Source organism: Triticum aestivum, chromosome 5D (assembly GCF_018294505.1).
Source record: "Triticum aestivum cultivar Chinese Spring chromosome 5D, IWGSC CS RefSeq v2.1, whole genome shotgun sequence".
NCBI lineage: Eukaryota > Viridiplantae > Streptophyta > Magnoliopsida > Poales > Poaceae > Triticum > Triticum aestivum.
Window position 1 is genome coordinate 508,618,782 of NC_057808.1, and position 143,217 is coordinate 508,761,998.

General features: G+C 46.7%; 8 protein-coding genes and 1 long non-coding RNA gene across 10 annotated transcripts; 8 read left to right on the forward strand and 1 right to left on the reverse strand.

The window, feature by feature from the left end:
• The first annotated feature begins 8,675 nt into the window (after positions 1-8,675).
• Positions 8,676-22,334, forward strand: LOC123123300 (uncharacterized). Its single transcript, XM_044543775.1, has 2 exons — positions 8,676-9,804; positions 21,835-22,334. Exons 1-2 carry the CDS (start codon positions 8,763-8,765, stop codon positions 21,867-21,869), a joined length of 1,077 nt encoding a protein of 358 aa, XP_044399710.1. The 5' UTR covers positions 8,676-8,762; the 3' UTR covers positions 21,870-22,334.
• Positions 22,335-24,920: 2,586 nt separating this feature from the next.
• LOC123125817 (uncharacterized) lies at positions 24,921-26,578 on the forward strand. Its single transcript, XM_044546265.1, has 2 exons — positions 24,921-26,062; positions 26,172-26,578. Exons 1-2 carry the CDS (start codon positions 25,081-25,083, stop codon positions 26,204-26,206), a joined length of 1,017 nt encoding a protein of 338 aa, XP_044402200.1. The 5' UTR covers positions 24,921-25,080; the 3' UTR covers positions 26,207-26,578.
• A 2,509-nt stretch (positions 26,579-29,087) lies between these two features.
• On the forward strand, positions 29,088-32,518 carry LOC123123301 (uncharacterized). Of its 2 annotated transcripts, XM_044543777.1 has the most exons (3): positions 29,088-30,267; positions 30,390-30,444; positions 32,037-32,518. In XM_044543777.1, the coding sequence occupies exons 1-2, from the start codon at positions 29,184-29,186 to the stop codon at positions 30,422-30,424; spliced, it is 1,119 nt and encodes a 372-aa protein (XP_044399712.1). In that variant the 5' UTR covers positions 29,088-29,183; the 3' UTR covers positions 30,425-30,444; positions 32,037-32,518. The 2 variants fall into 2 exon arrangements, with proteins under 2 accessions (XP_044399712.1, XP_044399711.1); XM_044543776.1 differs by lacking the exon at positions 32,037-32,518 and having other exon boundaries at positions 30,390-30,706.
• A 4,564-nt stretch (positions 32,519-37,082) lies between these two features.
• LOC123123302 (uncharacterized) lies at positions 37,083-37,937 on the reverse strand. Its single transcript, XR_006460583.1, has 3 exons — positions 37,605-37,937; positions 37,417-37,502; positions 37,083-37,229 (listed from the first exon to the last, which is right to left on the reverse strand). It is a non-coding gene; the product is annotated as an uncharacterized lncRNA (long non-coding RNA).
• A 24,202-nt stretch (positions 37,938-62,139) lies between these two features.
• Positions 62,140-63,826, forward strand: LOC123123303 (uncharacterized). The gene is made up of 2 exons (XM_044543778.1): positions 62,140-63,295; positions 63,502-63,826. The coding sequence occupies exons 1-2, from the start codon at positions 62,770-62,772 to the stop codon at positions 63,534-63,536; spliced, it is 561 nt and encodes a 186-aa protein (XP_044399713.1). The 5' UTR covers positions 62,140-62,769; the 3' UTR covers positions 63,537-63,826.
• A 2,262-nt stretch (positions 63,827-66,088) lies between these two features.
• Positions 66,089-67,825, forward strand: LOC123123304 (uncharacterized). The gene is made up of 2 exons (XM_044543779.1): positions 66,089-67,348; positions 67,556-67,825. Exons 1-2 carry the CDS (start codon positions 66,202-66,204, stop codon positions 67,588-67,590), a joined length of 1,182 nt encoding a protein of 393 aa, XP_044399714.1. The 5' UTR covers positions 66,089-66,201; the 3' UTR covers positions 67,591-67,825.
• A 13,714-nt stretch (positions 67,826-81,539) lies between these two features.
• Positions 81,540-83,286, forward strand: LOC123123306 (uncharacterized). The gene is made up of 2 exons (XM_044543780.1): positions 81,540-82,733; positions 83,032-83,286. The coding sequence occupies exons 1-2, from the start codon at positions 81,617-81,619 to the stop codon at positions 83,064-83,066; spliced, it is 1,152 nt and encodes a 383-aa protein (XP_044399715.1). The 5' UTR covers positions 81,540-81,616; the 3' UTR covers positions 83,067-83,286.
• Positions 83,287-89,892: 6,606 nt separating this feature from the next.
• Positions 89,893-91,609, forward strand: LOC123125818 (uncharacterized). Its single transcript, XM_044546266.1, has 2 exons — positions 89,893-91,010; positions 91,372-91,609. Exons 1-2 carry the CDS (start codon positions 89,939-89,941, stop codon positions 91,404-91,406), a joined length of 1,107 nt encoding a protein of 368 aa, XP_044402201.1. The 5' UTR covers positions 89,893-89,938; the 3' UTR covers positions 91,407-91,609.
• A 30,513-nt stretch (positions 91,610-122,122) lies between these two features.
• On the forward strand, positions 122,123-124,079 carry LOC123125819 (uncharacterized). Its single transcript, XM_044546267.1, has 2 exons — positions 122,123-123,288; positions 123,673-124,079. Exons 1-2 carry the CDS (start codon positions 122,229-122,231, stop codon positions 123,753-123,755), a joined length of 1,143 nt encoding a protein of 380 aa, XP_044402202.1. The 5' UTR covers positions 122,123-122,228; the 3' UTR covers positions 123,756-124,079.
• The last annotated feature ends 19,138 nt before the right edge of the window (positions 124,080-143,217 follow it).

Consider the following 143,217-nt stretch of genomic DNA (forward strand, 5'->3'; position numbering starts at 1 on the left):
AAGAAGAAGACGGACGCAGATGGTAATGTGACCATCTACAAAGCTCGACTTGTCGCTAAGGGTTATCGACAAGTTCAAGGGGTTGACTACGATGAGACTTTCTCACCCGTAGCGAAGCTGAAGTCCGTCCGAATCATGTTAGCAATTGCCGCATACTATGATTATGAGATATGGCAGATGGACGTCAAAACGGCATTCCTTAACGGCTTCCTTAAGGAAGAGTTGTATATGATGCAGCCGGAAGGTTTTGTCGATCCTAAGAATGCTAACAAAGTATGCAAGCTCCAGCGCTCAATCTATGGGCTGGTGCAAGCATCTCGGAGTTGGAACATTCGCTTTGATGAGATGATCAAAGCGTTTGGGTTTACACAGACTTATGGAGAAGCCTGTGTTTACAAGAAAGTGAGTGGGAGCTCTGTAGCATTTCTCATATTATATGTGGATGACATATTATTGATGGGAAATGATATAGAATTCTTGGAAAGTATAAAGGCCTATTTGAATAAGTGTTTTTCAATGAAGGACCTTGGAGAAGCTGCTTACATATTAGGCATCAAGATCTATAGAGATAGATCAAGACGCCTCATTGGTCTTTCACAGAGTACATACCTTGACAAGATATTGAAGAAGTTCAGTATGGATCAGTCCAAGAAGGGGTTCTTGCCTGTATTGCAAGGTGTGCAATTGAGCACGGCTCAATGCCCGACCACGGCAGAAGATATAGAAGAGATGAGTGTCATCCCCTATGCCTCGGCCATAGGGTCTATTATGTATGCCATGCTGTGTACCAGACCTGATGTAAACCTTGCCGTAAGTTTGGTAGGAAGGTACCAAAGTAATCCCGGCAAGGAACACTGGACAGCGGTCAAGAATATCCTGAAGTACCTGAAGAGGACTAAGGATATGTTTCTCGTTTATGGAGGTGACGAAGAGCTCGTCGTAAAGGGTTACGTCGACGCTAGCTTCGACACAGATCCGGATGACTCGAAGTCACAGACCGGATACGTGTATATTTTGAATAGAGGAGCAGTAAGCTGGTGCAGTTGCAAGCAAAGCGTCGTGGCGGGATCTACATGTGAAGCGGAATACATGGCAGCCTCGGAGGCAGCACAGGAAGCAGTCTGGATGAAGGAGTTCATTACCGACCTAGGGGTGATTCCCAATGCGTCGGGCCCAATGACTCTCTTCTGTGACAACACTGGAGCTATTGCCCTTGCGAAGGAGCCCAGGTTTCACAGGAAGACCAGGCATATCAAGCGTCGCTTCAACTCCATTCGTGAAAGTGTTCAAAATGGAGACATAGATATTTGTAAAGTACACACGGACCTGAATGTAGCAGATCCGTTGACTAAACCTCTCCCTAGGGCAAAACATGATCAACACCAGGACGCAATGGGTGTTCGATTCATCACAATGTAACTAGATTATTGACTCTAGTGCAAGTGGGAGACTGTTGGAAATATGCCCTAGAGGCAATAATAAATGGTTATTATTATATTTCTGTGTTCATGATAATAGTCTTTTATTCATGCTATAATTGTATTGTCCGGAAATCGTAATACATGTGTGAATACATAGACCACAACCTGTCCCTAGTAAGCCTCTAGTTGACTAGCTCGTTGATCAACAGATAGTCATGGTTTCCTGACTATGGACATAGGATGTCATTGATAACGGGATCACATCATTAGGAGAATGATGTGATGGACAAGACCCAACTTAAGCATAGCATAAAAGATCGTGTAGTTTCGTTTGCTAGAGCTTTTCCAATGTCAAGTATCTTTTCCTTAGACCATGAGATCGTGCAACTCCCGGATACCGTAGGAGTGCTTTGGGTGTGCCAAACGTCACAACGTAACTGGGTGACTATAAAGGTGCATTACGGGTATCTCCGAAAGTGTCTGTTGGGTTGGCACGGATCGAGACTGGGATTTGTCACTCCGTGTAAACGGAGAGGTATCTCTGGGCCCACTCGGTAATGCATCATCATAATGAGCTCAATGTGACTAAGGCGTTAGTCACGGGATCATGCATTGCGGTACGAGTAAAGAGACTTGCCGGTAACGAGATTGAACAAGGTATTGGGATACCGACGATCGAATCTCGGGCAAGTAACATACCGATTGACAAAGGGAATTGCATACGGATTGATTGAATCCTCGACACCGTGGTTCACCCGATGATATCATCGTGGAACATGTGGGAGCCAACATGGGTATCCAGATCCCGCTGTTGGTTATTGACCGGAGAGGCGTCTCGGTCATGTCTGCATGTCTCCCGAACCCGTAGGGTCTACACACTTAAGGTCCGGTGACGCTAGGGTTGTAGAGATATATGTATGCGGAAACCCGAAAGTTGTTCGGAGTCCCGGATGAGATCCCGGACGTCACGAGAGGTTCCGGAATGGTCCGGAGGTGAAGAATTATATATAGGAAGTCCAGTTTTGGCCACCGGGAAAGTTTCGGGGGTTATCGGTATTGTACCGGGACCACCGGAAGGGTCCCGGGGGTCCACCGGGTGGGGCCACCTGTCCCGGAGGGCCCCGTGGGCTGAAAGTGGAGGGGAACCAGCCCCTAATGGGCTGGGGCGCCACTTTGGGCCTCCCCCCCATGCGCCTAGGGTTGGGAACCCTAGGGGGGGAGTTCCCCCTTGCCTTGGGGGGCAAGGCAACCCCTTCCCCCCTTGGCCGCCGCCCCCCCCCTTGGAGATCCCATCTCCAAGGGCTGCGCACCCCCCTTGGGGGCCTATATAAAGGGGGGGGAGGGAGGGCAGCACACTACAGCCTTTGGCGCCTCCCTCCTCCCCTGCAACACCTCTCTCTCTCGCGCAGAAGCTCGGCGAAGCCCTGCCGGAGAGCCGCTACATCCACCACCACGCCGTCGTGCTGTTGGATCTCCATCAACCTCTCCTCCCCCCTTGCTGGATCAAGAAAGGAGGAGACGTCGCTGCATCGTACGTGTGTTGAACGCGGAGGTGCCGTACGTTCGGCACTCGGTCATCGGTGATTTGGATCACGGCGAGTACGACTCCGTCATCCACGTTCATTGGAACGCTTCCGCTCGCGATCTACAACGGTATGTAGATGCACTCCCTTCCCTCGTTGCTAGTAGACTCCATAGATGCATCTTGGTGAGCGTAGGAAAATTTTAAAATTATGCTACGATTCCCACCATGGCCTTCATTTAAAACAATGTGGAATAGTTTCACAACTCACGCCACCTGGAACACCACAGTGTAATGGTGTGTCCGAACGTCGTAACCGTGCTTTATTAGATATGGTGCGATCTATGATGTCTCTTACCGATTTACCACTATCGTTTTGGGGTTATGCATTAGAGACAACTGCATTCACGTTAAATAGGGCACCATCTAAATCCATTTAGACGACACCATATGAACTATGGTTTGGCAAGAAACATAAGTTGTCGTTTCTTAAAGTTTGGGGCTGCGATGCTTATGTGAAAAAGCTTCAACCTGATAAGCTCGAACTCAAATCGGAGAAATGTGTCTTCATAGGATACCCAAAGGAGACTGTTGGGTACACCTTCTATCACAGATCTGAAGGCAAGATATTTGTTGCTAAGAATGGATCCTTTCTAGAGAAGGAGTTTCTCTCGAAAGAAGTGAGTGAGAGAAAAGTAGAACCTGATGAGGTAGTTGTACCTTCTCTCGAATTGGAAAATGGTTCATCACAGAAATCAATTCAAGTGATGCCTACACCAATTAGTGAGGAAGTTAATGATGATGATCATGAAACTTCAGATCAAGTTACTACCGAACCTCGTAGGTCAACCAGAGTACGATCCGCACCATAGTGGTACGGTAATCCTGTTCTGGAAGTCATGTTACTAGACCATGATGAACCTGTGAACTATGAGGAAGCGTTGATGGTTTGAGGCCATGAAATCTGAGATAGAATCCATGTATGAGAACAAAGTGTGGACTTTGGTGGACTTGCCCGATGATCGGCAAGCCATTGAGAATAAATGGATCTTCAAGAGGAAGACAAACGCTGATAGTAGTGTTACTATCTACAAAGCTCGACTTGTCGAAAAGGGTTTTTGACAAGTTCAAGGTGTTGACTACGATGAGATTTTTTCACTCGTATCGATGCTTAAAGTCTGTCCGAATCATGTTAGCAATTGCCACATTTTATGAAATCTGACAAATGGATGTCAAAATTGCATTCCTTAATAGATTTATTAAAGAAGAGTTGTATATGATACAACCATAAGGTTTTGTCAATCCTAAAGGTGCTAACAAAATGTGCAAGCTCCAGTGATCCATCTATGGACTGGTGCAAGCATCTCGGAGTTGGAATATACGCTTTGATGAGTTGACCAAAGCATATAGTTTTATACAGACTTGCGGTGAAGCCTGTATTTACAAGAAAGTGAGTGGGAGCACTACAACCTTTCTGATAAGTATATGTGAATGACATATTGTTGATCGGAAATGATGTAGAATTTTCTAGAAAGCATAAAGGAGTGTTTGAAAGGAGTTTTTCAAAGAAAGACCTCGGTGAAGCTGCTTACATATTGGGCATCAAGATCTATAGAGATAGATCAAGACGCTTGATAAGATTTTTCAATGAGTACATACCTTGACAAGATTTTGAAGTAGTTCAAAATGGAATAGTCAAAGAAGGAGTTCTTGCCTGTGTTGCAAGGTGTGAAGTTGAGTAAGACTCAAAACCCGACCACGGCAGAAAATAGAAAGAGAATGAAAGTCATTCCCTATGCCTCAGTCATAGGTTCTATAAAGTATGCTATGCTGTGTACCAGACCTATTGTGTACCTCATCATAAGTTTGGCAAGGGGGTACAATAGTGATCCAGGAGTGGATCACTGGACATCGGTCAAAATTATCCTTAGTAGAATAAGGAAATATTTCTCGGTTATGGAGGTGATAAAGAGTTCATCGTAAAGAGTTACTTCGATGCAAGCTTTAACACCGATCTGGATGACTCTGAGTCTCAATCTGGATACATATTGAAAGTGGGAGCAATTAGCTAGAGTAGCTGCATGCAGAGCATTGTAGACATAGAAATTTGCAGAATACATACGGATCTGAATGTGGCAGACCCGTTGACTAAACTTCTCTCACAAGCAAAACATGATCACACCTTAGTACTCTTTGGGTGTTAATCACATAGCGATGTGAACTAGATTATTGACTCTAGTACAAGTGGGAGACTGAAGGAAATATGCCCTAGAGGCAATAATAAAGTTGTTATTTATATTTCCTTATATCATGATAAATGTTTATTATTCATGCTAGAATTGTATTAACCGGAAACCTAGTACATGTGTGAATACATAGACAAAACAGAGTGTCCCTAGTATGCCTCTACTTGACTAGCTCGTTAATCAAAGATGGTTAAGTTTCCTGACCATAGACATGTGCTGTCATTTGATGAACTCGATCACATCATTAGGAGAATGATGTGATGGACAAGACCCATCCGTTAGCTTAGCATAATGATCGTTTAGTTTTATTGTTATTGCTTTCTTCATGACTTATACATGTTCCTCTGAGTATAAGATTATGCAACTCCCGAATACCGGAGGAACACCTTGTGTGCTATCAAACGTCACAACGTAACTGGGTGATTATAAAGATGCTCTACAGGTGTCTCCGAAGGTGTTTGTTGGGTTGGCATAGATCAAGATTAGGATTTGTCACTTCGTATATCGGAGAGGTATCTCTGGGCCCTCTCGGTAATGCACATCACTATAAGCCTTGCAAGCAATGTGACTAATGAGTTAGTTACGGGATGATGTATTACGAAACGAATAAAGAGACTTGCCGGTAACGAGATTGAACTAGGTATGATGATACCGACGATTGAATCTCGGGCAAGTAACATACCGATGACAAAGGGAATGAAGTATGTTGTTATGCGGTTTGACCGATAAAGATCTTTGTAGAATATGTAGGAGCCAATATGAGCATCCAGGTTCCGCTATTGGTTATTGATCGGAGATGTGTCTCGGTCATGTCTACATAGTTCTCGAACCCGTAGGGTCTGCACGCATAACGTTCGATGACGATTTGTATTATGAGTTATGTATTTTTGGTGACTGAAGTTTGTTCGGAGTCCCGGATGAGATCACGGACATGACGAGGAGTCTCGAAATGGTCGAGAGGTAAAGATTCATATATAGGACGATGATATTTGGATACCGGAAGTGTTCCGGGTGATATCGGGTCACCGGAAGGGGTTCCGGGCACCCCCCGGCAAAGTTATGGGCCTATTGGGCCAAGTGAGGGACAGACCAGCCCCTGGTGGGCTGGTGCGCCCCTCCTAGGCCGGATAGGAGTAGGAGGAAAGGAAGGGGAAGAAGAAAGGAAGGAGGAGGGTTCGGCCTCCACCCTTTCCTTCTCTTCCCCCTTCTCTTTCCTTCCCATATGCTGAAATAAGGAAGGGGGGCGAATTGGGCTTGCACCCCAAGTAGGATTCGACCTACTTGGGGGCGCCCTAAGGCTGCCTCTTCCCCCTCCAACCTATATATATGTGGGGAGAGGGGGCACCTAGAACACACAAGTTTCTCTTAACCGTGTGCGGTGCCCCCCTCCATAGTTACACACCTCAGTCATATCGTCGTAGTGCTTAGGCGAAACCCTGCGCTGGTAACTTCATCATCACTGTCGCCACGCCGTCGTGCTGACGGAACTCTCCCTCGGCCTCAGCTGGATCAAGAGTTCGAGGGACGTCACCGAGCTGAATGTGTGCAGATCGCGGAGGTGCCGTGCGTTCGGTACTTGATCGGTTGGATCACGAAGACGTTCGACTACATCAACCGCGTTACTAAACGCTTCCACTTTCGGTCTACGAGGGTACGTAGACACACTCTCCCCGCTCGTTGCTATGCTTCTCCTAGATAGATCTTGCGTGATCGTAGGATTTTTTTTGAAATACTACATTCCCCAACACAAGCAGCCAAGTAGTGCAGCAGACAAGCACCAGCCACAAGAGTTGCAGTTGAGAAAATGGGAAGAGAACAACAGCCATGCTACTCCGGACATACCTCAGCTCATGAAGAAAGATCCAGCTCACCACTTGGCCATCTTCATGAGAAACTCTAGCCATGCAATCTGTCAGACACATCATAGCTTTGAATACTGAGAGTTGCAGTTTAAAAAAAATCTAACATATTCATAGGCAGTTCACATTGCCGTGGCATAGCAAGGGGAAGAAGAGAGACTTGGGAGGACTAACCTTTAATGTTTTGTAGCTTTCACCTTCGCACGGTGACGGTGGAGAGCTGGGAGAAGACGACGAGACTGAGCGCAACCTACATGGCCGCCGGATGCACGCACAGGAGGCAAGACATCCCAATCAACTGCCCAATTTCATACAGCAAAAAGTTCAATCTTTTCACATTTCATCGAGCAAGAAAATGAGGCAGGAAAGACACAAGCAAGCCACTAAATTTATCTATACACACAGATCATAAAAATCATAAGTGGATACTATTTATGACTAGTATTGTAGCATAGAAGCTCTTTTCAGTGTAGAAACATTCTGACACTTGGTCCATTTCCCCCCTATTGATTAGTGGATCACTTATCATAAGTGTTTCCTCGGATGGTGATTTGAGAATAATCAAAAATCACCCGATTAATCAATTTAATCGGTCGACTATCAATCGGTAGTTTTTGCTTGCAATTTCCAGGTTCCAAGCACTAATAAGATAAAAATAAAAACAACCACTAATGAACACTACATCAAACTACATATTGCATGCTAAACAACTGAGTCAGTGAAAAACAAAATAGGACAACACTACAACATATGTCCTATCAATGCGCGATAAAGTGTGATGTGCGGGAGGCTGCTGAAAATGGGAGGCCCTGCTTTGGGGTTTTCGACCACAGGGGTCTGGCCCGATTAATAGCTAGATTCCTGATTAATCACTTGTCAGAGTGATAAATCATCCCAAATGATAAATATCAAAGATATTGTATAATCTTAGCGGTCACTCAGCGATAGGCGATAAATCACTGAATCAGATGATATTTTGAACATTGATCCGAGCCCACCCGAGATCAAACAACACGTTTGACACTTTTGGAGTCTTATTATTGTCGAGTATTTTCTCAACCGGGTCCCCCGATAGCAAGACGCTCATGGTGTTGATCAAATAACATTGATCCTTCGTGAGTCTTTAAGGTTCACAACTTCGACCAATCAACGGTTTATAATGGTGCGAGAGTGTGCGTGTGTACATCTGCGTTATACTACACTCTGATCCAAAATATATGATGCTTTGGTAGGCTAGTTTGGCCTATCAAAATATTGTATATTTCGAAGATGTTTTGGCATACATTTTGAAACAGAGGTAGTAAGTTATAACCGGTATCAGTATTTAAGAAAAATCAAATTAATTTGATCATAACTCTACCCATCCGCATGGTGCCTAGGATTGGACTCTTCCAAGAAAATGTTATACTGGAATCGTTTAGCCTCCTAAAATTTTTGCAGCAAAAATTCTCCTGTAATTTTCTTGGAATCCAAGAAAATGTTACTCCCTCCATTTCAAATTACTTCTAGTAGTTTTAGTTCAAATTATACTGGAATCGTTTAGCCTCCTAAGATTTTTGCAAGAAAAATTCTCCTGTAATTGCTTCTCAGCGGCCAGCCTCATCTAGGAGAAGGCGGCTCAGTCCGTGGCACACCACAGACCACACTCGCTCTGTGCTCCCTCTCTCCAATCTCAAACTTTTCCCCACCCGAAACCCTCGCCCGCGGCCGCACCATGCCGCCGCCGCGGCCGCCGCCGGTGCTGATGGAAGAGCTCCTCGAGGAGGTCTTCTTCCGCCTTCCGCCGGACGAGCCCGCCTGGCTCGTCCGCGCCTCCGCCGCCTGCAAGCCATGGCGCCGCATCCTCGCCGACCGGGGCTTTCGCCGTCGCTACCGCGAGTTCCACCGGACGCCTCCCGTCCTGGGATTCTTCGAAAAGGGCCCCATCTACTCTCACTTCCCTGCCCAGGCCGACCATCCCGATTGGCATGTCATGGACTGCCGCCACGGCCGCGCCCTCTTCGCCGACATCGGGAAGTCCTACCTCATCGTGTTGGACCCCATGACGGGCCACCAGCGCCGCGTGCCCTCGCCTTCGAACAACCTGATCGGCTTCACTGCGGCGGTGCTCTGCACCGCACAAGGCTGCGACCACCACGGTTGCCAAGACGGGCATTTCCTTGTGGCTGTTGTGCGCCCCAAGAAGTTTGAGGAAATCACATCGGGCTGGCTGTACTCATCAGAGACTGACCTCTGGACGGAGTTTGCCTCTGTTAATCACCCCAATGCCAATTATTTCTCTAACATGGATGCGCCTAGCGTCCTTGTGGGCGATGCACTCTACTTCAACATCGATGGCGTCATCGAATGCCAGCTTGGTACACTACGCTTGTCAACGTTCGAGAAGCCGATCGATGGCAATGGGACTGTCATGATGGCGGAAGATGGCGGGTTGGGATACGCTGCCGTGGTTGATGTCACAGATCTAACCCTGTGGTCGAGGGAGGCTGGACCCGAGGGAGCCATGGGATGGACAAAACTCAGGGTAATCGATCTTAAGGCGCTACTCCCTGATGGTGCCCTCTTTATCACAACACAATATGGGATCAGTAGGTCGCCGCGTTCATTGATGATTAGTGGCATCGCGGAGGGCACCCAAGTCATTTTTGTGAGCACATGGGTTGGTTCCTATATGGCCGATCTCAAGTCTGGGCGAGTCAGGATGGTCTCTCGTCCCGGCAGAAAAGTCTTCCCGTACATGAATTTCTACCTCCCAGGTACTATTACTTATGTGCATATGTATATATATAGTATTTGTTAGCAAGTAGAAACATTTTAGAATAGTCTCAACCCTGTATAATCAACTAGCATAGTAGCCCTCACAAATGCGAAGGCATTGTTTTTCGTGTGTAGATTCATTTTGTGAAAAAGTGAATTTATATTTTCCAAAATGTTATTACTATGCAACCATAAATAGTATGACTATATAGCCACCAAAATGTTAGCCTAGACAAAATATCAACAGTTGGATGGTGTTTAGCAGTGTTCTGTACAATTGCGTGGAAAACTTCTTAATCGATCTATTTACTTTTATTTACGTAAGTGGGACATTAGGTTAAAGATGAAAATATACGTATATGATTAGAAATTGTAGGGTTGCATGTTCACTGAAAATGTTATCATATATAAAATATATAATCCTGCACAAATTGTTTTTAATCAGCTTAAGTTTTTGGGAGTGATTATTTTTCCGTTTCATGTGACATCATATTATGAGCACAGAAAACCATTTGTACGCTGTATTAGATCAAATGATCAATGCAAAAAGCTAATGTTTAGATCATGAGCTAGCCAATAGTTTTTGTTTGATGATAAACCAGCGCAACTTTAAAGTTTAGATTGTGGGCTTTGTGGAGTTCTCTTGGTTGACTATTTATTCATGGTTGATAAAATGTGCCTTTAATATCGTGTCAAAATTGTGTCTTTAACATATAATAGATGTGGTATGTTATGAGTAATGTATGTGTGACAGAAATTCATATAATAGATGTGGTATGTTATGAGTTTTTGGGCTCACGTAGAAATGTCCTACTATTCTCATCCAACAGTGGATGACATTTCTTGACACTGCACAATGTACAATGGGTACCTTTGAGTCTTTGACCATTAACCGTTGCATGTATAGCTGCAACCTATTTTTCATGAAAATCTATTTATAACATCTTTTACGTAAAAATGTAGAAGTGTTCTTATTAATTAGTGGCACGTTAGTAATCACAACAAAGAACCAAAGTTGAGATAATAGAGGGCCTCGCTCAATAAAATAGAAGAGGTTCAAAATGTATTAAGTTTGCAATATCTATTTCAGAAGTCATGGCCATATACAAAATAGTATGATCGCATCAATAGCGAGTTAAGTCAGATTTGAAACACAATAGTGCTGAAAGCAAATGATTTAGCAGCCACTCCCTCTCAGTGGTGGAGCTTCCAACAAAAAAGTTGGGATGGGCCAAGCTAAAGAATCCAGTTAATAGTGCTTATGAGTTCCTTCCTGCCTTCCCCCGCAATGCTCTTCTTTAGTTTGCATGAATCCAATTAATAGTGTTTATTGCTGAATAAATAGGCAGTTTTTGGATTAAATTAAACCACAAATAAATTACTAGCATGGCATTGACAGAAATAAACACATGCTGATATTCGATCATGCAAGCACATAGTACGCTAACAGCAGACACATCTACGTATAACACTAGCATGGTTAAAACAGAAATCAGTAGGAGCGGGATAAACGGGTTATACTCTCCAATCGGCCAGGCAGAAGCCGTGGCGGCGGCGGTGGCAGTAGCGGCGTCCTCGGCGGCCTTCTTCTCGGCATCAAGTTTCTTGGCGGCGGCTTTGTCGGCGTCGGTGGACATGGTGACGATTGAAGACGACACAGACGTAGAGGAAGTAGTCGATTGGAGGCGAGCAGTCGCGTAGTCGCTCCCCAAAAACCTAATCGCCCCTCTCCCGTACATCATCTGGAGAGACATGGTTTAGGAGGCCTGCTCTCCCGTCAACCGTGTACACGACGGTGAACGGGATGGAGTCACCGGCGGCAGAAGTAGCAAAGGGAACGACACGGGTGGTGCGCGTGGAGCAGATGCAATCTGTTCGTGGCAGCTAGGGTTGGCCAACGCCTCACATATATATGCGTGTCTGGGTGGAGAGACGTGGGCTGGACCCACGTCCAAGTCGGCGAGAGCCCACGATCCGACGTCTTGGATAGGTGACGCGTTTGTTACGGGCTCTCCGTTCTTGACCAACAAAAATAAGCGCATAGGTATGCGCTCGGCTCGGCTCAATCCCGCAATCCGCGGTGCATCATGACTAGGTGTGGCGTGGCGAGGCGGGTGACGGAGGAGTGCGCGAGGGCCTCTTCTCATCTCAAGCTCCAATGACATGTGGAAGAGAATCCCTTATAAGGAGGTCCAACTCCTTCTCCATTAGCGGGGTGGGACTAAACTTCCCACCACCCCTTGTCATGACACCTACATGGGCCCTTAGAGTTTTTTCTGAAATTGTAAGATGGGCCTAAAGCCCACCCCATATTTCAACAACCCCCCTCCAGATCTCAAGGGCCCATTGTGTCCTCTGTTCCAATCGCTTTTTTGATATACCACTGTTTCAGTGAAGACCTGTTAAGGTTGAACTTCACCTAGAGCATGTAGCTACACTCCGTCACAACTGAACAATGGACTATGCCTTGAATTGTCAATTTGGCGTAAAGAAGTTTCACCACATGTCTTACTAGTACTAGGCTGCCGAAGGCTGACCCCTCGGGTGGAGCATATTAGTCACACTCCTGGCCTATTCATGAGCTTGCTAGAGATCACCCAAATCTCATAGACTGTGACCACCAGTCGACCTCATATAGGTGTGTTCCTCAAAAGACCGCTCTGTAGGATAGCATCTTGCTTGTATAAGCTTTGTAACAAGATAGTAGCCAAGTTTCTTAATTTTCTGACAGCTTTTAATCTCATTCTTATATGTTTGTTGGACTTCATGTTGTCCTTTGAAGTCTTCACTTTGGCAATAACTGTCTGATTGTCATAGTTCATAAGGATAGTCGGAACTTGCTTTTTAACCACTGGCAAGTCCATAAAAAGATCTCGAAGCCATTCTGCTTCGACACCAGATGTGTCTAATGGTGTTAATTATGCTTCCATTGTCGATCTCGTTAAGATCGTTTGCTTGCAAGACTTCCAGGAAACAACACCACCTTCAAGAGTAAATATATACCCAGTTGTGGCCTTCATCTCATCAGCATCAGTGATCCAATTCGCATCACTATACCCTTCAAGTACCGACAGGTATTCGGTATAGTGAAGTCCATAGTTCATAGTACCTTTCAAATAGCGCATAATTCTTTCAATAGCATGCATCATCTGGTTTGGAAACAAATTGGCTCAGTTTGCTCATAGCAAACGCGATGTCAGGTCTCGTTGCGCTCGCTAGATACATGAGTGAACCAATAATTTAAGAGTATCTCAATTGATCCTTAGTTGTGCCTTCGAACTTTCGAATCAACACACTAGGATCATATGGTGTTTGAGATGGTTTGCAGTCCGAATATCCAAAATGACCCAACACCTTCTCAACACAATGAGATTGCAGAAGTGTAATCCCACCCTCATCATCTCTCAGTAGCTTGATATTCAAGATAATATCGGCCACATCAAGGTCCTTCATCTCAAAGTTCTGAGACAAAAATGACTTAACCTCCTCAATCACTTTGAGGTTGGTTCCAAATATTAGTATGTCATCAACATACAAGCACAATATAACTCCTTCGCCCCCCCATGGCGATAGTATACACATTTGTCAGCTTCATTAACAACAAAGCCGACATATGTCAGAGTTGTATTAAACTTCTCATGCCATTGCTTAGGTGCTTGTCTCAGGCCATATAAGGATTTTAGCAACTTATACACCTTTCCTTCCTGACCATCTATTACAAAGCCATCTGACTGTTGCATTAAACTTCTCATGCCATTGCTTACGTGCTTGTCTCAGGCCATATAAGGATTTTAGCAACTTACACACCTTTTCTTCCTGACCATCTATTACAAAGCCATCTGACTGTTGCATATAGATTTCCTCATCTAGGTCTCCTTTCAGGAAGGCCGTCTTAACATCCATCTGGTGGATGAGAAGACCATGTGAGGCCGCCAACGAGAGTAATACTCGAATGGTGGTCAGTCTGGCCACATGTGAATAAGTATCGAAGAAAATCTTTTTCTTTTTGGGCATAACCCTTGGCCACAAGCCTAGCCTTGTACTTTTCAATAGTACGGTCAGGCCTAAGCTTCTTTTTGAACACCCACTTACATCCCAATGGTTTACAACCGTAGGGACGTTTAGTGATCAACCATGTCCCGTTAGCCATGATGGAGTCCATCTCGCTACGGACAACATCCTTCTAGTAGTCGGCATCTGGAGATGCATATGCTTCTGAAATATAAGTGGGAGTTTCATCCACGAGGTACACGAGGAAATCATCACCAAAGGTCTTTGCAGTCCTTTGTCTCTTCCCCTACCAAGGGTTTCCTCGTCATCCTCAGGATTTTCATCATGTGTTTGTTCATAATATACCATGGGAATGGCATGCTCAGGAGTCTCCTCAGATTCCTGTCTAGAAGTGCTTTGCATATCTCATAGGAAATATATTCTCGAAGAATGTAGCGTCCTTAGACTCCATAATTGTAGAGAAAATTGCTTCTATACAATCGACAACCTCTGCAATGGCTTATTTGCCATCAAACAAAGCTTCGGTGCTTATATACCAAACACAAACAAAATCTATTGCCTATATACCACTAGCAGTTAGTGTTAACTCAGTCCGTTAAGTGCCCAAAATGACCATCCTGCCCTCAATGGCAAATAAGCAAACAACTGTAGAACATGTCCAGAAAAAAAATTGACAACATTCCTCCTCTATTTTCAGCATTCCAGCAAAATTATAGTGATTATCTAACAATTCCAGGATATAAATAATTCCAGCAACAGAGTAATATACTCAAGAAAATTCACGTCATTTAGAAGACACTCATAAAACACCATATTAAAATTCTCACACAATCAGTACCAAGTTCACATCGTCCAGAACCAAAATACCACAACCAAAATATGTTGTTCACACAAGCAAGTCTCTAAATAAAATAGCATACACATGAAGAGCTGCGATACAGAAATAATACGCAAGATTTTAGAGCATTTCATAGTTTCAACTTTTTTTTGCTTTGACTGGCCATTGCTTGGTTGTTAGGCGTAGCTCTCTTCTTGCTTCGAGTTCCCATTGCAGGGCTGTCAGGCGCAGCAGATATCACCTTTGATCTACATCAAAAAAATTGATTACATACTATGGTACACTCATAGAATATAAGTAAATTTGGTGCAGTTTTCATACCTTCTAGATTTAGAGGTAGTCTTCGGTGATGTCGACTTGGCAACATCGCCTTGAATTGCATCACTTGGACATGAAAGTAGAGCTAGTGCAGTTTCATTTTCACTTGGACACAGAAGTAGAGGTAGTGTACCATCAGTTGCTTGATCTGTTGTTGTACAAATAGCTTGTGTAATGGGTTTTTTCTTTCTTTTGTCCCTGCATGAGTTTCACATATTATAGCTTAATTAAGACAAGAGTAAGGTGGAACAGAAATCTCATATTGAAATAGAAAGTACCTTTTCTGCTTTGCTACTTCCGCATAGGCTTCTAGTGCTTCAGGAGCAGCATCTTTGCAGCTTTGCCATCTATGTCCATAAGCTTTGCAAATTGGACATTGGTGTTGGCCTTTCTTTCCCTTTCCCTTGCTATTTTCAGCACCACTTTTGTGCCTCTGTACCTTTGGCCTCCCAGGGGCCCTCCTAAGGATTGGGGGGTTCAAGAAGAATTCTTTGTTCACACTTGGCCATTGAGACATGTCGGTTAGGCCAGGAAGAATAGGAGTATAAGCTGCAGCAAACTTGGCAACGCTGTAACAATCATCAACGAAGTCTTCTATTGTGACCCCCCTAATTCCAGTAATAAAGCTAATTGCATGTTTGCAAGGCTTCCCGGAGACTTGAAATGCCCTGCATGTGCATGTCCTGTTTGCTAGATCAGTGACGTGGCGCTTGCCACCTAGCGCAACACTCTCACTCACCTCTGCAATCATGTCATCTATTCTCTCATATTCAATGTCCAGCCCCCTGCTTATGTCATTCAACTCCTTCATGACACTTGGAAGTATACGCCGACCTTGAAATTTTCTAGCTACCCTTCTCTTCTCAAACTTAATCGTAATCTTTCTCCTTATCTTGTCCATGAGCTGAAACAACATTAAACCTTTGTGCTTGCGGATCCAGTTGTTGAAACACTCGGCCAAATTATTTGTCACATAATCCACTTTTGAGGAGGTTGAATATTTGCTCCTTGACCATAGCCTGTTGTGGTACTTGTTTAAGTATGCTATTGCAGTAGCCTTTTTCTCCTCTATGGCTGCCATGTGATAGTCAAACCCTCGAGGAGTTCATGAATAAGCAGTTGGCCACAAATGATCATCAAAAACTTTACCATGGAATTTTTTCTTGAAGTTCACAACCAAGTGTCGCATGCATTCTCTATGTTCAGCATACCCAAATACCTGTTCGATTGCAGTGTCAATCCCTTTTCCTGCATCTGAACATATAGCTAGACCAGGGGAGAGCCAATAGATAATTGGCCTCTATACTTGCCTGTCAAATGAGTGCTATCTATCGCCAAGTAAGGTCTGCAGCCAGCCAAGAATCCATCGCACAAAGGCTTCAGCCCAACAAACATCCGTATGAAATATTTTTTCTGATCATACTCCATGTGGTCAACCGAACTATACTTCCAGGAGACCTCTTCTCAACCTCAGCTTTCCAAGCATATAGCTTGTCAAAAGAATCATCCCAATTACCAAACAACTTAGCCATTTCTAGCCCTTTGCCACGGAATACTTTTGTATATTGGACCTTGATCTTGTACTTGTCATGTAGCCTCCTGCGTAATTCCATCGGCCGAACACTAGGATCTTCTTTTACCCAGTCCATGACTTTCTCACATACCCATGCCTTTGAAGCATTTTTCTGCTTCTTTTTCTTCTTTGTGCTGGAACATGTGTGCTCCTGCACATGAACTTTGACCTGCATTAAATAAACAATGGGAAAAACTAGTGTTAGTCAGTTGCATTTTATAACAAAACATCATTGAACAAAATTATGCAACTAAAATGGTTGACTAGGTAGTACGCCTAACAGATATAGCACTACCTAGTTAACCATTTTAGTTGCATAATTTTGTTAGGCATACACTAGTGGCATAATTTCTCGGGCTCTCTATTTATGCAATTTCTCGGGCTCTCTCTCTTTTTACCTAGTCAAAAACTGCATAAAAAGAGAGAGCCCGAGAAATTACCTAGCACAAAATAGCAGAGAGAGAGGTTGAGCTGCATTCGTCTGCCATGCCTTCCTCCTCGTCGGGCATGGAAATCTGGGGCGGAGGGGCTGCTGCAAGTGCGCCCATAGAAGAGTTGATCTTGGGAAGAGCCTCGGCCGTCGGCGCCACTGCCCTACTCTCCACTTCGCCGGAATCCCCAATCCTAGCGTTCTGGGCGACATGGCCGCTGGGAGAGGTTGCCGCTGCTAGCCCGTTTGCGGAGGCCATCGAAGACGCGGTAGACGAGAGGGATAGAGGCGCGGCGCGGCGGGATCGTGCGGCAGGGGCTGGGGAAGCGCCGGCGGCGGTTCCGCCATTAGGCGTCGCCTGGATAGGGTCGAAGATGCGGTGGGCGAGAAGCCTTGAGGCGCAGCGGCGTCGAGATTCTGCGGCAACAGCGGGGGTTGGGGGAGCGGCGGCAGGGGCGATGGTGGCGCCGGCGGCGGTTCCGCCATTGTCGCTCGCTGGAGGTTGCCCTTGTGCGTGCGTGCGTGGGGATGGGGAGGGTTAGGTGTGCGTGCGTTGAGTTGTGGTCTCGTGGAGAGTCAGGTGCGTGGGCGAGTTGTCTTTTTTTTAATCTGCAGCGAGGGTAAAATTGGATTTTGCAAGAAAACTGACAAGAAAACAGAAACTTGGTAACGGGAGACTAACGTCCATGGCAAATAAGCAATAGATTTGGTTTGTGTTTGGTATATAAGCACTGAAGCTTTGTTGGATGGCAAATAAGCCATTGCAGAGGTTGTCGATGGTATAGAAGCAATTTTCTCATAATTGTACCGACCTTCTGGTTAGGTACCTCAGATTTCACTACTAGAAATTTATAGCGAATGCTATTCTTAGCATAGCCCAAATTCACGCCTCTGATGTTTCAGAGTGGTAGCAAAGTTCCTCCAGCAATTAGGGAGCTTAGCGATTATACATCCCGCGACCAATTTGCCTGGTAAATCGCACTTAGGAAGCTCAAGCTCCTTAGCGATGCATATTATCTCATGAGCTTGTTCCAAATACAAGACGATTTTCGACCATCTTGTAATCGTGGAACTGCTCTATAATATACATCTCGCTCCCAGCATTGGTGATGTCGAACTTAGATTCGAGCGCCTCCCACAAGTCCTTGGCAAGCCGCACATGTAAATATGCGTCAACCAACTTGCTTCCGATCACACTAAGAACTGCTCCAAGAAATATGACGATGGCTTCCTTGAACGCCTTCTCCTGTTCAGGAGCAATCGTTCCCGTGGAAGGGACACAGGCGACCTAGAACACGTTCATAGCCGTAAGCCATAAGGTGGTTTTGGTCTGCCAACGCTTAAAGTATTTACCGGTAAACTTATCCGGTTTCAGTGCAGCGGCAAAGCCACTAGCCAAAAAATGCCTACACAAATTAGGTTTTTAGATTGCTGAATAAATAGGCAGTTTTTAGATTAAATTAATCCACGAATAACTTACTAGCATGGCATTGACAGAAATAAACACATGCTGATATTCAATCATGCAAGCACATACTACGCTAACAGCAGACACATCTACGTATAACGCTAGCATGGCTAAAACAGAAATCAATAGGAACGGGATAAATGGGTTATACCCTCCAATTGGCCAGGCAGAGGCCGCGGCGACGGCGGTGGCAGCAGCGGCATCCTTGGCGGCCTTCTTCTCAGCTTCAAGTTTCTCGGCGGCGGCTTTGTCGGTGTCGTTGGACATGGTGACGACGCAAATGTAGAGGAAGTAGTCGATCGGAGGCGAGCAGTCGCTCCCCAAAAACGTAATCACCCCTCTCCCGTAGAGGATCTGGAGAGGCGGGGTTTCAGAGGCCTGCTCTCCCATCAACCGTGTACACGGTGGAATCACCGGCGGCAGCAGCAGCAAAAGGAACGACAGGGGCGGTGCACGTGGAGCAGATGCGATCTGTTCGTGGCGGCTAGGGTTGGCCAACGCCTCACATATAGGTATGAGAGCTCGGCTCGGCTCAATCCCGCAACCCACGGCGCGTCGTGACGAGGCGTGGCGAGGCGGGCGGCGGAGGAGTGCGCGAAGGCCTCTTCTCTTCTCAAGCTCCAGTAGCATGTGGAAGAGAATCCCTTATTAGGAGGTCCAACTCCACTAGCGGGGCGGGACTAAACTTCCCACCACCCCTTGTCATGACACCTACATGGGCCCTTAGAGATTTTTCTGAAATTGTAAGATGGGCCTAAAGTCCACCCCATATGTCAACATTTATGCTCTCCTGTAGCCAAGCTAAAAGAAGTTGGGCGTGGTTGAATCGGGGGCAGAGCTCAGAGCTGGATGTGAGGCAGTGCTGGACCCTAGATGGATGCGAGGTCGACAGGCAGTGCTGAACCCTAGATGGATGTTTTGGTCTGCTAATGGACTGGGCTGGCATATATATAATTTTTTCCCTCCTGGCTGGGCGGGCGACGACCAACTTTTGTCCTCATGAAGCCCCGCCAGTGCTACCTCTAGTTCTCTAAGAGTTCTAGTCTTGGACATAGTTAGAATTATACTTTTGGAACTTCGACCACATAATATTTAAATATCTGGATTAGGAACTTGAAAATGATATGCATAAGTTTGTCTCAAAACATACTTTCACAATAGATGTTTTAACAAATATAATAATATACTCGATTAGAATTTGGTCAAAGAGTCGAAGTTATGTTTTCTAAGCCGTGCTGATGTCCAAAATGGAAGCTTGAAGAGAGATTAAGGAAGTATGAACTAATCTAGTAAAGCAATGAAATTCTCAAAATGAAGTTGCCCCAACCTATATACTATCGAAACAAAGATATTCAACTAAATAAGCCTGCATTTATTTAAAGGTCACTACTAAATACAATAGTACTTTTAACAATGTTCGATGCAAAAGATACTAAAATTAGAAGATTACCTAGATATGTAATTTCAGTTTATACTTCAACAAAAAAAAAAGATCGGTAGTGAATGAACGCTATTTCATGTACCTGGGCAGCTTGCGAGCAGAATCAATTCCATATTGAGATTGAAGGAACAAACAGCTAGATACATGCAAGAATTATGACACTTTGATAATAGTGAAGGCTTGCAGATAGGCAAACAACCCTCCTACAAGAGAATGGGCATGTTAAAAATCTGTCACGTTTTGATATATGATAAATTAACAAAATAAAGAAAATTTCATCACGGTGTCCAAAAAAGCAAAATTTCTTCAGACCACTAATGCTATGAGTCCTAGCAATCATTTGATTTGAAGATGACTTGAGTAACTAATGCTATTCTGCAACAGGGAATGAGAACAATTAACTGCTTCCTTCTATAAAATTTGTCAAACGTCTTATCTGGCAAAATGGAATGGCATACATGCACAAATTAAATAGGCTGCGAGCAAGGAATCCATACATAGCTTTTCTGCCCAGAATACAAATCTGATGCATGAACAAATTAAATATACATGCAGCGACCAAGGAATCCAGGCGCATCTTCAACCAAAGACCTAGTCCTCAGAAGCTAACATGTAACATAAATCCATAATAACATTCTCTGCAGGGACTCTCCCTGAACTTGGCAGCAGCATAAGGTAAAATCAAGAAGGTGAGCAGGGGAATAGAAAAAGAACACGTATGATCTCAAAAGGGAATATATATATATATGTCTGTACTTGCTTTGCTGATCACCATGCTGGAAGATCATATTTCCTTAACCTTTTTCTCTTTATGCTACGTGGATCTCTTGATGGCCTTCGTAAAAGATTATATTCCCCCGCTGCAATCTGGCTCGCTTCTATCTAGTGCATCACAAGATGAGAAACTGAAAAAAAAGGACTGTCCTTTAGATTCGACGATGAGGGGAGGTAGAGAAGGACTAACCAGAGTAGTAGATAAGTTCTTTTTTTTTTTTGCAGGGAAGAGTAGTAGATAAGTTGAGGATGGAGATGTCCTGCAGGTCGCCGTTGAGGGTGATGGCCGGGCGGCTGCGGACGATAGGCTTGGGGTGAGGCGGGCATATTCATGTATCTGACCACCATGTTTAATAGAGCAGCCTACCACTATAGGGCATCACCCAGGAGCGGTGGTGTTCTTGTGCATGTGGGCTGGATGGAGATGGAGAGGTGTTTCGACCTGACTTGGGCGACGATGAACCTGAGAAAAAGCAAAGGGGAGGATTGTTCATGACAAAGGGGTTGATGGTAGTGAGGGCTCATATTGGTCGTGCAGCTAGAAAACAGGAAGGGCCGACAATGGGCGTTGGAACTCGGACGGTAGGAAGTGACGGTGCAAGGGTTTAGGGAGGACGCGTGGCAGGGACACATGGTGCAAATTCATTTCCATGATCAATTCCTGAACTCTGAAATGGGTTGTGAGATTCATGGCATACTCAAGGGCGTGTGGACAGCTGGACGCCCATGCGAACACATCCCTAGCTTAGCTTAAATCTAATCCGTTTTAATTCTGTATATAATAATATGGGTCCGTGTAATGAATGGTAAGATGTTTCTGATTTTTTTTTGGTAATTTCTAGTATATTTCCCCCTTTTCTGATTAGCCTGTAAATTACTTTTAGTATATAATAGATCCCCTTTTACAATCTTTCAGTGGCACTTAGAAATCTGAAATGAAAATATGTCTGTTAGCTAGTTGCCTTACACATGACGACATATGTGCTCAAGAAAAAGTGGTGTTCCTTCCGAGTACAAGTCCATACTCTTAACGATTCTATAAATGTATGTATCTACATTCTGTGTTTGTGTTAGTGCGACGTGTCGGTCCGGTCCCGGTGCAATTGGTGAGTAAGCAAATAAATATGATCCATCAATCAATATATTTTACATTCTAAATTTCTTGCATTTCTGCAGCAATGGAAGCAGCTTCCACGGGCCAGGGGCAATGAGCTGGTGTTTCAAGTGTTTGTCAAGCTCTAGCTGGGGATGTGGTAGTAGTGATAGTATTGGGTCATCCGGTTGGCTGCTTGCAGTTTGTAAAGTTGTTGTTTCGCTGCTTGGCTGCTGGCAGTTTGTAAAGTTGTTGTTTCGCTGCTTGGCTGCTTGCAGTTTGTAAAGTTGTTGTTTCGCTGCTTGGCTGCTGGCAGTTTGAAAAGACCTTTGCAGTCACCGTGTGATCTAGTGAGATATGGAAACCGGCTATGGAGGAAGACCCAAACATCATGTAGAATTCGAAGCGTGGACAGTTTAGGCACTTTCTAAGCATGTCTATTTCTCGTATTTTCTTCTCTCTATTTTTTTTCCCAGCAGCAGACTTGACTTTATCTAAAGCAGCCACCTGTCAAAGAATGTTCTTGTTTTTCAGTCTTCTTTCTCTTTTCGGGGGCAGAGCTTAAAAAATATGGACAGTAACGATCGCGTGATATCAATTTATCGGCCTCGTCATCGAAAGCGGCTTCCAATTGCTTGGAAATTCATACCCCGTGTACTGCATATGCATTTCGCTAAGCAGTTGAAGAAAGTCTGGAATTGACAATATACACACAGTGGCAGTTTTCTCCACAAGCAGTTCATGTGCTGCTGTGGGAAGGCATTGCAGAGCCGTCGAGGTGGCACAATTCTCTCGGCATTGCTGGAGAAATGCTTGAAACTGAACTTATTTTGGCGTTATATCAAAAATCCACTGAGGTCAAGTTGCATGATAAGATGAGGAAAACAACTGCTATGCTACTGATAACCTGCTTTGTTTGGGAATGTAATCCATCTGAGTAACTAGCTCTCATGAGGGGATTGTCAAAACAAGACCACTTTTCACCTCACCTACCGGGACACCAGGTAGCTAGCTCCCATGAGGACTTATCAGAACTGTAGCCGCGTCAACATGGAAACTGAAGATCAAAGTGCATCACCTCTTCTTTGGCTTCGCTGCAAAGTGAGGAGCAAATCCTTGTTTTAGTATATAACCGTTCCTCTAAAATATTCGGTCAGACGAGGACGAGCCCGTGGCTCGATGGCTGGTTGTGGCAGTGGCCACCCAATCCGCCCAAGATCGATCCCTGTGATTGATATGGGTCTTTCACCTTGGGTAATTGTTTCCCTTGTAAGGTACTCCCTTCGTTCCGAATTATTTGTCACAGGTATGGATGTATCTAGATGTATTTTAGTTCTAGATACATTCATTTCTGCGACGAGTAATTTGGAACGGAGAGAGTACCTCGCACATCTATGCGTCATAGAGGTGATGATGTATCCGTTCACGGGGTCGGATGACTTCAGAAATTTCTGAGACGTGTCGTGTCTATATAGACTGTAGATCTTGGTATCAACATAGCGAGTGTGTGTAGTGGTGTGTGTGCGTGCGTGCGTCTGGTGTGTCTTGTGTGCTTGTTCTGATCTTCGACAGTCCACATGTATCCATGTAATCAAGGCTCTTTGAACTGATTTTATTTTCTCTGTTTTCTGGCTTCACCATTCCGAGGAGTGAATAGCATAAAACCACCCCAATTCGCTTTAGGGTTTCAAAAAACTACCATAAATTTGTTTGTGACTAATAACTACCGGAGTCGGCGTCGGCTGTTTCAAAAAACCCAAAACACCCGTGGCTAAGAAATTAAACTGGTTTATGACAGATCGGGCCCGCACCTAAACGAACCGTATGTTTGACCGTTCGTTTGACCGTTAACTGACACGTGGGGCCCACATATAAGTTATCTCTTCCTCCTTCTCTCCCTTCTCTCTCTGTGTGTGTGCGCGCGCGCCAGTCGGTAAGGAGCAGCAACAACGGCGACCGGCAAAGAATAGCAGCAGGCGCAGCCGGCAAGGAACATCGCCGCAGCTGGCAAGGAGCAGCAGGCGTGGCTGACAAGGACTCCACCTGGACCGAGCCCGTCATCCACCTGGAGGAGCCCCGCCTCCGCGCCGAGGGCGGCGCCACCACCTCGTCCCGACGCCGCCATCGACCACCACCTCGAGCTGGCGCCGAGGTCGGCCACACTGCCGCCATGAAGGAGGTGCAAGGGCCCGACGAGCCCCGTCTCCCCGCCGAGGCCGGCCACACTGCCGCCATGAAGGAGGTGCAAGGGCCCGACGAGCCCCGTCTCCCCGCTGAGGCCGGCCACACCGCCACCACCTCGAGCCGGCGCCGCCATTGACCGGCCCGTCGAGCTTCTCCATCGCCGACCACGCTGCTGCCCACGACCCGGCCGCCGACGCATCGAGCTGCTCCACCGCGGGCCACTGCTTCCCGCGACCTGCCACCGCCGAGCCGCCGGCGCCTCGAGCTGCTCCACCGCCAGCTACGGACGCCGCAGAGTCGCCGCCGCCATTCCTCATGGCGAATGCGGCTAGCTTCTCCCAGAGACCCGATTGTATAGGGACCTGATTGCTTTTTAAAAAAAACTTACATGGACTATTTTGTAAAACTTACATAGTGTAAGAGACACTAACATGTGGGCCCCACATGTCAGTTAACGGTCAAACAAACGGTCAAACAGGTGGTTTGTTTAGGTGCGGGCCCAGCCTATCATAATCGCGATCAAATGCAAACCACTCGGCGATTTGGGTTTTTTGAAACAGCCGACGTCGATTCTGGTAGTTATCAGTCACAAACAAATTTGCGGTAGTTTTTTGAAACCCTAACACGAATTATGGTAGTTTTATGCTATTCACTCCCATTCCGAGCCATGACATCATTTCTATGTGTGGATAGAAATCGTTCAATTCCTTCGAGCGCCGGGCCGGAGTAACACGTTGGAAGGTGCCTACCGGGAGCCAAGGCGAGGGTCATGATCGCAGGCCGTTGGTCGTGAAAACCAGTGCCACAGCCCCGACCGCCCAAGCACCCCCACGATCACGATGGGACGCCGTGCTATACAAATCGATCTCTTCGTTTAGCCTCCAAAAAAATCATTTTCACAAGAAATTTTTGTTAAAAGCTCTGTCTCGTATAATTGCTTCCCAGCCCCAACTAGCAGAAGGCTGAGCCGAACCAGTCAGTCACCTCCTCCGTACTCGCTCTCTCTCCGATCTCAACTGTTCTCCACCCGAAACCCTCGCCCGCGGCCGCACCATACCGCCGCCGCCGGCGGTGCTGATGGAAGAGCTCCTCGAGGAGGTCTTCTTCCGCCTTCCGCCTGGCTCGTCCGCGCCTCCGCCGTCTGCATGCCATGGCGCCGCATCCTCGCCAACCCGGGCTTTCGCCGCCGCTACCGCGAGTTCCATCCAACACCTCCCGTCCTGGGAATCTTGGAAAAGGTCGGCGCCCGCATCGTCGCCATCCCCGCCCATTTCCCTGCCCAGACCTGCCATCCTGAATGGTATGCCATGGACTGCCGCCACGGCCGCGCCCTCTTCACCGAGTTCGGGAAGACCAATGACCTCGTCGTCTTGGACCCCGTGACGGGCCACCATCGCCGCGTGCCCTCGCCTTTCAACCGTCTGGCCTGCTACAGTGCGGCGGTGCTCTGCGCCACACAAGGCTGCGACCACCACGGCTGCCAAGATGGGCATTTCCTTGTGGCCGTCGTGTGCCGCGATGCGCTCCAGGGAGTCACGTTGGGCCGGCTCTACTCATCGGAGACTAACCTCTGGACGGAGCTCGCCTCTGTTCATCACCCTGATGTCAATTATACTACCTCTACCATGGCCGCGCCTAGCGTACTTGTGGGAGATACACTCTACTTCAACATCCATGGTGACATCGAGTGCCAACTGGGCACACTATGCTTGTCAATGTTCGAGAAGCCCATCGTTGGCAATGGCACTCTCGTGACCGTGGAAGACGGGGGGCTGGGATTTGCTGCACTGGTGGATGTCACAAATCTAACCCTGTGGTCAAGGGAGGCCGGATTGGAGGGTGCCATGGGATGGACAAAGCTCAGGGTAATTGATCTTAAGAAGCTAGTTCCTGATGGTGCCCTCTCAATCCCAACACGTTTTGAATTTGATGCCCTCGCGATCCCAACAAAATATAGGAGGTTGCCGCCCGGTGGACTGGAGATTAGTGGCTTCGCGGAGGGCACCCAAGTCATTTTTGTGTGCACAAGTGTTGATTCCTACATGGTGGACCTCAGGTCAGGGCGAGCGAGGAAGGTAACCCGTCATGGCACAGAATCATTTCCCTACACGAGCTTCTACATCCCAGGTATTAGCAACATGTTAGTGGCATTTAGCAACATGGACTGAAAATACACAACTTAGCAAGTAAACACACGCATTATGGTAATATTTTCAAAATTCCCGCACTTCTGCAGCAATGGGTGCGGCTTCTCCGGGCCAGGGGCGATGAGTTTGTTATTCAAGTGTCTTTCAAGCTCAAGTTGCAGGAGCAAGGGCTTCTGGATCAAGTGGGAGGTGGTAATAATGATGTTAGTTATGGCACAAGTGTCGCTTTGAATCTGTGAGATTACTGCGTGTCTTTGCATTGTGTTAAACATTGTTGCTTTTGTGTTTGCAATTTGTAAAGAATTTTTCAGCCCTTTTGTGATATTCAGAAATATGGCAATACCAGCATGACGTGAAGATGATTTGAAATGTTTGACACATACATCTACAACACCTTGGTTTAGGATAAGTTTTTATCTACAATGGCAGTGAACTACCAGTGTTGCCAAAGGGAAAACATTCCTTTTGACATGCAAGAAGCTGCAGGCTACCTGTAGCCAGGCCAGATCTTCTTTTCTAAGAACCCAGGCTAGATCTTGAGTATCCTTATTCAGTATTTGGCATGCCTCAGTATTTGTAAACACAATTCTCCACCCTTCTTCACACCTGTTAGGTCATAAGGACAGCGGAAACAATCGAACCGAGCATCATACCGCTAACCAACTTCATAATGCACAAAACCTGAATTGACTATTAATGCCTTTATAGTTAAGTGGCTTCACTAAGGGCACCCAAGTAATCTTTGTAACCACAAGTGTTGGTTCATACTTGGCCGATCTCAAGACAGGGCGAGCCAGCAAGGTGTCTGGTCCTGTCAGACAATTCTTTCCCTTCATGAGCTTCTACATCCCAGGTACACTCCTTTGTTCCAATCTGTCAGTGACACTTTGCAATATGAAGTCGAAATATGGCACTTGGAACTCCTTTGTTGGCATGATGATATATTTACAGAATTATTGCATGTCTGCAGCAATGGAAGCAGATTCTACAAGCCAGGGGCAATGAGCTGGTGTTTCAAGTGCTTGGCGAGTGCAGGGCCAGCGAGGTGGTAGTAGTGATGTTAGACATGCATGGATACATGGCACAGAGTGTGGCTGTGAATCTGTAAGGTTGCTGCTGGTGTTAGTCTTGGTTTATGGAACTTTGTTTAAGATGTTGTTGCTTTCGTACTTGCAATTCGGAGGAATTTCGTTTAAGAAGTTACTGCTTTCGCACTTAATTTCTAAGCACGCGCTAGCTTGATCAGGAAAAATACCAGGTCTTCAAGAATTTTGTTTCCATTCTTGACATCTTTGTGTCTCTCTTCTTCCAGAAAGGTGACCCGACTTCATTAGAGTTCTAAGCAGCCATGTCTAACCATGTCGAGCACGGCATATACTGTATATGCATTTTGTTAAGCAGGCCAACATAATCTCGAAGGCATACGACCAAATGAAGGAGTAGCATTGTGCACATTTGCAAGACAAAACATGGGTGTTTCTAGCGTTGGTCAAAATCTTAGGTTTGTGCGCACACATTATGTTTTGTGGGCGGGGAGGGTGCTAACAAGTTAACGTGTACTATAAACGCATCATAATTTGTTGTCCAGCCATACTCCTTTATGGCCCATCTTAAGCAGACTTGTAATACTAAACCTTTATCTCGTAAACCTGCAAAATCCTGATATTTGTGCATGTTGATATATTATGTTTCTGAGATCTGTGATTTGTATCTTTTCATATTGTCCTAGTTTTAGTGGTAGTTTTTCACAGACAGTGTGGATATGTCGATCTATACATTAACTAACTTGGGTCTGCTATTGCTGCTACCTTGTGAAGCCTTGAGTTGGTTAGTTTTATTTTAAGTTTTTTTTGTAACAACAGTCTTTATTTTAAGTTGGTTAGTTTAACTAAGTAGAACCCTACTAATTTTGGTCAGTAATATATTCTTTTGAATTGTTTCCTGATCTTGATACAAGAGTTAGTGTTAATGGCATGCTTGGTTATACACCAAAAAGAAATTAATAGGGCTGAAGACTAGACCAACATATTTCCCGCTGATGATTTTTTTTATTACATTGCACCACGAGGAGATGTTTCCTTTATATACTTCTAAAGGAGTGAGGCGTTTTGGCTCCTAGGAGCATCTGCACCCGCGCTAAATAAAGAAATCAAAACAAATACCAGAAAAATTCAAAAAATTCTAATTATTTTTGGCATGGTAGATAATTTGGTGCGTGATGTCCGGTCCAAATTTCAAATCATTTGGACATCTGAGTAGCTCTCGGCAAAAAAGACGAATTTGGGGCCTGTTAAATAGTGTACCGTTCATATACTGTTCTGACCCAATTTGTCTTTTTTGCTGAGAGCTACTCAAACGTCCAAATGCTCTGAAATTGAGAGCGCACCTCACGCACCAAATTATCTACCATGCACCAAAAATTTGGTATTTTTGAATGTTTTTGAATTTTTTATGAATTATTTCTTGACCGGGTGCAGATGTGCCCGGGCTAAGAATTGGATATTCGTAAAAGTATTTATGTTATACAAAGCGAAAAGAATCCATCGCATGGAAAAGTTATTTACATAGCATGGAGTTAACATTTTGTAGATCAGAGAAAATGTTCCACATGAACAAATATTTCAATTAAATCAAAAATAGCGTTTCCATCTCATGAGGGAAATGTGTGTGGCATACGAAAAAAAATGCTTCCACTACTATGAATATGTTTTTCCTAGCGCACTACCACAAAATATGCCGCATGGTCTGGACTAAGGGCAACTCCAATGCACGACCCCATCCGGTTCGGGTGTATCCGTTTTGGCTTAAACCGACAGACGCCACGGCCAGCGCATGACCCCATCTTTAAATTGTGTCCGTTTGGCGTCCGACATTTTCTATTTCCGGCGCAAACTTGCGCCCGGGCAGATGGACGGGGAGTGAAACGTTGTTTCTTTTTTCCTCTCTTTTTCTAATAAACTTGATGAGGCAACTCAAGCTGGCTGAACCGGACCATGTACGCCGGCAGTCCACTCTGCTAGTCAGCAAGCACGCGCGCACACACACACTCGACCGGCTCTCCACTTTTCCCCACCCGAAACCCTCGCGGCCGCCGCCGCACCATGCCGCCGCCGCCGCCGGTGCTGCTGGACGAGCTCATCGAGGAGGTGCTCCTCCGCATCCCGCCGGACGAGCCCGCCCGCCTCTTCCGCGCCTCCGCCGTCTGCAAGCCCTGGCGCCGCATCCTCGCCGGCCGGCGTTTTCGTCGCCGCTACCGCGAGTTCCACGGAACACCTCCCATCCTGGGACTCTTCCATCAGCGCGTCCGCTTCGTCCCCACCTCCGCCCTCCGCCCCGCCCATTCCGGCCTCCCCGACTGGTTTGCCATGGACTGCCGCCACGGCCGCGCCCTCTTCGCCCACATCGCCAACGACGAGAGCACCCTTGACCTCATCGTGTTGGACCCTGTGACGGGCCACCAGCGCCGCGTGCCCTGGCCCCATGACGACTGGACCAAGTGCAGTGCGGCGGTGCTCTGCGCCGCACAAGGCTGCGACCACCACAGTTGCCAAGACGGCCATTTCCTTGTGGCCTTCGTCGTGACCAAGAAGAAAAAAGTCTCATTGGGCTGGCTCTACTCATCCGAGACTCGCGTGTGGAGCAACCTCACCTCTGTTCATCACCCCAATGTCAAATTTACCAATGACTTTGGTGCGTCTAGCGTCCTTTTGGGCGACGCTCTCTACTTTAACGGTGGTCGCATCATGGAGTGCCAACTTGGTACGCTCCGCCTTTCATCGTTCGAGAAGCCGATCGATCGTTATGGGATTCTCATGACGGCGGAGGACGGTGGGCTGGGATTCGCTGCTGTGGTGGATGTTACAAATCTAACACTATGGTCGAGGGAGGCCGGACCCGAGGGAGCCATGGGATGGACACCACTCAGGGTGATTGATCTGAAGATGCTACTCCCTGATGTCGACCTCTCCATCAGAAGTTTCGAAACAACTGAATATATCCCAACATTTGGAGGTGCGATTTATGAGTTTCCGTGTCCACGGGTGAGTGGCTTCGCGGAGGGCACACATGTCATTTTTGTTACCACAAGTGTTGGTTCCTACATGGTCGATCTCAAGACAGGGCGAGCCAGCAAGGTGTCTGATCCTGGCAGACAATTCTTTCCCTTCATGAGCTTCTACATCCCAGGTACACTCCTTTGTTACATTCTGTCTGTGATACTTTGCAACATGCAGTCAAAATATGGCACTTGGCACTCCTTTGTACACATGACATGATGGTGTATTTCCTAAATTATTGCATTTCTGCAGCAATGGAAGCAGCTTCTACGGGCGAAGGGCAATGAGTTGGTGTTTCAAGTGCTTGGTAAGCTCGAGTTGCTGGATCAACGAGTTGGTAATAGTGATGTTAGATATGGTTAGATGGCACAAAGTGTGGCTTTGGATCTGTAAGGTTGCTGTTGGTGTTGGTCTTAGTTCATGGAACTTTGTTTAACAGGTTATTGCTTCTGCCTTCTGTACTTGCAGTTTGGAGGAACTTTATTTAACAAGTTACTGCTTGCACACTTAATTTCTAAGCAGGCTCTAGCTTGATCAGGAAAAACACCAGGTCTTCAAGATTTTTTTTCCATTCTTTACATATCTGTGTCTCTCTTCTTCAGGAAAGGTGACTCGACTTCATTTGATGTCTAAGCACTCGTGTCCGTAACCCTGCCGAGCACGGCATACATTGTCTGTGTCAGTTCCTAGGACACAGACAATAGAAATCCCATACATACAAAGATATTTAGCAATGAGCCTCTAGCACTGGATTAGCATCAGCAGCTGAATCAACTACATTGGTAGAGAATGAAGGAATGACGCCTAATCTAAGCCCAAACCCATCGTTGCTGTTTGATTTTTACCACCGCATTGTCATGTGGCATTGCAGCCATTGAACTTTCCGTGAACCTGATGTCGTGCGAAGACTCCAGGAATGGAAGCAGCTTAAGTTGTTGGAGCAAGGGCTTCTGGAGCAAGGGGGAGGTGGTAGTAACGATTGATGTGAGATTACGGCGTGGCTTTGAATCTGTGAGATTACCGCGTGTCTTTGCATTGGGTTATAGATGGAACAATGTTTAACATGTTGCTTCTGTGCTTCAATTGGAAAAAGACCTTTTCAGTCATTTTGTGATCTTCAGAAATATGATAACACCAGCATGGCAGGAAGATGATTTGAATGGACAAAATGACTGACCCATAACATCTAATATATATAAGAACAGCCGGCATACAAGTGATCAGCAACCTGTTAGTTCCTTTTTTCTTTTGCGGGGAAACCTGTTAGTTCCTTGGTTTAAAAAAAATGACACATGTATAGGCAATTAGCAAAGAGCCTCTTGCTAGTATAAGACTTCAACAGCTGAATCAGCTACTGAGCAAAATGAATTGAACAAGCTACATGTGTCCAGAACGAAGAAGTGCCTGCAAAGCCCAAACTCATCCTCGCTGATGATTCCAGATCAAGTTCATCCTTGCTGATAATTGACTTAGGCGTGCTATTGTTGCTATCTTGTTAAGCCTTGAATTGCTTTATTTTAAGTTTGTTTGTAACAGCAAAGGTTATTTTAATTTGCATAGTTCAACCAAGTAGACAACAAGTCACTTCGGTCAGTAATATATCCCTTTGAGTTGTTTTCTGACCTTGATATCTATTCTTGCTATCTTTGTGATGCCTTGAGTTATTCTATTTTAAGTTGGGTAGCTCAACAATGTACAGAACAAGTCACTTTGGGCAGTAATATATTCTTGAATTGTTTCCTAATCTTGATGCAGTAGTTAGTGTTAATGGCATGCTTGATCAGACCAAAAACAAATTAATAGGGCTGAAGATTAGACCAACAATATTCCCCTCTGATCAGTTTTTCATTACATTGCACAGTGAGATGTTTCCCTCAGCTCTATTTCTTGACATTGCAGGAGAAATGATTGAAATCAAACTTATTTTGGCATCATATCAAGATCCTTTGAGGTCAAACCAGATGATATGAAAAGGAGTAAAAAGGGGAGCGAAAGCAGCATATCATCTAGGGCTGAGCTCACTGTGAATTTGTGATCAGAACATCCTTGAAATATCGGGGACTGGGCAGCTCCCATGAAGACTGCTTGGACCTGTTCGCGCGTAAACGTGGAGACTGAAGAACTACGCTGTGTCACCTTTTCTTCGCTTCACTGAAACAGAAGAGCACGCACTTGTTTTAGGATAAGCTTTTATGTAAAATTGCAGTAAACCATTAGCTTTTACTATGTCACAAAGGAAAAACATTCCTTTTGAGTTTTGACATGCAAGAAGCTGGCAGGCCAGATCTTGTGCACTCAGACGTCCTTGTGTTGTAAATGTCTTCCCTGAGAAAATGCACAGAGATGACTATAACCTGATATCTCCCTGAACAGAACTTAACTTTCCATGAGAAAAAATTCCTCACTATGGAAGGTTGGCAGCTCAAGCTGTTTTGAAGAGTATGAGATGCATTGGATGCGTAATGGTTGAAGAAACTTTGTTCCGCTGTCAATGTTCTCATCGGGCATTTTCCTTCAGATTGGTACGTGGCAAAGGCGGATTGGTTCGACCCGACATAGGACAGACCACGGCTGTGCGAAAATGTTTTCCTCAGTTGCTTTTGTTTTCGAGAAAACTTCCAAGCTATTCATCTTCAATCATGGCAGTACAACGAACACCATAAATAATAAAAATTACATCCAGATCCGTAGACCATCTAGCGACGACTACACGCACTGAAGCGAGCCGAAAACGCGCCGCCATCATTGCCCCTCCTTCGCGGAGCCGGGCAAAACTTGTTGTAGTAGACAGTCAGGAAGTTGTCGTGCTAAGGCCCCATAGGACCAGCGCAACAGAACAGCAACCGCCGCCGATAAAGAGTAACGTAGATCGGAAGGATCCAACCTGAAAACACATGAACGTAGACGAACTACGACCTGATCCGAGCAAATCCATCAAGGATAGATCCGCCGGAGACACACCTCCACACGCCCACCGATGATGCTAGACACACCATCGAGACGGGGGCTAGCCGGGGAGTACCTTATTCCATCTTCAGGGAGCCGCCGCCGTCTCGTCTTCCTGAGCAGGACACAAAACCTAACAAAACGTGAAGAAACAACTGAAAACAGAGCCCTCTTGCCGACAAGGGCCGAGATCCACCATGCCGCCATGACTCTAAGGCCATTGGAGACGAGGCGGACCGGCGGCGGCGCCGGCGGGAGGCGGGGAAACCCTAGAGTTTTCTTGGGGAGGAGTCAACCTGCTGATGGATCGGTTTTTACCAAGGTGCGTCTATACTACGATCTGCCTTACATTAGCCTCTTTTTCATTACAATGTAGGCAAAGATGTTACCCTCGAATGAAGAAGTATTTTTGTTATGAAGAAAATTCCATGTTGCCAAGAAAAATTGTTCACATAGAATGGAGAATAGGAGACAATGTTTTATTGATACTAGATGATGCCCTGCACGTTGCGGGTGGGAGCCGTGTTGAAATAATGCACAAATAGGTGTTTATAGGCAACTAAAACTAATGTTAAAAACAAATGTAAGAGAGCTCTTGGTTTGCATTTTAGAAACAATAAACCTACCAACTATGCGGCAAAAATGATGTATAAAAAGAGAAAACCATTTATGTTGAACTCAACATGACGTTGACGTCATCTTTAACGCAAATGTAAAGCATGCATTATATCTTTTTCTTCAAGCTTCCAACACATATACCGTCCATGACCATACAACAATTAATGCAAAGAAATTAACTTGTGACTCACATGATGTGATTCTCCGCGGAAAAAAGACATACAATGCTTGATGAGGTGGCATGGTCTGCATGGATATATTAATTCAAAACTACTCCCTCCGTTCAGAAATACTTGTCATCAAAATGGATAAAAGGGGATGTATCTAGACATATTTTAGTTCGAGATACATCTCTTTTTATCCATTTTGATGACAAGTATTTTCGACCGGTGGGAGTATAACTTATGTGTACATGCATAACTTAGGATGTTACACAATTTAAATCAAAGTGGGAGCTAGCTATTTAGATACAAAAGATAAGAAAAATTCTACCATCACACGCACAAAAAAACAAGGGTTAGGGGAAGGTATTTTATAGAAGAGAAACGTTTAGACTCGGCCGACCATGCATGGCGCCGCGCACTCATTAGTAATCGCTAATAGGCCACCCACTGAATCCTTATCATCTCGTGCAGACTTTCCTTAGCCATTTATCTTTTGCCTTTTCCCTCCCCATCTTGCTTCCTCACCTCTGTTGTTCTGTCGCACCACCCCAAAAACCAGCAGCACTCACCGGCAATGGCCCGTGCCGACCTCCCCGGCCACCCGTTGTCGGCAGGCGAGGCCGCTGGCGTTGAAGATGGGGCTTGGCCCACGTGCTGCAACTGGCCATGACGGACAACCGCTCGCCGGGGGCGATGGTTTGGCCGTGCACCGTCCACGCGCCCATGTCCTCCGGCGTCGTGCTGCACGCCGTGACAAGGCCGTGCTACGAGTGGCGACTGGTCACCAAAGAAGACGTGAACCGCAGCGAGACGTGCTGCAAACGGGCTCGGTGGAAGCTAGAACCGTGCCGCGGCATGGTGCAACCGAGCGTTCAAAGAGCTGCGACGGGGCAGGGCGAAGTGCGGTGATGCGCCAAGGATGCTAGAACCGGCCAGCTTTTTGCTGGAACCAACAGCCGCGACCTCTAGCAGTTTTTTTTCGACCAGCCAAGGTTTTTGCTGGAACCATCAATATTTTTTGCTGGAACCAGCGTTTTCCATGGATGCGAGTATGGAATCATTTTCTTTTGTTGGGATTGGCGAGCAATTCTTTATGCGGCCAGCGAGAATTCTTGCTTCAACCAGCCATCTTTTATGCTGGAACCATCATATATTTTTGCTAGAGCCAACGTTTTCCAGCGATGCATTTTTTCTTGCCGGGGTCGGCGAACATATTTTGATGCGCCCAGCAAGAATTTTTGCTTGAACCAGCATCTTTTTTTCTGCTAGAACCAGTGATTCTAAAGCTGCGACAACTGAAGTTTTTTTTAGAGCCGTGACATCACCGTGGCGAGTTGCGACGGCCGTGCTCCAAGCGTGGTCACGGGGGCTACTGGAACCATGGTCCGGGGGGAGGGAGGAGGTTTAATGCAACCCGGGGAGTGAGGGCGGTGATTCGGCGAGCTTTGAAGGCCGGTCGTCTCCCGATTTTGGGATGCGGATGTGGGGAAGAGAGAGTCGTGCGCATGTAGGATGCGTGAGTGTGGACGGGATGCTTCGATATGGCGGTTTCTACACGACGCATCTAACTTTCAGGGTTGGACCAGCCCAAAGTTTAGGCTGACTGACCGCCACAGGCGTCTCGCAATCGACAGGAATGTCTCGTCCCACTGAACAAACATTGCCGGAAGGCTGAAATAAGTTCAGAAATAATGCGAGCATCAATGTCAAGTTTAGAACTTGAATCATGATGGGCTGGAGATTGGTTCGCAACAAGTCATAACATTTGGTTTCTAAAAAAGTTGCATGCAGAAAACCGTCGTTGAACTGATTTTACAGTCTATTACTACTCCCTCCGTTCGGAATTACTTGTCGCAGAAATGGATGTATCTAGATGTATTTTAGTTTTAGATATATCCATTTTCGTGACAAGTAATTCCGAACAGAGGGAGTATATCGTATTATATGTTGTGTGACGCACAATAATATGTTTTCAAAGAAGTACCAAGAGGAGAGGCGCGGTGGTTTATTTTTGGAAAACACATGAAAAACGTCGACCGTTTGGCCCTCGTATCGTTGCGAGAGGCAGCCTAACCCCACCCAAGCCGCACTCCCACTGTCACACACTCGCTACTCCACACTCTTCCCCTGCCCAAACCCTAGCCTCCGCCGCCGCCGCCGCTGATGGCCGAGCTTGTAGAGGACGTCTTCCTCCGCCTTCCGCCGGATCTCGTTGAGGAGGTCCTTTTCCGCCTTCCACTGGACGACCTCGCCTCCCTCTTCCGCGCATCGGTCGTCTGCAAGCCATGGCGCCGCATCCTCACCGATGCGGGCTTTCACCGCCGCTACCGCGAGTTCCACCGAATTGCTTCCGTCTAGGGAGTCTTCGACGAGCACGACCACTTCGTCCCCACCTCCGCCCCCCTCCCTGCCCAGCCTGACCATCCCGACTGGGTTCTCATGGACTGCCGCCATGGCCGCGCCCTTTTCGCCACCACCAACTCGACCACGGAGGCCTTTGACCTCGCCGTCTTGGACCCTCTGACGAGCCACCAGCGCCCCGTGCCCTCGCCCCGTAGCCCCCAGTTTATCATCAGTGCGGCAGTGCTCTGCGCCACACAACATATCCTGTACTCCTGATCATAGAGTACTCCGGCTGCACCGAGTGCTGCCCAACTGTTAGATTGAAAATCTAGGTACAGGATGGAATGCGGAGGACTAATCATGTCAAATTTGCAGAAAGCACCCCATATATGTATAGGATGACCAACGTAGTATGCACTATCTTCAGAAGCTGTGCCACCCCAGTTTTGGAACAGAATGAACAGAGACATCATGTACTTCTGTAGCTTGTTGTCTCACGTTGCTGCATTCATCCAACACGCATAAATACGACAACAACTCTATGGTACATAGTGAATCATGAATTTTCCAAGATGGAAAACATACATATATTTTTTACATAATGAAGGTAAAGCTAATTCTAAGAAAATAAAGAATTAGTAAGTCCATGAATCAAGATTTGGATTCATAAATCCTGTACCAAATATGCAAAGACCAGAACATCGGGTGTATTAACCACATTTCTCAACTTAGAAGGCAACACATCAACAACCATCTCAACATTTCATAGCTCATAGTACGAAGGTTTGAATGCTTTGTGAACGACAATCATGACAAAACACATTAATCTACATGCACACAGCTAGAGTTGCAGTCCAACCGTTACAAAGCAATGTATAGAAGATTAGTAGATACACATATATTGCGCCAACAAATTCAGCATGGTGTACTTGAACTAGGTCCATATATCACATTAACGAACACATCTTTCATCCATTATTTAACGCAAAGTAAAAGTGTCCGCTCCCATGGGTGGGCTGTGCTGGAAAATAATAAACAAGTAAAAGTCAAAGGTTTGCAAACATACTCAACATGTTTTAATCTATGAGGAGCAATTACAATACAGTAAAACGGAGCTAGCTACAGCCATCCACAGTGATTTGACGTTGTCAACCGTGGGATCTCACGTATGAACGCATCAGATTAATTGATCGTCCCGCCGCATGTACCATGGTCGTTTTAACCAGTTTCCCCGCGCATCGTCGTTGGCCCAACGTGCCCGGGCCACTGCTCCGGAGGATGAGCTGGGTGCTCTCTGATCAATTGGGCTAATAGGTAGTTAGCTAGGCCTTAATTCTAGCCCACCGTACGGCTCACCTCCCATACGTTTTTCTCAAAAAAAACCTCCCATACGTACCTCCCTATGTAAAAAAAGGTCACCTCCACAGCAATCCCCTCCAGCCGCACGCACTCCGCCTTCACGAGCGGTCGTACAACAGAAGTACTATGCCATCACGTGATTAGGAAAACCAAAAAAAAAAATCTTCAAGTTCTCTTCAGAAAATGAAGCAGCAGTAGCATTTGAGAAGATAAACGATGATATGTAAAATACAACTTCATGGCATCCGTACATAAAACACAAGCCAAGTCTTGCACGGTAATATGCAACCCTCAGTGCGAATATTTTTCTTATGCTAACTTTTGTTGTACATATATAATGATTTCATCTGCTTGATGGAAGAAACTAATTTACAATGCTCCAAACAACGGATAATATGATGCTACTGTCAAGATGAGTAAGGTGCTTATTCAATATCATTTCTTCTTTCCCTAAAAAAGATTAAATTTATTTTGTTTGGAATATGTAATGTTAAATTAAGCTCTTGACATGTGCCCGATTTCATACACTTGTGTGGCAACCAATGCACATTTTAAGTTCAATATTATGCCCAGTACCGTAGTGGGAAGCAAATCTATATGTGCAGTTTCACTTAGAATTATACTTGAGTTTAAATGTAAAATCCAGTATTCTAGGTCATTGGTGTACTTGACGCTACAACTGCATAATTTTCACTCACCGTCGATCTTTTAAATGTTTTCCTTAATCTGTCTTCTATTTTGCGGGTTTGCGAAAGATTTGTAAAATCTCATGTGGAATTTCTTGTTCAAAGATATTTGATGATTATTTGATCTGGCCCCTTCTATATATGCGTGTACCCAAATTTTGGTATTCAAATATACTGTAGTTTATGCTAAAAATTGAGGCGCTCAATTCAAATCTGAATTAAAAATTATACTTCTATTTCTTTCATAAATGGTCATATTATCACTAAGATGGGCGGGTGCGGCAACGCGCACCTTGATGTTCTAGTATATATATACCCCTGTCATGTTCGCCTCGTTAAGTAGAACAATATGCTGATGTTGAACCTTCTTGGACGCTACTTGCTCAGCAAACAAGAAGAAAATCACATTATGAAAACATGTTCGCCTCGTTAAGTAGAATATTTTGCTGTAACAATCTTCATCATGTATGTCGAATCTCGTTTGGACCTAGCAATGTTGTTTGAGCTTAAGTCAAGTGACACACACAGATGAACATGAGTAATATAACAAAGAAATACCATGGAAAAATTGTTAGCATCATCTTCTAGTCCCATCATTGACTCCATCATTCCCTGCTCGACGCAGCAGTGCACCTAGTTAGCATGTCAATGAGGTCCAAAAAGTAAGCCACAGGCTAAAGTAGTGAAGAAAGAAAATGTCTAATGCAACATTTAGATGTACTAAAGAAAAAGAGAGTTATGAAAATAATGCTAATAAAGAACATTCTTGAGTACAACGACATATATTTCCTCGCACGAGTTCTTTGCCCACTTCCATGGAACCAACGACAGTACACCCACCAATCCATCTCATGGGCTGCTTAATTTGCTGCTCCTAGTTAATTAAGTGAAGATTCATTGCTTACATGCCGGTTACTAACTCCATCCGTGGTCCGAGAGAGAGAGAGAGAGAGAGAGAGAGAGTAGCAAAGGATGAAATGAAATTAACTGTCGTATGATTGCTTGCATCCACTTATTTCACCCATACATAGGATTAGGATGAACATGCAGAAAATGAAAGGCATCTGAACCAAAACTTGCAGAAATATGGACGTTCTGCTGCATCTAGCTTGTCTTTTATTATTGTTTCCTTACCTTCTAATGAAACTGTCTTGCTTATCCATACCCGCCATTTTTCTCTCTTGGTTATGTCGACATGACTGATTCTACAATATAACCAACGATTCAATCACATCCAGATGATCTGACTAGATGTGCATCGATTTGCTACCACTAGTAGGAAAAGGGGCTTTTACCCCGGTTCATAAGGGCCTTTAGTCCCGGTTCTGGAACCGGGACTAAAGGGTCGTTACTAATGCCCTAGCCCTTTAGTCCCGGTTCTTACACGAACCGGGACTAAAGGCCGTCCACGTGGCCGGTGCGGGGAGCCCAGGCAGGAGGGCCTTTGGTCCCGGTTGGTGCCACCAACCGGGACCAATAGGCATCCACGCGTCAGCACCTGGCAGGAGCTGAGGTTTTTGTTTTTTTTGAAAGGGGGTGGTTTAGGGGTTTTGGGGGGTTAATTTAGGTGTTTCATATATTGTGTTAGCTAGCTAATTAATAGAGAGAAGTGTCCTCTCTTATCTCCGTGCTTGGTCGACGCTACATACTATATACGTATGGAGAGGAGTAGACACGCTAGCTAGTAATCAAATGAAGGAAACAGAAGATCGTCATGAACATATGCATACAGAGAGAAGTGATATCGACCACCTCTCCTTCTCCGAGATATTGGTCGAACAACAAGTTCTCGTATATCTATCCGACACTACCGGCTACATATATACAATAATTATCTCTTACAATACAATCTCCTAATTATATTGTAGGAACATAGGGTCCACATAGTATTCTCCGTTTTCAGCGATCATGTGGTCAAGGAAGAATGCCGCCAATTCCTCTTGAATTCCTCGCATACGATCTTCTGCTAGGAGTTCATCCCGCTTCCGAAACATCTAATTTGAAGAAGGGGGTCAATACATATATATATGAATAAATGAAACTCAACACAAATGATGGTAATAAAATAAAATTGTGAATATTATTGCTTACGCACTTCATATTGTTCTTCAGTGTAGCCCCGCTCACAGGTATGGTAGCGGATGGACTCGCAAACGTAGTATCCACAGTAATTATTCCCGGGTTCCTGCCACAACCACTTTACAAGAATAGAGGTCAATCAAACTGATAAGCAAGCATGCTAAATGGTATTGATGAAACTACCGCTTGAATCACTAGGAGATGCGCGGAACATGCTACTATAGTACTTACTTTCGGGTGATTAAATTGCAGCTTCTTCGGCAGTCCCGGGGCTTTTGAGGTGAATTTTCTCCAAACCCTGCCAGACAAAGAAAACAATTACTTGATATCAGGAAATGAACAAAGTTGCTGATATGGTGGATAATGATCGATTTAACTTACTTCTGGAGCATTTGAGTCATGTTCGCATAGTCCTGGGGATCTTTTCGTCTCGAGTCTAAGACGGTTACTACTCCCGGCTCAAGCTTAATCTCTAGGAGAATATAGTGGAAGCTGCGCATGCATGCATAAGTCATCAATTACATTACCATAACCTGGACTAATAAGGGAAACCGAATATGCACAAGACAGTAACACTCACTTGAAGTTGTAAGGAAAGAGTATTATATCTTTGTTTTGATTTAATACCAACGATTGTAGCAAGTTGGCCTCGGCTTCTTTGGGATGTTTTTCAACCGTATATGCATCTATGAGATTTGTGTTAATGAACCCAATATCACCGATTTGTCTTTTCTTCAATTCGGCGATCTTCAATCTGCATAATATAGTGAGGATAAGTATAAATACATGCAATGAAAGAGCTGACCTATATAGAGAGACTTAATGACAGAAGTAGTACTACTTACAGATAGTAGCAAGTGATCGTTGTTTTATCGAGGGCCTTTTGATTGTAAAACTGGAACAAATCCTCAAATAGAACATTCAGCAGTTCAATTCCAACGAGGTCATGCTTCGGTTTAACTCTCAGCGTCAAAGTACTCATCCCATCAGACTCTCTGCAAGTTTTCATGTACCAATCATGTAGTCTTCTGTAACACTCTGAGAATCATGCTATAGTAACCCCCCTGTGATTAAGCTAATCATATTGCTAAACAGGGCTAGATCACATTTGAACCACACCCTTGTCAAATTCCTAGTTCAAACTTCAATTAAATTTAAAAGTGGAAAATGAAAGTTTTTCAAAAATTCAAACAAAAATGTTCAGTGGGTTCTAAATAATACACTGGTAATTATGGTGGAGAAATCACATTTTTATAAAATGTCTAAATACTTTTAAATGAAATAAAACAAAAAAGGAAATAAACAAATAAAAGGAAAAGCCCTCCCCCCATTGGACCCGTGGCCCGTCTGGACCGAACCCCGGCCCAAACTGGGCCGCCACCCGCGCCCCGACCCCGGCCCAGCCCAACTCACCCCCGCAAACCCACAGTGGGTGAAACCCGCGCCCCTCCCGCGCGCACCGCCGTGCGTTTTGGTCGCCGGCGATACTCCGGCGCCGGCCGCCGACGTGGCACACCTGGGGCCACCCCTGGGTCACTGCCAGTGGCCCCCACGGGCCCAGTTGACTGGGTTGACCCAGTCAACTGCTGACTGGGCAGGCCCAGTCACTGACATGCGGGCCCCGCCGCAAAAATTAAAAAGAAAAGAAAAAGAAAATGTTTTATAAATAAAAATAATTAGTTTAGCTAAACACTCACTGACATGTGGGGCCCATCCCTCTAATTATACTGTTAGATTAGTTTAATTAAGTATTAGACTAACAGAGGCTGACATGTGGGTCCCACTGGACCCACCTGTCTGGTTTGACTGGTCAGCCGACCTGTTGACTTGCTGACGTCAGCATTGCCTCATGCTGACGTCATAATTCATTTGTCTTAATATAAATAATTCCAGAAATTCAAATAAACTTTGAAAATTCATATCTTTTAAACCGTAACTCGGATGAAAATGTTTTCTATATGAAAGTTGCTCAGAACGACGAGACGAATCCGACTACGCAGTCCGTTCATCCACCGCACCTCCCTAACCTATCGAACTAGCAACTTTCCCCCTCCGATCCGTCTGTCCGAAAACGCGGAACATCGGGCATACCTCCCGGATGCCCCCCCCTTCACCGGTACCACCTACTGTCGCGTTAGGGCACCCCTAGCACCGCTCATTGTCATGTCACGCATCGTCATGCTTATGTTTGCCTTGTATTTACTGTTTCTTCCCCCTCTTCTCTCCGGTAGACTACGAGACCGACACTGCTGCTGCCCAGTTCGACTACGGAGTCGACGACCCCTCCTACTTGCCAGAGCAACCAGGCAAGCCCCCCCTTTGATCACCAGATATCGCCTACTCTAATCTCTACTGCTTGCATTAGAGTAGTGTAGCATGTTACTGCTTTTCGATATCCTATTCTGATGCATAGCCTATCCTTGCTACTATTGTTACTACCTTTACCTGCAATCCTACATGCTTAGTATAGGATGCTAGATTTCCATCAGTGGCCCTACATTCTTGTCCGTCTGCTGTGCTATACTATCGGGCCGTGATCACCTGGGCGGTGATCACGGGCATATACTTATATACTATATACATGACACATGTGATGACTAAAGTCGGGTCGGCTCGTGGGAGTACCCGCAAGTGGATCTTTGTGGCGGAGCGACAGGGCAGGTTGAGACCGCCTAGGTGAGAGGTGGGCCTGGCCCTGGTCGGCGTTCGCGGATACTTAACACGCTTAACGAGATCTTGGTATTTGATCTGAGTCTGGCCATTTGGTCTATACGCACTAACCATCTACGTGGGAGTAGTTATGGGTATCCCGACGTCGTCGTATCAGCCGAAGCTCTTTTGACGTCAGCGACTGAGTGGCGCGCGCCGTGTTGGACCGCTTTGACGTAACCGCCGTGATCGTGTGGGTTGCTAGGTCTGCTCGCGGCCGCGTTCGCAACGTGCAGGTGTGCATAGGGCGATGGGCCCAGACCCCTGCGCGCATAGGTTTAGACCGGCGTGCTGACCTCTCTGTTGAGCCTAGGTGGGGCTGCGACGTGTTGATCTTACGAGGCCGGGCATGACCCAGAAAAGTGTGTCCGGCCAAATGGGATCGAGCGTGTTGGGTTATGTGGTGCACCCCTGCAGGGAAGTTTATCTATTCGAATAGCCGTGTCCCCCGGTAAAAGGACGACCCGGAGTTGTACCTTGAGCTTATGACAACTAGAACTGGATACTGAATAAAATAAACCCTTCCAAGTGCCAGATACAACCCGGTGATCGCTCTCTAACAGGGCGACGAGGAGGGGATTACCGGGTAGGATTATGCTATGCGATGCTACTTGGAGGACTTCAATCTACTCTCTTCTACATGCTGCAAGATGGAGATGTCCAGAAGCGTAGTCTTCGACAGGACTAGCTATCCCCCTCTTATTCCGGCATTCTGCAGTTCAGTCCACTGATATGCCTCTTTACACATATACCCATGCATATGTAGTGTAGCTCCTTGCTTGCGAGTACTTTGGATGAGTACTCACGGTTGCTTTTCTCCCTCTTTTCCCCTTTCTATACCGGATTGTCGCAATCAGATGTCGGAGTTCAGGAGCCAGACGCCACCGTCGACGACGACACCTACGACACTGGAGGTGCCTACTACTACGTGCAGGCCGCTGACGACGACCAGGAGTAGTTAGGAGGTCCCAGGCAGGAGGCCTTGCCTTTTCGATCGTTGCTACTTTTGTGCTAGCCTTCTTAAGGCGAACTTGTTTAACTTATGTCTGTACTCAGATATTGTTGCTTCCGCTGACTCGTCTATGATCGAGCACTTGTATTCGAGCCCTCGAGGCCCCTGGCTTGTATTATAATGCTTGTATGACTTATTTATGTTTTAGAGTTGTGTTGTGATATCTTCCCGTGAGTCCCTGATCGTGATCGTACACATTTGCGTGCATGATTAGTGTACGGTCAAATCGGGGGCGTCACATCTTCGCATCATCGTGCTTAGAGATCTGACATCTTTGACGAGAGGCTTCCCGTAATGGTATTTGTGTTCGTCCACCTCCATGATTTCATAATGTACATTGTCGGGCAGGTAATCTCCAAGATTGCTATAACCGGGCACCATACTCGGATCATTAGCGACGATGTCTTTTGACACCTTGAGCGGGGGCACGATTGGTTCTTTTGTTCGCCGAGCTGGGCAATTTTTTTCCCAGCTCGTCGTTCTTTCATCCTTTTATCACTGACAGTACTTCCCGACCGCTCCGCTTCGGCATATGTCTTTGCAAGAACGCGCTCATAGTTGCCTCTCGGCGGAGACTTTGGTGGTTTTGTCAGGGCAGCCAGAGTGCGCTTTGCTTTCACCGGATCTACCTTCTCCTCCGGAGGTGGATGTTTCTTTGCTTTCACCCCTTCAAAGAAGTTCTTCACTTCGGCTCGCACGATCTTCGCGTTCTCCTCCTCGGTCCTCTCATATGGTAACTTCTCTGGAGTCTTCAGAGAAGGACTGAATCTGTATTGCCTCCCGCCTCTGGCAGCTGTACTGCTAGACGCCGGCAGAGCAGACGGAGCGGCTGCGGCTGTCTTCTTTCCTTTCTTACGAGGTGGAGGAGAAGGACTACGATGCCGGAGCAGCCGCAGCGGCGGCGGGTCTCTTCCGCCCTTGCTGACGAGGCGGAGAAGGAGGACGCTGGCTGCTCTGGCGCGCCGGCGCTGGCGGAGAAGGAGGCGGAGTGCCGCCACGCGCCGGAGAAGGAGGCTGAGTGCCCTGATCACTCGCCGGAGGAGGAGGCGGAGGAGGAGGCGGAGTGCCCTTACTCGCCGGAGTCGTCCAGTTCGGAAGCTTGATGAGCTCCTTCCGCCATAGGCATGGAGTCTTCAGAGCTAAACCGAGCCGAGTCTCCCCTTCACTGGTAGGGTGGTCAAGCTGGAGGTCCTCAAATCCCTCCGTTATTTCATCCACCATCACCCTAGCATATCCTTCTGGAATCGGCCGGCAGTGGTAGGTTGCGCCAGGTTCAGTAGGTAAAACAGAGCCAACAGCCACCTTGACTTTCAAGTTCTGCCATTCCGCCATAAGGTGGCAATGTTGAGACTCCGTGATAGCATCCACGGGGTAGCTAGCAGGAGCCGCATGCTCCAGCTGAGGCAGCTCGGTGGAAGCCACGCTGCTTCTCCGCCGAGATGGCGGTGTAGCTTGGGGGGCAGTTTCGGCATCTCGATTGCCGTCTCGTTCCTCTAGCGCTTGAACCCTTTCGTGCAGCTTCTGAATTTGGATCTGCTCCACTTTTTCCTCCTCTCCTGGGTTTTGTAACCGCCCGCGTCCGGAAAACCAGCCTTCCATGGAACGGAGCCTGGCGTGCCTCGTGTCTGTCCAGGGTGCTCAGGATTCCCGAGGGCCATTGTGAGCTCGTTGTTCTCTCTGTCTGGAACGAACGTCCCTTGCTGCGCTGCATCGATATAGTGCTTAAGCTTCTTGACGGGTATTGCAAGTTGCTCGTCCGTCCAACGACACCTCCCTGATACAGGGTCCAAGGTTCCGCCAGCCCCGAAGAACCAAGTCCGGCAACGGTCTGGCCAGTTCATTGTCTCTGGTTCGATCCCTTTATCAAGCAGATCCCTCTCAGACTTGGCCCACTTAGGCCGGGCTTTGAGGTAGCCACCTGACCCCGTGCGATGGTGAAGCTTCTTCTTCGCAGCATTCTTCTTGTTTGTCGCTGACATCTTCTTACTCTTTTCCGATGTCTTGTGGGCCACAAATGCGGGCCAGTGATCTCTGATCTTCTCATACTGGCCGATGAATTCTGGTGTCTCTTTTTTGTCGACAAACGTTTTCAGCTCATTCTTCCACCTCCTGAATAGGTCTGCCATCTTCTTAAGAGCATGAGACTTGATTAATTGCTCTATAACTGGCTTCTCCGGATCCTCCTCTGGCGGTAGGGTGAAATTTGCCTTCAGCTCAGTCCAAAGATCATCTTTCTGCATATCATTGACATAAGACACCTCAGGGTCTTCCTTCTTAGGCTTATACCATTGGTGGATGCTGATCGGGATCTTGTCCCTAACTAGAACCCCACACTGAGTAGCAAAAGCATCCTTTGTCCGGAGGGGTTCAATCGGTTGGCCGTCGCGCGCGATTGCTGTGATCTCAAACCTTTCATCCGAGCGCAACTTTCTCTTCGGGCCTCGTCTCTTTACCGCAGTTGTGCTCGATCCGGAGGGCTAGAAAAAAGAAGAAAGACGAGTGTTAATTAATATGTGTACATAACAAAACAATGAATGCATCAATTAGCTAGTCAGCACAGGCTTAACTAATATATTTACCTGGCCGGACTCTGTTCGGTCACCGGAGCCGTCACCACGGGCTCCTTCTTGCACCAGCATTGGGTCACCGTCATGTCTTTCCTCCTCCACTCTTTGATCACCGTAGCCTGCTTCTTCACCCTGTTCTTCCAGACCATCATTGTCGTTAAGATACGACAAGATATCACCTCCGGCTAAGATTATGTCCCCCAACACCTCTTCTACTTGCTCATCTCGTCCGTGCTCCATTGTTTCTGCAAATATTACAACATGGCAATTATTACACAAACATGACAGCAGGTGGATATATTAGTGCAAACGTAGACCTAGCTTATTCCGGGTTTGGGGTGGCCTAGGCAACGCTTCAAGGGTAGGGGCGCGGCGGGAGGGGTAGGAGACCGACATCATTTTTTTCTAGGGTTTGGGTGTCCTCGAGAGTTTGGGTCGAGCGAGAGGGCCGGGGGGGTGCTCCCGTGGTATAAGTTATCACGGTCGAGAGGGGGTATACATATCGACCGTCCATCATGTCGAAGTTATCTGGGAGGGAGTTATATATATCGACAACGTCGACATACATACACGGGAAAATAATGTTATCGGGGAGGGGGTATATCGACCCCCCCCCCCACGTGTTGAAGTTATCGGGAGGGGGTTTTATATCGACAACGACGACATACATACACGGGAAAATAATGTTATCGAGGAGGGGGTATATCGACCCCCCCTCGTGTTGAAGTTATCCCCCCTCGCTTGGTGGATTTGGTCCCGGTTGGTGGCACCAACTGGGACTAAAGGGGGGCATTGGTCCCGGTTGGTGGCACCAACCGTGACCAAAGGCCTTGCGCTGCCCGCGGCCAAAAGTTTAGTCCCACCTCGCTAGTTGAGAGGGGCTCGGAGTGGTTTATAAGCCCCACTGCGGCTGCCTTCTCGAGCTCCTCTCAAATGCAGGCTTACGGGCCTAATGTCACACTGTGCTGTCGGTGGGCCTATTGGGCCTTCTGCGGGCCTGAATCCTGGCCCAGGTTGGGTTTCTAGTCGTATTCAGGCCGTGGTGGCCCATTAGGTGGCAGTTTTAAAAAAAAAATTCCAGCTTTTTGGTTCTGTTTTTTGCATTATTTATTTTCTTTTGTTTTTTGCTTTATTTTTTAATTCTTTTTGCTTTTAGGTCAGCAAAATTATAAACTGTCTGTTAGTGCCATTAGTTTTAGAAAAAATATAAACTTTCTATTAGTGCCATTAGTTCTTTATGAAAATTCTTTTTGCTGTATTTAGTTTTTTTGTTTTCTTTTTTTGCTATATTTATTTTGTTTTGTTTCTACTTACAACAAAAAACTTATTTATTTTATTTTATTTTGTTTCTAATTACTTATTTATTTTACTTTATGATAATTCTTTCTGCTATTAAAGTTTCTATCAAAAAAAGTTCTTTATGAAAATTCTTTTTGCTTTTAATGATTAAAAATAAAAAAGAGGCGCAATGCGCGTTGATTATCTTCAAGCCTTTCGAAATAGTGTAGACTGCACTGCACATAGCTCGATGCAGTCTACCTTATTCCTCAAGGCTTGAAGCTAAGCAACGTGAGCATTGCGCCTCTTCTTCATCGTCTCTGCACTCAGGGCTTATAAACCGCTCCTAGTGCCTCTCAGCTAGTGAGGTGGGACTAAAAAACGGCTTAGCTAGTAAGAAACTCTAGTACCGGTTCGTGCCACGAACAGGTACTAAAGGTGCTCGTGGGGCCACAGCCTCATTAGTACCGGTTCGTGGCACCAACAGGGACCAAAGGGTGGAATTGGTCCCGGTTCGTGCCACCAACCGGGACCAATGGCCTTGCACAATGGCGTGGTGGTGAGTTTAGTCCCAGCTCGCTAGCTAAGAGAGAGCCGCACCTGTTTATAAGGTGCGGTGCGCCTGAGCTGTCGAGCTCCTCTCTAAAGCAGGCTTACGAGCCTAACCTCTCTGTACATGCCTGTGGGCCTACTGGGCCTTCTGCGGGCCTGAATCCTGGCCCATGGATGGGTTTCTAATCGTATTCAGGCCGTGGTGGCCCAGTAGGTGGCATAATTTTTAATTTTTGGCCTGTTATTTTTCATGCATTTACTAATTATTTTGAGCTATAAGACCCTAAAATTGAAAAGCATTTCAAATGAACTCTGAAAAGGTTGAAAGTTGGCATGGTATCATCATTTCATCCACATAGCATGTGCAAGAAAGTTGAGAGGGTTACGGCAAAAACTAGATGCACTTCTTGTACAAAACGGACAATGGTATCATACTCGTCTATTACAAAGTTGGCATGGTATCATCATAATAGTTGCGGGAGAAAGTCTTCACTTTTTCTTCGCTTGTGTCATTTGCTTATTGCGCCGTAACCATGGATAATCTTCATGGTTTATCAGGATGCTTGGGTCAGCCTTGACTTTGAAGGGAGGAATTTCATGAAACTTTTCATAATTTTCAGACACGTCTGTCTTGCCCTCCACTCCCACAATGTCCCTTTTTCCTGAAAGAACTATGTGCTGCTTTGGCTCATCGTATGATGTATTCGCTTCCTTATCTTTTCTTTTCCTCGGTCTGGTAGACATGTCCTTCACATAGATAACCTGTGCCACATCATTTGCTAGGACGAACGGTTCGTCAGTGTACCCAAGATTGTTCAGATCCACTGTTGTCATTCCGTACTGTGGGTCTACCTATACCCCGCCTCCTGACAGATTGACCCATTTGCACTTAAACAAAGGGACCTTAAAATCATGTCCGTAGTCAAGTTCCCATATGTCCATTATGTAACCATAATATGTGTCCTTTCCCCTCTCGGTTGCTGCATCAAAGCGGACACCGCTGTTTTGGTTGGTGCTCTTTTGATCTTGGGCGATCGTGTAAAATGTATTCCCATTTATCTCGTATCCTTTGTAAGTCAATACAGTCGAAGATGGTCCCCTGGACAACGAGTACAACTCATCACAAACAGTGGTGTCACCTCTAAGACGTGTTTCCAACCAACTGCTGAAAGTCCTGATGTGTTCACATGTAATCCAGTCGTCACACTGCTCCGGGTGTTTGGAGCGCAGACTGTTCTTGTGTTCATCGACATACGGGGTCACCAAGGTAGAGTTCTGTAGAACTGTGTAGTGTGCTTGAGACCAAGAATATCCGTCCCTGCATATTATTGAGTCCCCCCCTCCAAGCATGCCTTTTCCAGTCAGTCTCCCCTCATACTGCGATTTAGGGAGACCTATCTTCTTAAGGCTAGGAATGAAGTCAACACAAAACCCAATGACATCCTCTGTTTGATGGCCCATGGAGATGCTTCCTTCTGGCCTAGCGCGGTTACGAACATATTTCTTTAGGACTCCCATGAACCTCTCAAAGGGGAACATATTGTGTAGAAATACCGGCCCCAGAATGACAATCTCGTCGACTAGATGAACTAGGACGTGCGTCATGATATTGAAGAAGGATGGTGGGAACACCAGCTCGAAACTGACAAGACATTGCGCCACATCACTCCTTAGCCTTGGTATGATTTCTGGATCGATCACCTTCTGAGAGATTGCATTGAGGAATGCACATAGCTTCACAATGGCTAATCGGACGTTTTCCGATAGAAGCCCCCTCAATGCAACCGGAAGCAGTTGCGTCATAATCACGTGGCAGTCATGAGACTTTAGGTTCTGGAACTTTTTCTCTGGCATATTTATTATTCCCTTTATATTCGACGAGAAGCCAGTCGGGACCTTCATACTGAGCAGGCATTCAAAGAAGATTTCTTTCTCTTCTTTCGTAAGAGCGTAGCTGGCAGGACCTTCATACTGCTTCGGAGGCATGCCGTCTTTTTCGTGCAAACGTTGCAGGTCCTCCCGTGCCTCAGGTGTATCTTTTGTCTTCCCATACACGCCCAAGAAGCCTAGCAGGTTCACGCAAAGGTTCTTCGTCACGTGCATCACGTCGATTGAAGAGCGGACCTCTAGCTCTTTCCAGTAGGGTAGGTCCCAAAATATAGATTTCTTCTTCCACATGGGTGCGTGTCCCTCAGTGTCATTCGGAACAGCTAGTCCGCCGGGACCCTTTCCAAAGATTACGTGTAAATCATTGACCATAGCAAGTACGTGATCACTGGTACGCATGGCGGGCTTCTTCCGGTGATCTGCCTCGCCTTTGAAATGCTTGCCTTTCTTTCGACATTGATGGTTGGTCGGAAGAAATCGACGATGGCCCAGGTACACATTCTTCCTGCTTTTGTCCAGGTATATACTTTCAGTGTCATCTAAACAGTGCGTGCATGCGTGGTATCCCTTGTTTGTCTGTCCTGAAAGGTTACTGAGAGCGGGCCAATCGTTGATGGTTACAAACAGCAACGCGTGCATGTTAAATTCGTCCTGTTTGTGCTCATCCCACGTACGTACACCGTTTCCATTCCACAGCTGTAAAAGTTCTTCAACTAATGGCCTTAGGTACACATCAATGTCGTTGCCGGGTTGCTTAGGGCATTGGATGAGAACTGGCATCATAATGAACTTCCGCTTCATGCACATCCAAGGAGGAAGGTTATACATACATAGAGTCACGGGCCAGGTGTTGTGATTGCTGCTCTGCTCCCCGAAAGGATTAATGCCATCCGCGCTTAAACCAAACCATACGTTCCTTGGGTCAGCTGCAAACTCAGCCCAGTACTTTCTCTCGATTTTTCTCCACTGCGACCCGTCAGCGGGTGCTCTCAACTTCCTATCTTTCTTACGGTCCTCACTGTGCCATCACATCAACTTGGCATGCTCTTCGTTTCTGAACAGACGTTTCAACCGTGGTATTATAGGAGCATACCACATCACCTTCGCAGGAACCCTCTTCCTGGGGGGCTGGCCGTCAACATCACCAGGGTCATCTCGTCTGATCTTATACCGCAATGCACCGCATACCGGGCATGCGTTCAGATCCTTGTACGCACCGCGGTAGAGGATGCAGTCATTAGGGCATGCATGTATCTTCTGCACCTCCAATCCTAGAGGGCATACGACCTTCTTTGCTGCGTATGTACTGTCGGGCAATTCGTTATCCTTGGGAAGCTTCTTCTTCAATATTTTCAATAGCTTCTCAAATCCTTTGTCAGGCACAGCATTCTCTGCCTTCCACTGCAGCAATTCCAGTACGGTACCGAGCTTTGTGTTGCCATCTTTGCAATTGGGGTACAACCCTTTTTGTGATCCTCTAACATGCGATCGAACTTCAGCTTCTCCTTTTGACTTTCGCATTGCGTCCTTGCATCGACAATGACCCGGAGGAGATCATCATCATCGGGCACTGGTTCCTCTTGATCTTCAGCAGCTTCCCCCCTTGCAGCATCATTGGGCACATCGTCTGGTTCCTCTTGATCTTCAGCAGCTTCCCCCGTTGCAGCATCACCGTATTCAGGGGGCACATAGTTGTCATCGTCCTCTTCTTCTTCGCCGTCTTCCATCATAACCCCCATTTCTCCGTGCCTCGTCCAAACATTATAGTGTGGCATGAAACCCTTGTAAAGCAGGTGGGTGTGAAGGATTTTCCGGTCAGAGTAAGACTTCGTATTCCCACATGTAGGGAATGGACAACACATAAAACCATTCTGCTTGTTTGCCTCAGCCACTTCGAGAAAATCATGCACGCCCTTAATGTACTCGGAGGTGTGTCTGTCACCGTGCATCCATTGCCGGTTCATCTGCGTGCATTATATATAATTAAGTGTGTCAAAAACCATTAAAGAACATCATGAATAGATAATTAAGTGACCAAATTAATAGAAGTTCATCATCACATTAGAACCAAAGTACATACATAGTTCTCATCTAACAACATATATATAGCTCTCCAGAGCATCTAATTAATTAAACCATACATTGAAACTATATAAAACATTTCAATGCGAAAACAAATGCGATCATAATCGCAACCAAGGTAACAATTGATCCAACGGCATAATGATACCAAGCCTCGGTATGAATGGCATATTTTCTAATCTTTCTAATCTTCAAGCGCATTGCATCCATCTTGATCTTGTGATCATCGACGACATCCGCAACATGCAACTCCAATATCATCTTCTCCTCCTCAATTTTTATTTATTTTTTCCTTCAAGTAATTGTTTTCTTCTTCAACTAAATTTAACCTCTCGACAACAGGGTCGGTTATAATTTCCGGATCAACCACCTCCTAGATAAATAAAATCTATGTCACGTTGGTCGGTATATTTGTCATAAACAATAAATGAACCAAATAGTTATAAAAAGATAATATATACCACATCCGAATCATAGACATGACGAGGGCCGACGGGGGCGGATACCAAAACCATCGCACTATGTAATAAGAAGGAATAATAAAAGTAACAAAATTAGACAAGTAACTATCTAAAGTAAGAATTTTTTCCTTTCAGAAAGAAGATAAGAACAAGAGGCTCACCACGGTGGTGCTGGCGACGAGATCGGCGCGGGCGATCGACAGCGGTGAAGACGGGGACGGGACGTGACAGACCGCTAAACCTAGACAAATCTCGGGAAAAATGAAGCTCGGAGGTCGAGTTTCGAGAGGACAAAGATTAACTAGTGTGGCTAAGACATTTCATCGAACACCTCATGTGCATAGGAGGTGAGCTAGAGCACCCAAATGCCCTGCCCTCGCCGGCCAGAAAAAACAGAGCACTCTGGAGTGCTCTGCTGTGGCGATGGGGTATATATAGGGAACTCATTGGTCCCGGTTGGTGGCACCAACCGGTACTAAAGGCCATTGGTCACGGTTTGTCCCACCAACCGGGACCAAAGGGTCCGGACGAACCGGGACCAATGCCCCCACGAGGCCCGGCAGGTCCCTGGCCGCACGAACCGGGACCAATGCTCACATTAGTCCCGGTTCGTGACTGAACCGGGGCTAACGTGAAAACTGTCCTGTGACCTAAACCCCTTTTCCTACTAGTGTACTATTAACCTCCATTAATTTGTACAAGTTCTAGGTGCTTCATCCACATCACACACAAAACTAAATGCTCTAAGTTGCTGACATTTTACTTTGAACTCAGTTTAAAATTAATTCAAACTCATCTCAGGCCATAAGTTGCAGACATTTTTCTATTTGTAATTACTCGAATATGTTATATGCAGTCTAAGCAAAATACAGCAAGTTATTTCAGTGGTTATTGCCTGCGCCCTGATATAGAGAGAGATCACCACATTTTACTCAAATAAGATTAGCTACATCTAACACAACCAGAATAAAGGGGGTGATGGATTAGAACCAAAATACACAAATAAAAACACAGGTATGTAACTTCCAAAAGGATACCTGAAGGTTGGAGTTCTCTTCTCCGGCGTCGGCGGATGGCGGATCTAGCCGCCGTCGGATGGCGGAGGTAGGTACCGGGTGTGGTGACGGGGTGGCGCGGAGGAGGAGAATGGAGGTGCGGGGATGGGGCGGCCTCTCCGTTGTACGCCGGACCACGGCGAGGTCGCAGCGTAGCAGCCGGCGAGGTCGCAGCTCAGCACACGGCAAGGTCAACCGCCGGAGCCCTGTATCCCTATCTGCTCCTGTTCTCTGTTCCGGTTCGCTCAAACTTGGGGCAGCAAACCTATTCTGTACTTAGCTGAGGTGATTTCTGCAAAAACTAGAGGGTGGGGCGTTCGGCTTCCATCCCCTCCCTTCATTCTGTACCCAGCGTTCGGGATGTGCACGGTGCAGCCGGAGCACGGATTTCTTTGGAGCACAGGATATTTTCCCGTGACCACCATGGTTGCCAAGGGGGGCATTTCCGTGTGGCCTTCTTGTCCAACGGATGTGAAGCCACGTCGGGCTGGCTATACTCGTCGGAGACTGGCGCCTGGAGCGAGCGCGCCTCCCTTGATCACCCCAATGTTGTAGATGACTTTGAGTATGGACCGTATGGTATGACCAGCGTCCTCGTGGACGGTGCACTCTACTTCAACGGCAAATGCATCATCAAGTACCACCTAGGTACGCTCCACTTGTCAATGTTGGAGAAGCCGAAGCAGATCGATGGCAATGGTCTTCTCATGAGGACGGAAGACTGTGGGCTGGGATTTGCTTCTGTGGTTGATCTCACAGATCTAACCCTGTGGTCGAGGGATACCGAGCTCGAGGGTTGGGCAAAGCTCAGGGTAATTGATCTTAGCACGCTACTCCCTGATGGTGCCCTCTGGATCCCACCACTTGAATATGGGAGTAGTATGTCGGGTGCATGGGTGAGTGGCTTCGCCGAAGGTACCCAAGTCATTTTTGTGAGCACAAGTTTTGGTTCCTACATGGTCAACCTCAAAGCAGGGCTAGTCACGAGGCTGTCTGCTCCAGTCAGGAGGGTGTCTCGTCCTAGCAGAAAATTCTTTCCCTACACGAGCTTCTACATCCCAGGTATTATTCATGTGCACATTTGTAACCATGTTTGTATGGCACTTGGCAAGTAATCATACACATGTTGATATGATATACTTCCCGAATTCTTGCATTTCTGCAGCAACGAATGCAGTTCCTATTGGCCAGGGGGAGTGAGCTGATGTTTTAAGTGTTTAGCAAGCTCAAGCTGCTGGAGCAAGGGCTTCTGGATCGAGTTGGTAGAAGACTAGAAGTGATGCTAGATATGGGTATGTATGTGTGGCTTTGGATCTGTAAGGTTGTTGTTCGTGTTAGTCTTTAATTTATGGAACTCTGTTTAAGAAGCCTTTAGATATGGGTATGTGGGCACGAGTGTGGCTTTCGATCTGTGAGGCTGCTGCTGGTGTTAGTCTTTAGTTTATGGAACTCTGTTTAAGAAGTTGTTGCTTCCGTACTCGCAGTTTGTAGGAACTTTGTGTAGGAAGTTGTTGCTTCTGTACTTTCTAAGCAGGATCTAATATCATCAGGAAAATACCTTCAGTTCTTGACATTTCTTTCTCTCCTTTTCTTTGGGAAATGTGTCTTGACTTCAGATGAGGTCTAAGCAGTCATGCCCTTAACCGGTTAACCCTGCCGAGCATGGTGCTGCATATGCATTTTGCTAGTCAGCAATACACAGCAGCAGCAGCATTTCTCACCTATTCTACTGAAGATAGATACAAGGCAGAAGATGCAGTCTCTGAAGTCTGAACACGCAAGATGATCAACTCATAGCATCTGATATGTGCTACTAGTATACAAGAACAGCTGGTATACAGGTGAGAATCAGCAAGCTGTTAGGAGTTCCTAGGTAAAAAACAATTGACATTATCAGCTGGATCAGCTACTGTCCAAACCAATAGTTGTTTAATTTTTACCAGCTCTTTGTCATCTGATTTTAGGGTGTTTGATTTTACCAGCTCATGTCATCTGATTCGTTCTGGTGTTGCAGCATTCATCGTGCCAATACTCAGTCTTGTTAAATTTCTTGACTTTGCTGAGAAATGTTACGTATCAGTTTTATTTGTGGCTTTATATCAAGATTCTGTTGGGTCAAACTACATGATAAGAGGAGTAGAATTACTGCCAAACTACTGAGGACCTAGTTGGTGTTGTAATGTACTTCATCCGTTCACATTTATAAGATGTTCTCACGTTTTTCTGATTCAGATGTATATAAATGCATTTTAGTGTCCATGTTCACTCATTTTAGTCCGTATGTAGTCCTATTGAAATATCCAAAACATCTTATAATTGTGAATGGAGGGAGTATGTCACAGTAAACAGAATGGGGAGCAAAAATAGCTAATCCTTAACACAGCGATGATGTAGTTTAGTTTGGCGGGGTTTTGAAGCATCTCAGCCCCCATATAACTTTTTATTAAAAAAAATAATAGTAAACCAGCAATGCTGACAAAGTCCGTCAGGTCACAAAGGAAAAATATATTCCTCTTGACATCTGTTTCCTTTAAAGAACCCAGGCCAGATCTTGAGCACCCGGTCTGCATTTGCAATTTGTAAATGTTAGATGACTATAACTTGTTGTCGCAAAAAAATGCTAAGTAACCTCAGAAATAATGACCTCTATGGTTCTGGTCTACATTTCGCGTTATTGGAGCTGATGTTCGTTTAATGCTTGGGAAAGCAATTTGGAGGTGAAAATAATATATTGAATTTACTCTCTTCTATTCGTCTAACAGATGATCTGTCCGGCTCAGTTTCATTCCTTGAAAATTCCTGAATAGTAGTTTCAGCATTTTAAGGCATGCACTTGGATATAAAAATATTGGTATTATTGCGCTCATCTTCTGTATGTGCATGGTTGATAAAGCACTGCAGAACCTGAAGAGCTTTTCAACTTGGCTGCATCGAGATAATAAGGATTCAATCTTGTGTTAAGTAGTACTCCCTCCGTCCCATAATATAGGACGTTTTGTGTCAAAAAACGTCTTACATTATGGGACGGAGGGAGTACCTTTTATGCATCTTATACTTGAGCTTCTACATTTCAGGAATTCAGGGAGATAGAAAAGAAGATGGAGCAAGTTCTCTAATGTCCTGCAGTCTTAGAAACAGGCTCGAACCCTACAAGTAACATGAGATTTGATTTTAGAAACAAAGGACTTGTCCACAGGCAAACACGAAAAGATCAAAAGTATTGTATCATCATCAAAGAATAGTAGCACGTCACTTTTGGCTGCGAAGGATACTACTGTAGTACTGACTTAAATATTTTTCCATAATGTGGAAGGCAGTCATCTCAGGCTCTGTTGCAGAGTATGGCATTCATTGGGATGAGTTTTACTCGTTGAAGAAGCTTCGCCGCATCGTCCATGCTCTCACCCTGCATTTGCCTTCGGGTTGCAACACGGCAATGGTTGATTGCAACCCGGCATCATCGTCAAAGAATAGTAGCATGTCGCTTTTGGCTGCAATACATATTTCAGTCTGAAGAATACTACTGTAGTACTCTGTAATATAAGACGTTTTATACACTTGTTGAGGTATTTTTGTATTGACTTTGGCAGAAATACCTTCAAACGAGTAGCCATCATTTTCACGATAATATTGTACACCACATTACACAAACTGATTGGTCTAAATTGAGTTACCTTCTCTGAAGAATTAACCTTTGGGATAATCACAATTGCAGTATCATTCCATCCAGACAGAATAGTGCACGTATGCACCGCTTGCAGAACCTCCTCAACCAAATCATCCCCTAACATGGGCCAAAATCTTTTATAAAAAGTACATGGAGTTCGTCTGGTCCTGGGGCTTTTAAATCTCCAATGGCAAAAGGAGCATTTCGAACATCTTCAACAGAGTAAGGAGTAAGAAGGTTATGGATCTCACCAGACACTCTTCTTTAAACAAAAAGATAACACTTTCTGGTCTGGTCGCAAAACTTCTGAGATAAAAAGATTAGAAAAATAGCTCGTTATACGGTCCTTCAATTTCGTACCTTGCCGCGAAACACCCTTATCATCAAGAAATTTTTCTAATATTATTTATCCTTTTTCTGCCCATATCCGCATTATTGAAAAAAAAAGTATTACGATCCCCATGGATCAGCCGATTTGTGTGAGCTATCTGAAGCGAGAAAGTTTCTTCTTGATTCAAAAGATTCTCAATGAGAACAATAATTTCCTTTTGGCGTGAACGGGATTCACATTCATAGGAGCACACCTCAACTTCTCTAATTCTTTTTCTTAAATTGTTCATTCTTCTATTTGATCCCTTCAGAGTATTACGATCCCAAGAATGCAGATTTGGGTTCTTCAATGAGATTGATGACATCGATCAACTCAGAAGATTTCGTTTCATGTTCTCTGCTCTACTACATTGGCACTCACTCCGATGTCGCCAGATGGGCGGCAAAGTTTGTAGTACAAGAGATGGACTGACGTTGGCCGTTTTGTTCGGGAGCGAAGGAGTCGGTGCATCTAGGACGATACCTATTCCAGTGCGGGGTGGAAGGTTTAAAACAAGGCGGTTGAGGAATTCCCCCTTATTTGTTCGGGTGAAGGTAACAAATCTTTTTTTTGGGGGGGGGGGGGGGGGGTGAAGGTAACAAATCAGAGGGACGTGAGGAGAAAGGATGTCCCTTTGCAGCGGACTACACTATTGAGCCTTGAGAAGCCATGCCAATGCAAAGTGCTTCAGGTTTAAGGTCGAACGCAAACCAACTTGCGGTTGGATGGTGAGGAAGACAGTGGTATCCCATTACAAAGAGTTCAAGTCCTAGACTTGACATTAATGCTTGCATTTTTTTGGATTTATTCCAAACCTTTCGGCGATATGCATTCAGTGGGAGGAGATGTTCCCGTCGACTACGAAGGTGTCTGTGGCGACTTCGTCAATCTCAAGATGATGTGCCGGCTCAGTCTCTCGGAGATACTCACAAAGATAGGTTGTGCGTGGGCGCGTTCACTGGGATGAGTGTATGTGTATGTATGAGCATCTGTGTCTGTACTGTGTTAAAAAAAATTCAAGATCAAACAAGTTATGATTTTACTTATTTGGCGTATTTTGTGATGTTGTTTAGAACGCGTTTTTTTTCACACAGTACAGAACAAGCGCTCATATACATGCGCATACACTCACCCCTATGAACGCACACACGCATATACTACCCCTATAAGCACCTCTGAAAGACTGAGCCGGCATATCATCTTCAAATTTACGAAGGGTCTACGAGAACGTCTCCTCCCACTGAATGCGCATCGCCGGAAATCCTGAAATAAACGTAGAAATAAATGCGAGCATCAGGATTTGAATCTTGGTGGACTGGGTACCACAGTCCCTCCAACCATCCAATCACACAATCACAAGTTGGTTCGTTTTGCTCTAGAACGCGTTGCTTGGTAAAGGGCGTGTTTGGTTACCCGCATCGAGTCCAACCAGGCCCGCGCGGGAAGGGAGAGGCCTGTTTGGTTGCCTGGTTTTCCTGTTGGGCCTGCATCGCACGCTCCTCAAAGCAGCATAGAGCCTGGCTCGCTGGAAACGCTCGATCGGCAGTTTCTCGCGAGCCAGGCTGAGTGCGGTGCGAGGTCGCACGGGCGGGAGCGAGGCGAGGGCGAGGGGGGATGGCGGGAGATGGAAATCTGGCGCGCCGTCCCGGCGCCAAATTAGCCTCACCCTCCTTTCACTCGCTCACCCATAGCCACTGCCCCCTTTCTTCCCTACTGCCTCACCACCGGCGGCGGCTGCGATTTCAGATCTACGCTATAGGCAGCGGCGGCGGCGGAAGAGGCGGCGGCGTTTGCGGCGGATCTGGTGCTGCCCTTGCTGTTGGCCACCGTCTAGTCGACCTAGTCTGTGCCATGGCTCCCCCTACGCCGTCCTCGTCTCCGATGCCGGTAAGCAGCACCCCCTCCCCCTTTGTTAGCTTAGTGGTTAGGCCATTAAGCTAGGTGTAGGATCGATTTCCCACTGAACGAACCGTCGATGTCGACTAGGTTCTGGAACCGGGACTAAAGGGTCGTTACTAAAGCCTCCCCCTTTGGTCCCGGTTCTTACACGAACCGGGACTAAAGGCCCTTCACGTGGCCACTGCCTGGAGGTCCACCTTTAGTCCCGGTTGGTAATTTTATGATTTTTTTGAATTTTTTTTATTTTTAAATTTTTAAATTTTTTTAATCTCTAATCACCCCTCATCACTGCTCAATTTAACCTCCAATCTCTAATCACCCCTCATCATTCCAAATCATCTAACTTCCCGGACGGTCACCCATCCTCTCACTACTCCAGCCTGAGCACGCTTAACTTCCGGGTTCTATTCTCCCTCGTTTCCAAGTCTGCACTTGTTGTTTTCCTGACAATAGTAAGATGTCAATCCTATTAACCCTCAGGAATTTAGCTTGAGCATGAAGTCACACATTTCACTGTTTGAGTTTGAAACTATTGTTCTAAAAAACAATAATTATTTAGTAACACTAATATTTCTTGATAAGTAGTTTGACCATAGTTTGACCAGATTTGACCAAAATTCAAAAAAACTGAAATAATTATTTAGTAATACTAATATTTCTTGAATAATTAGTTTGACCATTGTTTGACCACAGTTTGACCAGATTTGACCAAAATTCAAAAAAACTAAAATAATTATTTAGTAACACTAATATTCTTGAATAATTATTTAGTAACATTAATACTTCTTGAATAAGTAGTTTGACCATAGTTTGACCAGATTTAACAAAAATTCAAAAAAACTGAAATTTGAGCATAACTTTTTTTCCTTTTAGAATTTGAGGATTCTAAAAATTTGCAAACAGGCCGTGGAAAAGACAAAATCGGATGCGGATTTTCGTGCTGAACATTTTGATATATTATACTTTTTTTTCTGACATCGTATGCAAAAGTTATAGCCGTTTTACATTTTTCCTACACTTTTTGCAAAACATGTCCAAATTTAAGTTTTTAAATTTTCCTAAAATTCTCACTGATATGAAGTTCACATATGTGCTGGCTGGCTAGGAGGGGTCAGCGCATGATACTAACATTCTCACTGATAGCATGAGTCGACCTGATGGGATCAACATCCCCGACGACAAGTTCTACCTTGGAGATGCTGGCTATGCATGTCGGCCGGGTATTCTTCCACCCTTCAGGAAAACAAGATACCATCTCAACGAGTTCTCTGGTAGGAACTATCCTAGGACTGCACAGGAGTTGTTTAATCTCAGACACTCCAGCCTTAGAGTAACTGTTGAGAGGGCATTTGGAGCTCTGAAGAATAGGTTTAAGATCCTGGATCAGAAGCCATTCCACCCATACTCCACTCAGGTTAAGCTAGTTCTTGCTTGTTGCATTCTGCATAACTGGATCCTCCGGTGGGGCTTTGATGAACACGTGCCTGAGGAGGAAGATGTCGAGCCTGACGATGTTGTTAGCTCCGGCCATGGTGTGGAGGCATTTGACAATGACGCTTGAAAGAACAAAAAGTTGGAGTGGGCAGAGGCGACGTGGCTTAACAGAGGTCAGTGCAGGATTTGAAGAAGATGGAAGAAGAACAAGAAGCAGCAGCAGCAGCAGTAGAAGCAGAAGCAGAAGTAGAAGAAGAGGAAAGGAAGAGGAAGATCTGATAGCACCGATGAACTATCCCCTATTTAGCCAATGTCTCTTAATAATTTGAACTGTCATTTGATAGTAGTTAGGATGAACTGTCATTTGTTTAAGTAGATGGCGCTACATTCTGTATGGTAAGCTCACCACTAGTTAGAAGTGGTGACAACACCTTATGCAGGTTGCAACCAAACACCATATCATATGTGCGCCTAATGCAATGCGGGCAACCAAACGCCGAGTCGAAAATGGTTGTCCCATGCAACTAGGGGCACGCAGGCAACCAAACTATATGCATCTGGGGTTTTTTGGCCTGCATCTCCTCAAACCGGCTCAATAGAGCCAGGCGAGTTTTTTGACTTGCATCCCTTCAAACCGGCTCAATAGAGCTAGGCGAGTTTTTTGGCCTGCATCCCTTCAAACCGGCTCAATAAAGCCAGACTCGCCGGGCCAGGCTGAATCGGCAATGTAACCAAACACGTCCAAAAGTGTAGCATGGTGTACGTGCCAGCCACGGAGCACGATGAAATGAAGCGGCGCGAACGCACGACACTGATTGCACGAACCCACACGAAGCGAGACTTCCGTAGATTCTGGACTCCTCCCCCCACCCAAACCCTCGCCTCCGCCGCACCATCACCGTGCCGCCGCCGCCAGCGCTGATGGACGGGCCCGTAGAGGATCCCTTCCTCCGCCTTTAGCCGGAGCTCGTCGAGGAGGTCCTCCTCCGCCTTCCGCCGGAGGAGCCCGCCTGCCTCGTCCGCGCCTCCGCCGTCCGCAAGCCCTGGCGCCGCGTCCTCGCCAGCGCGGGCTTTCGCCGCCGCTACCGTGAATTCCACGGACCACCTCCGGTCCTCGGGATCGTCCAAGAGGACGCCAGCTTCCGCCCCATATCGGCGCTCCCTGCCCAGCCTGTCCGCTCCCGCTGGGCTAAAGTGAAGGCCCTGGACTGCCGCCACGGCCGCTACCTATTCGAGTCCTACAGCCGGTACTTCGGGGAAGGGGAGCCCGTTTACATAACCATCGCGGACCCTCTGACGGGCCACGAGCTCCGCCTGCGCACACCGGTGGACGACGGCGTGCTCTGGTTCAGCGCGGCGGTGCTCTGCGCCGCACAAGGCTGCGACCACCACGGTTGCCAAGGAGGGCACTTCTGTGTGGTCATCGTGACCACCAATCATCAGAAAAAAGTCACAGCGGGATGGATGTACTCGTCGGAGACTCGTGTGTGGACCGAGCTCACCTCTGTTCATCACCCCGATATCACCAAGTATACCTATAACCGAGGTTCGCCAAGCGTCCTTGTGGGTGATGCACTCTACTTTGACTTGGATGGCATTATCAAGTGCCAACTTGGTACACTTCGCTTGTCAATGTTTGAGAGGCCGACCGATGCCAAGGGGCATGTCATGACGGCGGAAGATGGGGGGCTCGGATTCGCTGCCGTGGTTGATGTCACAAACCTGACCATTTGGTCAATGCAGACCGGACCAGAGGGAGCCATGGGATGGGCAAAACTCAGGGTAATCGATCTTACGACGCTGCTCCCTGACAGGGCCCTTTCGATTCCAGCACCTGAAGATGGAATTAGTGGCATCGCCGAAGGCACCCAAATCATTTTTGTGAGCTCATGTGTTGGTACCTATATGGTCGATCTCAAGTCAAGGCGAGTTAGGAAGGTATCTGATCCTGGCAGAAAAGTCTTTCCCTACATGAGATTCTACATCCCAGGAATTATTACTTATGTAAATATATACAACCCTGCAAAATCCCGTTTTACGATCTGTCAGTCCATATTTTCTTAATGATCCTCTGAACTTGTGGATTTACCTGGCGTGTTTGTGCCTTGTGGTCGGTGTGTAAGCAAAATGTACATTCAGTTAAACCTGATTCATCAATCAGTTGATTTTATGTTCTAATTTCTTGCATTTCTGCAGCAATGGAAGCAGCTTCTATGGGCCAGGGGCAGTGAGCTGGTGCTTTAGTGTTTGTCAAGCTCTACTTGCTGGAGCAAGTTGGTGGAGGTGGAAGTAGTGATGTTTTGCACAAGTATGGCTCTGCATCTGTGAGGTTACTGCTGGTGTTAGTTTTGGGCTCTGGAACTTCGTTAGCAAGTTGTTGCTTCCGTGCTTTGCAGTTTGTAAAGATCTTTTCAGTCATTTTGTGATCTTGTGAAATATGCTGACACGAGCGCGACTCAAAGATTGTTTGCCATGGGAAAAGACCTGAATGGTTTCGAAATCTAAGTGTGGACACTTATTAGGTACTCCCTCCGTTCCATAATTCTTGTCGTGGTTTTAGGTCAAAACTGATTCTTGTCGTGGAAAGGAGGGAGTACTTTCTAATAAGCAGGTTCTAACTTGATCTTGGAAAAATACCAGGTCTTCAAGTATTTCTTTCCATTCTTTACATGTCTGGTCTCTATTTTTATCCCGGAGAAGCGACTCTGTTGCATCTGAGGTCTAAACAGTTAAACACTGTCAGGCCATAGCCCACAGCAAACCCCTACTCTGATCGTCTCTTCAGAAATTGCAGCTATTTCTTCAGTTAAAGCGACCTACTGTTCAGATTCAGACAACGGATGCAAAGTGGAATCTTGTAATCTTGGACGTCCAAGCAGCATCCAGCGGCCCAAGTTGAATTTCCTCGATTAGAGCACTTTGGTTTGTCACCGTTCCCAGCTCTTTACCTTCACCTCTTTTGCTTCAGTTGCTAGAACCGACCTCTTTTGCTTCAGTTGGTAGAACCATTTTGACTGTAATCTGGGCTGTAAAATCATGCACGGGATCAAAATATGCTGACACTAAACCCTCGCCGTCGCTAGTTGCGAGCTAAGCTATTTCAAAACTACTTATAACTCAAGAACTCCCCAAAAGTAGCTCCTTCGAGCTATGTTTTTCTGAATCCTTTCTTTAGGTTCTTATGATCATGTCAAATAAAAAAATTACAATTTTTTGTGTGACAAACATTAAGAAATGTTTTGAGTGCTTGCTAAGTTTCATCTTGGAATCACATTCATGGATGTCGTGGGAAACAAACAAAATTGATGCTTCGAAGATGCTAAACTTTCGAAAGCATTTTGAAGCGCTGATTTTATTTCCTTCCACGGCTTCCACAGATGTGATATGATGATGAAATTTGTAAGCACTCGAAAGTCGAAATATTTCTTAATGTTTGCCAAAATAATCAGGTTTTTATATATTTTTTATTAATCTTTTTTTACTATTCATGTCAATAGCATTTGAGCTTGAGCTCAGATTAGGATTTTCGCATAGTATTGGCTTATTCTTCTTCCACACTATGAAAGGTCCGCAACTCAGGCTATGTTGCAAACTATGGCACGCGTTGGGGTGTTGTCATCGTTGAAGTAGCTTCGCTCCACCATCCATGCTGTCGTCATGCATTTTCCTTCGGATTGATACGTGGCAGCAGCGAATTGATTTTCTTTTTGGGAGGTAATAAAATTACAAGCAGGTCCATGGACAACCTAGTGACCTACAAGCATTGAAGCAGCCGAAAGCGCCCCACCCAGAGCGGAGCAATCCTTGATGTACTAAACACTCGAGAAGTCGTCGTACTAAGGTCCCACTGGAGCAACACACCAAAGGAACAACTATCAGCGATAAAGAGAGTTGTAGATCGGAAGGATCAAACAAGTAAACACATGAACGAAGACTGGATCGAAATATATCTGCCAAAGACCATCATTGATCGAATCCCGCGAGATCTGATGAAGACCATCATTAAGAATGGGATCGAACGTCAGAGACATTATTCCTACTGAAAGACATCGCCGCCACCATACAACCCAACCAAGACGCTAAACCTAACAAGAACAAGAGCGGCCCCCTCCCCTTCGGCCGGTTTCTCAAGGTCATCCGCACCTCCATGGCCCAAAGGCCATCGCAGGCGGGTCAGAAAGGCGGCGACACTGACAGGAGGAGGAGAAAACCTAATTGCATGGGAGTCTTTTCATGGGAAGTACTAAACGCGTTGATCTACATCAACTCCTCTCTTTCCATTGGTGGATTGATTCGACACGCCATACGATGTATCCACTATTTTTCGAAAATACTTCCCTCAATAGTTCTTTTTCATTACAACTCATGTAGTTTTTCTTTCAAATTGAGAAATATTTTCGATATGAAGAAAAGAATCCATTGCATGGAAACATTATTCACATAGCATGGCGACATAGATAAGAGATTTTTTTCCCATCAAACGGGAAATCATTTCATTTTAAATGGAACGTCGATATTTCCATCTCACTAGAAAAATGCACGTGTCACACCAAAAAAACAAAGCTTCCATCACCTCAAAGATGCATGTTGCACTTCCTTGAAATAAGTGAGTGAATGTGAAATTTTCAGTTAAAAATAAGTCACAGAATTTGTTTTGTCTTCTAAAAGTCTAAAAATACATTGTTGTATGATGATTTTACATATTGTACTATCCAATATTATCGCCATCTCCTCCGCAAAAAATAATAATATTATCGTCTTCTCTTTTCTTTTTCTTTTTTCCTTCAAGGCAGCTCGACCAAACCCTCGACACCGCCGCACCCAAACCCAAACCCTCTTCCCCATGTAGTACTGGTTCCACTCTTCCCCAACCAAAACCCTAGACACCGCCGCACCATGCCGCCGGCGGCGGCGCTGATGGACGAGCTCGTAGAGCACCCGTTCCTCCGCCTTTCGCCGGAGCTCGTCGAGGAGGTATTTTTCCGCCTCCCGCCGGACGAGCCCGCCTGTCTCGTCCGTGCCTCCGCTGTCTGCAAGCCCTGGCGCCTCATCCTCGCGGATTCGGGCTTTCGCCGCCGCTACCGCGAGTTCCACGGAGCACCTCCCGTCCTGGGTTTCTTCCAGAAGGACGTCAGCTTCTTCCCCATCTCCGCCCTCCCCCATGGCCAGCCTAACGATCCTCGCTGGGTTCCCCTGGACTGCCGCCACGGCCGCGCCCTCTTCGCCTTCGCCCCCGCCATCTTCGCCTTCGACCCCGCCTACCGGAACGTCGTGGAAGGGGGGACCGTTGGACTAATTATCTGGGACCCTATGACGGGCCAAGGGTGCCGCCTACCCTCACCGGTGGACGACACTTTCGGCGAGCTCCGGTTCACGTTCAGTGCGGCGGTGTTATGCGCCGCACAAGGCTGCGACCACCACGGTTGCCAAGGAGGGCACTACCGTGTGGTCATCGTCACCACCAATCAGCGGCAAAGCGTCACATCGGGCTGGATGTACTCGTCGGAGACTCGAGTGTGGGGCAAGCTCACCTCTGTTCATCACCCCAATGTGGAGTATACCTATAACTTGGGTGCGCCTAGCGTCATTGTGGGTGATGCACTCTACTTCAACACTGGTGGCATCGTGGAGTGCCAACTTGGTACTCTCCCCTTGTCAATGTATGAGAAGCCGATCGATGGCAATGGGCGTCTCACGACGGCGGAAGATGGCAGGCTGGGATTCGCTGCCGTGGTTGATTTCACAAATCTAACTCTATGGTCAATGCAGAGTGGACCGGAGGGAGCCACGGGATGGGTAAAACTCAGGGCAATCGATCTTAAGAGGCTACTCCCTAATGGTGCCCTGCCAATCCCAGCCTATGAATTTGGGATTAGCAGGTGGGTGCGTGGAATGCTTGTCAGTGGCATCGCAGAGGGCACCCAAGTCATTTTTGTGAAAACACAAGTTGGTTCCTATATGGTTGATCTCAAGGCAGGGCGAGCCAGGAAGGTGTCTCGCCTTGGCAGAAAAATCTTTCCCTACATGAGCTTCTACATCCCAGGTACTATTACTTTTGTGCATACATATAAATCATGTACAATTCCTTGATACAATCTTTCAGTGAAATGAAAAGTAACTTTAGACATGACGACATATGTGCTCAAGAAAGAGACGTCTGAATTTACCTGTTGAGGAGAATGTACATACAGTTAAGCCTGATTCAATCAATCAATTGAGTTTATGTTATGATTTTCTTGCATTTCTGCAGCAATGGAAGTAGCCTGTAACGGCCAGGAGCAGTGAGCTGGTGCTTGAAGTTCTTTGGCAAAGCTTGAGTTGCTGCTAGAGTAAGTACTTTTGGATCAAAGGGGAGGTGGTAGTAGTAATGTTAGATATGGCCCAAGTGCAGCTCTGGATCTGTAGGAACGTTGTGTAAGTTGGGTTAAGGACCAATACTGCTGGTCTTAGCATTGGCGCGTGGAACTTTGCTTAGTAAGTTGCTGCGTCTGTGCTTTGCATCTGTGATGTTGCTGCTGGTGTCAGTTTTGGGTTTTGGAACTTCGTTAGCAAGTTGTTGCTTCCCTGCTTGCAGTTTGTAAAGATCTCTTCAGTCATTTTGCGATCTTGTGAAATATCATCTAGGTACTTTCTGATGAGCAGGGTCTGACTTGATCTAGAAAAATATCAGGTCCTAGCACACAGCAAATTCCCTGCTCTAATCCTTTCAGGCCCTAGCACACAACGAATCCCCTGCTCTAATCCTTTCATCAGAAACTGCAGCTATTTCTTCAGTTAAACACCCACTGTTCAGATTCAGACAACGGAGACAGTGGCACTATCTTCTAATCTTGGACGTCCAAGCAGCATCCAACGGCCCAAGTTCAATTCCCTCAATTAGAGCACTTGCTTTGTCACCTTCCCGCGCGTCCAACTTCACCTCTTTTGCTTCAGTTGGTAGGAGTATTTTGACCATAACCTGGGGTATAAAAGTCAGGTAAGAGCAGATTTTGATCTCAGACTAAACCCTATCCGCTGCCAAAAAAATATTCTTCCAAAAGTATCTCCTTTGTGCTAAGATATATTTCAAAAATGCCAAAAGAAAGGGTAGCCCAAGAATTCCCCAAAAGTATCTTCTTTGTGCTGTGTTTTTCTGAATCCTTTCTTAAGGTTCTTATATGATCCTGCCAATCCTTACCCTGCGGGCTGCGGAGCAGTGGCACTGCATAGGCATTTTGCTAAGCACATGAATGTCGTGTGGGGTCGATAGTAACACACAAGCAGATCATGTGTTGCGGGGATTGGTAGTAGCCATCGGAACATGCTGGATTGGTAGAACCTGACGTGGTACGAATAATCCCCCGGCTGACGACAACGGTTGAATTTCTCAGCTTTGGTGGAGAAATGCTTGAAGTTAAAATCAACATCATATGCCACAGGAATAGCCTACCGAGCTTGGTTTCGCAATGTGCATCTGAGTGATCGTAAAAATATTGAGATCGTAAAAATATTGAGAATGAAGAAGAGTATCGCATCATCGTTATCTCGGTTTCGCCGTGAGTGAAGAGCACATCCGTTGTTGCGGCGGTGGACCGCGGGCCGCAACACTATGGTCCGAAGGGGCAATGCAGTGGTGACGTGGGTCGATGCAACCGAGAGAAGAACCACGGGGCGGCGGCGCTGCGGCCCGACGGTGCGACGCAGCGGCAACCCGTTGCTTGATAGGTGGAGGGGCGCGCGGCGTAGATGGGACGGCTCGCGGCAGCGAGCGGGTGATCAAGCCGATCGCGCGCGAGGTCGGGGACGCTGCTCGGTGGAAGCGGGGTGGCGGCGGAGTTCGAGATGAAGCCGGCGATGACGGACAGCGTGGGACGTCGTGCGAACGAGCGTGTCAGCATCGGCACCCGGGCTGCCAAAGCAGCGTCAGCGCCCGGGCAACGAGGCTCGACCGCCCGAGTGACCAACATAGCAGCGGCGCCCGAGCTGAGGCAGCCAACGAGCCTGACGCAGCCGGCCCGACACAGCCGCGGACGAGGCCGGTGAGGCAGACCGCAGGGTCGTCTCGTCCAGACGCAGCGGAGGCGGGTGGCGTGGATCAACAGGCGACCAGCGCGCGAACGACGGTTATGATGGGCCGCCGAGTTGGGGCGGTGACGGCCGACGTAGATCGACGAGCGGGCCGTCGCGTGGACGACGGCCGTGAGGGGCCGCCTGTCGCGCGAGGCCGCCGGATCGGTGAAGAGCCTGCTGGTCGCACCGGTGTCGGAGTAGAGGCGCACGGGGGTTGACGGCGGCGGCGGGCGACGCAAACCGATCAAGCATAGATCGGAAACCCCAAAAAAAGCCGACCAAAACGACCGGCGAGAGAGTGAAAAAACCGGAGCAAGGGCTCGGGAAAAAGACTCTCTAGGGCAGCCAGTCAACACGACCGGCGAACGAACCCTAGGTACGGGCGGCGCGGCCCCCGGCGGCGGTCATGGAGGCCGACCGCCCCGGGGGCAGCGCGCGGGTGCGAAAGCGGCGGCGGCTAGGGTTTATGATCGAGGTAAGGCTGATACCATGTTAGAAGGGAGAGAGGGATTGATGGAATATGATGGATGTATTATTGAGCCTCAAGGACGAGTATATATTGAGCACAAGACTTGAAGGGCAAGACACCTCCTAAAGATAAGATGAAAATAACTTTATCTAATCCGGGCAATCTCTACTACCAAATATATATCTAACATCTGTGTTTGAGTATACACATAAGCCTTCATGTAAAAGCATCCGGTTGCATGAAAAACTGGTCACATAGCATGGAGACATAGATAAGAGAAATGTCCCATCAAACACGAAATTGTCTCAATTAAACTAGAACACTGGAAAATTGTATTTATTACCCTACAATAAATGCTTCCACCACTACAAAGATGCATGTTGCACAGCCTTGAATTAAATCATTAGTGAATATGAAAATTGTAGTTGAGAATAAGTCACAAGATTTTTCTTCTTCTTTTTAACAAAGTAAAAAAATACAGATGCCCACATACACACATGGGATTTGTTTTCTAAAAATGTGTTGTTTTATTGGTTTTTATTAACTGCAATGATGCTCTGGAAGCAAAAATTCATGTTTTGATGTAAGGCATGGCTTTGACAATACAACATATGAAAGTCTCAGTTATTGTCTAGTCGGACCCAGGTGTTGGCGACACTCTATAGCGAGGTCTCATTGTGTTCTGGATATGATCATATTGTTCTGAGATCCAGTTCTTGATGAAAAAGAGAGCGTTTATTACTATGAAACTTATACCTAAATAAAATAAGGTAGCAGATCAATTGACATCGTACAGTCATACCGAAGGTAGCACTGCGCTATGCCTATACAGTGGTATTCTCAGCCCATCAAAATTCAAGTCCTGATGATCGCATTATTTTTAGATTTATTTCAAGATTTCCGGCGATGTGCTTTCAGTGGGAGGAGATGTTCCCGTCAACGACGAGGCGCCTATGGTGACTTCATAAATCTCAAGATGATATGTCGGCTCAATCTCTCGAAGGTGCTCATACGGATAGGATGTGTGTGCGTTTATAGAGGTGAGCGTATGTGCGTATGTATGAATGCTTGCGTCTCAAGTGTGTTAAAAAAAACGAACCGTGTAGTAGCCATCCAGCGAGCACACCTGCAGACCTGCTCCGTGGAGTCTCCACTTTCCCCACCCAAACCCTCGCCTCCGACGCCGGCGCCGATGGGCGAGCTCGCACAGGATCTCTTCCTCCTCCTTTCGCCGGAGCTCGTCGAGGAGGTATTTTTCCACCTTCCGCCGGACGAGCCCGCCTGCCTCGTACACGCCTCCGCCGTCTGCAAGCCCTGGCGCCGCATCCTCGCCGATCTGGGCTTTCGCCGCCGCTATTGCAAGTTCCATGGAACACCTCCCGTCCTGGGGCTCTTCCAACAGGGCGACTGGCTCTTCCGAGAGGGAGCCCGCTTCGTTCGCACCTCCGCCCTCTTCCCTGCCCAGCGCGACCGGCCCTGCTGGTTTGCCATGGACTGCCGCCACGGGCGCGCCCGCTTCGCCAGCTTGGGCACGACCTCTCACCTCATGGTCTTGGACCCTGTGACGGGCCACCAGAGCCTCGTGGTCTCGCCCTGTAACCACCCGGCCAGCTTCAGTGCGGCGGTGCTCTGCGCCGCACAAGGCTGCGACCACCACGGTTGCCAAGGAGGGCATTTCCGTCTGGCCATCATGACCACCAATCAGCAGCATAGGGTCACATCGGGCTGGTTTTACTCGTCGGAGACTTGCCTGTGGAGCGAGCTCACCTCTGCTCATCACCCCAATGTGAGATGTACCTATAACTTGGGTGCGCCTAGCGTCCTTGTGGGCGATGCACTCTACTTCAACGTTGGTGGCATCGTGGAGTGTCAACTTGGTACACTCCGGTTGTCAATGTTCGAGAAGCCGGTCGATGGGAATGGGCGTTTGTCAATGTTTGATAACCCGATTGATGGCATTGGGACTCTCATGGTGAACGAAGACGGTCGACTGGGGTTTGCTGCCGTGGTGGATGTCACGAATCTAACCCTATGGTTGTGCGAGACCGGACCTGTGGGAGCTATTGGATGGGCAAAACTCAGGGTAATTGATCTTAAGACGCTGCTCCCAACATGTGAATTCAGCATTAGCATTAGGAGGTCGGTACATGCATTGGCGATCAGTGGCGTCGCGGAGGGCACACAAATCATTTTTGTGAGAGCACATGTTGGTTCCTATATGGTTGATCTCAAGTCAGGGCGAGTCAGGCCGGTGTATGCTTATGGCAGAAAATTCTTTCCCTACGCAAGCTTCTTCATACCAGGTACTATAGTTACTCATGTGCATACTGCATATATATATATATATATATATATATATATATATATATATATATATCTTTCAGTGGCACGTAGCAACATGAATGAAAATATGTTTCTTAGCACGTAACTTTAGACATGACGATATATGTGCTCAAGAAAGCGAGATGTTCCTCTGGAGTACAGGCTTATATTCTCTTCAACGTCTGGATTTACCTGTCGAGGAAAACGTACATATGATCCGCAAAAAAAAAGAGAGGGGAAAACGTACATACAGTTGAGCCTGATTCATCAAATCAATCAGTTGAGCTTATGTTATTATTTTCTTGCATTTCTGCAGCAATGGAAGCAGGCTGTACTGGGCAGGGGCAGTGAGCTGGTGTTTCAAGTGTTTATCAAGCTCTAGGTGATGGAGCACGCGCTTCTGGATCAAGAGAAGGTGGTTGTAGTGATGTTAGATATGGCACAAGCGCAGCTCTGGATCTGTGGGAACTTTGTTTAGGAAGTTGCTATCCTGTAGACTGTAGTAACTTTGTCTAGGCGGTTAAGGACAAATACTGCTGGTCTTAGTATGTGGTGTAGGAACTTTGTTTAGGAAGTTGTGCAGGAACCTCGTATGCGTGCTCATGGATGGATCGCTGTTCACTATGCATGGGGCATATGCTGCTACCGTCAGTCACCCAAGTCTAAATATCAAATCTAGGTTCCAACCAAAGTCAAGATTTTCGGCTTGCTTCTGCATTTGGACTCGGACAGATTATACACTAAGAAGAATCTTCATCACAAAACATTACTGGAAAAAGCCGCAAACCCTAGATGCAACCGGGCAAACCGAGGATCGGCAACACCTGCTCTAGTGCTCTTCACTTGTCATGCTTCTCGACGCGTATGGCGTGTTGTCTGAATACGGCCACCTTTCACCCCCTTCGACGACGTCTGGACCATTGCGACGCCGCCTGGTCTACCGACCTTGCTCACCACCTTCGTCATTCTGACTGTTCTATGGAAAATTTTGGATGCTCGCTTAGAACGCTTTGGTATTCAGATAAACTGAACTGCACGCCCTGCTGTTTTATCAAATGCCATCTATAATCTCACCCTCTGGACTCATGGACTGAGTTCTGACAAGCTCAAAGTGTGCAAAAACATTTCCTGGGATGATTTTTTTCATTAGAATGTACGCAAAAATGTTACCTCAAATCAAGAAGAATTTTCACTATGAAGAATAAAAATCCATTGAGTGAAAAAGTTGTTCACTATTGCAGATATCGTGGGAAATGGTGACTGTTGCAGTCCTTTTGACAGTGGCAAGGCAATGTTCAGAGATGGTGAGGCATAGGTCTCGCAGGGCCAAACGCTCAGAGTTGGACTCCATCCAAAGCTGGATTGAAGGCTGAACATGTATCTTCTTTGTTTTAACTCGTGTCATAGATTAAAATAGCCGCGATAGCTGCCCGAGAGCCTCGCCGCTAAGCTATGGCTGCTGCCGCGAAATCCTCTACATAACCCTCTAAATAGCTCAAAAATCAGCAAAACCCTCCAAAATCATCTCTCCCACCAGAAAAAGTTCCGCCATTTGCCGCGATTGCCCGCTATGGCGGCTGCAATAGCTTCTGGGAGAGGACGCCGCGAAATCGTTTCTCCCGCGATTTTAATCTATAACTCGTGTAGGCTGCTCCCTTGGGTCTTCCTCCCTGTTTCCTCTCGGCCTTTTTCACTGTTTTGACCTTCTCAGCAAATCTTAGCACAAAATGAACTCCTTCAAAACTATTTCATGATCTGACCTTTTCGGTAACGCCACAAGCCGTGACGTTTTTTCTCTATTTAGAAACGCCGAACTAGCCTGCGTTGCTCCCCTTTATAAATAAGTGGCAAATCTAAACAAGCTAGTTGAAACGCCACTAGCATTGGCGTTTGGCATTTGGGCAGCAACGCCAAGGGGCTTGGCGTTTCCGGGAACGCCACACGCTGTGGCGTTTATTCCCTGCCACGTAGTGTCTCGCCCAGGCCAGCAACGCGAGCTAGGTTGGCGTTTTCGTATAGTGCAGCAACGCCACGGTCTGTGGCGTTTCCGAAAAGGGTCAGATTATGAAATAGTTTTTGAAGGAGTTCATTTGTGTTAACATTTCCTCATAAGGCCAGAACAGTGAAAAAGGCCTTTTTTCTCCCATTCTCCTCTCTTCCTGCATGTGTAAGACTGTTTGTAAGTGTTTGTCAAGCTCGAGTTACTGGAGCAAGGGGTTTTGGATCGAGGGGGAGGTGATAGTAGTGATGTTCTGGATCTATCTGTGAGATCACTACTGGTGTTAGTTTAGGAGGTTAGACTACCCATAGTGGGAGTAACATAGGTAGTAACATCACACATATCTAGATAACGTAGATGATGTGACAAGCAATAAATGAAGAAAAAGAGGAAAGTGGTAACATAGCTAGTTACTGATAGTATGAGTAACATCACACATATCAAGGCAAGATGTGTCTATAGTCTAATAAATAAAGTGTTGCATGTTATCACACGTATGTTACTCCCAACTATAAAGGTAGTAACATAAAGTAGTAACATGAACATATTACTAGTCTATGTTACTACCCATTGTGGAGCTTTGTTTGTGAAGTTATTGCGTCTCTGCATGCAGTTTGTGTGAATACTCCACCGGCTGACGAATCCTGTTGAACTTGTCGGCATTGCTGGAGAAATGCTTCAAGTTGAAATCAAACTCATATGCCACAGGATCAGTCTAGCGTGCCTGCTTTTGCAATGTGCATATGAGTGACCGTAAAACTTGGAGTTGAAGAAGAGTACTGCATAACCTTTTTTCTCGGTTTTGCTGCGAGCCACGGGCTCCTTCCACTCCGCTCTGCTCAGCCCTGCCATCATAGTCAGGGCCGGAGCCGTCGATGCCACTGTGGTCGTCATTGGATAGGACGATGACCTCTGTCCTCCCCGCCGTGTACTCCTCGTACAACCGGCGTTCCACCTCGTGGCTGCATCGGCGGCGGGGTGGACGTGGGTGATGTTGGGGGGCGCGCCAACGTGGATTGGGCGGCGCTAGCGATGAGTTGCGTGGTGGGTGGGTGGTAGGTGAGGCGAGTGGGGTGTGAAGAGTTTTTTACTCGGCGGCCGAGAGGTCGAGTATATTTAAGCGTCGGCAGCCGCTCGGAGTAAATTTTTTACTCCACTAACGATTTTAGGGTTTTAGCTCATTCCAGATTAGAGGAGAAAAACCAGATGTTTACTTATCTAACCGATTATAGGAATTATAGGGATAAGGTTAGAGTTGCTCTTATGCCGAACAAAAAAAAAATCAATGTAAAGAAAGTAATTAATTACATGAAAAATTGTTCAGGCATAGAAAAAAGAAAATGTTCCATCAAAGGGAAATCATTTCAATTAAAATGGATCGTTGGTCCGATCGGCGGTCCGGACTTATTTTCCCTGCAAACCAGAGACAAAGTGTGTGTGTGTGTGTGGCGGTGGTTGGGGTGGGGGGGCGGAGGGGGCTCTGCGGACGTCGGGACCGCTGCCACGCCCGCTCCTGACTATCCCGGGCCACCAAAAACCCTCCTTTCGCCCTCATGTGCGTTCCTGAGCCAGGCGCCAATTGCCCGCATTCATGTCGTTGTAGAGCGGCCTCTCCGCATTGACGTCGGCCCAGAGCGGATGCGACTTCTCACTAGCGCCGGCATTGAAGCGGCGCGCCGGCCAAGAGCACAGCCCGCGCCGCATCGCCGGTGTTTGTGCCTGTTCAATGCCAGAGAGACGTATGTTGTACGAGACAGACAGATATCTACCACGCCTGTTCGTCCGCATGCCGTCATTAAGCGGGCTCGTCGGCCAAGGAACCAACTCCGACTTCACGCATTGACGCACCCGGATGCTTGGCCTCACCGGAATCCGCTATTTAAAGGCGGCCACACCCGGCTAAACTCCACACCACAACACATCTGCTCCACATCCTCCTCCCTTGCACCACATTCACCATGACCGCGAGCGGGAACACTGGGGAGAGCCCGTCGACGGAGATGAAGCACGAGATCGCCGCCCTTCCGGGTACCTTGCAGAGACGCCGTGCTAGGCGGATCGAGGCCAACTTGCCGGCTAGCTCGCTCGAGGTCTTCGACGATGACCCCACAATGAAGACGAGGTTCGACGACGACACCGGGCCTGAGCCGGCGCTTGTGCTTGCCGTCATGACCATGGAGCAGGCCAACCGCGCTATGCCGCCGCCATGGTGGATGAGGAACATCCTGCGCCGGCTCCTATGTCGGCGTTCCAGCAGGCGCATGAGGAGCAGAGGTACAACCATCTTCCCCTCGGGTAGCATGAACTGGCGGAGGGCCAAATCTACGGTGAGCGTGCAAGCGAGCAGGCCGTGGCCGCCATGGCTGCGGCGAACTCGAACTTCGTTGCGAAGCAGCGGGCGCTCTATGCGGCCGTGCGTTCTTAACGCGCCACTCTCAACGCAGTGCCGGCGCAGCCAAATGCGGACGCGGCCGCACGAGCGCTGGCAGCGCAGGCGGTCGAGGACATGAACGCTGCCAGCTGCGCCTCCTACGCACCCCCGTCCAACTTTCAGGGGGCACGTGTGGCAGATGGACAGTGCCAGACCGTCCACGTCCATCATCGACCTCAAGTCCACTGGTAACGGCGACGGACAGGTCGCGGACTCCTTCGAGGATGAGTAAGGCATGGGAGGCGACAGGGCATTGTGCCCCATGTGGGCCGATCCATATCTCATGTTCTACTCTTCCTAGCCGGAATGTGCACCTCCACTTCACGGGTCATGAAGCCCGCCGCCGTCATGGAGACGAAAGAAGGAGGACATGATCGCTGATGCGGAATACGAAGGAAATGGACCACGGGCACCGCTGTAGGATAGGTTTAGGGTTGGGCCGTTTCTTTTCTTCTAAATGTTTGAAATATAGTGAAAAAAATGTTTGAAATGTAATGAATTTCGTCCGGTTTATGTGAACATTCATCGTGTCTGCACGAATTTCGTTCGGTTGATGTGAAAATCTATTGTGTTTGCACGAATTTCATTTGGTTAGTTAAAACCCAGCTTGAAATGTATGCGGATATCGTTGGATGACCGGCTCGCACATCCATGTCCGCAGACGGATGCCGGACCAAATTTGCGGGTTAGCGTGAAATGCTCTTTTTTTGAAAGTAAAACATCATCTTTATTTATTACTAATAATGGTTACATCGTCTATAAGAAAATTTACAATATCGTTCAAAGGTTCCTCAAACCAATCCCTTGTCTCAGAAAATTTAGCTACTCTGGCAATTTCATGAGCTACTTTATTTGCCTTCCTATTACAATGTTCAAATCTAACTAACGGAAAATCACAAACCATAAAATAACAATCATCAAACACAGCTGCCGCCGCTCCCGCTATATGTCCTCCACTCTTCATCGTGTCAGTTACTTTCATATTGTCGGAGTTAACAACAAGTCGGTTGCTTCCCGCCTTTTGTGCAAGTAATAAGCCAAAACATAGTGCCATAGCTTCCGCTGTTAAGACATCTGCACACCAATCCATCTTCCAATTCCCTCCAACAATAAATCTTCCTTTATCATCTCCAAGTACAGCTCCCGCTGTGCCTCTAAGCATGTCTTGATCGAAAGAAGCATCGACATTTAATTTGACAAAACCTAGAGGGGGTCTCGTCTATCCCTCCATTCTATTTGTTGCCTTGGAGGATTGGGCAATAACATAGTTTGTTGTTATAGCACGGACTCCCATCGAAATTTGGTATGCATCTTGGGTCTTCCCATGATGGACCAGCGAACGTCTTTCCCACCATAAATACCAGGTTGTTATAGCGATCAGTTCGCGAACATTCTGTATGCCCCCTGTAGATAGCTCGTGTTTTGGCATAAGAAGTAGAAATTCGAGTACTGCCTCTCCCGCACGATCGACAACGCAAGCTTTTTTAATGGCTTCGTGCAATCCCAGTTTCTCCCACACCTCTTTTGCCTTTTGACACAAAAATAATAAGTGTTTAGTATCTTCATGCCCGTTCGAACATGATGGGCAGGTGGGCGAAACTTTCATATGTCTATTAGCAAGTGTAACACGACATGGGAGGGTTCCATGTAAGGTACGCCAAATAAAGATCTTCACTTTTGTTGGACAAGATAATTTCCAAATCTTGCTCCAAATAGTATTGACACTTGTTCCTCCCATGCCATCTGATTGTTGCAATTTCCTCCCATGTTGTGTTTTCTATTCCTCCAGATAAGCAGAACGAACCGTGAACAGTCCATTCTTTGTAAAGCTCCAAGCTATGAAATCCGACATGTTATACGTGGGGAGGGGGATCGTAAGCACCCTCTGGACATCAATTGGCCACAACGTTTGTCTTACCAAATCTTCATCCCAACAATTGTTGATTGGATCTATAAGATCAGCAACTTTTGTTAGAAGCTGCCCTCTTCTAGGAGTGATAATTTTCCTATTGGCCCCATTCGGGATCCATGCATCTCTCCAGATATCAATATTTTGTCCATTACCAACTCTCCAAATATAACCTTTTTTGAGAGAACCCACTCCGGCCATAATGCTTTGACAAGTGAAAGAAGATCCTTTTTTCAGACTTGCATTCATTAAATCTCCATCTGGAAATATTTAGCTCTCAAAATGGTGGCACATAGGGAATCAAGATTATCAAGCAGGCGCCACACTTGTTTGGCTAACAAGGCCAGATTGAAACAATGTATGTCTCGAAAACCCATTCCTCCTTGGTCTTTTGGTACACACATCTTCCACCAAGCCATCCAATGCATTCTCTTCTGATTGTCTTCATCACCCCACCAAAAGTGCGCCATCGCGTCAATGATTCCTTTACATATTTTTTTAGGAATTTTAAAGACGGACATTGCATAAGTTGGGATAGCTTGTACAACCGATTTGAGAAGGATTTCCTTTCCTCCTGCTGATAACAGCTTTTCCTTCCAACCACTGATTTTCATGACAATTCGATCTATTAAGAATTCGAAACAATCACTTTTGTCCATACCCACATTTGAAGGCAGACCCAAATATTTGTCATTGAGAGCTTCAGTCATAATATTCAGAAGTACATATATGCGCCTTATCTTCCACTTTTGTGTTGGGACTAAAAAATATACTAGATTTTTCAACACTCACCATTTGCCCCGAAGCAGCACAATAAGAATCCAAAACTGATTTCAGCGCCTCCGCGTTCATCGAATTAGCTTGCATCAGGATAAGTGAATCGTCCGCGAAGAGGAGATTTGAAATAGATGGGGCATCTCTGCTAACTTTAATTCCGGAAATACTTCCATTCTCCTCTACATTAGCTAAGAGTGCAGTCAGGCCTTCCGTACATAAGAAAAATAGATATGGGGAGAGAGGGTCCCCCTGCCTCAGTCCTCTAGATGGTTTGGAGCTCTCTGTTTCTTCCGTGTTAAAACGAACCCGATATTCCACCGAGGACACACATTGCATAATTAAATTCACCCAATCCTGCTGAAAACCTAGTCGCAACATGATTTCCTTTAAAAAGGGCCACTCCACTCAATCATATGCTTTGTGCATGTCCAGTTTGATTGCACACATGCCCTCTTTACCAGTCCTTTTATTTTTTATTTTATGGAAACATTCATAAGCCACTAAGATGTTATCTGTAATCATTCTTCCAGGCAGAAAGGCACTTTGGGTAGGGCTAATAATATCTGGGAGGATTGTCTTCAGACGAGCAGCAATCATCTTTGAAATGACCTTATACACCACATTGCATAAATTGATTGGTCTAAATTGAGTTACCTTTTCTGGGGAGTTAACTTTTGGGATCATTACTATTGTAGTATCGTTCCAACGATCAGGTATAGTACATGTATTCACCGCTTTGAGAACCTCTTCAGTCAAATCATCCCCTAACATAGCCCAAAATCTCTTGTAAAAAATGGCGTGAAGGCCATCTGGCCCTGGCGCCTTTAAATCACCAATGTCAAAGAGTGCCTTCCTAACCTCTTCGGCCGTGTAAGGGGCAAGGAGAGCCCTATTCATCTCATTTGTTACTTTCCTTTTTACAAGGGAGAGGACCTCATGGTTCGGTTGATTAACTTCTGAAGTAAATAGGTTAGGAAAATATCCCAGAATATGATTCTTCATCTCCGTGTCTTTTACCCAAACCCCATTATCATCAAGCAAATTTTTTATCTAATTTCTCTTCTTTCTAGCTGTTGCGGCGTTATGGAAAAAAGAAGTATTACGGTCACCATGCAATAACCAGTTTGCTCTACCCCGTTGTAGCCAGTGTATCTCCTCTTGTTCCAATAAATTTTCAATCAATACAATAATCTCCTTTTGACTTGCAAGAGAGTTAGCATTCACAGGCCCTCTCCGTAGTTTTTCTAAATCTTTTTTTAGTTTATTGATTCTTTTTTTCGGACCCTTGAGGATATCACGATCCCAAGTGTGCAAATCTGCATGTACCGCTCTTGTACGATCAACGAGAGACGACCCTATGCCCAACATCTTCGCTTTTTCCCAAGCTGTACGTACAACTTCCATAACCGTCTCTTCTTTCAGCCATCGAGCTTCAAATTGTTTCCTTCGACTTTTTGAGCGGTCAAAAATATTATTGTCAAAATATTCCGTGTCTAAAATAATAGGGCGATGGTCTGAGTGTACATGTTCTTCGTTTACAACCGCCGCTCGAGGAAATGTATTCGCCCAATCCACATTACAGACTGCTCGATCCAGTCTTTCCCTGATTTCGCCCCTCCTCCATGTAAATAAATCACCCATACATCCCATATCTGCTAGTCCACATTCCCCCAAACAATTTTGAAAATCTCTCATCATCACATTTGGTCTCGCATTCCCTCCCTCTTTCTCTGGTGAGAGCAAAACTTCATTAAAATCTCCTAAAACTACCCATGGGTGATCGCCTTTTTTATACAAGTTTCGAATATCATCCCATGACAGAGCACGGTCACTCCAGTTGGGGTGCCCATAAAACCCCGTAAAACGCCATTGTACAGTATTCCCATTCATAAAAAGAACATCAATAAAATTATTAGACACATAGTTCAACTCAACTTTATTCATATTCTGATAAAACAAGACAAGGCCACCCGCCCGGCCATCGCTCTCAACTACAAACATTGAATCGAAATTTAAAACTCGACGAAGCTCGTCGGCTTTACATTTATTTAAGTGAGATTTTGAAAGGAAAATTAGCTCTGCTTTGGTACGCTCCTGTAGATTCAAGAGCTCGCGAACCGCCGTGGGAGAGAGCATCCCACGGCAGTTTCATCCGATGATTCTCATTTGGCCCGGCGTACCTCCTCTTCAGAGGCCGCCGATGCGCCATCATCTTCAACTGACTCCCTTCTCAGCGTGAAATGCACTTAGTGAATGTAAAAACTGTAAAAAAAAAATATGAAGGGTGAAAACTGTAGCTCCGGAGAGGCCGCGGTCCACTCGTTTCCCGACCCAAACCCTCGCCTCCGCCGCACCATGCCGCCGGCGGCGGCGCTGATGGGCGAGCTCCTAGAGGATCCGTTTCTCCGCCTTTCGCCGGAGCTCGTCGAGGAGGTATTTTTCCGCCTTCCGCCGGACGAGCCCGCCTGCCTCGCACACGCCTCCGCTGTCTGCAAGCCCTGGCGCCGCATCCTCGCCGATGTGGGCTTTCGCCGCCGCTACCGCAAGTTCCACGGAACGCCTCCTGTCCTGGGGCTCTTCCAACGGGGCGACTGGCTCTTCCGAAAGGGATCCCGCCTCGTTCCCACCTCCGCGCTCTTCCCTGCCCAGCCTGACCATCCCGATTGGTTTGCCATGGACTGCCGCCACGGCCGCGCCCTCTTCGCCCGCATCTGGGACACCTCCGTCCTCATGGTCTTGGACCCTGTGTCGGGCCACCAGCGCCTCGTGTCCTCCCCCTATATTCACCCGGTCAGCTTCAATGCGGCGCCGGTCAGCTTCAGTGCGGCGGTGCTCTGCGCCGCACAAGGCTGCGACCACCACGGTTGCCAAGGAGGGCACTTCCGTCTGGCCGTCGTGACCACCAATGATGTTCAAGAGGTCACGTCGGGCTGGCTGTACTCGTCGGAGACTCGCGTGTGGAGCGAGCTCACCTCTGTTCATCACCCCAATGTCAGATTTACCAATTTGGCTGCGCCTAGCGTCCTTGTGGGTGATGCACTCTACTTCAACTTGGATGGTATCATCCAGTGCCAACTTGGTACACTCTGCTTGTCGATGTTGGAGAAGCCAATCGATGGCAATGGGACTCTCATGGCGACGCAAGACGGTCTACTGGGATTCGCTGCCGTGGTGGATGCCGCATATCTAACCCTTTGGTCGAGAGAGGCTGGACCCAAGGGAGCCATGGGATGGGCAAAACTCAGGATAATTGATCTTGAGGCGCTGCTCCCTGTTGGTGCCATGTCCCTAACATTGGAATTCAGGAGGAGGGTACATGCATTGGTGATCAGTAGCATCGCGGAGGGCACCCAAATCATTTTTGTGATAGCACGTGCCGGTTCTTATATGGTTGATCTCGAGTCAGGGCGAGTCAGGCCGGTGTCTTCTCTTTGCAGAAAAATCTTTCCCTACATGAGCTTCTACATCCCAGGTACTATTACCTATATATGTGCACAATCATGTGCAATTCCTTGTTACAATCTTTCAGTGGCACTTGGCAACATGGAATGAAAATATATTTCTTAGCAAGTAGCTTTACACATGAAAACACATGTGCTCAAGAAAGAGAGATGTTCCTCTGGACTGGAGTATATGTCCATATTTATTTTCTTAAACGTCTGGATGACTTGCCGGTCCTTGTGATCGGCGAGTAAGGAAAATGTACATTCAGTTGAGCCTGGTTCATCAATCATTTGTTTTGATGTTGTGATTTTCTTTCATTTATGCAGCAATGGAAGCAGCTTGTGCTGGCCAGGAGCAGTGAGCTGGTGTTTCCAGTGTTTATCAAGCTCAAGTTAATGGAGCAAGCTCTTGTGCATTAGTCGGGAGGTGGTAGTGGTAGTAGTGATGTTAGATATGGCACAAGTGCAGCTCTGGACCTGTAACTTTGTTTAGGCTGCGTCAAGGACCAATACTGCTGTTGTTAGTACTATGTGGTGTATGGAAATTTGTTTAGGAAGTTGTGCAGGAACTTTGTTGAACAAGTTGCTGCTCCTTTGCTTACAATAATTTTCAGTCGTTGATAATTTTCAGGAAATGTACTTTCTGAATGCACAAAATGATTGACTGGTACTCCACAACCTGTTCTTCCGTTAATATTTTTTAGCTCGCCTACCCGACTCCGCAAGAAGTTGTTGTCTTCCGTTAGTCGACAATTGACCCTCGCATACATACTGATGGATGGGGCATATGCTTCTATCGTCACTACCCTCAGTCACCCAAGTCTTCATATCAAATCTAGGTTCCAACCAAAGCCAAGATTTTTGACTGGCTTCTGCATTTGGAGTTGGACAGATTAAACCCTTCGACAATGTTTGGACTGTTGTCACACCACCGGGTCTACCGACCTCGCTTACCACCTTTGTCATTCTGACTCTCCTCTGGAAAATTCTGGATGCTCGCTTAAAACGCTTTGCTCTTCAGATAAACTGAACCGCAGGCCTGCTGTGGTGTCAAATGTCATCTATGATCTCACCCCCTGAACTCATACAAGCTGAATGTGTGCAAAAACATTTCCAATGGCGATTTTTTTTCTCATTCCAATGTATGCAAAAATGTTACCTCGAATCAAGAAGTATTTTCACTACGAAATCCATGGAGTGAAAATATTGTTCACTATTGCACAGATCGTGGGAAATGGTGACTATTTGCAGTCCTTTGAATGATTTGGCTCGCCCGAAATCGGAAAGTTTTCGACACCATCTCAATCCCCCCTTTGACAGTGCCAAGGCAATGTTCAACGATGGTGAGCCTCTGGTCTCACAGCCAAACGCTCAGAGTTGTGGACTCCATCCAAAGCAGGATCGAAGGCTGAAATGCATCTTCTTTGTCTTTAACTTGTGTAGGCTACTCCCTTCGGTCTCTCTCTCTGTTTTTTCTCCTGTTCTCTCCTCTTCCTGAGTGTGTAAGACTGTTTGTATGCTTACCTGGTTTGCTGTTTCTATGAAATGAAAAGAAAATAGGTAGGGGCCTCCCCTCCCGACTTCGCTTGAAAAAAAAGTGTTCATGTAGCACCGAGATAAATGTTTTATTGGTGAGGGAAAATGTACCATCAAACAGAAATTAGTTTCATTTAAATGTAAAAAAAAACAATGCTTTTTATCTCACGAGGCAATATATAGGTCCGAAAAAAGGGCAAAAAAATACCAGGCCTTTGACCGAGCCGGTCTTTTTAAATAAACTAGCTTAAGCTGCTTGCTCGATAATGAAAACATAATGCCAAATGGGCTGGCCGGTAACATAAACATCGCCTAGACACTGACAACGTTGGCCCACACGTCCTCCATAGCACCAACACACCATAGAGCTTTATCTAAGGACTACGAATTCCTCTTATACTCACACTAGTCACAAAATAAAACGATCTTGTCTTAGTGATTACTCTGGCCAATTGTCATGGTTGTGTTCCACAGCCACTGCCTTCTAGGGATCCCGTACATCCACCATGCCAACAATCTAATTCTAGTGACACCATTGCAGGCACGGAAAACTGATTAGGCGTGGTGATAGATGACGTATTTGTCGTAGGCTAGAGCATCCTCGTCTCCTATCACAGCTCTAAGCAAGAGTGCCATACCCATGACAAGAACCTGAAATCCTAAATAGTAGCCCAAACTTGAGCAGTCATGGATGCTCTCGAGGATTGAGAAGAGCTCGTATGCAACCAACAATCATGTTGTTGTTAGGTGACGTAGAAACACATGACAACATTATCCCAAATCCCGATGCTTCCAAGTCCTATAATGTTTGTGTTTCCAATAACATTACAACATTGGCTCCAATTAAATGCAAGACTTATGCATATATGCTTGTGGTGTACGCGCCTATGAATCTAGTAACAATTAGGCTGTACTTCATGCTCGGCCTCAAGGATGCATGACAACTTCTTCATGAATCGTGGTCATGCTTAAATAAGAGCATTGTGAGATATGGGGCAACAACCATGGGATGAATGCTTTCATGCACTTCAATTCCATCATATGGAGCACATGGGCATATGCATGTACTATTGTGAGCCTCTTATGAGTGAAGTGGTTTTTTTTCGAAAAGGAGGAAGACCCCCGGCCTCTGCATCTGGGCGATGCATGCAACCACTTTATTAATTATTCAGAAAGACCTTACAAAGTACTATATCAGAACTTCTGAAGCCACTATCTTGGCAACATCTGTTGCTACTCCTATCCACTTGATGAAGGGGTGTAGATAGTCCGAGCCGAATACCAAACATACCTCGCACCATAGCCTAACATCTAAAACCGGAGGCCCCAACCAAGCCACATTGCCTTGTCTGGGGCACACACCGGTCCGGCGCACTCTTAGAGGCCGCCACCGTCTTCCACAGATCCATCTTGAGAACTGTACGTAATGACGCATCGACCTTGCTAGGCCTAGCTACCGTTGACGCCACCACGACGCCAGACAATGCCACCATCCCGTGCTCGTTCACATCACGCGCCCACCGCCGAGACCCTGCTGCTCCATGCCTCCGAGACCCGCCGTTGTCGACGTGCCAGATGCCACGTCACTCCTCCTTCGCGAATACCACCTGCTGCCACTCGTCCCATCCCCTCCATATGCAGTTCCTCTAACTGAGCACCAGAATGCCCCAGGCAGCGCCTCCAAGAAGGGCACGACACACGTAATGCCGCCGCCGCCCAATCTGAGGAGATTTTGGGTCTTCACCCTGGCATGGGGTCGGCGTGGAGGGCAGGGACCTCGACGGAGCTTGCAAGGAGGAGAACGGCGACCTTGGCCATCGCCACCGTCGGGGTGAGTGAGTCATCTAGAATTTCCTCTGGACCGATGTCACCTCTACCAGCCCCCGCGAACGCACCGAGGCCGACGACCGGGATCGCAAGCCACCAAGTGCAGCAGGAGAGAGCCTGCAGCGGGGAGGAGATCCACCGGCAACTCACCGCCCACGCAGTCAAGATGCCGTCCATCGACCACCCGCGAGCGCCACCAGCCGAGGGCGCCGTCACCATGCCTACCGGGGCCACCGCCCTAGGTTCAGATTCCTTCATGATGAGCGGAGCGACGGGATCCGCCGCCGCATGGCCCATGCCGTCACCCAAGCCTGCCGCCACCCGAGCCCACTGCCGGCGGGAGCCGCCACGCTGCCGGAAGACCCACACCCCTGGGATCTGGGCGCCCGTGCACCGCCGCTGGGAATCGCCGCGCCATCTGGAGGGCCGCACCCCGCGGATTTGGGCGCCCGTGCCGCCCGCGGATCCGGGGAGGGAGGAGAGGCCCTCCACCGTCGCCATCGCATGCACAAGTTTTGCCTGGCGCTGACCACTGGCAGCGGCAGAGGGGAAGGTGAGCGCTGGGGGAGGGCTAGGCGGCGGTGGCTGAGACCTCCCATGTCGCCCGCGAGGGGGCGACGTGCGGTCCCCGATACGATTGTTCCTTATGAGTGAAGTGGTAAGTGTGTAGATGCTTTGATCTTATTGACAGTGCAGTTCCTCTATAGCACCATGTTATGAGAAAGAATTTGCATTCGTTGTCTCAAGTTGCATCATCAACAACAGGTGGAAACGTGCATGCACTAAAAAATGACTAAATAAATATTTGGTAAAAGCTCCATATAGTCCCCTCTGTTTGAGCATGAAAGTGGTAGTGACCGTAATTGGTAGGGATGTGTTGTTCAATCATTGGTCTCCCTAAGGACCATTGCCTTGTAGTGCACCGATTGTGTGCTCGTGGGTGATCACCACTTCTTCATCACAACCCACCTTCTGCGCATGAGTACATAGGTATTTTCAGACAAAGCTAGGGTATGGTCAAACTTGTAGAGGCATTTCATTTCCCTTGTGCGCTATGTGCTCGATCTAGGTCAACAATGCCATGGTGAGTTTGTTGTGATGTGTACATATTGGATCTATGTGTACATATTGGATCAGTTGATCACAAAGAAAAGTTAAATGTGTGGATTTAATCATTAGAGCGGGCTAAGGTAAACCTCCATGCTAAGTAAAAGGTCCTGGAAGATAACTCATGATTTTTGTGCAACTATAGAGTATCATCTTGCTCTCGTGCGTCCAAGAGCAGTCAATGTTGTAGTCGTTTAAATACAATGCCATTTCATGGAACTTGTGTTCCTTTAGCCTGAGTATAATGCACATGAATATAGAACTTCTCACTCTCACATGATGGTCTAGTTAGATCAAACTAGATGACATCATGTGCGTTGTTGCGGGTATCTTGTTAACATAAATGCATAAATAGGGGCTACAGAAACAATTACAAATAATGCAAAGTAATTGCATGAGTGCTGTTAGTTCAAAATCTAAAAATATATATGAAGAATGTCACAACATATTGTGCAATAAATTAAAGGGAATGCTTTTTTAACAAACACAAAAAATGGGTAGAAACTACTAAGTAGAGGGATGAGTGGATGCTAAAAATAGCGCGATCTCGAGGGAGTTGAAAGGTGAGGGTCATGGCATGTGCGACATGATGTGTCCATGGCACCAACTCCCATCCTCATGTGAGAACATTGTCCCCATGCCGGGCTCGTGCTGGCTCTGATCTGGATGAGGTTTCCACCTCTCCGCATGCGACTTCAGATGGTAGTGGTTGTAAATTGTGAGGAGGGGGATGAGACGAGGCGATAATTTCCTCCCACACGATAGCTTGTGGCAGAGGATGACAACAGGTGGGTTGGTCGTTGTCTTTACTCGTAGTAGGCACAGGCAATAGCTATGCTCGAGTGGTAGCTGGCGCGGATGACCGGATGAGTTTATTAGCAGCGAGCGGGATGAGTGGATGGTGACAATAGCATGGCCTTGAGGGAGGTGAAAGGCGAGGGTCATGGAATGTGCGACATGATGTGCAAAGTGTCCGAGGGGGAAGAAAAGTCACAAAGGTATAAATCACGATCGATGTGGAGGTGTGGCGTGGTTGACACGGAGGTCAGATTGACTACGTAGGATGGACACTTTAGCGTTGCAGATACATACATGTCTGAAGATTAAAACTTAAAATTTTGAGCAATTGTACGAGAAAAGGTTGAAGAGGAATTGAGTAAAACTTTTGCTTTGAAGAAGAAACAAAGTTACTGAATGGGGTCAGTATACAAGACCATGAGGCACATATTCTTGCAAAAAAGTAAGATGGTGTTTGATAACATAGTAGGTCGAGCAAAGTGTAGAGGGAGCAATGAAGCACCATGGTGTCGGTTATGAGCATCTTGCTAATGTGTGAGTACAATACAATATTCATAGGTGGACTGATGAAGCGTAACCCTAGATACTCCTAGTGCCTATATAAGCCAGAGGGTTTAGTCCGTAGAGGGACATTCATACATTCATCATCATACCTCTAGGGTTTAGACTGCAACTCACGATCTCGTGGTAGATCACCTCTGTACTTTGATACTCTCATAATATAAGCAAGAGCAGGACGTAGAGTTTTACCTCCATAGAGATGGCCCGAACCTGGGTAAGCGACTGTGTGTTCTTCCTCTTGCTACCCATCTATCCAATCTAACAGCTCGGCCCCCCTACCTGAGATCTTCCGGTTTTGACACTGACATTGATGCCTCGGACTAACATAATCCTTTATAATCTATCCCTCTGGTGATTACCATAACCACCATCATGACACTTGGATTTCACATTCACTAATTTTTGAAGATCTGAAACATCTACCGTGTAAATGAGCTAATTGAAGTGGCAACATCGCAGACCCCGCAACTTTTGTGCTGAAACATGAAGACTGAAGAAGAGCACTTGGGAGGAGCGTTCCTATAAAACCCTCGGTTGCACTATTGCAGTAAATCATCATTGCCACTAGCAAGTGTCAGCCTCAGCAACTGAATTAATCAGCTACTGACCAGACGAATGGGCGAATTAGGCAAGCTAATTCTTCAGAAAGCCTCCAAATCAAGATCAAACTCAAACTCATCCTTGCTGTTTGATTCTCCGGAGAGCCAGAGCTGCTTCCTGATCACAAAGCAGTTCCTTGTCATCTGGAGTTGCAGCATTGAGCGCTACCGGTCTGCAGCTTACTCCAGAGGCAGATCATGTGCTGCGGGGACTGGTAATGCGCGGTGTAGTAGAATGCGCACTGGTAGAACTTGAAGTCGCATGTCGCACGAGTGCTCCACCGGCTTGCGAGTCCTGCTGAACTTGTGAACCCTCATGCCCATGCTCACATCGTCAGGCTTGCTATCTACTCTCTCCACTAGGACCAAAATGCTCTTATGGCAAAGATTATACATGACGGGAACAATGGAGTATACACCGAACATTTCCTCAAATGTTTTTTTTTGCATTACAATGTACGCAAAGATTTTACCTCGAATTCAGAATTATTTTCATTAGGAGAACCCACACCTGCTCATCTAAGTTCCACATTCAAGCTCTCGAGACATGGATTCTCAAAAAAAAAAAAAAATCTCTTGAGGCATGGATATAATTTTATCGGTAAAAGAAAATGTACCATGGCATGGAAAACTGTTTTGATAAATAAAATGAAAAAAAAAACCGTCACCGAACAATAATGCTGCTTCATTTTCTTTCTTTTTTTTTTTGTCCTTTGAAGGAAGCCCAAGCTGGCTAAACCGAACGCTCCGTATAGTTCGTACTCCACTCTTCCCCCATCCAAACCCTGCCGCCGCCGGCTGCGCTGATGGACGAGCTCCTAGAGGATCCGTTTCCCCGCCTTTTGCCGGAGCTCGTCGAGGAGGTGTTTTTCCGCATTCCGCCGGACGAGCCCGCCTCTCTCGTCCGTGCCTCCGCCGTCTGCAAGCCCTGGCGCCGCATCCTCGCCGGTTTGGGCTTTCGCCGCCGCTACCGCAAGTTCCACGGAACACCTCCCGTCCTCGGGCTCTTCCAACACGGCAACTGTCTACTCCGAAAGGGATCCCGCTTCGTTCCCACCTCCGCCCTCTTCCTTGCCCAGCCCGACGACCGTCCCGATTGGTTTGCAATGGACTGCCGCCACGGCCGCGCCCTCTTCGCTCGCATCCGGAACACCTCTGTCCTCATGGTCTTGGACCCTGTGACGGGCCAGCAGCGCCGCGTGCCCTCGACTCCTAACCACCCTTTCAGCTTCAGCGCGGCGGTGCTCTGCGCCGCACAGGGCTGCGACCACCACGGTTCCCAAGGAGGGCATTTCCGTCTGGCCGTCGTGACCACCAATCAGCGGCAAGGCGTCACATCAGGCTGGCTGTACTCGTCGGAGACTCGTGTGTGGAGCGAGCTCACCTCCCTTCACCACCCCAATGTCAGGTATACCAATAACTTTGGTGCGCCCAGCGTCCTATTGGGTGATGCACTCTACTTCAACATTGGTTGCATTGTGGAGTGCCAACTTGGTACACTCCGCTTGTCAATGTTCGACAAACCGATCGATCACAGTGGGCGTCTCATGACGGTGGAAGAGGGCAGGCTGGGATTCGCTGCCGTGGTTGATGTCACAAATCTAACCCTATGGTCGTGGGAGACCGGACCCGTGGGAGCCATCGGATGGGCAAAACTCAGGGTAATTGATCTCAAGACGCTGCTCCCAACATGTGAATTTGGGCTTAGGAGGTGGGCAAATGCATTGGTGATCAGTGGCGTCGCGGAGGGCACCCAAGTCATTTTTGTGAGAGCACGTGTTGGTTCTTATATGGTTCATCTCAAGTCAGGGCGAGTCAGGCCGGTGTGTGCTTCTTCTGACATAAAAATATTTCCCTACGTGAGCTTCTACATCCCAGGTACTGTTATTTATGTGCATATATATAAACCTGTATGATTCCTTGTTACAATCCTTCAATGGCACTTAGCAACATGAAATGAAAATATGTTTCTTGGCAAGTAAACTTTAGACATGACGACATATGTGCTCAAGAAAGAGAGATGTTCCTCTGGATTACCAGTAACATATATGTTCTCTTAAACGTCTGGATTTACCGTGTGTGTGTGTGTGTGTGTGTGTGTGTGTGTGTGTGTGTGTGTGTGTGTGTGTATGTATGTCTTGTCGGTCCTTGTGATCGATGAGTAAGCAAAATGTACATTCAGTTGAGCCTGGTTCATCAATCAATTGATTTGATGTTGGATTTTCTTGCATTTATGCAGCAATGGAAGCAGCTTGTTTTGGCCAGTGGCAGTGAGCCAGTCAGCTGGTGTTTCAAGTCTTTGTCAAGCTCAAGTTAATGGAGCAAGCTCTTGTGGTTTAGTCAGGAGGTGGTAGTAGTAGCAGACTAGCAGTGATGTTAGATATGGCACAAATGCAGCTCTGGACCTGTAGGGACTTTGTTTATGAAGTTCTTGTTCTGTAGTAACTTTATTTAGACATTTGAATTAATTTTTTGTACTTCTGGTCTTACTATTGTTGTATGGAACTTTTTTGGGAAGATGTTGCTACTGTGCTTGCAATGAAGTTGTTGCTTCCGTGCTTGCAATACTTTTCAGTCACTGTGTGTTCTTGAGAATGGTGACAACAAGCTACATACGTCTCAGGATAACCAGACTTGCAGGTGGAATCGACAATACATACACAGGAGCAGCAGCAGTTATCTGCTATTCTTTTTTCTAGAGAAAAGGCTCAACCCGAGCCCGAGATAGGGCATGAGCCTAGCCCCACTTTGAATTTCCGCTGAACAGAAGGTGCGGTTTCTGAATGCACAAAACGATGGACTGATAACATCTACTCACCCAACTTTATACTAAAGTTAATACAAACTTTAGTACAAAGTTGGGTCATCTATTTTGAAACGGAGGGAGTAATATACAGCCAATGTACAAGTGGGATCAACACGCCGTCAGTTCTGCTGAAATTTGAGATGGGCTCTAGGCCCATATAGCAATTTCTGAAAAATCTCTAAGGGCCCATGTGGGTTATATGCATAGATTAAAATAGCCCGCGAAATAACCGCTATAGCTGCGCTATAGCTGCCCGGGAGCCTCGCCGCTACGCTATGGCTGCTGCCGCGATATCCCCCACAAATCCCTCTAAATGGCTCAACAATGAGCAAAACCCTCTAGAAATAATCTCTTCCACCAGAAAAATTTCCGCTATTTGCCGCGATTGCCCGCTATGGCGGCCGCTATAGCTGCTGGGAGAGGCCGTCGCGAAATCATTTCTCCCGCGATTTTAATCTATGGTTATATGACACTAGGTGTAATGGAAAGTTTAGTCCCATCCCGAAAGTGGAAGAGGAGTTGGACCTCCTTATAAGGGTTTCTCTTCTACATGCTATTGGAGCTTGAGAAGAGAAGAGGCCCTCGCGCACTCCTCCTCCGCTGCCCGCCTCGCCATGCCTCGCCGCGCCGCGCCGCGCCGCGGGATTGAGCCGAGCTGAGCTCACACCTACGCGCTTATTTTTACCAGTCACTAACGGAGAGTTCTCTGACAGCTGGGCCACGATCTGAGACGTCGGATCGTGGGCTGTCACAGATGTCTCCTAACCCTAGCCGCCACGAACAGATCACATCTGCTCCACGCGCACGCCCACCGTCGTTCCCTTGCTGCTGCTGCCGCCGCCGGTGACTCCATCCCGTCCGCCGCGTACATGGTCGACGGAAGAGCAGGTCTCCGAAACCACGCCCTTCTGGTTCCTGTACGGGGTGAGGGGCGAATAGGTTTTTGGGCAGCGATTACGCGACTGCTCACTTCCGATCGTCTACTTCCTCTACGTCCGCGTCGCCTTCATCATCACCATGTCCACCGACGCCGAACGTGCCGCCGCTGAGAAAGCTGAAGCCGACAAGAAGGACGCCGCTGCTGCCACCAAAGCCGCGGCCTCTGCATGGCCTACTGGAGGGTATAACTCATTTATCCCGCTCCTACTGTTGTCTGTTTTAACCATGCTAGCGTTATACGTAGATCTTTCTGCAATTAGCGTAGTATGTGTTAGCTTGATTGAATATCAGTATGCGTTTATTTGTTTCAATGCCATGCTAGTGATTTATTCGTGGATTAATTTAATCGAGAAATTGCCTATTTACTCAACAATCCAAAAACCTATTATGTGTAGGAATTTTTCGGCAAGTGGTTTTGCCGCTGCACTGAAACCGGATAAGTTTACCGGTACATACTTTAAGCGTTGGCAGACTAAGACCACGTTATGGCTTACGGCTATGAACAGTGTTCTGGGTCACCGGTGTCTCCACGGGAACGATGGCTCCTGAACAGGAGAAGGCATTCAAGGAGGCTACCGTTGTGTTTCTCGGAGCAGTTCTTAGCGTGATCGGAGATAAACTGGTCGACGCATATTTACATGTGCATGTCGCCAAGGACTTGTGGGAGGCGCTCGTATCTAAATTCGGGGCCGCCGCTGCAGGGAGCGAGATGTATGTTATAGAGCAGTTCCACGATTACAAGATGGTTGAAAACCGTCCTGTATTGGAGCAGGCTCATGAGATAATATGCATTGTTAAGGAGCTTGAGCTTCTTAAGTGCGAGTTACCGGGCAAGTTTGTCGCGGGCTGCATAATCGCTAAGCTCCCTAATTCCCGGAGGAACTTTGCCACCACTCTGAAACATCAGATGCGTGAATTCTCTGTAGAGGATGTCATTGGCCATCTGAGTGTTGAGCAGAATTCAAGGGCAAAGGACTCGCACGGAAAAGGGGTCGAAGGAACTTCTGTTACCAACATGGTGAACCAGAGGAACCATAACTCCCACAAGCCCAAGGGAAAGAACGGTGTTCAACACAATATCGACTTTAAGAAGAAGGGTAAGAAGACCTTCAAGAAGAACAAGAAGGACGAGGACTGCTTTACTTGTGGTTCGGTTGAACATTGGGCCAACAAGTGCCGAAACAAGTACAAGAAGTCAGGACAGGACTCCAAATCTGTCAACATGATTGTGGGCAAACAATGAGAATGGTGCATCTGGGTACGGTAATTTATTTACTGTTTTTTCAGTGTTTCAGTCTACCGATTGGTGGGTGGACACAGGTGCAGGTGTTCATGTGTGTGCTGACATTTCATTGTTCACTTCTTACCAGGTCACAGGTCACGGGTCCGTATTGATGGGGAATGGCGCGAGTGCTTCTGTTCATGGTGTTGGCACGGTCGATCTGAAGTTTACTTCGGGAAGGATCGTGCAGCTGAAGAACGTGCAGCATGTCCCCGCCATCAAGAAGAACCTCGTTAGTGGCTCCCTTCTATGTAGAGAAGGGTTTAAGTTGGTTTTCGAGTCTAATAAATTAGTTGTTACGAAATATGGACTCTTTATTGGAAAATGTTATGAGAGCGGAGGGATGTTCCGCCTTTCCCTCGTAGATTTTTGGAATAAAGTCGTGAACCATATTCATTCGAATGTTAATGAATCTGAAGTTTGGCATTCACGTCTTTGTCACATTAGTTTTGGTGTTATGACGCGGCTAGTCAAGTTGGATTTAATCTCGAGTTTCACTTTAGCCAAAGGTTCTAAGTGCCTTTCATGTGTGCAAGCTAAGCAACCTCGCAAGCCTCACAAGGCCGCGGAGGAGAGACACCTGGCACCATTAGAACTCATACATTCTGATCTTTGTGAGATGAATGGTGTGTTGACTAAAGGTGGAAAGAAATACTTCATGACATTGATAGATGATTCCACTAGATATTGCTATGTGTATCTGTTAAATACTAAAGATGAGGCTCTACACTACTTTAAAATCTATAAGGCAGAAGTTGAGAATCAACTTGAAAAGAAAATTAAACGAGTCCGGTCAGATCGTGGTGGAGAGTACTTCTCGAGTGAGTTTGATTCCTTTTGTGCGGAACACAACATTATTCATGAGAGGACGCCTCCCTATTCACCCCAGTCAAACAGGGTTGCCGAGCGGAAAAACCGTACTCTAACTGATTTGGTTAACGCCATGTTAGATGCATCGGGTTTGTCCAAGGCATGGTGGGGGGAGGCTATATTGACGGCATGTCATGTCCTGAATAAAGTTCCGACAAAGGATAATGAGATCACTCCCTATGAGAAATGGGCGAAGAGAAGGACAACACTCTCGTACTTGCGCACTTGGGGCTGTTTGGCGAAAGTCAATGTGCCGATCACCAAAAAGCGTAAGCTTGGACCCAAGACTGTGGACTGCGTTAATTTGGGATACGCTAAACACAACGTTGGCTATAGATTTCTAGTAGTGAAATCTGAGGTACCTGACCAGAAGGTCGGTACAATTATGGAGTCTAAGGATGCTACATTCTTCGAGGATATTTTTCCTATGAGAGATATGCAAAGCACTTCTAGAAAGGAATCTGAGGAGACTCCTGAACCTGCCATCCCTATGGAATATTATGAACAAACACATGATGAAAATCCTGAGGAGGATGACGAGGAAACCCTTGGTAGGGACACGAGACAAAGGACTGCAAAGACCTTTGGTGATGATTTCTTCGTGTACCTCGTGGATGATACTCCCACTTCTATTTCAGAAGCGTATGCCTCTCCAGAAGCTGATTACTGGAAGGATGCGGTCCGTAGCGAGATGGACTCCATCATGGCTAACGGGACATGGGAGATCACTGACCGTCCCTATGGTTGCAAACCATTAGGATGTAAGTGGGTGTTCAAGAAGAAGCTTAGGCCAGATGGTACAATTGAAAAGTACAAGGCTAGACTTGTGGCCAAGGGCTATGACCAGAAAGAAGAAGAAGATTTCTTCGATACTTATTCACCTGTGGCTAGACTGACCACTATTCGAGTATTACTCTCGTTGGCGGCCTTGCATGGTCTTCTCGTCCATCAGATGGATGTTAAGACGGCTTTTCTGAATGGAGAGCTAAACGAGGAAATCTACATGCAACAGCCAGATGGATTTGTGATAGATGGTCAGGAAAGAAAGGTGTGTAGGTTGCTGAAATCTTTATATGGTCTGAAGCAAGCACCTAAGCAATGGCATGATAAGTTTAATACAACTCTAACATCTGTTGGTTTCGTTGTTAATGAGGCTGACAAATGTGTATACTATCGCCATGGTGGGGGCGAAGGAGTTATACTGTGCTTGTATGTTGATGATATACTGATATTTGGAACAAACCTCAAAGTCATTGAGGAGGTCAAATCGTTTCTATCTCAGAACTTTGAGATGAAAGACCTTGGTGTGGCTGATGTTACCTTGAACATCAAGCTACTGAGAGATAATGAGGGTGGGGTTACACTTCTGCAATCCCACTATATTGAGAAGGTGTTGAGTCATTTTGGATATTCGGACTGTGCACCATCTCAAACACCATATGATCCTAGCGTGTTGATTCGAAAGTCCAAAGGCACGGCTAAAGATCAATTGAGATACTCTCAAATCATTGGTTCACTGATGTACCTAGCGAGCGCAACGAGGCCTGACATCGCGTTTGCTGTGAGCAAATTAAGCCGGTTTGTTTCCAAACCGGGTGATGTACATTGGCATGCTGTTGAAAGAGTTATGCACTATCTGAAAGGTACTATGAACTATGGACTTCACTATACCGGAGACCCGTCGGTACTTGAAGGGTATAGTGATGCGAATTGGATCTCTGATGCTGATGAGATGAAGGCCACAACTGGGTATATGTTTACTCTTGGAGGTGGCGCTGTTTCCTGGAAGTCTTGCAAGCAAACGATCTTAACGAGATCGACAATGGAAGCAGAATTAACAGCATTAGACACATCTGGTGTTGAAGCAGGATGGCTTCGAGATCTTTTGATGGACTTGCCATTGATTGATAAACCGGTTCCGGCTATCCTTATGAACTGTGACAATCAGACTATCATCACCAAGGTGAAGAGTTCAAAGGACAACATGAAGTCCAACAAACACATAAGAATGAGATTAAAAGCTGTCAGAAAATTAAGAAACTCCGGAGTGATAGCGTTGGACTATGTCCATACGGCTAAGAATCTGGCAGATCCCTTTACGAAAGGGCTATCACGTGTTGTGATAGATAATGCATCGAAGGAGATGGGTATGAGACCCACATGAGTTGCCATGGTGGTAACCCAACCTATGTGATCGGAGATCCCGTGAAGTAGGACCTGGGAAAACAAGCCAGCTGTGGTGAACTGAGGAGAGTAACTATACTAACTCACTCCGTTGGAGATGCAATACTCTCGATACTGTATGGTAGGATGACTACTGTCTTAATGTGTTCCAAAGCTTATGAAAGCAAGATGCTATCCTACAGAGCGATCTTTGGAGGAACACACCTATATGAGCCCGACTGCTGGTCACAGTCTATGAGATTGGGGTGATCTCTAGTAAGCTCATGAATAGGCCAGGAGTGTGACTTATATACTCCACCCGAGGGGTCAGCCTTCGGCAGCCTAGTACTAGTAAGACATGTGGTGAAACTTCTTTACGCCAAACTGACAATTCAAGGCGTAGTCCATTGTTCAGTTGTGAAGGAGTGTAGCTACTTGCTCTAGGTGAAGTTCAACCTTAACAGGTCTTCACTGAAACACTGGTATATCGAAACAATAATTGGAACAGAGGACACAATGGGCCCTCGAGATCTGGTGGGGGATTGCTGAAATTTGAGATGGGCTCTAGGCCCATATAGCAATTTCTGAAAAATCTCTAAGGGCCCATGTGGGTTATATGGCACTAGGTGTAATGGGAAGTTTAGTCCCACCCCGGAAGTGGAAGAGGAGTTGGACCTCCTTATAAGGGTTTCTCTTCTACATGCTTTGGAGCTTGAGAAGATAAGAGGCCCTCGCGCACTCCTCCTCCGCCGCCCGCCTCGCCACGCCACGCCTCATCACGACACGCCGCGGGTTGCGGGATTGAGCCGAGCCGAACTCACACCTACGCGCTTATTTTTGCCAGTCACTAACGGAGAGTTCTCTGACAGCTGGGCCACGATCTGAGACGTCGGATCGTGGGCTGTCACGGACTCGGACGTGGGTCGAGCCCACGTCTCTCCACGCGGCGGCGCCTATATAAGTGTGCGGTGTCTCCTAACCCTAGCCGCCATGAACAGATCACATCTGCTCCACGCCCACCGTCGTTCCCTTGCTGCTGCTGCCGCCGGTGACTCCATCCCGTCCGCCGCGTACACGGTCGACGGGAGAGCAGGTCTCCGAAACCACGCCCTTCTGGTTCCTGTACGGGGTGAGGGGCGAATAGGTTTTTGGGCAGCGATTACGCGACTGCTCACTTCCGATCGTCTACTTCCTCTACGTCCGCGTCGCCTTCATCATCACCATGTCCACCGACGCCAAACGTGCCGCCGCCGAGAAAGCTGAAGCCGACAAGAAGGACGCCGCTGCTGCCACCAAAGCCGCGGCCTCTGCATGGCCTACTGGAGGGTATAACTCGTTTATCCCACTCCTACTGTTTTCTGTTTTAGCCATGCTAGCGTTATACGTAGATCTTTCTGCAATTAGCGTAGTATGTGCTAGCTTGATTGAATATCAGTATGCGTTTATTTGTGTCAATGCCATGCTAGTGATTTACTCGTGAATTAATTTAATCAAGAAATTGCCTATTTACTCAACAAGTTCCTAGATCAAAAGTAATTGACACATGTACATAGTGTCAGCATCGGCAGCTGAATCAGGCCAGAAGAATGGGCAAATTATCCAGGAACTGGCGCTGTTTCATTTTCCGGAGAGCCAGAGCTGCTGCTTAATTAGTAGTGCACCAAGCAGTTCATTGTCATCTGGCGTTGCAGCATTGAGCGCTTCCCTACTGCAACTTCCTCCACGGGAGGATCGAAGCAGCCGGGGACTAGTGTCGCACAATGTAGCAGCCGTCGAAGCAGCCGGCCTGGTAGAAGTTACGTCGTGCGAATACTCCACCTGTCACATCCCTAGTCCTGGTATGACCTAGACTAGCTAGTCATGTGTGCATCATGTTTAAATTTAATTTAAATTTGAAATGGGGATTTGTGAAACCCTCCGAAATCATTTCTGGTAATAACCCAGATAAAAATTGCTCAAAAAAGGTCCAAGAAAATGTTCATGTTACTCTTTGAAAATATTGGTCAGAGGTAAATTCAAACCAATATTTTTAGGAGCTCATAAATATTTATTTTGACCATTTGGAATTAATTCAATAATTATTTGCATTGGATATATATATGTTATATATTTTATATATGTCCAAAAATTCTGAATTTTGGTGAGGGGCATTGGAATATTCCCTTAGGTCCCTGCAAAAATTGTGAGAAGAAAATAAAATGATTTAGTATTTTTTACTAAATCAGAACAAATGTCAGAAAAATAGAAAACAGAAACAAAATAGAAAAAAACTTACCTGTGCTCACCTGAGGCCTGGCACTGTGCGGCCCAGCTGGCCGGCCCAGCCAGCTGGCCGTGCCAGTCGTCCTCCACCTCCCGCCAGGAGGCCAGGGGCGTGTGGCCGACGCGCGCGCACCACCGTGCCGCCACGCCACCTGCCTGCCTGTCCTCTCCCTCGACGCCCTGGCCGTCCCGAACGTCGCCACGCGCCGCCCCGCACCTTTTTCACTCTCTCTCGTTCTCCCTCCTCCCCTGGATCCCTCTCTCTCGACCCGCCCGAGCGCTGCCGTCGCCGCCGCTTGCCGTTGCCGTAGCCACCGCCTCCTCCTCGCCCTCTCTCCGTGTCTGCAAGCTCTGCACCGCCGTCTGCTACCTCTCCGTCGAGCCACGCGACGCGAGAAGCCCTGGAGAGCCGCCATCGCCGTCGTCTTCACCTCCGACCGCCGTAGATCACCATCGCCGCTCCGTCGTCTCCAGCGCGTCCCCGGCCACAACGAGCAGCCTGAAAGCCCGCTGTGAGCCCCACCGTCTTCTCCCCCTGCCCTTCTGCGCCCTCTAGCCCCTGGCTGCAGGAGCCGAAGCTCACCTTCGCTCGAGCTCGTCGCCGGTGACATTCCGGCGACCCCCTGGTCACCCCACCATGCCAAACGGCCTTGTGAGCTCGCGTAGAGGCCGTAGGAGAGAAGAACTGGGCATTTTACAGCCCATAGCATCGACCTCCTCCTCGGCCGAACTCCGGCCGCCGCCGAGGTCGATACAGCCGTCGCCTCCGGCCACCCCATGGCCTCCTGCATGTCCCGCTGGATGCGCGCGAGCCTGGGCATCGCGTAGGTGGTCTCCGCCGCGCGTTTGGTCGCCGGAGGGCGATTCCCGTGCCCCTCCGCCGCGTTCGGCCTCGCCGGCAGCTAAACGCCGGCGGGTTGACTGGGTTTGACCCCCCAGTTGACCCAGATTTGACCTGTGTGGGTCAATGATAGGTGGGGCCCGGCCCTGACTAATTTTTTATTAGGGTGATTAATTAACCTCTGTTAATTAACTATGACACCGACGTGTGGACCCCGCGCGTCAGGTTTGACCTAGTCAGTGCTGTTGACTTGCTGACGCAATTAATCATTTTCTGGATTTTTTTCTATTTTGGAAATTCCAGAAAATTAGCAAAACTTCTAAAATTCACAGAAATTCAACCGTAGCTCAGATTGAAATAATTTATATATGAAAAATTATCAGAAAAATTCAATCTATCCATCTGTACCAGTTTCATGCATGATAAACCAACTTATACTTGTTGTATAGGTGAAAACACATAAATGGCATTTATAAAGACTTAACTTGGAGTTGCATTTGAATTCTTGGTTCAAATGGACTTCATCCAAATGAATGCTAGCTGCATTAGCTCAAACAACATCACATCTACATGCCATGATCATGCATCATATTGTTGCATATGCTTGTGTATTGATTGCCGGCACCGTTCTTCTCGATAGGTCCTGCTCCGGAGAGTGTTCGAGAGTACCTGTCTGAAGAGCAGTGTTCTACTGTCGATTTATCAAGCAAGCAAACCCCCCCTTGTTCATTCCGATATGATCCCACTCTCTCGCTCCTGCTCTCTTTTATTGCATTAGGACAACAATGATTCAACTGCTACTTTATGCTGCGGTAGTTGAACCCATTCCTCTGCATGGCCTGTCATTGCCAAAGTAAATAGTTGAAACCCACTAGCATGTGTAGGAGTTGATTGAGCCATGTTGTGTTCCTACCATGCCATGCCTGCTATTGCTTAGAGTTGTGTCAGGTCTGATTCATTGGGAATGAATTGGAGTGTTACGATATGTTCTGGTGCTGAGAGTTAAGTGTGTGAACACGATTTGGTAAAGGTAGCGGTGAGAGGCCATGTAGGAGTACATGGTGGGTTGTCTCACTGGAACCATCCTTAAGCACTGAGTTCTGTGTATGTTGTCCAATGACTAGCTACTACCACGCATTGGAATGCTTAAGTGCCCCTCTCGACTTATTAACCAACTTGGTCTCGGTCCAGGAGTTGCAAATAGTTTCTGGTGTTGGTAGGTAGTGTTAGTAGTCTACCAAGTGGCACCCGGCCAGGTGGGCTTGGGACAGACTAGGCACAAGTGGCACGGTGTACCAAGCATAGATCCATCCGGCGAGGTGGGCTTGGGAACCCTGCACACATCGTTTGGGGCCATGAGTGAAACCCCGGCCGGATCTCCTTGCGGATGGAACCCGAATAGGCGATAAATCTGGACTAGAGTCTTGTGTGGTTAGTTAGGTCGTGGCCGACTCCCTCGCCAGGCTTCCGCTTGAAGGTTGCCGAGATACATGACGTGTACATGGCGGTAAGTGGCGAGAGCGTGTGTGAAGAAGTACACCCCTGCAGGGTTAACATGATCTATTCGAATAGCCGGGTCCGCGGTTATGGACTTCTTGGATGCTTACGTGGTACATAGACAACTTAAAGTGGATACTCTAAAATGTTCAAGACAAGTGCGAGTGCTATGGATGGCCTTCTCGTAGGGAGACGGGAATGAATCCATAGTAGCGTATTGATGTGGTGATTAGTGGACTCGTGTGCGCCACCTCAAAAGAGTTATCAGCAGTCGTAGTTCAAGATAGCCACCGAGTCAAAGCTGGCTTGCTGCAACTAAACCCCACACTTCCTTTTTGATACTAATGCATGTATGATAGGATCTGATGTAAGTCTTGCTGAGTACCTTTGTACTCACGTTGCTTTATTTATGTTTTTGCAGATGAGACTTCTGTCTCAGTAGTAGTTCTGCATGGACTTCGACGACTAGCTTGTTACCTCAGCTACGGTCTTGTACCCTTGGGAGGGTCTTGTAGATAGTCAGGCTTCTCAGCCTTTTTCTTTTGTAGTTGTCTGTACTCAGACATGTAATGCTTCCGTTGCTTGTATGCTCTGAATGATGGGTCATGAGACCCCTGATTGTATTAAATGCTATGTGGCCCTTCTGGCCTTTATCTATGAGTTTGAGTTATGTTGTGATGCCATGTTGTACAGCACATACTTGCATGTTATGCGTACGTGTGACGTGTATTGTTATGTGTGGGATCCGACAACCTAGTTGTCTATCCTTGGTAGCCTCTCTTATGGGGAAATGTAGCCTGGTGCTTTCACTGAGCCATGGTAGTCCGCTACAGCCCGGTTCACCGGAGTCCTGCTAGCCCAGCACTACTGCTCCGGAACACTTAGACTGGCCGGCATGTGATTCACATCGTTCCTGTGTCTGTCCCTTCGAGGAAATGTCACGCGGTGACTTCCGGAGTCCTGCTAGCCTGATACAGCCCGGATTCCCGGAGTCCTGTTAGCCCAGTTGCTATAGCCCGGATTCACACGCTGATGACCGACATGCTCGATGTTGTTTCATGTATGCCTGTCCCCGTAAGTTAGTGCCACTTTGGGTTCACGACTAGTCATGTCGGCCCGGGTTCTCTGTCATATGGATGCTAGCGACACTATCATATACGTGAGCCAAAAGGCGCAAACGGTCCCGGGCCAGGTAAGGCGACACCCGTGGGAATACCGTGCATGAAGCCGCAAAGTGATATGACGTGTTACGTGCTAGATCGGTGTGACTTAGAATCGGGGTCCTGACACCACCGGCCGGCGAGTCCTGCTGAACTTCTCAACCCACATGGCCGTGCTCACATCGTCAGGCTTCCTCTCTACTCTCACCACTTGGACTAAAGTGCTTTTGAGGCAAATATTATGAATGACGGGATCGAGTTAGGCTTGCGTAAGCGGCTGACCGCTGCTGCAGCCAATGGACTTCCTTCCGTTAATTTGAACAGATTAAACGCTAAGCAGAATTCCTGTCACAAAACTTTGCTGGAAAATGCCACATTATCCATTCTGATTTTTTTGCGGGTGCATTATCCGTTCTGATTGTCCTCCAAAAAAGTTTGGGAGCTCGCAACGCTTTGGTATTTAGATAGACTCAAGTGCACGTGCTCGCTCCGGTTGTGTTGAAGAGTATGCCATGCATTGGGATGTATAATCGTTGAAGAAGATTTGCTTCACCATCCATGCTCTCACCGTGCGTTTTTCTTCGGATTGGAATGCGGAAGTGCTGGATTGGTCCTACGTACATAATATAGGAAGGATCCACGACTGTGCAAAAATATTTTCCTCGGATGAGTTTTTTTCGTTACAACTTACGCAAAGATATTACCTTGATGCACAGTCAAGAGATGACATATGTGTCATCAGTGGAATATAGAGCGAGATACAACTCGGAGGAAACAAATGCCTTTAAAACCTATAGGGGTTACGGCAAGGGGGTCCTTTATCCCTGTATTTTTTTTCTTATTTGCACGGGGGATTGACATCATTGCTGAAGAGAGTGGAAAATCTTATGGGAGTGAAGCTATGTAGAGATGCACCAAGCACCGACCTAAATATGAAGGCTCATGTTTGTTCTATACTAAACATCATGAGTGAAGCAATGAATGACAAATATTTGGGGTTACCGACTACCTTAGGGTTGGATAAAAGTGATGGCTTCCAATATTTGATTAATAGTCTCATTCAGAGATTGACTGGTTAGAAAGAGAAGTGCCTATCTTCAGGTGGGAAGGAGGTTTTAATTAAGTCGGTTGCACAAGCAATACCAACTTATGCAATATCGTTCTTCAAAATTCATAAGAAAACATGCAAAGAAATTACTGATGTGATGTCACGGTTTCAGTGGGGTGATGATGCAAACCACAGAAGAATGCACTTGTTCACTTGGTGGAAAATGTGTATCCCCAATAGGAAAGGAAGAATGGGATCTGGGGACATTCATTGCTTTAGTCTCACACTTCTTGCTAAGCGGGCATGATGATTGATAGATAACCCCGATTCTTTATTTATGACCATTTTGAAAGTGAAATATTTTTCGGATGGTGACTTAATTAATGACATTTTGAAAAGGAAATCTTCCTACACCAGGCAAAGTGTGATGGCGAGAGTTAACACGATCAAATGTGCTCATATTTGGAGGGTTGGTAGTGGAGAAAAAACAAATATATGGGAAGATGCCTGGATACCACAATCCCCTACAAAAATGATAATTACTAGTAGATGTAATCATCTCATCTCACAGGTGTGTGATCTCATTGACCCATCCACTGGAGAGTGGGACATTCAACTGTGTGTTGATGCCCAAAGAATCATATCATTACCCCTTATGATGCATGAAACTAGAAATTTCGTTTCTTACAGTCTCTCTAAGAATGACTTGTTCACTATATGATTTGCATGATGAATGTGAACATCAATATGGACAGAAACTAAGAAATGAAAATAATGTTGGTGCTTCTTCTTCCAATGGTATTTGTTGTAAGGTTTGGAACTCATTATATCCAGCGAAGGTGAAAATATTTGTATGGAGGCCCCTTCATGGTGCCATCCCTTGCCAAGCTGTACTAGCAGATAGACATATGAAAGTGGAACCCCGGTGCCCAGCTTGTATGAAAACTGCAGATAGTATAAAACACATGATTTTTTAGTCCCCCCCCCACACCCCACCCATGGGCAAAAAATTTGTGAACTTTGCTTGGAGTGGAGGGTGTTTTCTTAGGGGATGGAGTGGAGGATGTTATAAATAAAGCTTGATGTACTTCATTTGGCTGGTGGAGCAGTTTTGGAGTTCTTGTTGTATATTCCGGACCATGAAGTATCGGTGTTGGGTCAAGCGAAGTTCGAGGAAGTTGTTGCTATTGTAGCTGGTACCTTTGGTGGTAACGTAGGAAATTGAACCATGCATGGTAAACTACTCAGTCGGTTTCTCGGTTGGGAAGTGGGCTGATCTTTGCAAACCCAAGGCCCAGGGCGGCCTAGGTATCTCGAACTCGAGAATGATGAATATCACACTTTTTGTCAAATGGATTTGGAAAATTGCACAAAACGACGATGGTCTATGGGCTAGACTGCTGAAAGCTAGATACTATCCTAATAGTTCCTTCTTATCCTCGGTAGCTAAAGGCTCCCAAATCTGGAATGGGATCCAGAAATGTAAGGAAGTCTTTTCCCTTAGAGTCAAATTCGATATTGGTAATGGCGAAGAAATGAAATTTTGGTTTTGCTCATGGTGTACGGAAAAACCTTTCTATGATTTATACCCATTTCTATACGTCATTGCCGCAGACCCTAACATCTTAGTGAACGGAATTTTTGCCTCTGGGGAGGCCCAGATAGGTTTCCTGTGTGCTTAGTCATCGCGAAGAACAAGATTTGATCCCTCTTAAGGCGTCCATTAACAACGCGAGATTATCTAATTTGGTGGATTCAGTCAAGTGGGCGTTGGAGCCCTCTGGTATTTTCTCTGTCAAATTGATGTACGCCAAACTTCTGCGTGGTCCCAAAGTAATTTACGCTAAAGCTTTGTGGGATGTCCTCATCCCACCCAAGGCCAGGATCTTCCTGTGGCAGGCATCTCTTGATCGTCTGCCATCGGCCATTAACTTACAAAACATCATGGGCTTGGTAACGGGTGTTGCATGCTATGTGGTGTCCCTGATGATGCTAATCACATCCTTTTCCGTTGTGCCCATTGAGCTTCTTCCGGAGCTGTGTCCGGGAGTGTTTTGGGGTGGACTGGAAACCTTCTTCCATGTCAGAACTCTTACTACCGCTCCAACAATCTCGGGGCCAACGGTGTAGGCTGGCCTGGAGAATCTTTGGGTCCATGGCTTGGGCGCTATGGACCTCTCGCAACAAAATGGCGATCGACAGAATTATCCCTTCCCACTCAGCTAACTATATTTTTAAATGGGCTTTGTTTTTCTAGCAGTGGCGGCCTCTAGGGAAGAGGGAAGATAGTGAGGCAGCGGCAGAAGTGCTCCGGAAGATCAAGTAGCTACATTCCTTCCACATGAGCTTTTAAGTAGTCTTTATCTAGTGCCGCCTAACGCTCTCTTTTGAGTTGCAAGTTGTATCCCGTCCCTACCATTTTATTATCACTTTCAGACAAATTTGGTTGTAACAACTCTTGGTTCCGTTGGCTGTTGTTTGCTTTATTAATTTAAAGCCGGGCGCTCCTTGTGCTTTTTTCTAAAAAAAATCTCGGTTGGTTTTCTTATCTGTCAAAGCCCTCGCTACAATGTTTCAATAGCGTCTGCCCCAAAGGCCAAAATGAGAACATAAGAGACTAGCTATGTGAAACTTAACATAGATAGATGCAACTTTTGATCCTAACTCACTACCTGGTGATCTTGGCGTTGTGTTAAGGGGTGTCAACGAAAGTTCATATTAGCTGCAAATGAGAAGGCCGATTCTTGTTATGATGCTTTTACAGCAGAGACCCTGTCCTTGAGGTTTGGTCAGAATCTAGCATGCATGAGCGGATGCAACAAACTTGAGATCAACTCATATAATATAGAAGTGATCACTACCATGAAAGACTTTACTCATATCATTATGAAAACTGTATTAGGGAAACAAATCATGTTGCACATAAATTAGCTAGATTGGCTATATTTTTCTCTCCTAATCTTTGGTTAGAGTCTGTTCCATAGGACATTACTCCCATGCTTGTAAATGATGTGACATTTGTTATGAATGAATAAAGGAGGGTGGGAGTTACAAAAAAGGACCCATGACTGCACAAAAACATTTCCTTGAATGTTTTTGTTTTCATTGCAATGTACGCAAATACGTTACCTTTCATCAAGAAGTATTTCCATTACGAAGAATAAAACATCTATGGAGTGAAAAAGTTGTAGACGTAGCACAGAGATAATGTTTGATCGATAAGAGGAAATGTATCGCCAGACATATATTTATTTCAATGAAATGAAAGAAAATGTGTATTCATCTAACAAGGAAATTCGTATAAGTCAAAAAATAACATGCTTCCACCACCGCAAAAATGCATGTTCTATGGCCTCAAAAATAAATCAGGAGTGATGTGAACCCCCACACCCCTCATCACAATTCCGCACTCAAGCTCTCAAGACATGGAGGTAATGACGACGTTTCCACTTGACAAGGAAAAATGTATGTGTCAAATGGAAGAAATGCTTCCACCACAAAAATCCATTTTGCACGGCTTGGAAATAAATCGTGGGTGAATGCAAGTTTTTTAGTTGGAAACAAGTCACAAATTTATTTCGTAAAAATGTTTCATGCAAGAAGGCTTTCCTATATTGGTTTTTAAACTCTAGTAGAAAACAGGGCTTTGGTTCAGGCCTGGCCAGCCCATTAGTCCCGGTTCAGTCACGAACCGGGACCCATGGGGGCATACGTCCCGGTTCGTGAACCCAGGGGGCCGGCCGGGGCCTCGTGGGCATTGGTCCCGGTTCGTCTGGACCCATTTGTCCCGGTTCTAGGCACGAACAGGGACCAATGGGCCTCGCTCCTAGCCCACATACATTCGTCCCGGTTAGTGGCTCGAACCGGGATAGAAGGTGGAGCTTTAGTCCCGGTTCCAGCCACGAACCGGGACAAATGAGCTGCCTATATATACCCCACCGCCGCCGCAGAGCACTCCACAGTGCTCTGTTTTTTCTGGCCGGCGAGGGGAGGGCATTTGGGTGCTCTAGCTCACCTCCTATGCACATGAGGTGTTCCATGAAATGCCCGAGCCACACTAGTTAAGCTTTCTCCTCTCGAAGCTCGACCTCCAAGCTCTATTTTCCCCGAGATTTGCATAGGTTTAGCGGTCGGTCACGTCCCGTCCCCGTCTTCACTGCCGTCGATCGCCTGCGCCGATCTCGTTGCCGGCACCACCGTGGTGAGCCTCTTGTTCTTATCTTCTTTCTGAAAGAAAAAATATTCTTACTTTAGATAGATACTTGTCTAATTTTCTTACTTTTATTATTGCTTGTTATTATATAGTGCGATGGTTTTGGTATCCGCCCCCGTCGGCCCTCGTCCTGTCTATGATTCGGATGTGGTATATATTATCTTTTTATAACTATTTAGTTCATTTATTGTTTATGAAAATTATGGCGACCAATGTGACATAGATTTTATTTATGTAGGAGGTAGTTGAACCGAAAATTCCAACCGACCCTATTGTCGAGAGGTTAAATTTAGTTGAAGAAGAAAACAATTACTTGAAGGAAAAAATAAAAAAAATTGAGGAGGAGAAGATGATATTGGAGTTGCATGTTGCGGATGTCGTCGATGATCACAAGATCAAGATGGATGCAATGCGGTTGAAGATTAGAAAGAATATGCCATTTATACCGAGGCTTGGTATCAATATGCCGTTGGATCAATTGTTACCTTAGTTGTGATTATGATCGCATTTATTGTTGCATTGAGAGGTTTTACATAGTTTCAATGTATGGTTTAACTAGATGCTCTGGAGAGCTATATGTTGTTCAATTTAAATTATGTATGTACTTTGGTTTTAATGTGATGATAAACTACTATTGATTTGGTCACTTATCTATCCATGTGAACCTGTAATGGTTTTTGACACACATAATTATATATAATGCACGCAGATGAACCGACAATGGATGTACGGTGACAGACACACATAATTATGTTTCTCGAAGTGGCTGAGGCTAACCCTCTCAACTTTTTAGAACATGCTATGTGGGTGAAATGATGATACCATGCCAACTTTCAACCTTTTCAGAGTTCATTTGAAATGCTTTTGAATTTCAAGGTCTTATAGCTCAAAAAAATTAGTAAATGCATGAAAAATAACAAATGAAGTCACAAAGGGTTGAAAATTGATGATGTGGCTTTGAATGGTGTATTTTGAACACACAAAAAGTCTGGAGTTCAAATAAGTTTTAAAAAATGAAATCCCTTTGTAAGAGATGAGTTTCCGTATGAAACCCTGATACTTCGAAAGAGATTGTCCATTTTGTACACGAAGTGCATCTAGTTTTTGCCGTAACCCTCTCAACTTTTTAGCACATGCTATGTGGGTGAAATGATGATACCATGCCAATTTTCAACCTTTTCAGAGTTCATTTGAAATGCTTTTGAATTTCAGGGTCTTATAGCTCAAAAAAATCAGTAAATGCATGAAAAATAACAAATGAAGTCAGAAAGGGTTGGAAATTGATGATGTGGCTTTGAATGATGCATTTTGAACACACAAAAAGTCTGGAGTTCGAATAAGTTTAAAAAAATGAAATCCCTTTGTAACAGACAAGTTTCCGTATGAAACCCTAATCAACTAAAAAGCCACATCATTTAGCTCAAAAATAATCAATTAAAATATTCTGTTATGATCAACTAAAACAAAACTATAATATTCTTTAATAGCAAAAAGAAAATCAACTAATTTTTTTTATAAAATTCTAATAGCAAAAGGAATCAATTAAAAAGCTTATATAAACCTCTAGTATTATAAGTATTTTCTGTTCAAAACATGAAAAGGAGAAAGAAACAAAATAAACTTTAATAATTAAGTAGAAACAAAACAAAATAAAATAAAATTTAATAAAATAAATAAGTAGAAAGAAAATAGAATAAAATAAAATAAACTTTAATAAAATAAATAAGTAGAAACAAAATAAACTTTAATAAAGTAAAATAAATAAACTTTAATAAAATAAATAAAAATAGCAACAGTAAGTATTTTGTTGTAAGTAGAACAAAATAAAATAAATAAAGCAACAAAGAAAACAAAAATAAAAATAAAAAGTGCCACCTACTCGGCCACCACGGCGTGAATACGACTAGAAACCCATCCATGGGCGAGGATTCAGGCCCACAGGCACATAGTGACAGATTAGGCCCGAAAGCCTGCAGTTGAGAGGAGCTGGAGAGGGTGGGCGCAACAGCGCTTATAAACCACTCTCGAGCCCTCTCAACTAGCGAGGTGTGACTAAACTTTTGGCCGCGACGCGGGCAACAAGAGGCCTTTGGTCTCGGTTGGTGCCACCAACCGAGACTAAAGGGGTGCATTGGTACCGGTTCGTGGCACCAACCGGGACCAATGCCCCCCCTTTAGTCCCGGTTGGTGGCACCGACCGGGACCAAAGGCCGCCGCTTCCCGCCCTTTGGGCTGCTGAAAAGAGACCTTTGGTCCCGGTTGGTGGCACCAACCGGGACTAAAGGGGGCATTGGTCCTGGTTGGTGCCATGAACGGGGACTAATGCTTGGACTATATAAGAAACACTTGTGAAAATTTTCAGTTTTCATCGCCAGTTGCCCCCACCCCCCGCCGACGACGCCGAGCTCATCGACGCCATCAGGCTGCTCCACCTCGCCATCGTCGTCGCCTCCCCGAGCCCGCGCCGTCCTCGTCGCCGGCATCCCCGAGCCCGCCGTCCTCGTCCCCGTCGCCGCGTGCCTCCCCGAGCCCACCCTCCTCGTCCCTGTCGCCACGTGCCGCCCCGAGACCGCCGTCCCCGTCACCGCGTGCCGCCCCGAGCCCGCCGTCCTCGTCGCCGTACTCCTGCCATCGCCTCCCCCTCGAAGTGAGCCCCCACCCCTTTCCCATGGTCCCGATCGAGCGCCACTCTTGCGCCCGAGCGCCCCTTGCTCTCTGCCCCTGCTCCATGGTCGCCGCCGGCCGCGATGCATTGAAGAGCAGCAGGAGAGGAGAAGGAGAGGAGAGGAGAAGGAGTGGAGCAGCAGCAACACTGTCCAATTTTCTGAATTTCTGATTTTTTTTACAGATATGAACAGTGCATATAGAGGGTGTTTGATGAAATGCTAGATGGCTTTGGGCATTTTTAGAATTTATGAATTTTTTTGTGGTGAGGTACTGATGCAAGACAAAGGTGATGGCAAAATTTCAGAATTTTTGGATTGGTTTAGAATAGGTTTTCAGCAAGGAATTTGAATCTGGTTCAAATTTTATTTGAATGAAATTTGAAAATTTTGAACTATGGATCAGAAGGTTTTTGGTGAAATGGAGTGTGGGTACTGTCATGAAGTTGGAGTAATTTTTCTGGTTGTAAAGAGTTAGGAAAATTTAGAATATGCTAAATATGTCAAAAATGTTTTTTTGTTCATAAAAAGTTTTTTGTTCATATATAGAAAGTTTTTATATATGACTATGGATATATGAGCAATGATGATCCATGGATGTATGCATTGATATATATATGAGAAATGATGTTCATAGAATATTTACCAAGTATATATGTATTTTTGTTCATAGCATTTTTTTCCATTTATATATGTATGTGGCTATAGATGGATATATATGAGAAATGATGATCCATGGAAAAGTTTTATATATGCAAAAGTTACATTTTTAGAAAAGTTTTATATATCTAGCTACCAAAGGAAGAAGAAGAAAAAGAAGGAGAGGAAAAAGGAAAATAAGAAGAGGAAGAAAGGAGAAGAAGAGGAGAGGAAGAAGAGGAGAAATAAATAAGAAGAGCAAAAAGAAGAAAAAGAAGTCTATTTTTTCTTCTTCTTTTTTTTCTTCGATCTTCTCCTCTATTCCTTTCTTCTTCTCCTCTTTTTATTTCTTCTTCGTCTTCTTATTTTTTATCGGGTATGTCGTTGTCGATATACCCCCTCCCGATAACTTCAACACGAGGGGGGGTCGATATACCCCCTCCCCGATAACATTATTTTCCCATGTATGTATGTCATCGTTGTCGATATATATAACCCCCTCCCGGATAACTTCGACATGAGGGGCGGTTCATATATATACCCCCTCTCGACCGTGATAACTTATACCACGGGAGCACCCCCCGGCCCTCTCACTCGACCAAAACTCTCGAGGACACCCAAACCCTAGAAAAAAACGATGTCGGTCTCCTACCCCTTCCCGCCGCGCCCCTACCCGACAAACTCTCTCGAGGCCACCCTAATTTACTAAGTTAAAAGAGCGTTGTCGTCGAGGCCACCCCAAACCCTTGAAGCGTTGCCGAGGCCACCCCAAACCCTAGAGAAGCAGCGTCGAGATGGCATGCCGATTGAACCCATCTGGACAAAGGAAGCATTTGCTGCTCAGTGCGGGGTTCTTGTTAGGGACAAGATCCCGATCAGCATCCACCAATGGTGTAAGCCGGCTAAGGAAGACCCTGAGGTGTCTTATGTCGACGATATGCAGAAAGATGATCTTTGGACTGCGCTGAAGGCAAATTTCACCCTACCGCCAGAGGAGGATCCGGAGAAGCCAGTTAAAGAGCAATTGATCAAGTCTCATGCTCTTAAGAAGATGGTAGAACTATTAAGGAGGTGGAAGAATGAGCTGAAAACATCGTTTGTCGACAAAGAAAAGACACCAGAATTCATCGGCCAGTATGAGAAGATCAGAGATCACTGGCCCGCATTTGTGGCCCACAAGACATCGGACAAGAGTAAGAAGATGTCAGCGACAAACAAGAAAAATGCTGCGAAGAAGAAGCTTCACCACCGCACGGGGTAAGGTGGCTACCTCAAAGCCCGACCGTTGTGGGCCAAGGCTGAGAATGACCTGGTTAATAAAGGGGTCGAACCAGAGACATTGAACTAGCCAGACCGTTGCCGGACTTGGTTCTTCGGGGTTGGCGGAACCTTGGACCCTGTATCAGGGAAGTGCGTTTGGACGAACGAGACACTGCGAATACCCGTCACGAAGCTTCAGTAGTATATCGATGCAGCGCAACAAGGGACGTTCGTTCCAGACAGAGAGAATGACGAGCTCACAATGGCCCTCGGGAATCCTGAGCACCCTAGACGGACACGAGGCACGCCAGGCTCCGTTCCGTGGAAGGCTGGATTTCCGGACGCATGCGGTTACAAATGCTAGGAGAGGAGGAAGAAAGTGGAGCAGACCCAACTGCAGGCGCTGCACGCAAGGGTACAAGCGATAGAGGAACGAGAAGCAGATCGCAGCAAGCGACCTGCCGAAGCTTCCCCCGAAGCTACCCCGCCATCTCAGCGGAGAAGCAGCGTGGCTTCCACCGAGCTGCTTCAGCTGGGGCCTGTCTTCACGGCTCCTGCTAGCTACCCCATGGATGCTATCACGGAGTCTCAACATTGCAACCTTATGATGCAATGGATGAAATTGAAAGTCAAGGCGGCTGTTGGCTCTGTTGCACCTCCTGAACCTGGCGCAACTTTTCACTGCCGGCCGATTCCAGAAGGATATGCTAGGGTGATGGTGGATGAAATAACGGACGGATTTGAGGACCTCGAGCTTGACCACCCTACGAGTGAAGGGGAGACTCGGCTGGGTTCTTCTCTGAAGACTCCATGCCTATGGCGGAAGGAGCTCATCAACCTTCCGAACTGGACGCCTCCGCCTCCTCCTCCTCCTCCGGCGAGTCAGGGCACTCCGCCTCCTCCTCCTTCGGCGAGTGATCAGGGCACTCCGCCTCCTTCTCCGGCGCGTGGCGGCACTCCGCCTCCTTCTCCGCCTGTGCCGGCGCGCCCAAGCAGCCAGCCTCCTCCTTCTCCGCCTCACCAGCAAGGGCGGAAGAGACCCGCCGCCGCTCCGGCGCGTCGTAGTCCTTCTCCTCCACCTCGTAAGCAACGAAAGAAGACAGCCGCAGCCGCTCCGTCTGCTCCGACATCTAGCAGTACAGCCAGAGGCGGGAGGCAATACAGATTCGGTCCATCTCTCAAGCCTCTAGAGAAGTTACCATACGAGAGGACTGTGGAGGAAAACACGAAGATCGTGCAAGCCGAAGTGAGGGACTTGTTTGAAGGGGTGAAAGCAAAGAAACATCCACCTCCGGAGGAGAAGATAGATCCGGTGAAAGCGAAGCGCACTATGGATGCCCTGAAGAAACCACCAAAGTCTCCGCCGAAAGGAAACTATGAGCGCATTATTGAAAGGTCATTTATCGAAGCGGAGCGGTCGGGAAGTACCATCAGTGATCAAAGGTTAGCAAAACGATGAGCTGGGAAAAAAATTGCCCAGCTCGGCGAACAAGCGAACCAATCGTGCCTCCCGCTCTAGGTGTCTAGCGATATCGTCGCTAATGATCCGAGGATGGTGCTCGGTTATACCAATCTTGGAGATTACCTGCCTGACAATGTACATTATGATTTCTTGGAGGTGGACGAACACAGATACCATTACGGGAAGCCTCTCGTCAAAGATGAAAGATCTGTAACAACGATGATGCAAAGATTCCATGATTGGTACATGAAAACCTGCAGAGAGTCTGGGGGGATGAATATTTTGACGCTGAGAGTTAAAGAGGAGCATGACCTCGTTGGAATTGATCTGTTGAATGTTCCATTTGAGGAGTTCTTCCAGTTTTTCAATCAACAGGCCCTCGATAAATTAACGGTCACTTGCTACTGTCTGTAAGTACTACTTTTGTCATTAAGTCTCTATATATAGGTCAGCTCTTTCATTGCATGTATATATAATTATCCTCACTATATTATGCAGATTGAAGATCGCCGAATTGAAGAAAAGACAAATCGGTGATATTGGGTTCATTAACACAAATCTCATAGATGCATATACGGTTGAATTTAAGGCCAAAGAGACCGAGGCCAACTTGCTACGATCCTTGGTATTAAATCAAAACAAAGCTATAATACTCTTTCCTTACAACTTCAAGTGAGTGTTACTGTCTTGTGCATATTCGGTTTCCCTTATTAGTCGAGGTTATAGTAATGTAATTGATGAGTTATGCATGCGTGCGCAGGTTCCACTATATTCTCCTAGAGATTAAGCTTGAGCAGGGACTAGTAACCGTCTTAGACTTGAGACGAAAAGATCCCCAGGAGTATGCGGACCTGACTGAAATGCTCGAGAAGCAAGTTAAATCGATCATTATCGCACCGTATCGGCAACTTTGTTCATTTCCTAATATCAAGTAATTATTTTCTTTGTCTGGCAGGGTTTGGACAAAATTCACCTCAAAAGCTCCGGGACTGCCGAAGAAGCTGCAATTTAAACACCCGAAAGTAAGTACTACTAGCATGTTCCGCGCATCTCCTAGTGATTCAAGCGCTAGTTTCATCAATACCATTTAGCATGCTTGCTTATCAGTTTGATTGACCTCTATTTCTTGTAAAGTGGTTGTGGCAGAAAGCCGGGAATAATTACTGTGGATACTACGTTTGTGAGTCCATCCGCCACACGACCTGTGAGCAGGGCTACTCTAAAAAACAATATGAAGTGCGTAAGCAATAATATTCACAATTTTATTTTATTGCCATCATTTGTGTTGAGTTTCATTCATTCATATATATGTATTGACCCCCTTCTTCAAATTAGATGTTTCAGATGTGGGATGAACTCCTAGCACCAGATCGCATGCGAGCAATTCAAGAGGAATTGGCGGCATTCTTTCTTGACCACGTGATCGATAAAGATGGAGAATACCATCTGGACCTTGAGTTCATATATAATTAGAGGATTATATTGTAAGAGATCTTATATTGTATATATCTAGCCAGTAGCATCGGGTAGATATACGAAAACTTATTGTTCGACCAATCTCTCGGAGAAGGAGAGGTCGATATCACTTCTCTTTGTATGCATATGTTCATGACGATCTTCTGTTTCCTTCATTTTTGCTTACTAGCTAGCGTGTCGAGTCCTCTCTATACGTATAGTACGTAGCGTTGACCAAGCACGGAGATAAGAGAGGACACTTCTCTCTATTAATTAGCTAGCTAACACAATATATGAAACACCTAAATTATCCCCCCAAAACCCACCCCCTTTCAAAAAAAACCCCAGCTCCTGCCAGCTGCTGACGCGTGGACGCTTATTTGTCCCGGTTGGTGCCACAAACTGGGACCAAAGGCCCTCCTGCCTGGGCTCGCCGCACCAGCTACGTGGAGGCCCATCTGTCCCTGTTCGTGTAAGAACTGGGACTAAAGGCCTAGGGCTTTAGTAACGACCCTTTAGTCCCGGTATAAAGGACCGGGACAAATGGGCCTTAAGAACCGGGACAAATGGCCCTTTTTCTACTAGTGAAAATGTTATTTCATATATGTTCGTGTGTGACACGGATATTTTGTCGGATCCCGTGCTCATGATGTTTGATAAATAGATTAGAAGTTTTTTCTGTAAAAAAAATCAAATCCTGCTCTCACTGTTTCTTTTTTTTAAATAAAATTTGCTCTCACTGTTTCTGGGTCCCACCTAGCAGGCCCTCTATTCCAACTTCTTCCCTTTTTTTTTTCTGTTCAAGGCAGGTCAACCTGGCTAAACCGAACCGTGTAGTACTAGCCTAGCAACCCAGGCACAGGTAGCAACGCTCGTTCCACCATTTCCACCCAAACCCTCGCCTCCGCCGCCGCCGATGAGCGAGCTCGTAGAGGATCTCTTCCTCCGTCTTTCGCCGGAGCTGGTCGATGCGGTCCTCCTCCGCCTCCCGCCGTAAGATCCCGCCGGCCTCGTCCGCACCTCCGCCGTCTGCAAGCCCTGGCGCCGCATCCTAGCCGATCCGGGCTTTCGCGGCCGCTACCGGAAGTTCCACGGAACACCTCCTGTCCTGGGGCTCTTCCAATCGGACGGCAGCTTCTTCCCCGCCTCCGCCCTCCCCACTGTCCGTGGCCTCTTTGCTGATAGACCCCTGGACTGCCGCCACGGCCGCGCGCTCCTCGGCGCTTACAGCTGGCCCTTGAGGGAAGGGTACTTCCTTAACCTAACCGTCTTGGACCCTCTGACAGGCCACCGGCGCTGCGTGCCCTATCCAGTCGACAACGATGTGGCCTGGTTCAGCGTGGCGGTGCTCTGCGCCGCACAAGGCTGCGACCACCATGGTTGCCAAGGAGGGCATTTCCGTCTGGCCGTCGTCACTATATCAATGATGTTCAAGGAGTCACATCGGGCTGGCTGTACTCGTCGGAGACTCGTGTCTGGAGCGAGCTCACCTCTCTTCATCACCCCAATGCCCCCTCCTATACCAACCTTGCTGCGCGTAGCGTCCTTGCTGGGGATGCACTCTACTTCAACATCCATGGCAATGGCATCATCGAGTTCCAACTTGGTGCGCTCCGCTTATCAAAGTTGGAGCAGCCAATCACTGGCAAGGGGCGTCTCATGACAACACAAGACGGCAGGCTCGGATTCGCTGTTGTGGTCGATGTCACAAATCTTACCCTGTGGTCAATGGAGACCGGTCCGGAGGCAGCCATGGGATGGGCAAAACTCAGGGTAATCGATCTTAAGACGCTGCTCCCTAGCAAGGCACTGTCGACCCCAGTACCTGAATATGGGATTAATGGCATCGCGGAGGGCACTCAAGTCATTTTTATGAACACATGTCTTGGTTCCTACATGGTGGATCTAAAGTCAGGGCGAGTCAGGAAGGTGTGTGGTCGTACCCAAAACATCACTCCCTACCAGAGGTTCTACATCCCAGGTACTATCACTTATGTGCATACATATGAACCCTGCACAATCATTTGACACAATCTGTCAGTGGCACTGGCACTAAGCAACATAAAATGAAAATATGTTTCTTAGCAAGCAACCTTACACATGACGACACATGTTCTCGAGAAAGATGATTCTTTGAACATCTGCATACCTAGTGTGATTGTATTAGTATGACTTGTCGGTCCTTGTGATCGGTAAGCAAGCAAAATGTACATTCAGTTGACCCTGGTTCATCAATCAATTAATTTGATAGTTGTGATTTTCTTGCAACTCTACAGCAATGGAAGCAGCCTGTACTGGCAAGGGGCAGTAAACTGGCGTTTCAAGTGTTTGTCAAGCTCAAGTTGATGGAGCAAGCCCTTGTGGATGAAGGGGGAAGTGGGAGTTGTGTTGTTAGATATGGCACAAGTCTGGCTCTCGAGATTACCAATGGTGTTAGTATAGTAGGATTATGGAACTTCATTTAGGAAGTTGGTGCTTCCCTGCTTGCATTTTATTTTTTGCAACATAAGTTTCTAAAGCCCAACTTATGTTGTGTACTATTTACAGTCGAATTTGTCATTTATGTTTCTCCAGCTATGTTTCGAATTTTGATTTCATATTTTTTGACAACATACTTTGATGTTGTGTCAATGTGCTGGATTTTTCCAGAATTTTTCGAACATTTAAAAATGTGCTACCTAGTTTTGGAGCACCGGGATCATCCTAGGGTGGGAGTATCAGATATTTCCCCTCCTGATCACCAAGCATGAAGTCGCACCGGCCGGCGGGTCCTGCTGAACTTGTGAACCCACATGCCCATGCTCACATCGTCAGGCTTGCTCTCTACTCTCACCACTTGGACCAAATGGCTCTTATGGCAACGATTATGCATGACGGGATCAATGGGGTATTCTCCCAACATGCCCTCAGTTGTTTTTTTTCTTTTTTTAAAAACTTGGACTTCATTAATTGGAGATAACGGTTACATGTCCTCAGATGGGGTTTTTGTTTTTGGTGGGGACTCAGATGGTTTTGTTTGCATTACAATGGTCAGTGGGAGTAAGCGTTGGTTTAAACTGAATTTTTTGCAAGCTGGATCTAGAAGTGTGTTTTGCATGTCGCTTATGCAAGATTTATCAATACGTATTTCATTTTGAGTCCAAACGTGAAGCGACCAAGGCCCAGACACCAAATCGATGCCTTCGGACATAACTCTTGCACATGCACACATCTGGCATTCTCCCAAGTGCTGCAGCCTGTGTCTTGCCCGTGCCGACCGCCGCCCAGTGTAAAGTGGTTTTTGCATTTGTGGCCCCACATGTCAGACTGCCGCCCATTGTAAGGTGGTTTTTGCATTTGTGGCCCCACATGTCAGAAAGTGGATCGATTGTGGTACGGTTGGATTTTTATTCACACATTGATGTGGCGCTACTGTATTGATCGGTAAACAAATCTTTAAATTTGTGAATATTTTTAAAATTCATGAGTATTTTCAAATTTATGAAAATTTCCGAATTTCGGGAACTTCTTTTGCAATCCGAGACCATTTTCCAGGCTCATGAATATTTTCTAAATTCAAGATTGTATTGCGAGTAACATTTTCTGAAATTCACAAACATTTTCTAAATTTAAAACATTTTAGGAATTGCCGACCAGTTTTTTTTCAAATCTGAAAAACATTTTTTAATTCATGATCATTTTCTAAATTTTCTTTTTATTTTCTCTAAACATTTGAAATATCTTGACTACTTTTCTTTTAGTTTTTCCTTCTCTTTATTTTTTTCCGCTTCTTTGGGTGGGCTGAGGCCTAATAGGGGGACTGGTAGCCAACCAAAGCGAACGTCGTCCTTCGAAGCGTTGCATGCTGATGGTACCTTCTGTGCGTGCGGGCTATTTCGTGGTCGGTGGAGGGGCAAACCTGTTTTCTGCTTTGTGCGTTTGTGAGGGGTTGGTGCCAGCTTGCTGGTTCTAGGCAATCAATTGGGTCACTGCTTTCTCCGTCTTCCCCGTTGGGCTCTTCGGGCGATGGATTCGTGGTGAAAGACCGACATTGTGCTAGCACTCAAGTTTGGGAGGCAACTACGTAGTGAGATTAGAGTCCTTTTGGGAACGAAAACCAATATAAGGGGAGTGATTCTAAGAGCAGAGGCATGAATGACCTGGGGTGCATGGGGCATGCAACGTACATGGGTCTAGGACTATGCCTGCACGTGCGCAAGGTAGGGAAGTTAGAAAAAAAAGAGGTCTATTTCTGTGTAAATGGTTTGTTAATCAATTTGGTTTATGTAGAAGAAAACTGACAATATACCAAGACAGAAACAACTAGCGATGGAAATATCAATACGAACATCATAAATGTAAACCAAAATACCACTCAAATCAGTTCAGTTTGGTTCTTCATTTTTCAGTGTAAAAGTGCTCATCTTTAACCGTAATAGCCACAAAAAAATTAACTCACAACCGAGAAACGGCGCAGCAAAGCGCACGTCACCATCTAGTAATGTTGTATCGGCAAGAGAAAATGTATCATCACACAGAGAACTGTTTTGACTAAATGAAAAGAAATTGATGTTTCCACCTCACAAGTAAAAAGGTGTGTATTGTAAAAAAAAAGTGTGTACCATGGAAAAAAAGAAGATAGTAATGCTAGACATGCAGATGGTATACGTGGTTTTTACAAATTGATTAGGAATGGATGGTTGAGATTAAATTCATGGAGCAGGCCCACCAGTGAAATTCAGGAGAGAGGGTAATTAGAGGAGGACACACACACCTTCGTCGTCCATACCTTCCGTAAGGCAAGGCTCGCAACTCTGAGATTATTGAAAAAATAATGCTTCCACCACAAAAGTGCATTTTGAACGGCTTGGAAATAAATCATGGGTGAATGCAAGATTTTTTGTATCAGTGTCCTATCCGCCTTCAAGATCGTCTCCTAGATCTTCATTCTGGTGCCCCGCCGCCGCTGCAAGTACCGCTTTATTCAGGAGGGCCTCCACCCGTAATCTTGTGTTCAAGACATAGCACCGCTCTGTTCAAGAGGGCCAACACCTACGAGCTTGGGTTAAGGCATCTGCGGTGCGCTTAGTCCTACCGCCCTCGTCCAGTACATCGATCTATGGTATTAGGTCAGACTTGTGCACCTATCGAACTCCCCAGATAGGCTGCAATGGCGTCGACCAGCTCTGAATCCTACACGACAAAGTCATGTTATGATCAATTGTTTGTCCGATCCATTGTTGCTCCACACTGGCGCCTGGAAAACATGGGTGTCCCTACGAATAAAAGTCTTCCTCTGGCTAGCCTTCCAAGGACGATGCTAGACCGACAACCAGCTTGCTCGTGGCAGCTTACTCGCAACTCCTCGTGCATCATCTGTTATCAAGAGCCAGTATGCAACATTTGCTCAGCGGATGCCCCTTCTCTCGCCAAGTGTGGAAGGAGATCCTCTCCCATTGTAGGCTCACAACAACCATCATCTCCGTTGACGTCCCCTTCCTCGAGTGGTGGGCCGCCTCCTTCCTCTTGACCCCAGCTTCGATGTGCAAGGGATTCATCTCCATCATCTCCCTCACTTCATGGTAGCTTTGGAAACACATGAATGACTTTACCTTTGAAGCCATCGACCCTACATCACCCGTGTCACTAAAACCATCCGCGATGAGGCGTGCTACTGTGCTCGGGGCCTCTGAATTACTCCCTCCGTCCCAAAATGTAAGACGCTTTTTAACACTATTATAGTATCAAAAAACGTCTTACATTTCGGGACGGAGGGAGTACTTAACATGTTTTTCTTTGGAGCTGAGCAACCCCCCCTGTAATGCTAAGGTTTTCCATATCGCACCGCCACTTGTGTTTGCGAGCCCATGCCTAACCTTAAATCTATCAACTCTTTCTACCCAGAGGCGGAGCTACATTATAGCTCGTAGGGGCCATGCCCCAGCTTGGACAAAAAACAAGAAGAATTTTTTTAATTGATGTAAACATCCATTATTTGTGCCTGCCCCCTTCCCCCCTCTTCACGATTCTGCCTAGCTCCGCCACTGTTTCTACCTGTCAATGAAAAGTACGCAAGCTTTGCGTATTCGCGAAAGAAAATACAAGATTTTTAGTTGAAAACAACACACAAGATTTGATTTCAAAAAATGTTGCATGCAAGAAGCCATTCTAGCAATTGGTGTTACCCATATTTATTTCTTTATTTCGTATATTTTAAAAAAAAATCATGTGTAAACCTCTGTGTGTGTGGAGGGGGGGAGGGTCATGTGTGTTACACATATATTTTTTGGAATCCGTGTTTCTTGTTTAGTAAAAAATCCGTGTTTATTAACAATGAAAAACTTGGACCCGTGTTGAATCCCGTTCTCACTGCTTCCGGGGCCCACCTAGCAGACCTTCTATTCCAACTTCCTTTTGTTTTTCTTCAAGCCACGCAGCCAGCACACAACACAACACAGCACACACACACACAGGAAGTCTCACTTGCTCCGTACAGTGCCCACACTCCTCCCCACCCAAACCCTCGCCTCCGCCGCCGCCGCCGCCCGCCGGCGCCGATGGGCGAGCTCGCAGAGGACCTCTTCCTCCGCCTTGCGCCGGAGCTGGTCGACGCGGTCCTCCTCCGCCTTCCGCCGGGAGAGCCCGCCTGCCTCGTCCGCGCCTCCGTCGTCTGCAAGCCCTGGTTCCGCATCCTCGCCGATCCGGGATTCCGCCGCCGCTACCTCGAGTTCCACCGGACGCCCTCCGTCCTGGGGCTCTTCGAAGACGACGGAGCCTACGTCAGCACCTCCGCCCTCCCCTCCGTCCACCCTGGCCGTGGCCGCTTGGCCGACAGGCCCCTGGACTGCCGCCACGGCCGCGCGCTCCTCGCCCCCTACAGCCGCTCCTTCAGGGAAGGGAATGCCGTCATCCTGACCGTCCTGGACCCTCTCACTGGCCACCTGCGCCGCGTGCTCTCTCCGGTCGACGAGCATGTGCTCTGGTTCAGTGCGGCGGTGCTCTGCGCCGCGCAAGGCTGCGACCACTACGGTTGCCAAGGAGATTTCCGTCTCGCCGTCGTGACCACCAGTGATGCAGGAGTCACGTCGGGCTGGCTGTACTCGTCGGAGACTCGCGTGTGGAGCGAGCTCACCACTGTTGGTCACCCCAAAGTCGCCTACTATGCCAACCAAGGTGCTCCAAGCGTCCTTGTCCGGGACGCGCTCTACTTCAACATCGATGGCATCATCGAGCTTCACCTCGGTAAACTCTGCTTGTCAAAGTTCGAGAAGCCGATCGCTGGCAAGGGGCGTCTCATGACGGCGCAAGGCGGTGGGCTCGGATTCATTGCTATGGTGGATGTCACAAATCTAACCCTGTGGTCAGGGGAGGCTGGACCAAAGGGAGCCATGGTATGGACAAAGCTCAGGGTAATCGATCTTAAGAAGCTGCTCCCTGCCGGGGCTCTCATGACCCAAACAGTTGATTATGGGATTAATGGCGTCGCGGAGGGCACCCAAGTCATTTTTGTGAGCACATTTATTGGTTCCTACATGGTCGATCTCAAGTCTCGACAAGTCAGGATGGTGTCTGGTCGTGGCAGAAACATCACTCCCTACACGAGCTTCTACATCCCAGGTACTATTACTTATGTGCATATATATATGCATATATATAACCCTGTATGGTCGCATGCATCGCTCTGATGCAGAGGCCGGAGTATAACCTCCTTTTCAAAAAGAAAAAAAATATATAACCCTGTACAATCCCTTGATACGGTCTGTTAGTGGCACTAAGCAATATAAAATGAAAATACGTTTCTTAGCAAGTAGCCTTACACATGACGGCACACGTTGTGCTCAAGAAAGATGATTATATGAACATCTGGACTTAGTGGTGCGTTTGGGTTAGTGCCCACTTGTATGTCTTTGTTATTGTAGAGTTAACAAAATGTACATTAAGGTCGGACTGACTCATCAATCAGTTGATTTTATATTATTCTGATTTCTTGCATTTCTCCAGCAATTAAAGCAGCTTCCCCTAGCCAGGGGCAGAGAGCTGGTGCTTCAAGTGTTCGCCGGGCTGGAGCAAGAGGGAGGCGGTAGTACTGTTGTTAGATGTGGCACAAGTGTGGCTCTGGATCTGCAGTGAGATCATCACTTGGTGTTAATTTAGTAGGGCTATGGAACTTTGTTTAGAAGTGTTGCGCCCCCGCTTGCATTTTGTAATGACCTTTCCAGTCTTGTGATCGTGAGAAGTATGGCGACACCAGCAGGGCGTGAAGATCCTCTAACGGAAACCGACTGACCTACTATGGGAAATGACCTGAATATCATGTCTGAATTCGAAATGTGGGCACTGGTACTTTTAAGCATGTGTACTTCTCATGCCTCTGTCTCTCTGTTTTTCATCTGAGATCTAAGCTGTTACTCGTGGCCTATACTGCATTCATTGGCATTTCTCCACATGTAGCAATTTTCCCCACAAGCAGACCATCTGCTCTGGGGACTGGTAGTAGCCATCGGCATGGAAGCAACTAGACTGATAGAAACTGCCTGTTAGATTTCTGGAGAAATGCTTCAGATCAAACTTATGTTTACATGTGCTTTGCAATGTGCGTGTGAGTGACTGTAAAACATAAAGGGGAGCGAAAATAGCTGACTTCCTAAAACACCGCTCTTTACATGTGTTGGTTCCTACATGTCTTCTTTGAAGGAATTCGTGAAATGACTCTGAAGTCTGAACCACCTAAGGGCTTGTTCGGTTAATCCTCTCCCCAAGAGGATTGGAGGGGATTGGCAAGGATTGGTTTGTATTTTGACTTACAAGAGGTTTAAATCCCCCTCAAACCCCTTCAATCCACTCGGATTCGCACGCAACCGAACAAGGCCTAGAGGATAAATAAAGCCGCAAAACTTGTTGACGCACTCTTGAATGTTGTACCAACAATGGCTGAGCGACTTCCAATTGCGTTGACGGATCACTTCCTTGCGGTAGGGATCATAATGCTTTTCCTCGTGAAACCAAATATGCACGCTTTGTCAAAGCGCCGTGCACCTTTGCTTCGTGCCCTGAAACGGGTCGATACTAGTGGCCAACCACTCCTAGAAATCCCGAAGTGCAAGGTGTTATTGTAGCACTCTTCAACGTGGATGTGGACGTATATGAGTGCCGAACCAAAAGGGAGCTAAAGGTAGGTGTCTTAATCTCTTACGTTCCGTATGCCACTTAAGCAACTATCCCGGTACTTAACACTACTTTACCTAGACTCTCTACAACTAATATAGGATGCAAGGGTATAACTGAAGTACTTAGAAACTAAAAGTGGTGCTGTTATGTATTTTAGTTACAAAAATAAAAACTGAGAAAGTGTTTGTGGTTGTGGTTGTGAAGGTAGTAGTGGTGGAATTGTCCCTAGGGAATTGGTAACATCATTAAACCATCGACGCACATGATTGTTACGTTTATCATGCGGGAGAGGCGTGTTCTTACATACAGCTAAAACATGGTCTCACATGTACCTATAATTCTCATCTTAGCAAGTGATACAAATACTGAGATTCATTAAGATGAAAACCAAACTATAGCCATAACTTCCTCTAGGGTTCCTCCCGAATCCCCTATGACATGATTCCTAAATTCAGGGAACGATCATTTACGTCACTCTGTGAAAGGATCGATATAGTTGACTAGAGGGGGGGGGGGGGGTGAATAGGCAACTAATAATTTTTACCTTTTCTTTACCAATTTAAACTTTGCATCAAAGTAGGTTGTCTAGAAATGCAACTAGGTGAGCAACCTATATGATGCAACAACAACAAGCACACAAGCAAGCAAGAGATGCAACACAATATAAGCTTGCACAAGTAAAGGTACGAGATAACCAAGAGTGGAGCCGGTGAAGACGAGGATGTATTACCGAAGTTCCTTCCCTTTGAAGGGAAGTACGTCTCCGTTGGAGCGGTGTGGAGGCACAATGCTCCCCAAGAGCCACTAGGGCCACCGTATTCTCCTCACGCCCTCACACAATGCGAGATGCCGTGATTCTACTATTGGTGCCCTTGGAGGCGGCGAACGGACATTTACAAACAAGGTTGGGGCAATCTCCACAACTTAATTGGAGGCTCCCAACGACACCACAAAGCTTCACCACCATGGAATATGGCTCCGCGGTGACCTCAACAGTCTAGGGTGCTCAAACACTTGGTAACAAGATCCGCAAGGAATTAGTGGGGGGAATCAAATTTCTCTTGGTGGAAGTGTAGATCGGGGCCTTCTCAACCAATCCCTAGAGAATCAACAAGTTTGATTGGCTAGGGAGAGAGATCGGGCGAAATTGGAGCTTAGAGCAACAATGGAGCTTAGGGATGGAAGAGGTAGTCAACTCGGAGAAGAAGACTCCCCTTATATAGTGATAGGACAAATCCAACCGTTATCCGCTTACCCAGCCTGCGACGAGCGGTACTACCACACCAGACAAGCCGTACTACCGCAAGGGCCTGCGGTACTACCGCTAGCTCTACGGTACTACCGCTGGAGCGGCAGGAGCTAGACCAGCCCTGTTGCGTTGAAGCAGAGAGCGGTAGAACCGCCAGAGCGCTACTACTGCTTGCCCTTGCGGTACTACCGCAAGGCAGGGTTTGTCTAGGCTAGGAAGGCACGGACATGTAAAAATACATCCGTGGCTACTTCCGCTGAGTTTCAATCTGTGCAAAAATCCGACGCGGTACTACCGCAAACCTGGAGCGGTACTACCGCGTAGGGCGCGGATGTAAAAAATTACATCCGCCCCTACTTCCGCTCGTGCTGTTGTGCCTGGCCCGAGGCCACGGTACTACCACGCCCTGGGAGCAGTACTACCGCAAGGGACTGCGGTACTACCGCGACCGCAGCCGGTACTACCGTGAGCCTATGCGGTACTACCGCTCCCATGAGCAATACTACCGCATGCCCCAGCACAACCAACACTAGGAGTCCTTCATTTTGCAGAGACACGAACAAATGGAGGATGCTCCAAAGAGCCAAAGGAAAGGTGGTGCAAAAGGAACAAACGTGTACGTGATGATTCCACCCAAACCTTTCCAAAGCGGACCCCTCTTAATAGTACGGCTTTCCTACGACTCAAATCCACCGAAAAGAAACATAGGGAAAACTCCGTCTTCACTAGACTCCGAGGGGTAACGAATCATCTTGTGCCTAAACATGAGATATCTGAAATGCTCAATGCACACGATAAGTCCGCAAATGCATTATCATCAATCACGAAAACCACTAAGGGATAAATATGCCCTTACAATCTCCCCCTTTTTGGTGGATTGATGACAATACGGGATTTGCACATGGGGAAATAAAATGAAACATAGGCAAACCCAACATCTATAAAATATAGACGGGCTCCCCCTAGATGTGTGCTCTCTAGAGAAATGCTTTGGACTGCACGGCACACATACTAGGATCAACACTCCCCCTATATTTTATAGACAAGGCATATCTTGCAACAAAATAACTAACACTAAGCAGGGAGGCAAGATAATAAATATGAGCATAAAGTAACGGGCACAAGATAGCATAGGCTCATGGGTTACTAAGCAAGAAAGACAATAAAATACGCTAGAGTGCATATGTCTTACACCATAGGAAAGAGAACCTGGTCTCACGAGCACAAACCAAACCAAAGCAAACGAGGTTCAACAGAACGAAAGCAAAGCGACAAAGCAAAACAACATGACACAAGTCTCGCAAATCCTACACTCTCCCCCCCTTTGGCATCGAGACACCAAAAAGGCAGAGAGGACACCTACGAAACAGGTGGTAGCTCAAGCTGAAGCGATCACTCGTCACGCTCCTCGTTGGTCTTGGCAGCGGGAATGGTCTCCTCCTTAGATTCAGTCCACTGGTAGCCCTACTTCACCATCCATTCAGCCTCTGGGGTGATGTGCTTCTCAGACCCGCGTGATACCTGCTCGCCGAACGTCCTCAAGATCCTCTTGTCGCGCCGGTGACTCTCCTTCTGAGCAACATGAGACCTGTACTGTCCCTTGGCCTGCATGCAGAACAAAGCCTTCATCTTGTTCTTCAGCCTCTTAGCCCAAGAGGGCTCAGAAGATGACGGCGAGTATCCATCAGAGTTGTCCTCATCTGCTTCCTCCTCCTCAATCTCATCCTCATCCACGTCCATCTTAGCAGCCTCTGCCTCAGCATGGGTAGTGGTGTTAGCCCACTGACTCTTGATGCGGAGCTTGATGGGCTCATGACGAATCCAGCCGGGGGAAACAAACTCATCATTAGGATAGAGCTGCTCCCAAGTCCTCGAGATCAAGTGAAACAGGTAAGGTCCATAGATGGGCACCTTACGGTTGAACACCGCAAACTGCAGCTCACACCACATGATATGTGAGACATCAAGTGGTTGCGTCTGAGCGAGACGTGCCTCCTCACAGATGAGCATCATATCCACGAGATAAGCATGCACCTTATCCTTGTCACCAATGCGCGGAAAGAGGAAGTTGCGGAAGATCCAGTGCATGATGTCAAGGAATGAGTTCAGCACCCACGCCTTCTTGCCCACTGGGAAGCTTCTTTTCAACAAAGTAGGGCTGAAGCTTGTTTTTGTTGCCGGACTCGGGGTTGGCATGAGGGCGAACACCAACGGGCTTGTTGATCCCCTCATCACGAACCTGTAGCAGATCCATGAACTCCTTCCACTTAGTAGTCATCCTCTGTCCATTGGTCATCCATGTCATGGTCCATTACTCATCAGTATGGAAGTGGACCGAAGCAAAGAACTAAGCCACAATCTCAGGGTCAAAGTCCAGGTGGAAAGTGATCAAGTCCTCAATGCCAAATTGCTCCACCAGGTCCAAAGCCTCACCAAAATATGCCCGGTGTTTATCCTTCCTCATATGATCCATGTCAATACAGTGCATGTCCACATAGATGTTCTGCTTGGCCTTGATCACATCCAGAAAGATAAGATTCTGCTGCTTGGTCCAGAACAAATCATTCCCTCTGAAATTCTCACGGGGCCTCACATAGGGGTTGAGCTTCCTGCGAGTGACAAACTCAGCCAGTGGGATCTCATCCATGCCCATTGATGGCTCCCTAGTCTTGGTGGCGGTGGTCTTGGTTCTGTGTTGGGGGGCATTGGAGCCCTCCGGAGCCTCCTCTTGGTTGCGCAGGCGCTTAGAGGCTGTGTCACGGCTGGGATTCAAACGATGAACATTGGAACCAGAGCCACCACCTATGACACACAACACAAGAACACACAAGAGAAACGAGAAGGATCAATGCAAAGACCACAACAAAAACAAACGAAACACGTAGAAATAAGATGGGTAGTTGCCACAAGGAAGGTTCGAAGTCAACGGTAGTACCGCACCACTAAGCGGAACTAAAATTTTACTGCTGCTCTAGCCGTGGTAGTACCGCACCGGGATGGCACGGTAGTACCGCGCCTAGAGCGGAAGTCAAATTTTACTTCCACGCAGCACGCGGTAGTACTGCTCCAGAGGAGCGGTAGTACCGTACGAGGCGGAAGCGGCCTGAGCGGTAGTACCATACAGGAGGTGCAGTAGTACCGCTCGGGGACAGATCCGAGATGAATAGATCTAGGCACATCCGCAACATTGGAGCGGTACTACGTTGATCGAAAATACCGTGTGGCAACATACCAAATAGCATCTCTACTGCACTACAACTCTCCTACATCCTACTCCTGCAAAGATTTGGCCTAAAATCTCAAGAACAACATGCATCTCCGCAAAACCTAGAGGCAAAACAACGAAGCAAAGAGAGAGGGATTTGGGGAGAAACCTTGTTCCATGGCAAGAGGACGGGGTGGGGATCGATCCCACCGGTCGGAATGCAAGGAGAGGGGCCGGAGAAGGAGGTCCGGCGAGGTCCTGCGGCGCCGTTCTTGGGCAGGAGAGAGAGAGAGAGACGAAGTGGGGAAACGAAGTTGAATGGGTATGGGGGAGTTGGAACTCCCCCTGCCCGCTCTTGACCCCGCTCGCGACGGCGCGGTAGTACCGCACGCAGAGCAGTAGTACTGCTCTTCCAGCGGTAGTAAAAAATTACTAGTGTGCTCATCTCTTGCGGTAGTACTGTAGCTCGCCACGGTAGTACCGTGGACCCAAGAAAAGTGCACGTTTTGACAAAGAGGAAAAACACGACCTTTGCACAGCAGCCTTCAAGCGACCAGACACGCAAACGCACACACACACGAGGCAACTCAACCACAAACACGGCTCAACAAGAAGGAAAAAGGCAACAAGGAACAAACACTAACCAAGACCTCTCTAGAGGAGAGGGCGGTGGCCGAAGCCACCTATGTTTGAGTCAATTGGTATGGCACCGCGAAGAATTATCCTTGGGCCCATGACCAAAACTCGTCTTTGGAGCACAAGTACCATAAAAAAGCTAATGTGAAAGAGTTGATCAATTTATGCATATTGGGGGGAGGGAGAGTTCATTGAGAGAACAACACCCCCCTATGTCCATGCCTACACCTAAACAAGATATCAAGATGAGTATGGTGTGGTGTGCAAGGGTTCAAGCCACATTGCTCGAATCAATGATATTTAGCTCATGCCTTAACTCGCGAAATCTTGCTTCATCCAAGGGCTTCGTGAAGATATCTGCAAGGTTATCATGAGTGTTGACATAGTTGAGCTCGATCTCCCCTCGCCTAATATGATCCCGGATGAAGTGATACTAAATCTCAATATGCTTCGTCTTGAAGTGTTGCACCGGGTTGAGAGAAATCTTGATGACACTTTCATTGTCACAACAAAGAGGCACTTTGTCACAGATGACACCATAATCCTTTAAAGTTTGCCTCATCCATAGAAGTTGTGCACAACAACTACCGGCGGCCACATACTCCGCTTCGGTGGACGAGAGAGACACACAACTTTGCTTCTTAGAAGACCAACTCACTAAAGAGCAACCAAGGAATTGGCACCCTCCGGAAGTTGACTTCCTATCCACTTTGTCTCCCGCACAATCGGAGTCCGAATAGCCCACAAGGTTGAAGTTTGCTCCTCTTGGGTACCATAAGCCAAAGTTTGGGGCATGAGCCAAATATCGAAAGATTCGCTTGACTGCCGCAAAGTGGCTTTCCTTAGGTGCAGCTTGAAACCGTGCACAAATTCCCACACTCAACATGATATCCGGTCTAGATGCACAAAGGTAAAGCAAGGAGCCAATCATGGAGAGATATACCTTTTGATCCACCGCTTTACCATTGGGATCTACGTCAAGTTGGCATTTGACGGGCATTGGAGTGGAAGCCGGCTTGACATTACTTAGCTTGAATCTCTTGAGCATGTCTTGAGTGTATTTGGCTTGGTTGATGAAGGTTCCTTCTCTTCTTTGCTTGACTTTGAACCTGAGAAAGAACTTTAACTCTCCCATCATGGACATCTTTAACTCTGAGGTCATGAGAGCGGCAAATTCCTCATTGAAAGCTTTGTTAGGAGAACCAAAGATAATATCATCAACATATAGTTGGCACACAAACAACTCCCCTTTGACCTTCTTAGTAAAAAGAGTGGGGTTGATTTTCCCAATCTCAAACCCACAATCTTGCAACAACTCGGTAAGGTGGTCATACCACACACGTGGGGCTTGTTTAAGGACGTAGAGTGCCTTATCGAGTTGGTACACATGATCGGGGAAATAGGGATCCTCGAACCCGGGGGGTTGCTTGACATACACCAACTCATTAATAGGACCATTAAGAAAATCACTCTTCACATCCATTTGTTGCAACTTGAAGTTATGATGAGAAGCATAAGCAATCAACAAACGAATAAATTCAAGGCGAGCAGTGGGAGCAAAGGTTTCACCGTAGTCGATACCCTCGACTTGGGAGTAGCCTTGTGCTACCAACCGAGCCTTGTTGCGAACGATAATCCCATGAGCATCTTGCTTGTTCTTGAATATCCACTTGGTTCCAATGACATTATGATTCCCCGTTGGACTTGGCACTAATCTCCACACCTTGTTGTGGTCGAAGTTGTTGATTTCTTCATGCATGGCATTAAGCCAATCCAGATCCTCGAGCGCCTCATAGACCTTTTGGGGTTCAACACAAGAAACAAACGCGTGATGTTCACAATAGTTTGCTAATTGTCTACGAGTGCTTACCCCCTTTCGTATGCTTCCAAGCACATTCGTCATGAGATGACCCTTGGTAGTGAGCTTGGAAGCAATCTTGGCGGCGCGACACTCCAATTCCTCCTCAGGAGTGAGTTGAGGAGCAGTAACTTGATCATCTTGAGCGTCGTCTTGAGTTTGTTCTTGATCTTGATCTTGCTCTTGATCTTGAACTTTGCTCGGAGGTGAGAACTTGACCTTGGGCATCACTTGGTGGTTCAACACCATCTTGAGGTTGATGTTGCCCTTGATCTTGTTCATGAGGTTGAGGGCCTTCACTTTGTTCTTCGGAAGCGTGTGGGTCTTGGGTTGGTGATGGTTCCACTTGAGTGGAACATTGTCCTTCTCCTTCGGCCACAAGGGGTTCCTCAATGGGTAGGATAAAACCAACACCCATTCTTCTTATGGCTTGGGGAGGAATTTCATCACCTACATCACAAGTACCACTTTGCTCCACTTGGGAGCCGTTATTCTCATCAAACTCCACGTTACACGTTTCCTCAATAAGTCACATGGACTTATTGAGGACACGGTAAGCATGAGAGTTTGTAGCATAACCAATAAATATGCCCTCATGAGCTCTAGCCTCAAATTTAGACAAATGGACACCTTTCTTGAGAATGAAACACTTACACCCGAACACCCGAAAGTACTTGAGGTTGGGCTTGTTGCCGGTGAGTATCTCATATGGAGTTTTGTTCAAGCCTTTGCGGAGATAGAGCCGATTGGATGCATGACATGCGGTGTTGATGGATTCGGTCCAAAAGTTGTACGGAGACTTGAACTCCGCCATCATGGTCCTTGCCACATCCATCAACGTCCGGTTCTTCCTCTCCGCTACACCATTTTGTTGAGGGGTGTACGTAAGGTGCGGAATATCGATGCTTGATCCCTTCATCACTAAGAAACTCATCCAAGGTTTAGTTCTTGAACTCGGTGCCGTTGTCACTTCTTATCGTCAAGATCTTTGCATTGTGTTGGCGTTGAGCTTCATTTGCAAAGTCAATGATGGTTTGTTGGGTCTCACTCTTCCTCTTGAAGAAGTACACCCAAGTGTATCTTGAATAATCATCCACAATCACCAAGTAATATTTTCTACCCCCAAGACTATCAAAGGATGGAGGCCCAAAGAGATCCAAGTGAAGGAGCTCCAAAGGCCTCTTTGAGTAAATGATAGTCGTGGGAGGGTGAGCCTTCTCATGTAACTTTCATTCAGCACAAGCACTGCTAGCACGATCTTTGGCAAAACTAACATTTGTTAGTCCACGGACATGGCACTGGTGCGCGTCGGTCGTAAACAAACGGTTTTTACCCCTTTCCGCAATGGCATTTGGAACCGTCGCCAAGTGAGTGTGGGCGATAGGGGGTCCTTCCCACACGACCTAGAAACCGTCGGGGATATGCCCTCCTGGCAGACACGTTCGGGAAAATGAGGTCATGTGCGACCGGCGAGCACTCAAATATGGAAATACGTAGAGTAGAGCTAAAAAATTACAATTATATGGCGAAATTGTTTCCGGTTGCAAGTACATCCCACACAGTCAGTCCCTGCTAAACATTTCCGTTCGTATGCACATCCCACACAGTCGCTCCAAGGAAACGTTTTCGTTCACAGGTACATCACACACAATTTTTCCCGTTAAATCGTTTGCATTATTGAATGTAGCACATATGGTCCGTAGAAGAAACTTTGTGGCAAAGGCTGTCCATGACACACAGTTTTTATGTGGTAAACGTTTGCGCAAGGTGGCCTAACGCAAACAGTTTTCAAGAGAAAGTCGTGTGTGATTGTTCATTGATCCAACACGGTTTATTCCTAGAAACTGTGTGCGTTGCCTGAGGTCATCGCCCACGGTATTTTTTCAACAACCGTTTGCAATATCAAAACCCAATTAGCAGGCTAATTGCCCTATTATTAATAATCCATTTATTAATCTAATTGACATTCATATTAAGCACACAATATATTTCATTTCCATATTAAGGAAGCAGAATTTCATAATTGAAATACATTAGAGTACAACATGATATAGCTTCAGCACTCAGCTACCCCATTACACAACTGCACTAGCAGCAAGTTCCACATGCAACATGTAGAACCTTTCGAAATTAACATCATAGATGGTATATAGACAGATGCATCTCATCTGGAAAACTGCCGAAGCGGAAGGTGAATATTGAGCCTTCATTCATGTTGAAGGTCTTTGCAACTTTAGGCCAGTGCCTGTGGATGATTGACCGTCCGTCCTTCGACCTCTTCAGGAACACTTAAATATTGAACCGTTGGTGTTGTATGAAAACATTCCTCGCCTCCTGACCATAGACGTGGTTTGAGAGGTAACCATCAGTGAACTGCTTTGGAAAGGCCTGAAAACAAGGATGTAGTCAGCATAAATATCTTCTCTATATTGGAAATGGGGCAAAGGAATAAAAAAAGGCAAGATATAATAGTTAGTAGCATCTTGTAGTGAACTGATGTCTTCTTCATTGTGCAGACAAAGATCTTGTTGTTTTTTGTCGCTAATTTCTTTATCCTAACAATCTTTCTGAGTTTCTTGATTTGATTGATATTCATGGACAACTCATTTCCCCATATGCAAAAAGGGTCGAACAGTGGGTCAAAACCTCTGACAGCAGGACCTACATGTGCAAGACCAAATTGTTAAAAACCAAAATATTAGAATCGTTCCTGCAATTGCACAATAATGTGCTATTAGACAACGGACCATGCACGTGCTAACCTCGATTGTAAACCTCGGTGCTTCCCATTGTTTCCCTGCAACACATATAAGGTAGTTAGTCATCAGGTTTAGTAAGGGTTCGCATGCTATCAGTAAAATATGTTGATGAAAAATAAGCACATTGCAGATTCATCAGATTAATTGAAGCCACACGGAAAACCCATTTACCGAAACCAAGCATGATTAAGAACTAGTAAATATAGCACCTGTATATCTTTCTCATGTATTAAGTGCAGTCAAATTCGATTTATTTCTCACATGCACAACAATACAAAATTCTACCCACGACAATTGGACATCACATTGCAAAATTGAACCAAGCGGTTAACTAAACACCACAACAAATGAACCAAACATTAACTGAGCACCACATTGCATAATATAACATTGAAACAAGCAGTTAACTAAACATCACAACAAATGAGCCAAACATTAACTGAGCACCACATTGCACAATATAACATACTCCTAATAGAAGATCAGAGAGTTAACCAAACAGTTAACTACAGCCAATTGTAGCAATTGTATTTGTTTCTCATGTATTTACTACAGCCAAATTCAATTTATTCCTCACATGGTATACAATAACAGAATGCACCCACAATTTTGTAAAGATAAATTCGATTTATTTCTCACATGGAAGACAATACAAAATTGTAGCCTGAAGAATTGAACATCACATTTGCAGAATTGAACCAAGCAGTTAACTGAAGACGACAACTAATTAACAAAACAATTAATAAGTGAGCACCACACTGCATGACATATAGAACATATACACTAGAGCAACAGATTGCATGGTGAAATTAGATAGCACAATTCACTAGATTTTGTGAAGGAAAGGCAGGAGCAACACACGCAACGGGTAAACCGAGCATGCTTAACCGGCGTAGCTAGCAATTGGCAAGGTGCTCCTCCAAGATCTGGGGGTCGGCACGAATGGTAGCCATCGCGACCTCATCCGCACATGCGGCCGTGATTTGCTTCTCCGCTGCGAAATGCTCCTTGAGGTCCTGGCTATACTGCGTGCACCATGGCTTAGGCCGGCGCTTATTTGGTGGAGGGGTCGGTGATTTGGGTGGAAGGTGTCGCGCTCACGCCGGCGGTCGGGGCATGTGGAATGTGGAAGGAGGAGGAGGATGGGGGTCGGGTGTGGATTACCTGCCTGGATAGAGGAGGCCGAGCAGCGTGAAGGAGGGTCGCCGGCGAGGAGGCGGCGACGCTGCAAGCAAGGAGTGAAGGTTTCAACTTGGAAAGGAAGGCGGAAAGAGGGAAAATGTGGCTTTTGGTAAGGGGGAGGGGTGGGGAGGTAGATATTTCCGCGGAAGCTAAAAATTTGGAATCGCCTCAGCCAAAAAACTGGCGCGCCAAGTGTCATCAGACACGGTCCCTTATTCAGAACTGTGTACGATATGTGGACATCACAAACGATTCAGATAGCTTAACCCGTGTGTGATGAGTTTGAACGTCAAAAGTTTTGGTTTGAATTTCCATGGTTACAGTGGTCATCCACGTCATTGCATAATTTGGGTACACAAAGGAGACTACAGCACACCCACACTTCTTAATCGAGCAAGTTCAGCAATTAAACAAAGCTAGACGACCTAAACATTACTGTAACAAATTAAAGACCGGCGCTCTTAATTAAACAAAACATAGAGTGCTACTACGGCTGGTGCTCGTTGATCTCCGCTGCCGCCTCCATGTCCAGCTCGCGCCCGACGGTCTCCTGGGGAAGGGGCTCCATGGCATCCATCGCACCATACTCGGCAAGCATCTCGCCATCCGCGTCCGCCATCTATTTGGAAAAGGCCGCCACGAGCTGGGCGTGGGCGGACGCAATCTGGGCTTGGACGGGCTCCGTCGTTGCAAGGTATGCGGCGGAGGAACGGACGGCTGCTCGAACGCTCTCGGCGATTGCCAGCTCTTCGGCCGTGGGTTGCCGACCGTTGTCGGAGAAGCTTCGTTCGATTTGTGTGGTGACCGCCAGGAGCTGGGCGTGGGCGGCCTCGACATGGTCGTGGGAGGCCTCCATCAGGGCTGAGGCCGCTGCTGCGAAACAGACAGCTGTTGTGCCGCTCTCGCCAGTTGCTACCCCCAAGGCAGATGTTGCTGCTGCCACCTGAGAAGCAACAGCGGCCATTTGGGCTGCCTTTGCTGCCCGGTCGCAAATTGCGGCCGCGCTCATGCACCTTGTTAGAACTCACATGGCGGCTGCGGCCGCGCTCTCGTCGGAGTGGGCCACCGAAGTTGCCCTCACGACGCGGCTCCACGTGCCCATCTTTCACCAGCGATGATTGAACAGTGAAATGATATTTGGGGAGCGAGCTAGTGTTCTTGAGACGCCGACTGTGGACTGTAGCCGACGCACGTTCTTGCGTAAGCCATAGGCGTACTATACACCGGCGGTGCTCCAAGATATTTTGTACTACATCTCACACGGTTGCTGATAATAAACTGTGTGAGATCTACTTGATTTGAATTACATAATGGGGTCACAGCGGCAATGGACGGTGTTTGAATTGCTAGACCTTTTATCTAGAGTGAACATGCAACTATATGTGTGTCGTAAAAGAATTGGAACTATTCAGGGTTCGTTTGAACATTTTATACATTAAATTGGTTTTCTAGCCATTTCAGGTGAACAATGCAAATTTGAACTACGTGCACATGCTCCAGTGCATATAAATTGGTTGAAAAATCAAATCTGTGTCCTTGGGTGCATGCTTAGGTCCCATGCAAGAAATGGGAATGAATTTCAAACACCAGGGCACCGTTGATTGCTGGCAAAACATTGAGATGCCTGGTTTTTAAATTCTAGTAAATCCAAAACTCGTCTGAAATTCATGAAACTTGGCATGCTATCATGGAGCGGCATCAACATGCCGTGGTACAAATTTTGTCCCATTTGGGGCGGGTTTGGGTATATGCTTCTCACAAACCGGAGCTTCTCACAACAAGCATGATGGTTTTCGGTAGGGAACGTCCCACCTTTGGGGACGAAACGATATCCATTGCCTCTTATTGCTTTCAATTTTTTTTCTCATGTCAACATAAAACAAAAGGAGTGCTGTGTGATTTTTTGTGATTTTTCGGGGTTCGTTTGGACATTTTTATGCATCAACTGAGTTTTCAATACATTTTATGTGCACAATTCAATTTGAAGTACATGCACATGCTCCAGTGCATATAAATTGGTTGAAAAATCAAATCTGTGTCCTTGGGTGCATCCTTAGGTCCCATGCAAGAAATGGGAATGAATTTCAAACACCGGGGCACCGTTGATTGCCGGCAAAACATTGCGATGCCTGGTTTTTAAATTCTAGTAAATCCAAAACTCGTCTGAAATTCATGAAACTTGGCATGCTATCATGGAGCGGCATCAACATGCTGTGGTACAAATTTTGTCCCATTTGGGGCAGGTTTGGGTATATGCTTCTCACAAACCGGAGCTTCTCACAACAAGCATGATGGTTTTCGGTAGGGAACGTCCCACCTTTGTGGACGCAACAATATCCATTGCCTCTTATTGCTTTCAAATTTTTTTCTCGTGTCAACATAGAACAACATGAGTGTTGTGTGATTTGTTGTGATTTTTTGGGGTTCGTTTGGACATTTTTATGCATTAACTGAGTTTTCAATGCATTTTATGTGCATAATTGAAATTTGAACTACATGCACATGCTCTAGTGCATATAAATTGGTTGAAAAATCAAATCTGTGTCCTTGGGTGCATGCTTAGGTCCCATGCAAGAAATGGGAATGAATTTCAAACACCGGGGCACCGTTGATTGCCGGCAAAACATTGAGATGCCTGGTTTTTCAATTCTAGTAAATCTAAAACTCGTCTGAAATTTATGAAACTTGGCATGCTATCATGGAGCGGCATCAACATGCCGTGGTACAAATTTTGTCCCATTTGGGGCAGGTTTGGGGTATATGCTTCTCACAAACCGGAGCTTCTCATAACAAGCTTGATGGTTTTCGGTAGGGAACGTCCCACCTTTGGGGACGAAACGATATCCATTGCCTCTTATTGCTTTCAATTTTTTTCTCGTGTCAACATAGAACAACAGGAGTGTTGTGTGATTTTTTGAGATTTTTCGGGGTTCGTTTGGACATTTTTATGCATTAACTGAGTTTTCAATGCATTTTATGTGCATCATTCAAATTTGGACTACATGCACATGCTCCAGTGCATATAAATTGGTTGAAAAATCAAATCTGTGTCCTTGGGTGCGTGCTTAGGTCCCATGCAAGAAATGGGAGTGAATTTCAAACACCGGGGCACCGTTGATTGCCGGCAAAACATTGAGATGCCTGGTTTTTAAATTCTAGAAAATCCAAAACTCATCTGAAATTCATGAAACTTGGCATGCTATCATGGAGCGGCATCAACATGCCGTGGTACAAAATTTGTCCCATTTGGGGCAGGTTTGGGTATATACTTCTCACAAACTGGAGCTTCTCACAACAAGCATGATGGTTTTCGGTAGGGAACGTCCCACCTTTGTGGACGAAACGATATCCATTGCCTCTTATTGCTTTCAATTTTTTTTCTCGTGTCAACATAGAACAACAGGAGTGTTGTGCGAATTTTTGTGATTTTTGGGGGTTCGTTTGGACATTTTTATGCATTAACTGAGTTTTCAATGCATTTATGTGCATAATTCAAATTTGAACTACATGCACATGCTCCAGTGCATATAAATTGGTTGAAAAATCAAATATGTGTCCTTGGGTGCATGCTTAGGTCCCATGCAAGAAATGGGAATGAATTTCAAACACCAGGGCACCGTTGATTGCCGGCAAAACATTGAGATGCCTGGTTTTTAAATTCTAGTAAATCCAAAATTCTGTTAACCATTCACGTGACGCCATGTGTCTTGGTTTTAATGGCTGTAGGAGGTGCCGTGCGGACAACTGCTTGACCTTGACTGAACGGGAGGCGTGCGAGCGCCATCCGGTGTGCAGGCTGACCGAGAGGCGTGCAAGCTATCCTTGTGTGCGCAGGCTCACCGAGAAGCGTGCGAGCTGTATGCTACGCAGGCTCACTGGGAAGCGAGCCCTTTGACTTCCATGGCCGCCCGCCTTACTCGCATCATCTCCATTAATGGCGGCCAAGCCGTGGTTTAATTCTCTTTTTAAATATAAAACACTCATCGCAAACGTTTTAGTTAGAACACCCATATGCAAACCGAGAGCTTCCCCAGGAAGCCAAGCGAAAATGTACCGAGCAGGATTTTTGCAGCTCTTGATCGCAAACGTTTTAGATAGAACACCCGTATGCGAAGTGAGAGCAGCGCAGGATTTGTGCATCCCTTCAACGCAAACGGTTGTTTTGGATGACCCTTGTGGTACCACGTGCAAACAATTTCGTAAGATTTTTCAATCCTTGTAACACTGCGATTTGTCAAAATATGAAGCTAAAAATCACTAGCAGTATCTAATTTTTGCAACTAAAATTCAGTAATTAAGCATCGATTTCATTCATAGATTAAGCAGTCATTCTTAATTTATACAAAAAGTTCAACTCGACAGCTGAACCGACCAAACTTTTCCCCAATTGTTACCAACCACGTACTGAAATAGCAAGTTCAACTATATATACTAGCTAATTTTAAGTACGTTGTACAGTTCCACCACATCTATAGTCAGATGAACTGAACAAAATAGCCCCTAAATACTACTACTACTACTGCAGAGTGGCTTTGCACTACTTCCGGCTGCCTCTCCTCTGCCGAGCGCACTCAGTAAGAGGCCGAGGAGGAGGAGCCTACCGATGAGCTGGGCAACCGCAATGCGGTGCCTGCCGCTAATGCAGCTTCAGCGACGCTCGCCTCGAACGCCCTCTACCGCTCCAGATGACCCCTCTCGAAGCGGTGGTTCTCCTCGTAGATCTCCTGATTCCTCGCCTCTGAGGCAGTGTGTGCCACTGCCACTGCGGCGGTAAGACCCTTTGCATGCTCGACGAGGCGCTCGTCCTCCTCCCGCGGGAACTCGGTGTAGCGTGCAAGGTTGTCGTCGCACGTGCGGGCATCCACCTCCGCCTCCCGCCTTCGGGAGGCGCTGGCGGAGCAGGTGATGACCCTGGCGGTTGACGGTGGGCTGGCGGCCACGGCGGCCGACGACGGGGCGGTGGCCACGACCACCACCTCCCGCCTTCGGCCACGGGTGGCGGAGCGGGTGATGGCCACAGTGGCCGGCAGTGGGGTGGCGGCCACGACGGCCATCTCCCGCCTTCGGGCCGCGGCAGCGGAGCGAGCGATGGCCCTAGCTTTCGACGATGGTGTGGTGGCAACAGCGGCCGGCAACAGCTGCCGACGGGCACCGGCGGCAGAGCGTGTGGTGGGTGTTCCGTGCACACCCAACAGGGACGCCACGCGCACTACACTACGCCGGGGACTGCACCGCCGCCGTGGTGTAGCCTCCCAGCTAGAGCTGTCCTCTGATGACGGTGGAGTGGCTGAGCGACGACGACGGACCGGTGCCATTGGCGAATGTGGGAGAAGCAGACGAGACAAGCTACAGGGATGGAGGGGAAAATGCGACGCAGGATTCGCTGGCCGTGAGGGTTTTTATAGCAGGCCGGTAAGCATTGGGATTTTGGGGGATTTCACCAAGTCGGGCAGAAAGCTTGTGCGGGAACCTATGAGGTTGCGCAGGAACGGGCTCACCGACGATTCATTGGCGCCAGCGTTTGGCAAAAAGAACGCCCCCGCGCGCTGCGCAAGCTTGCGCTGTAAGCCGTCTGCGGCAGCGGGGTGACAAGACGTGCGAGAGGAGGATGAAAGGCCACGTACACATACGGTTAACAAAAAAATGTTTGCGATTTAATTACCTACTATAGCACCGTCCTAGTTTATAGGTATGGTTTAACTAATAAAATACGAATGCATGTCGCCAAAGATTATATAGTTGGATTTGTATTTGAACATAGTTTCCAATTATATAATTTTTAAAACATGCATTAACATTCTGTTGGTTAAATTTGAGGGCAAAGTATGGCACAAGATATAAAGGAGACTATAGACTAGACGGAGGTGGTACCACACGGCCGCTCTCTACGCAGCGACGCAACTGTCGGCCGTCTTGTAGGCGACCATTTGCTGCGTGTTCAACTGCTCCATGCGTGTGGTTGCTTGCGGTTCAGGCGGCCGCGGCGCGCTCTACACGTGTCCTGCTGCGCGCGCTCTGTGATACGTCCATTTTGCATCATGCTTTTATATCGATATTTATTGCATTATGGGCTGTTATTACACGTTATGTCACAATACTTATGCCTTTTCTCTCTTATTTTACAAGGTTTACATGGAGAGGGAGAATGCCGGCAGCTGGAATTCTGGGATGGAAAAGGAGCAAATATTAGAGACCTATTCTGCACAGCTCCAAAAGTCCTAAAACTTCACGGAGGCAGTTTTTGGAATTAATAAAAAATATTGGAGAAAGAATCAACCAAAGGGGGATCACCCACCATCCACGAGGGTGGGGGCGCGCCCTACCCCCTGGGTGCGCCCCCTGCCTCGTGGGCCCCCTGGCAGGCCTCCGGTGCCCATCTTCTGCTATATGAAGTCTTTTACCCTGAAAAAATCATAAGCAAGCTTTCGCGAGAAACACCGCCGCCAGGAGGCGGAACCTTGGCGGAACCAATATAGGGCTTCGGCGGAGCTGTTCTGCCGGGGAAACATCCCTCCGGGAGGGGGAAATCATCGCCATCATCATCACCAACGATCCTCTCATCGGGAGGGGGTCAATCTCCATCAACATCTTCACCAGCACCATCTCCTCTAAAACCCTAGTTCATCTCTTATCCAATCTTTGTCCCAAAACCTCAGATTGGTACCTGTGGGTTGCTAGTAGTGTTGATTACTCCTTGTAGTTGATGCTAGTTGGTTTATTTGGTGGAAGATCATATGTTCAGATCCTTTATGCATACTCTGATTATGAACATGAATATGATTTGTGAGTAGTTACGTTTGTTCCTGAGGACATGGGAGAAGTCTTGCTATAAGTAGTCATGTGAATTTGGTATTCGTTCGATATTTTGATGAGATGTATGTTGTCTCTCCTCTAGTGGTGTTATGTGAACGTCTACTACATGACACTTCACCATTGTTTGGGGCCAGAGGAAGGCATTGGGAAGTAATAAGTAGATGATGGGTTGCTAGAGTGACAGAAGCTTAAACCCTAGTTTATGAGTTGCTTCGTAAGGGGCTGATTTGGATCCATATGTTTCATGCTATGGTTAGGTTTACCTTAATACTTCTTTTGTAGTTGCGGATGCTTGCAATAGGGATTAATCATAAGTGGGATGCTTGTCCAAGGAAGGACAGCACGGGTCCCCCCAAATACCAAATTATCAAAGTAACGAACGTGAATCATATGAGCGTGATGAAAACTAGCTTGACGATAATTCCCATGTGTCCTCGGGAGTGTTTTCCTTCATAGAAGAGTTTGTCCAGGCTTGTCCTTTGCTACAAAAAGGATTGGGCCATCTTTCTGGACCTTATTTACTTTTATTACTTGTTACCCGTTACAAATTACCTTATCACAAAACTATCTGTTACCGATAATTTCAGTGCTTGCAGAGAATACCTTACTGAAAACCGCTTGTCATTTCCTTCTGCTCCTCGTTGGGTTCAACACTCTTACTTATCGAAAGGACTAC

Bases quoted from the DNA above. Each gene is read 5' to 3' on its own strand.
- LOC123125818 (XM_044546266.1), top strand. From the start codon at position 89,939: ATGGACGAGCTCCTAGAGGATCCGTTTCCCCGCCTTTTGCCGGAGCTC. The intron at 91,011-91,371 runs GTACTGTTATTT...GCATTTATGCAG, and splicing joins CGTGAGCTTCTACATCCCAG to CAATGGAAGCAGCTTGTTTT.
- LOC123123306 (XM_044543780.1), top strand. From the start codon at position 81,617: ATGCCGCCGGCGGCGGCGCTGATGGGCGAGCTCCTAGAGGATCCGTTT. The intron at 82,734-83,031 runs GTACTATTACCT...TCATTTATGCAG, and splicing joins CATGAGCTTCTACATCCCAG to CAATGGAAGCAGCTTGTGCT.
- LOC123123304 (XM_044543779.1), top strand. From the start codon at position 66,202: ATGCCGCCGGCGGCGGCGCTGATGGACGAGCTCGTAGAGCACCCGTTC. The intron at 67,349-67,555 runs GTACTATTACTT...GCATTTCTGCAG, and splicing joins CATGAGCTTCTACATCCCAG to CAATGGAAGTAGCCTGTAAC.
- LOC123123300 (XM_044543775.1), top strand. From the start codon at position 8,763: ATGCCGCCGCCGCGGCCGCCGCCGGTGCTGATGGAAGAGCTCCTCGAG. The intron at 9,805-21,834 runs GTACTATTACTT...GCATTTCTGCAG, and splicing joins CATGAATTTCTACCTCCCAG to CAATGGAAGCAGCTTCCACG.
- LOC123123301 (XM_044543777.1), top strand. From the start codon at position 29,184: ATGCCGCCGCCGCCGCCGGTGCTGCTGGACGAGCTCATCGAGGAGGTG. The intron at 30,268-30,389 runs GTACACTCCTTT...GCATTTCTGCAG, and splicing joins CATGAGCTTCTACATCCCAG to CAATGGAAGCAGCTTCTACG.
- LOC123125817 (XM_044546265.1), top strand. From the start codon at position 25,081: ATGCCATGGCGCCGCATCCTCGCCAACCCGGGCTTTCGCCGCCGCTAC. The intron at 26,063-26,171 runs GTATTAGCAACA...GCACTTCTGCAG, and splicing joins CACGAGCTTCTACATCCCAG to CAATGGGTGCGGCTTCTCCG.
- LOC123125819 (XM_044546267.1), top strand. From the start codon at position 122,229: ATGGGCGAGCTCGCAGAGGACCTCTTCCTCCGCCTTGCGCCGGAGCTG. The intron at 123,289-123,672 runs GTACTATTACTT...GCATTTCTCCAG, and splicing joins CACGAGCTTCTACATCCCAG to CAATTAAAGCAGCTTCCCCT.
- LOC123123303 (XM_044543778.1), top strand. From the start codon at position 62,770: ATGTACTCGTCGGAGACTCGTGTGTGGACCGAGCTCACCTCTGTTCAT. The intron at 63,296-63,501 runs GAATTATTACTT...GCATTTCTGCAG, and splicing joins CATGAGATTCTACATCCCAG to CAATGGAAGCAGCTTCTATG.